Raw genomic sequence first — 112,326 nt, 5'->3', positions numbered from 1 at the left:
GAACTGTCTATGCCAAGGCCCGCAGGAAGGCCAGTGTGGCCTGAAAGATGAAAGTAAGGGGGAGGGGAGGGAGAAACTGGTGTGCTGATCAGTAGAGACAAATGTGTAGGCCAGCTGTGCAAATGCACATGCCTTCAGGGGCCCAGGCAAGTAGAGTGTCTGTTATCCTTTGGGAGTGTAAGCCTCAGGCTCATTCATTCATCCATCCATCCAGCTATTAAATGCCAGGTTGCAATATCCTGGGAGGGGGATGTGTCATTGTGCAAACAAGATGCCTGATCTCATACAACTTACATTCTAGTGGAAGGAGACAGACAAATAAACATATTAAGTAAACTATATGGAAAGTTAGAAGGTGCCAAGGGCTATAGAAGAAGCAGCAGCAAAGTTGAGTATGAGAAAGTGTGGGGCCTCGGGCAGAATGTCTTGGGTGCTGCAATTTTAAATAGAATTTAAATGATAGGGTAGGCTCCACATTTCAATTTTCCAAACAAAGTCCAAAATCTAGACTATTTGGTAAAAATCTCTCAATTTTGAAATTGTGATGGAGCCTGCCAGAGTTAGGGATTATTTTCATTCTCTTCGCTAGGACTACCTTAGTTCTTTATGTTAAACAATGGGAATAGTTTGGGCACCCCAAGAGGCAGAGCCCAGTGAAAGGGTTTGTCACTGCCCCATAGACAAAACCTCCAAATATTAACAATGCTTACAGCCACCTGCCGAGAGCTCTCTCTTTCATATGCCCAAGCCGGTCAGAATTCCTATTTTCTGCAGGCAGACACAGAGGTACTACCCACAGTCCTGCTTGCCCAAGCTCTGTTGGGAAGACAAGGCTATTGCTTCAGAGAGGAACAAAGCTCTCCCTGGATGAGAAATGACGCAAAAGGCTGACATCCAGTCATACCTGATCTCCTCTGGGCACTGGGAATCAGAGGCAACATGCAATGATCGCTCTTTAGTCTTAATTTGCAATAGGAAACAGGAAGCCAGCATAATTTCTGACAAAAAGAGCCAAAAAATGTATAATCATGTTTTTCATGTGGCAGTCTGCATAATTTGTCTTGTGACTCTGATGTAACTTGCTGAATCACCCCCCTCTTTGTTAATTCCATCTTTTTTCCACCAAGATGGGGGATGGGCATCTCTACTTGTATAATATTTGTCAAGCGATCTTAAAGGTCATAAAGGGGAATCTGACTAAGGTACTCCCAGAACTTTGGGCAACTCATTCAGTTGTTTTGAAGTTTTATTTTTTAGTTGAAATATACCATATTTATGGACAAGTCTACCGATCAGAGTGGGCTTGATGAATATTCACGGAGTGAACATCAGTGTTCAGGACCCAAAAATCCGAATCACAAGTTCACTTGTGTGTTTTTTAATTAATTTTTTGTTGATTGATTTTTTTTTTCAAGCGAGATCTATTTGTTGTTCCACTTATTTACACATTCAGTGGTTGCTTCTTGTATGTGCCCTGACTGGGAATTGAACCCGCAACTTTGGTGTATAAGGAAGATGCTCTAACCCAACTGAACTTCCGGGCCAGGGCTCAATTGCTTTTTAAATAAATGCAACTGAGAGCTGGATGCAGATGATTAGCCTCCTGTCTGAGACCTCAGGGCCTTGTAGGAATACAGTACTTTGATCTTTATCCAAAGAACAGCAAGAAGCTATTGCAGCCTTTTTTATCCAGGAGCCACTATCACATTTGTACTTTAAAACAATCCCTCTGTATAGTATGGAGAATGGCTGGGAGAGGATCCAAATGGGCAGAGGAGTTACAAGGCTTTTACTTTCATCTAGGCAAAGAATTAAGATAGTTAGTTCTAGGATAGAATAATGGCATAAGCTTAGGAGATGAACTCTTGGAAAGTGAGATAACAGGTTAAAACAAGATTCCCAGAGCCACCCTGTGCCTTGGCTCACAGGCTTCCAGGTATGCCTTCAAACGAGGAGCCTCAGGGGAGAAGTCACATTTGTAGCTCAAGGCAAACTCACCCACATCTAGTGTGCTATACCTTTAACTTGTTATAATAGGATTGTGGTACCTCTCCCATAACCGTGGGATTCTTTCTGACTTGATTTCCCCCCAAGTAGAGTTGTTTGCATTACTAATAAATAGGTGGTTGCATATGTACTGATGCTATTTCTATCTACCCTTCTGTTAGGGGTTGAATTGTGTCCCCCAGCGATTCATATGTTGAAATGCTAACCCCCAGTACCTCAGAATGTGCCCTTATTTGGAAATGGGGCCACTGAAGATATAATTAGTTAAGATGAGGTCATAGGGTAGACTCCTAACCCAATATATCTAGTGTGTTTAAAAAAGGAGAAATTTGGACACAGACACACAAAGAGAGAGGATGCCACACAAGAGCCAAGGCAGAGATTGGAGTGATGCTTTTACAGTCAAAGAATATCAAAGATGGCCAAAACCACCAGCTAGGCGTGTGGCATGGACAGAATCTCCCTCTTAGGCCTCAAAGGATCCAGTCCTGCCAGCACCTTGCTCTCAGACTTCTAGTCTCCAAAACTGTGAGATAAGACATTTCTGTTGTTCAAGCTACTCAATTTATGGTACTTTGTTACAACAGCCCTAGAAAACGAATACACCTAGATCCCCAAACCAGCCCCAAACTTCAGTAGGTTATGAGGGAGGAATGGGAAGGACAGGGTGACATGACCATTCCTGAGCAGCCTCGTGTCCCCTCTGAGCATTCAAATGTCAGAGCAGTAGTTGGGGTGGGAGAGCCTCCAGAATCCATGGGGCCCACTGCCAACTGGCTTCCTGGTGGGCGAAAACAGCCTGAGGCTAGTCCTTGTGGATCTCTTTGAGGGGATTGCTCCATTCAGTTTTGAGGTAAAAACCAACACCTGCCACTTAGGGACAGATGTTCCAGGGGGCACTGAAGAGGAACCACTCACTCAGACATCTTTTAAATGCTTACTCTTACTATCCACTTTCCACGTAACTTAAGTATTTCAAATCTTTAAAGCATTTCCACTGGCTGCCCATTCAAACATTTAACTCAACACTCCCTGGTTAATGCATTATCTTAGAGTCAATTAAACTCATTTCATTTGAATATACCTATAAGTCCCTTCAATTCATAAGTCATTCCAGTCCTATTAAGCAAGTTGTTTATAGCTAGTATAGGCCTACTCCTGACCTCAGTTATCCCCCCTCCAGGGAAGCCTTACAAAATTTCTAGTTGGGAATAGAAAGACCCAAGGGGATTGCTCGATGTTGTCTCAGGACACAATCTCACAATCATAAACACGTCAAATTAAGGCCTAGTGGCAGACAATCCTATATAATAAAGAGCTAATATGCAAATGGTCATCATGCTGTAACGGCTCAGACATTCAACACTGGGGAGAGAGGAATGGGGACCAGCCAGGCACAAATGAGCTCACAATAGAGGAATGGGGACCAGCCAGGCTGCGGCCCAGGAGAGGGACAAGCTGCATGCCCCTCGGTCCTGGGAGCCAGCAGCTGCGCCTGTGGCCTGGCCCCAGAAGAGGGACAAGCCGCATGCTCCACGGTCCTGGGCACCAGCAGCTGGGGCTGCATCCTGGGAGAGGGACAAGCCACCTGCCCTGCGGTCCCAGGTGCCTGCGACTGTGGCCCAGGCAAAGCCACCTGCCCATTGTCCCCTGCAGCTGCAGCTGGCCCACCTGGGCAAAGCCGGCCCGGGTCCTGGGTGCCTGTGGCCGGCCAGAGGGAGGGAAGCCTGGGTCCCAGGTGCCTGCGACTGGCTGGAGGAGGGAATCCTGGGTCCCAGTTGCAGGGCAAGGCAGAGGTGGTTAAGAGCAATCAGGCCTGCAGTGGAGCAGTTAGGGGCAATCAGGCCAGTAGGGGAGCAGTTAGGGGCAATCAGGCAGGCAGGCGAGCAGTTGGGAGCCAGTGGTCCTGGATTACAAGAGGCAGTCGGACATCTCCTAAGGGGTCCCAGATTGGAGAGGGTGCAGGCCGGGCTGAGGGATCCCCCCCCTCCTGTGCACAAATTTTGTGCACCGGGCCTCTAGATAGTTATGTAATATAGGACACGCATGAAAAAGGATCTGCAGATTGTCTGGGCTGTACCACAGGCTATGTGGAAAGTACTTACCTGGTAAGTCTTACATAAATGATAACCTATAGCACCAATCACCTATCAATAGAGGTACTGATCTATGAATTAGGTTATATATGGAGAAGATGACCTCAAAGGAAAGACACCATACAAAGCCCAGTTAACTGCTCTTCTTTAACTTGGCCCACGGGCCTCTTATGATCAGTGATCATATCATTTATTATTCAACCTGGGACACTTTTTTTTCCCTTTCTTTTTTTTAAGAGCAAGGGAAAGGGTGAGAGAGATAGAAACATCAATGATGAGGGAGAATCATTCATGGGCTATCTCCTGCATGCCCCTTACTGGGGATAGAGCCCACAAACCGGGCATGTGCCCTGACAGGGAATCAAAAACTGTGACCTCCTGGTTCATGGGTTGACACGCAACCACCAAGCCACAACGGTTGGGCTGGAACACTTTTGAGACTGAGGATATAATAAGTTTTCTGGGACAAGAGGCATAAATGGAACTGTTTTGGTCTCCCTAGCCATATGGAACTACTTAAGTTCCCATAACATGCCATGGGCTGTTATGTTCCCAGACTTGTGTATATCCTTTTCCTTCTTGCACCATCCTCTCCTACCTGGTATATTTAGAACACATTATATAGCCCACTCCTTTATGGATCCTTTCCCAAGACTCCTGGATGGGCTAGGGGTCTCCTTTCCATGTGTCTCCACTGTCCCTAGCACTGATGATATTCTAGCTCCCCACAAGACCATTAACCTCTTGAGGATGGATATTATATTTTTTTAATCTTTGTGTTCTTGTTATACTCAACAAGTATGTATCTAATCAATTAGTTTGTGACTAGCTTGGAGAAGAGGTGGGTGTGAGAACTAACTTCAAGTGTCTAAAGGGTTGTCATCACAAAGAGGGCCTAGGCTACCTTATGTAGAACAAGAATACTCATTGGAAGCCTTAAGGAGCTATATTTCAGCTCCATATTAAGAAGAACTTTCTAACCAACAAGACTATACAGAAAACAGGCAGCAGAGAGCTCTTTGTCACTAGAGCTGTCTTGTTGACTAGCATACACTTGGTAAGACTTTGAGGCAAGGATGCAGGCATGTAGTGGGGTGAGTGGCCTGGATAACAACCTAAGACTCTGTGATTCATTCATTCATTCATTCATTCAATGAGTATTTATTAGGCATCAGACATTGCACCAGGCGCTCCATGAATTAGCACAAAACAGACACGCCCATGTAACCACCATGCAGAGCAAGGCCTTATGCTTGGTAGTGAATGAGACAGATGCAGCCTCTGACCTCTGGGAGCGTACAGGCTTGCAGAAGAGATACGTGTAATTGTAGGAATTATTGGGTATTAAAGAGAATGTGAGAGGGGAACTTGGGGTGGGGGTCAGAAAAGAGACATTTAAGTTGAAAAGGCCTGACTGTAGGAAGCTTGTTTGGTTCCATGACCTTAGACCTTCTGGAAAGCTCAGGCTTCTTTTCTCTTATCTGATGCCTGCTCTTCCAGTTGGACAACCTGCTGAGACCAGTCTATACCTGCCAGCTCCAGAGCTGTGAGTCTTTCTCAGGTGACAGGTAACCAGGTACCTTTGACCATCCTAGGGGTGACCACATGGGGTCTTTAGTCACACCCCTTTCTTTCTTCCCCTCTTCTCTGCAAGACCATCAGAAGACGAGTCACACAGACTTTGGGACAATAGAAGGACAAGCAATGCCATGGTAGGTGTACTCAGGAGTTTGGCAGAGACTCAAACTCTCAGAGCGCCAACCCTTATCAAAGCACCCAACCATACTGGCCACAATTCAGAACTCCAGGCATGAAGTACAAAGGACAGCAGATGAACCAAGGGACATGTGACCACAGGATTTCCTCCTTTACACTGATGGCAAATAGCACCAGGATAATGCAGAGACCATTCAAGAGATGTTTGCTCGATATTGATAAACAAGTAAAAAATATATATATATGTATATATATACACCTTGCATTGAACCACCACGATGGGCCAGGCACTGTGCTAGATGATTGCATATGCATTATCATATTTAATCCTCAAACAGCCAGCCCCTGCCTCTCTCCACCTTCATCTGCCACAAGGAGAGCAGAATTATTATTCCTGTTTTACAGATGAGAAAACTGACACTTAGAAGTTATAATAACTTACCTAGGGTCATATATCTAAAGACTGGCAGGCCTGTGTGTCTTCAGAGCCTGTGCTCTGGCCTCTATTCTGGAACCTTTCATGGGATTAAATGAAATCGCAACAAAGCCAAGTGGTAAAAATTAGCTACCCTCTCTGAACACCAAAGGTAGGTGAGGAAGCCCTCAGCATTCAGCAGGAGAGGAATGTAAAACTTGAGTTCAAAGCATAGGCAAAGTCAAAGGAAAAACAATTGAGGAAAAAACTTTGTATTACTCACATTATAAAAGGATAACCTAATATATAATTCATATGCCCACATAAGAAGGACTAACAAGCAAATAGAAAAATGAACAAAAGATATGGACAGGGATCATAAGAAATATATACAAACAGCAGTTAAATATACGAAAAAATGTTCAACCTCACTCACTAAAGTAATGCAAATTAAAGCTAGACAAAGGTCACATTTATCTCCTGTAAACCTTGGAGGTTGAATCAATCACCTATGGCCAATGGTTTAATCCATCATCTATGTAATGAAGCCTCCATAAAAGCCCAACGGGACGGGGTTTGGAGCGCCTCCAGGTGTATTTAACATGACAGCTATTAGGAGACGATAGTATTGGTGAATGTTTCCACGTGCTGGGAGAGGGGTGCCCCTCGGTGCCACAGGGACCAGCTCCTGCGCTCAGGACCTTTCTGGACCTTGCCCTGTGTACCTCATCTGACTGTTCATCTGTATCTTTAATGATAGCCTTGATAATAACCTGGCAAACACACGCAACTGTCTCCCTGAACCTTGTGAGCCAGTCTAGCAAATTATCAGACCCAAGGAAGTGATCATGGGAACCCAATTTATAACTGGTCAGTGAGAAGTACAGGTAAACAACTTGAATTTACAACTGGTGTTTGAAATGGGGGCCCTCTAATGGGATTGGGCCCTTCACCTGAGGGGTCTAATGCTATCTCCAGGTAGTATCAGAATTGAGCTAAACTTGTAGAACATCCAGCTGGTGTCTGCTGAGATGGAGAATTGCTGCATGTGGGAAAAACTCCTATATATTTGGTGTCAGAAGTATTGAGAGTGGGGGAGAAAATGAGTTTTCTCCTGACAAAGCGTTAGATATCAGGCTGTATTTAAAACGACAGTTATTAAGAGACTGTACATTAGTGAGATGGTAAACAAAGAGCACTGGGAAAGCAGAGAGTCCAGAAACAGGCCCATGGCTACAGGGACGCCTGAATTTTGATAGGGATGATACTGCAGAGAAACAGGATATGAACCATGTTTTTAATAATGGTATTGGATCAAAAGGATATTTTTATGAAAAAAAATATTACTCTTGACCGCTATCTTACACCATACACTAAAATAATCAAACCCAGATTGATATCTAAATGTAAGAGGTAAAACAATAAATCTTCTAGAAAATGATATAAGAGAGAACCTTGGGTGGGCAAAGATCTTTGAAATAGGACACAAACACCACTAATCTCTAAGGATGCGATTAATAAATGGGCTAATGTAAAAGTTAGGAATTTCTCTCTGTGGTAGGCAGTTAGACAGATATGAGCAGAGCAAGGTCAATGGGCCAGGTATGGAAAAGTCACCAGGATGGAAAGCCCAGGGCGCCTAGAAAATGTCCAAACTGGGAAAACAAGGACCTCGCCCCCAGGGTAACCTTTCCTCCCTAGCATATCGCTTAGTCATGTGAGTTAGACCTCCTGACCTTTCATATGGCTGGTCATGCTGTTGGGACCCTTCCCTGACTGATTTCCTTCCTGGCTTGTTGCTAGTCATGTGGGTTAGACGCCCTTACCTGGGACGAACAAGAGGATGAGAGAATAGCCCTTAAGCATTAAGCCCCAGGACAATGACATTCTGACCAGCATCCTATACATCAAGGCCTCTGTTGTGTTTCAGCTCCAGGCTCAGAAAAGCAGCAAAACCAGACAAGCAACCATGGCTGGCTTCAGGACCAGCTGCATTGACTAATGACCCCTGCCCTGGTACTGACCAATCAGTAGAGACCACAACCCTAGAAGGACATACCTGGAAAGCTGATGAATATTCTAATGGATTCTCCCCTGGGGCCTCCAGATAAATTCCCACATGACTGAGGACCAGTGTGGCTCTCTCTAGGGAGCACACCAGCGCCTTTCCCCAGCCTCTTCCCCCAGGTGCATTTTCTTGGCCTCTCTCTTTCTCCTAAGCCCATTTCTTCTACCACTCACTTCTTTTTACCTGTGTGACTTTCTAAATAAACTTTATAGTTTGAGTCTTGGCTCTGAATTCTTTCTTAACCAGAACTCGAGTACCAAGGTTGCTGAACCCAGGGCCCGTCTGACCCCACCTGTCTAACATTTGGTGCTGTTCTCACTGCTCCCAACAACATCTCCATCAAAAGACGACATTTGGAGACAGAAGAGCAAGCCCCAGAGGGGAGAATACTAGTATATTTGCAACACATATCACTAAGGATTTCTCTGATCGTCAGTTCCCTCATGTGTAGGGTGAAATGAGATAATAGAGCACAGTGCCTGGCGAGCAGGGCTCCATAAAATTTTATGTTGCTCCTCTTATAACCGAGGCAGCAGGCAGGAGGACTGTACTGCAAACCATTTCCAGGCAGACAGACTCTCCTGTTTTTGACACTCCACGAAGAAAGATGTCAGAAGGTTTTCCTCAACAATCCTCACAAACCAGTGTTGAGGACAGTCCCTAAAGTATCCCCTTTGTCCTTCCAGCTGTGATCGCTTGCAGATAGGGGTCCAGTTCTAAATAATACCATCGAAAGGTTAGGAGGTGCAACGGGGAGGGTGACAGTGGCTTTTACTCTCAGCTGTGTCAGCTCGACTTGGGGGCTCCCCAAGTGAGTGCAAAGCCACAGGGAGGGGCTGGTCAGGAGGGAAGAAAGCCCTCTCTGCTTTCAGACATGTTGTCATTTATCATAACAGTCAGCAGGAGGCCCAGAGCATGGAAGAGGGGCTTTCAGGGTGGGTTCAAAGGCTCACCTCCTTCCTGCTGAGACAGCCCAGGTAAAGCCAGAGCTTAAATGGGGAACCTTCTGACCTGTGTGGATGGAGAAGCCTTTAGGGCAAGGCCAAGATCAGAGGCCACCCCCTGATGTGGTATGAAACCCCACCTCTCAGCAGAAGGACTTGGGTTTGCCTCTGGCTGTCCTTCTTCCTTTTGTTCCTCCCCAGCAACCAGCAGCCATTGGAAGGAGGAAGACAGCGAGTCTAGAAGCATCCCGGCCGCTAATATGAGGCCAGGGGGAGTGAGGATAAAGACCCTGGAGTAGGCCCATCCCCATCAGTTTTAAGGGCCAGAGGCTTCACTGCTAGGACAGCATCAAGCACTTTGTGCAAACCTTTCTGTGATTTACGAACCTGCTTGCACCCTCGCAGCCTCATCTCACCACAGCCCTGTGGACTGAGCACTGTCCTTACCCCCAGTTTACAGATGTCCACGCTGAGCTCAGAGAACTGCTTACTTCCCCAAAGCAGCCTCAGGCTACACACCTATCCCACCTTATAGTCAGTTCTGCCTCCCTCAAGATACCAACAATAAAGATACCATGAATTACCATTTTTTAGCATCTCTTATGTGCCAAGCATATAGTCATATAGGTACATCACTTCCATTAGCTCATTTGTCCTTCAGGAGGACCTCAGAACTAGGGGAGAGTACCCCGTGTTAAAGGCCCAGAGAAGGTAATAACAATAAGAGAGCCGACGTGGTGCCAGGCACTGTTCTAAACACTCCAATGTACAATCACTCACTCAATCTTCCCAACAATCCTGTGAGAATAAGCAGAAGTATCCCTTGCATTTCAGAGATACAGAAATTGAGGCTCAGAGACATCAAGTCCATTGTCTGAGGCCACACAGCTAGGAAAGAACAGAACTGGGATTTGAACCAAGCATTCTTACTACTGATCCGCGTCTGGGAGTACAGGCCACTTACCCAAGTGACACATCTAGAGAGTGTCAGAATTTATTCGAAACCCTGTCACACTGAAAACCCAGGATCTTTCACCCAGTGATTCCACCTCAGACGCAGTGGTTAGACGCAGTGGTTCTCAACTTTGGACCTTTAAATACAGTTCCTCATGTTGTGACCCAACCATAACATTATTTTCGTTGCTACTTCATATCTGTAATGTTGCTACTGTTATGAGTCATAATGTAAATATCTGATATGCAGGATGGTCTTAGGCGACCCCTGTGAAAGGGTTTTTCGACTGCCAAAGGGGTTGCGACCCACAGGTTGAGAACCGCTGGGTTAGAGGGATACTCTGGGTCAAGTCTCTCCATCGAAGGGACAGCTTTCTGCTCATCAATCCCCAGAAACGGGATGCCGAGAGGCAGAGCCCTCCACGGTGGCATCGGGCCGGTCAGACTGACAAAGCTGGGACCCAGCCTGACCGACTCTCTTTGCCAGTTTTTCCCTCTCTGCCTGCTGGTCGCTGGCTGACACCGGCCCCTGCCTCTCATTCTCTCCATTGGTCCCCATTGAAGGCACTGAATGGGAGGTGGAGAGGGAGCTTGGAGGGAGAGTGGGTCTTCAGTGGGTCGGAGGAGCTAGGTGGGTGGGGGTGAGGAGAGGGGTGCTGGGGAGTGGTCCTGGAGTTGTGGGGAAGGAGTAACCTAGCAACCACTGGCTTATGCAGTCACAAAGCAGGCAGTCTTGTCCACAGAACCCCAAGCCTTCTCTTTGTCCTCTTGCTCCTTCCTGCTGGGGCACAGGGGCTCTCTCCCTCATGCTATAGTGAGCATTTGCCTTGGTGAGTCCAGGGATCTTTCCAGGGGAGGAAATGGACATGAGCCGGTATGGGGCCCAGGGGAGGGCCCAGAGGGGCCAAGATGGGGAAAGGAAGTTCTGTCCTAGGATTGAAGTGAGCGTTCAGACTCCTTGTGCCTGGCTGGCTGGGGGCCCAGCGGGGAGGGATGTGGGGGGAAAAGACAGGTGGGACTTCTCTACAGCAGCTGGGGGGGTGACCTTTTAGGGTCTTATAAAACCAGTTTAATGGATCACGCCTAACACTTACAAGAAGCAAACAAGTAGGATGAAACTATCAGTGAGCATCCTATGTAGCAGGGTAAGGATTGCTTCAGTTTCACACAAGCATGTGCACATGTATGTGAATGGAGTCATGATGTAAAAATTAAGTTTTCTTGCCATGGTCACAGTCAGGAGCATTTGAACGTTTCTGTTTTAACGACTACCTTTGCCTGTTGGCAGGTGCGTTGGGGGCTTCCAAATGCCCTGTTCTCCAGCCTGCAGCCTCTAAGTGCTCTGGAGTGCAGCCCCCATGCCCTCCCCACTCTGCCCCCATGTCCAAATGTCCAAAGCTTCCTTCAAAGGAAGCTCTGCCAACTGTTTCTTTTTCTATTGTTGTTCTGGGTTATTTTGTGTTTCGTGTGTTTTTTGTTTTGTTTTGTTTCTGTGGGGTGTGTTGTTGTTGTTGTTTTTTTAATAGTTTTGTTGATTTCAGCGAGAGGAAGGGAAAGGGAGAGAGGGATGGAAACACCAATGATGAGATTCATTGATAGGCTGCCTCCTGCACGCCCCCTACTGGGGACTCAGCCTGCAACCTGGGCATGTGCCCTGACCAGGAGTCAAACTGTGACCTCCCAGTTCACAGGTCAATGCTCAACCAGAATCACACCGGCCTGGCTGTTTGTTTTTCTGTTTTTCTTTTTAGAGAAAAGATCAGGAGTCTTTGAGTCAGGTTGCCTGGTTTCTTGCCGTCTGACCTCAAAGTCTCTCCCCTTCCCTGATCTCAGGCAATCCTCCTCCATCTGAACTTGATGAAAGGCTGGCCCTGGAGGGGTCTCTGGGGTCCCTTGCAGATTCTGTAATTATGGGGGTTAATTCTCAAAATGCACTGTTTCCTTTTCTAACTCCAATCCTGACACCTGAACCCCCCAACATTTTGGGTATATGAATATGTGTATACATTTGGGTCCATAGATTTAGATCAATTACCATTCTTGGCTTTGACACCTATCATCTTTCATCCACGTCAATTAATTTTTTTAATAATATAATGGACACTCGTAAGTGCACCTCCCAAACCAAGAACGAGAATATCACCACTAACACATCTTATGTGCTCTTCTCCCAACTCTCCCCTCCCCACCCGCTCTCAGAAATAGCCACTAGCTGAATTTTGTGTTTATCATTTCCTTGCTTGTCTTTCTTGTTTCATCACATATTTATGATACTTTTACTTGCTTTTGAATTTTATTTTTTATAAGGATCTCAGGCCATATGGCCTTTTGCCACTTGCTTTCCTCATCTTAGCGTTATAGTTGCAAGACTCATCGATGTAGCAGTGGTTCATCCATTTCAATTACAATGTAATGCTCATTGTCAGAATGTACCACAGCTTGCTGATGCACTCTTCTGCCACTGGACATTTGGATTGTCCCCAGTTTTTACTAATCTGAACCATGTTAGTTTGACTATACTTACATATAGCCCCAGTTGTACATCTGCAAGAGTTGCTGTTGGGTATATACCTGGAAGAGGAATTGCTGGATGATATAGCATGCAAACATTCAATATCGCAAGATATTGCCAATGCTTTTCTCCCAAAGTGTCTGTTCCAGTTGATTTCCCACTGCCAGTCTATAAGACGTTCTGATACATATTCAACATGGATCTTTGTTCTGTTAGAAACCGTAGAATGGCTGCGGAGGTGAAGACCCAACCAGCTGAACTACCCCGGGCGAGGTGAGGCCCCAAATGCCTACCCTGCTGACCGAGGAGGTGGTAGGGACAAAGGGGGCCTCAGGGGAACTCAACAGACTGGGAGTCCAAGAAAGGCAGTCCTTCCTCACCTCCCACTGCCATCAACTAGGCCCTGATTGGCTTCTCAGGCCTGAGGTACCACAGGTCGCAGGCGGGAACCCTCTCTGGATGGGGAGAGGATGTGATGGCAGGGGCCAGGGGCACTGAGCACAGAAATTCCAGGGATTTTCAGGTGGTGACTTTCTGTTAGTTCGGGTTTGGGGAGGCCAGCTAACTATGACTTTCAGAGAAGGTTTGCTTTATTTCTTTAAGTCCCAGATCTCTTAGAGGCGGCCGGAGAATGGAACGGGAAACTCAGGGGCCTGGTCAGCAAATTCCTCAGAGGGTCCAGAACAGCTTGCTTAGCATATCCAGAGTCCATCTGTACCAGAGAGGGAGTCCCTCCAGCCAGGGTCACCGGGAGAAGGGAAAGCCAGGCACCAAGGACCAGCCCACCGTTGGATCCTTGCTGGACCGACTTCGACCTCATCCTCCAGGGGCAAAAGCACAGCATCCTTGAGAGGGAAGGGGTGCAGGGTGGAGGATAGAGAACCTGAGACGGCTTGTCTCCAGTGAAGCGAAGCAAGAGCTTGAAGCTTCCCTGCAGCGTTGCAGCTCTGAGAGCTGCCGCATCAGCTGGGCGTCTCCTGGGAGGGCCCCAGGGGGCAAGGACTTGCTGGTGTAATCTGGCCTTGGGGACAGCTTTGGCCTGCATGCTGTGTCTGGGCCAAAACTGCCCCTGATGGCATGGGGGAGGGTGACAGCCTGTAGCTGGCTTCTCTCGGGCAGCCAACAGTTTGGCTTGGGGAGAGGCCCTTGCTGGGGCCAGCCCTCTGGCTCGGAGGTGTATATAATGTGTCTTTGCTCCAATCCAGGCATTTGGATGGCTGGTGGGTCTGTAGCTTCTCTTTCTGGCTGTAGAGATGGTCTGTGAAAGAAAGCTGGGGTCCCGGGGAATTCTACCTGTGTTTTCTCAGATGGATTCCAGCTTCCTACTAAGGCACCTGAGGAAGACAGAAGCCTCCCTGGGACTGGATTGTCCCAATTGGGAGGAGACCCTGTGGGAGGCCCAATTTGGAGGCCGGCGGGTGGCAGAGAAACCCTGGAAACCACATTTCAGAGTATCTCAGGAATGGACTCTGAAAAGCCCCAAGCTGGGGCAGACACTGCTGCCAGGAAGCCTCATTAGCTTCTCCTTGACCTTCTTCTTCAGTCCAAAGGCTGAGCCAAAGGCTGAGAAGTCAGAGCACAAGCCAAGAAGCTACGGGGTCGAAGGGCCCCAGAAAGAACCTGTGGTCCCAGGGATCGTGGATTTCAAGGTGGTCCGAGAGGAACTGAGGACCGCCAAGCCCGAAACCCCTAACGCCTACCACTTTGGCCGCCTCAGCCACTCCTCCTTCTTCTCCCGGCATCACCCCCACCCCCATCGTGTGACCCACATCAAAGGTAGGGCTGGGGTAGGCCAGGGCCTGGTGGGCAGTGGAGGAGGGGTGCTCTTAAAACCTGGAAAGGGAGGACCCAGCCTCTATTTCTAGGGTGAGGCCCAGAGAGGAAGGGGACTTAGCCAGGGTCACAGAGTGGCTTGGCCACTTGCAAGTACTTGACCAAGCCAAGAGTTGCCTTGGGGGGCAGGCTCCAGGGGCAGACTACATGTCCCTACAGGGTTTCCCTTGCTGCGGGTCCTCCCCCCTCACAAGTCAGAGAAAGGGATGAATGTTTTGCCTCTGAGCTGCACTCGGTTCACAAACACGGGCCATCTCATCCTCAAGTATCTACTGAGTGTGAACTGTGCCCGAATCAGGCGCTTTTTTGGACCCTGGGAATATGACAATGACCAAGACAGGGAGCTGACTCTCTGGTGGGGAAGAATAGGAAATAGATGAGGTGTCAGAGCGTGGGAAGTGCCAAGGCTCCAGAGGGAAGACACGACCAAGAAACATGACTTTTGAGTAAAGAACTAAAAGAAGAGAGAGCATGAATCAATCATGTGGATGTGGGGGGATGGAGGGAGGACCGAGGGCACAGCAAGTACAAAGGCCCAGCAGCAAGGAGGCCCATGTGGCTGGAGCCGAGTAAGGAGAGAAGGGAGATGCAGCAGAGAGGCAGTGAGGGCCCAGGTCACTGCAGTCGTCACTAAGCCACCTCACTGAGTCGGCTGAGAACCACTGAGAAGCTGAGAGCAAACACGTGTCAGGCGTGATCTACTGGCCTCTGTGGGGATGGTGGCTTGGACCAGGGAGGTAGAGGTGGAAGAGTTAGTGGTCTGGCTCCAGAGATATGCAGAAGGTAAAGCCAACAGGATTTGCTGATTGATTAGAAATAGAGTGTGAGAGGAAGAGAGGGATCAATGTTGACTCCTGGGTTTTTGGCTTGAGGAACTGGAAAACTGGGACAAAAAGACTTCAGAGGGGACCAGTGGAGGAGAGGAGAGGAGTCAAGAGTTTGGTCTAGGACTGAGAGATGCAAAATGCAAGATCCTTTTAGACATCCAGGTGGAGGCACAGGGCGGGCAATTGGGTCTGGAGTTCAGGGGAGAAACACAAACAGGAGAGCGATTCAGGTACGGATGGTGTTTGAAGTGGCGCCTTGATGGGCTCATCCAGGAGACTGTGTAGATACAAGAGACGAGAACGTGGGGACGGAGTCCCAGGGACCCCAAGGCTCAGAGCCTGTGAGGAGGAGTACGCAGCAGAGGGAATGAGGAGTGGAAAGTGTTTGGGGAAGGAGACAATGAGCCCCATTCTGCCCCATTCAGGCTGGTCCTCAGAGCGTAACTGTCCAGTAGTAACAATATCACACAGACCTTAGGCCGAAGGGTCCTCAGGTGTAAACCGCTTGCCACCGCCTCCAGGCTACCCGGCACTCGGCCCTGCACAGGCTGACAGATGACAGACGTTTCATCCAGGGAGTTTAGCTAAATCTCACTCCTTGTGGTTTGAGCCCAGGTCCCTCTCCACACCCAGGGGTCCCTTTTGAGGCTGCTTGCCTCTCTCTGCTCACACCTGCAGTCATTGCTGTCATCGAAAGCCCACAGGACCTCAGGACGAGGGTCGCAGGAAGCCCGACTTCTGCGTGACCCTGAGCCCATCCCTTCGTGTCCATTCTAAGTGCCCCGGGGGTAACGTCTAGGTGGCTGCAGAGGCTCTCCACGCTCTAACGATCTACGGGCTCTGGTTACTGGAAGTGCTCTACCTGCCCAGCCTCCTGGAGCTATTGGGGTCCACGCAGCCACCCCTTCCCACAGCCTCTGTCCCTTCACAGATCTCACCGGGAAGCCCGTCTGTGTCGTTAAGGACAGGTTCTCTCTGACCGCCTTGCCTCGAACTGCACTCCTCTCCCCCTCTCTAATGGGGATGCCTGCCCTCTTTATCCCTGTTGGAGACCCACAGTCCAATCGGGATCCCCAGCTTAAGCCAGGTGGGTGCTGGGGCCACAGACCTCTACCTTGGGGCTACACCTCTTCCCAAGGGCTGCCCCGCTTGGGTGGGTGCCTGAGAAGGAAGTGGGATCTGGTCAGGTACCCCGTTTTCCCCCTCATTTCCTCCAGCTTTGTCATCTGCATTACTCGCCAACCCTGAGATCTCAGCAATTGCCCCTGCTTGGATTTGAGGTGTCTGAGGAGTAACCACAGGAGAGGACAAGCAGATTTGGGCACGTCGTGTGACTTCAGGCCGTAGAGGAATGATACTGGGAATTATTAGTACTTGTACTCAGGCACCAGCCATCAGAACAGGCAGCCACACACAGCACCACAGCGTGCTCTGAGGCCTCTGCTCCGCGGGCTGTGCCCTTTCTGTTAGGGGTGCGGGCCAGGGGCTGGGACAGCCTGCAGGGCAGAGGTTTGTTTGGAAGGATTGCTTGGTGCTCTGAACCGCCCTCTACAGGAGCAGTTCCATATTTTAGTAACTGGCACTGCATAGCAACTGCATCTCAATCTTGGCTTCAGTTTCCTAAAAGAGGCAAAGCTAGATTAAACCACTTGCATTTTGGCACAAATAACCAAATACGGTCCAATGTCTCCCATAAAATCACAGGCTAGGACATTAAGGGCCCCCTCCACATCCACCCTCCCACCCACCAATGGTGTGACGCCTAATCTTTCCCGGAGGGCACCATCTCCCCTCCCCTTTAAGATGCAGATGGAAGGCTGGGAGGAAAGGAGGCTCTTCCACCCACAGCATCCCCAACACCTGGTGCCACGGGGAGGGCGAGGAGGAGGGGCCCAGACAGCAGTTGCCAGGATCTTGTCCCCTCCCCGCAGAGGCCTGGAAGAAGGAGTTGAAGGAACTGGCTTCCCAGGTGGTCATCTTCAGCAAGGAGAATGAGCCGAAGAACAAAGAGGTGGGTGCAGAGCAAAGGAGCTACCTGGGAAGAGATGAAATGGAACCATCTCTTTGTACGAAAACCGTTCCCAAGTCCGATCACACTGACCAGCAGGAGAGCAAGTGCTCATTGAGATGCTGCTGTCCGCACTGAGGAGGAGGAGGAGCCAACAAGTACCAACCCAAGGGCCGCAGTGAGGGCTCCAAGGATCAGAGAACATACCCAAGAGGAGAAATCCAAGAAGGGTTTAGTCCAGAGGTAGAAGGGGGAGGCATCCTAGTGGAGGCACGCAGCTCAGAAGCCGGGAACACAGGACCCCTCTAGAGAGCGAGGAGCTGAAGTGCAGGGCCTGGTGGGCAGCAGCAAGTGGAAAGGGGCCGACTTAGAATGTGGGTAAGACCAGCTTGCTCTAATTTCCGAACTTAGTGTAAGTGTCTAATCTCATAAGGAACGGAGAGTCACTGAAGGTTTTCAGACAGTATTGGGGTGGCCTCGTGGGAACTATTTGCTGACCAGTAAAGACAAGTGGGAGGCAGCTTGAAGGTAGTAGGAACTGGTCCTAGGACAGGCCTGGCCCTTTGTGGATGAGTCTTGTTCTGTGCTTGTGCTGGGCAGCAGAATTCTCATCCCTGCCCTGCAGCCACGTCACTGCAGCTCTCGGGGCAACGGTCTGGGTCTCAGGTTTCTCTTCTTTAAAAAGGGAAGAAGGATGCTACCAGTCTTAATTGAAGTTGCAGGGTCTAGAGGCCCCAGGCCTTGTGCCCATTGGCCTGGCTTAGGAGGGTTTCCCGGGGCTAAGAAAGGATGCCAAGCTGTGTGAGACAGACCTGGGGGCAACTGAGCTAGGAATTAAGGTAGGTGTGTGTTGGAGGTGGGGGGGAGAGGGCGGAGAGGGGCTTGGCATAGAATACTGTTTTCAAATCTCTGATGAGCCTGGCGAGGGATAGCAAGGAGGACTTGCTCAGGACCATGATGAGTGAGGAGGGGTCGGGGGAGTAGGAAGGAGGCCAGCATTCAATGAAGTTCCAGGAGGAAGAGCTTCGCCTGTATGGAAGGGCCCCCTGCTGGGGAAAGGGGTCTAGGACAGTGTGGGGCTGGCCTGGTCCACAACTTGGGTCCCTGCAATGCTGTGATGCTGAGGTTCCAGGAGAGGAGGTGATGGGCACCCTGGAGATATGAGCCAGCTTCCTTCCCTCCTCTCCTCTCCTCTCCTCTCCTCTCCTCTCCTCTCCTCTCCTCTCCTCTCCTCTCCTCTCCTCTCTTCTCCTCTCCTCTTCTCTTCCCTCTGTCTTCTATCTATCTATCTATCTATCTATCTATCTATCTATCTATCTATCATCTATCTATTCTCTCTCTCTCTCCCCTCCCCCTTCATCTCCCAAGTCTCTGACCACTTTTCTTCCAGGAGGAGGTGCCTCAGCGGGAGCAGGGTGCCAAGTACTCTGCAGAGACTGGGAGGCTCATCCCTGCTTCCTCCCGAGCCCTTAGCAGCCGCCACTCCCACCAGGGCCAAGGGAACCACTCTTCAAGCAGAGATGGCATCCAGGCCTACGTCCTGCAGGATCAGGAGCTGCTGGTGAGGCCCTGGGCAGGCGAGGGGCTGGGCAGGCCGTGGTCTGGGCAGGCCGGGGGCTGGGGCCCCAGAGCAGCCCCATCTGAGGGCAGAGAACAGGTGGTACCCCCAGGCTCACAGATCCCGGCTAGGACTCTCACAAGCTGCTGGAAAGTGGGGCCTCTCCCGGGGATACTTGCACCTGAGACCGTAAGACTCAGAAACCACAGCCCTGGGAGTCAGGGGCCTGGATTCTAATCCCTCAGGCTTCCAGGTTTCTGTGTAAGCCCTTTCCTCTTTGTTAAGTCCTTTCCCCTCAAGGGGCCTTGGTTCCATGATCCAGTCAAACTGGGAGCATAAACATGTCATCACTAAAGTCTGTTCCAGCTTTGGCACTTGGCGAGTTCCTGAAGGGAGCTGCAGTGGTAGGATGAGATGCATGGAGCGGAAGGTCCCACCTAGTGTGTCCTCAGACCGCACCCCGGGGTGGGTACCCTGCAGCCTGCAAGGCCGGTGGCAGCCTAGTCTCCCCTGAGAGGATCTGCTCTGTGCTGGGACAAGGCACGAAGCCGCCCACCTCCACATTCAAGTTTCCCATCAAGGTCTGAGACGAGGTCACGATGGTTCCAGGGGGTTAAGGCATTGAAAGTCCCTGTTAAGCCCTAGCCGGTTTGGCTCAGTGGATAGAGAATCGGCTTGCGGACCAAAGGGTCCCGGGTTCAATTCCAGTCAAGGGCATGTACCTCGGTTGCAGGCTCCTCCTCAACCCAGGCCCTGGTAGGGGCTCATGCAGGAGGCAACCAATCGATGTGTTTCTCATTGATGTTTCTCTCTGTCTTTCCCTCTCTCTTCCACTCTCTCTAAAAATCAATGGAAAAATATCCTCGGGTGAGGATTAAAAAAAGAAAGTCCCTGTTAAAATGCACGCACGTTCTCCAGGAAAGGCCAGACAATGAGCCAGCTTCTTGACACCATCCCTGTGACCAGTGCTTTCAAAACAGTCCAGTGAGGTGAACAGAGCAGACAGGGCCCGGAATCCCCCATTCCACAGATGGGGAGGCCGAGGCCCTGCCAGGTGCCATTCTGTGGCCCAGGTTCCCAGAGAGCGAGCAGCGTAGCTGGGACTAGAACACAGTACTTTCTCCACCATAGGGCGGCCTCACCTTGCCTGGAAGTAGGTTCTCGGGTTCCTTGGGGAGGGTGCAAAGGGCAGGTAAGTTGGAAGTGGTGAATTGAGAAGGACCCTGGGGCAGAGTGGGGCTGGGGTCACCGTATGGGGTTGGGGACCTGGGGGCCAGGGTGGACACCCTAGCAGGCACAGGCCTGGGGAGAGGGGAGCCCACGTTCCCCTCTGACCGCCACTGGTTCAGGTGGGCTCTCCTGAAAGAGGGAACCCCACTTTCCTAGGACGCCAGGTGCTCCACCCCCCATCGCAGCCTCAACCTCCAGCCAGCCGTAGCCACCGCGGCCACCAGCACCCCCGCCTAGAGAGCCCCCGTAGAGCATTCGAGACAGAGCTGGATCTTTTCCACACGATCCTGGCCTGGAGAGCGCAGAGGAAGAAGGGCCCTGACGCAGCAAAGGTGGCCGCGGCTGAGGACAGGGCTGCGAGCAAAGCGGGGAAGGAGCTCCGAACCGTGCAGTTTGCAGAACCCGCTGGCCCCAGCCCTCAGGCCGCCCACTGGGAGCAACCCACCTCTTTGCTAGCGTCTCCAGACTCTGAATTTGGGAACTTCAGGGTGGGGAGGCTCGTGGGGACCCTGAAATCCCCCCACCAAGGACTCGGGCATTTGGGACTCGGTGCGTCTCCGAGGAGCTGAGTGTCCAGCTCTGACTTGGCCTTCCCAGGGAGGGACTCTGGGGTACAACCCGCCCACGCAGGGCTCGGAGATGAGGGCCCACAGATCTGACTCTGAGGGTTAGTGCTGCCTCAGTCTCCCTGCTGGGCGCCCCTTCTCTCGTAACTCAGACTCCTTACCTGCTCAGTGAGGAGGCGGAGAGCCTTCCTCCAGGGCCCTTGGGAGAGAAAGCCCTCGGTAGCCAGCGTATCCCACGCAGAGTGGGGCGGGGGGGGGGGGGGGGGGGGGGGGCAGGACCATGGTGAGGACCAGTTCAGCCAAGCACGTGGCCCTGGGAACCCACTTCAGGGCAGGCACCTGTGCTGCTGGCCGGAAGGTGCGGTCCACACACTGACCCAGGCCTGTCCTCCTGCCCACAGATCTTGGAGCTCCTTTGTCAGATCCTGCAAACAGATTCGTTGAGTGCTATCCAGTTCTGGCTCCTCTACTCTCCTCCCAAGGGTGAGGCACAGCCCCAGGCCCGGGGCTTCCTCTGAGTGGAGGCTGCTGAGGGCCTCGCCCTCTGCTTCTGCAGGACTCAGAGGTCACTCGGCTCCCACCCTGCCTTCCGCCGGAGCCTTTCTCCTTTCTGGATCCCCGAGCTAACTTTTCCCAGCTGGGCTTCGCTGCTGCCTCCGCCCACTCCTCAGCAGGGTTTCCATGATCCTGCTCCTCAGAAGGGATCCCTCCCCCACGCTGACTGCACCCAGGAGGGAGAGTCCAAAGCCCAGACTGAGCAGACCACAGCCCCCTTCACCCACCTCTGTGGGAAATGCACACACAGATGCAGATACACACACATAAGAACACACATGGACATAAGAATGGACATGTATGTATGCACTGGGACAGGAAGTAGAGGGTATGTCTAAAAGGGAGGGTGAGGAGTGATGAGAGCCAGAGATTGGAGAAGGCTTCCTGGTGGGGAGAGTAAGGGGAGGAGAGGGGGCAGGTCCCCTGTAGGGTTCCCAGAGTGGGCCAAGGGGTGTTGTGGGCAGGCGGGCCAAGGCCCAGGTACACACGAGGGAGGTTGGAGGGGCTGGGCATGCAGCACACACAGGGTCCAGGGAGAAGCAGGACCTGCCCATGGGGCCCTGTGGGCAGACTATGAGATGGTTGAGAAGCTGCCTTGGGCCAGGGGTGGGCAGAAGAGCCGGAGGCCCTGCTCCCTGCAGGTCCCATCTGGCGACAGGATGGGGGCTGGGGTCATGCCCCTGAGGACTCTGCTCCCTGTGCTTACAGAAAAAGAGCTGGCACTGGGGCTCCTGCAGACAGCAGTGGCTCAGCTCCTTCCCCAGGGTCTAGTCTCCATCCCAACCGAAAAACTTCTAAACCAGCTCCAGGAGGTCCAAGATTCATCTCAGGAGAGGCAACAGCCAAACTACAGGTGGGCTTCACCCCTCACCTGCCCCTCTGTGCCCAGAACTGCTCCCTCGTGGTCAGCACCTGTCCTTACCGGTGAGGCTGGTGGGGTGCAGGGAAGGGAGCCTGGCACTGGCCGGAGCCGGCTGACAGCCTGTCCTGGAGGAAGAGGTCAGCCCCCGCCACGGGACCCTCCAGGCTCTCTGTGCTGCTCAGAGGCCCACCCTGCCAGACCAGACTCAGCCGCCGGCCGTGGGGTGCCTGAGGGGGTGACCTGTGTCAGCTGCAGCCAGACAGGGTTGGAGGAGCCGCAGCTAGCCCCCCAGGAGCTCTTTGGGAAGACACAGTAGAGAAGGGATGCTAACACAGGCAGGCGGCAGTGCCTTTATGTCGGTATTAAGCACCCTGGGTGGCTGGAGAGAAAGAAATTAATTCCAAGGTGGGGAAAGGGAGGGTAAAGAAAGGCCTCACAAAGCAGGTGAGTAGGGCCTGACAAGTTAGCACTGGAACCTGCAGTGTTGAGCACCCATTCTGTCTCCCTGACATCGCTGGTGCTCTGCACAACCACCCATGGAGGCCCTGTGACCTCCAGAGGAAACGGAGGCTCAGAAAGAATTGAATGACCCATAGACACCTGGACGGTCAGCAGAAGAGCTGGGACCAGGCTTGGGCTCGCCAGCCTGATATGCCCAGCAGTGCTCAGATCCACAGAAGAGTGTGTTACAAGTGAAAATTCCTAGAGAGTCTGACACACAGGTGTTTTTTTTTGGGGGGGGGGGGGCACACAGGGGCAGTGTGTGTGTGTAACATCACCCAAGCATTCCTGATAGAACTTGGATAGCACTGCTGGGTGAAGAGGATTTGAACAGGCCAAGGAGAGGGTAGGAAGTGTCAGGAATGGAAGTGATGTGCACGCTTTCGGGGATGCTGAGTTCTGAGGTGGTTGGAGCGTGGCGGGCTTGTGCTCGCTGAGGTTTGTTACAGGTGTGGGTGCTCACTTTGGCCCTGCACGTGGTTTCTTGGCCACTCGGGGGGCGGGGGAGGCTCAGGAGAAAGGCAGGCTTCACTGTGACCTTGGTCAAGACACCTCCCATCTCTGAACCGGTTTTACCTCTCAAAAGCCCCTCTCCCAGAGCGTAGGGAGGGAAAGTACATCAGGTGCATAAAAAGGCTTGCTGAAGTGTGAAGTCGATACAAGATAATACGAGAGCATTATTCATGCTTGTAAATACTTCATCAGGGAAGCAGGCTCTCGGCTCCTCCATTCCCAGGGGAAGGCTTCCTGTCTGTGAGGCCAAGAAAGGGCCTGGGGGGGGGGGGGGGCTGTAGTGGCCTCCCTCACAGCTCCCGGGACAGGAGGGCCTTGGCTCCCTGTGGCACAACAGGAGATGGAGTCACAGTTGTCAGGGTCTGGCTTGGGTAGTGCTTGCTGGTTCTCAGGGAGGATTGGCTGCTGCCTCTTCCGGGAGCACCCTCCTCACCTCCTCGCCCACCTGCTGCTCTGCTATGGTGCGGTCCATCCTGACCTTCCCGGACCTCCTGTCCTTTGTGTTGGTTATAGCCAATCCCCAAAGACGTCAAAGACACCGCCTCTTCCCAAAAGCGAACAACCAGGTAAGATTCCGTGCGGCAGATCCCTGCAGGCTCACTGAGGCCCAGGCTCACTGAGGCCCACGCTCGCTGGATTCCTTGGGGGATGTAAGGCTCCTGGGAGATAGGTCTCTGCCCAAGGAAGCTGCTCATTTCATCCATCCATTCATTCAACAGAAACTCATTTAGTGCCTATGTGCCAGGCTCTCGGGGATCATTGGGAGTCTTGGAGGCAGGGGGGGTTGGGGGAGATGAGGGAGGAGGCTGTGACAGTCACTCTGGTGCCTGAGACCAAGGCAGGGGAGGAGAGCGGGGGTGGGAGGGGAGAAAAGGCAGGTATCTCCATGTACTATATTCTCCCCCACTAGCCTGCAAAGGGTCCTGAGTGGCTGGCGGGGGGTCTGCATAGAGTAGGCACTTCATTGATATTTGTTACCTGGATGTAGTGAGGCTCTGAGCTCCTCGTCACCACAGAGCCCAGAGCAGAAGCTGGGTTGACTGGGCCTCCTGCATCTCCCTCTGCTCTCGCACATCTGCCCGGGGCCTGGTGCGGGGAGGGGCCCACCCAAGTCTCCTGGGCAGCTCCCAGGAAGGGCCTGGCCCCTCCCCTCCTGCGGCTGTGTCTCCCCTTCTCGCAGAGTACATCGGGAAAGCAGAAGTTCTTCAGGTGCATCCCAGCAAGAGCACAGAAGAGGAAGTGGCAAAGCCAAAGGCGGAGTGCTGAGGAGCGGGCGCCGCCTCACCCACCTGGCTCCAAAGCCGCCTCACCCACCTGTCTCCAGAGCCAGCTTTGCCCACCCTGCTCGAGAGCCAGCCCTGCGCTCCAGCTTGTGCCTGCCTCAGCCGCCTCAACAGCAATACGTCCTTTCCTTTCACATAGAGCCCATTAAAGCACCACCCTCCCTTTAAGAGGACAGTTCCACTCTCCTCTGAGCAGCAGGTCTGAGCTTGGGGCGCTTATTCCTGGAGGAGGGGTGAGCTGCAGGGAACCATCCCACTCCCTTGGAGAATGCCCAGGTGCCAGCGTGGGGCTTACCGGGTTCTTTCGCGTCCCAGGAACTGAAGGGCAGGTAGTGGCTAAGACGGCCTGAGAAAAAAGCTCTGCCTCTCTCTGAACGAAGACACACAAGGAGCTGGTAGATTGGAGCAGAGGTCAGACATCCGCATGCCCTCCTTAAAACCATCAGCGACACCAATTACTGCACTCCTCCCAGGCACTGACGCAGGGGCTTCAGCACGAGGTAATGAACACTGTGAACTGAGCCCAAAGAGTCAGGCAGCTTTGGGTCGAGACAAGGGACACAGGTTTACTCAAGGGTCTTAGGGTTCGCAAACTGGAACCACAACGAGGCGATTCCCAGCGCGTTCCACAGGAGAACGAAAAGCTGGGGGTCCTTAACAGTGAAAAGCACATCCAGGTCTGCACTCTTTGCCCCTGGCTTGGTCCACGATGGTGGCTGTCTGAGGTCTGGGGGTCTAGACAATGGCACAGTTCCTTCTTGAGGTAATTCAAATGGCTAATTGAAGGTTTGATGCCCGGCCAGGCATTAACGCACAACGCACTGGTGCCCATCCAGGTATTGACGCAGGACTGGAAAGTTCAAAACTTTACGTTCCCAGAGTCAGTCAGAACAAGAGTAATTGTTTCCTCATGCCTCAGTCTACTTAATTTTAATAATTTAGCAGCTTGATTGTAACAAGTCCATTTTATTTCTTCACTCTACTCCTCAAACACTATGTGAATTGTTCTACATGCTTTCTATAGAGTATTATATTCTCCCCAAAGCTCCATGAGGTAGTGGGTTAATATCGTAACTCCCATTTTATAGATGAATAAACCGAAGCTCAGAAAGGTGAAATAAGTTGTCCACAGCCACATAGTAAGTGGCAGAGCCCAGATCCAAACCCAACGTGTCTGGTTGTAGAACCCCCACTATACTCTACTGCCTTACAAACTGAAACCCTCACCAAAAGTTGTGGTTGCATATGGGTTAGCAAAATGGTGGTTGGTAAGGTCAAGGGGGAAAGGGACATTATTATATAAATGTGACTCAGATGCACCCAGGTTGCCCCTGTCTTTTAAGATCTAGAGAAGATGGCCTTGACTCTCTAGGAAGTCCGGTGTCATCCTTGAGATTTCTGCCAATTCCATGAAGGGTGAAGGGGAGGAAGGCACTGAGGATTTACAATGTCAAGGTCACTGTGGCTGTCAGCTCCTACTTCTACTGAGTTCAGTCCATGGATTGTGGCTCCATTCCACAGCACTGCTCCACCTCACTCAATTCAGATGGATTAAGTCCCTGAGGGTTTTCCCAAATACTCCATTCACAGAAAACTTTTTTTTTTTTTAAATAATCCTTACCTGAGGAGTGAGGTTATTTTTTCCATTGATTCTTCAGAGAGTGTGGAAGGAAAAGGGGGAGGGGGAAGTAGAGAAAGAAACATTGAAATGAGAGAGAGAGACATTGATTGGTTGCCTCCCACACACACTTAACTGGGAATCAAACCGGAAACTCTTTGGTGCATGGCCAATGCTCTAACCGCTTGTCCACCCGGCCAGAGCAGGCTCATTGTGGTTTTTTTTTTTTAAAGTCCTGGTGTCCTTTTTAAAATATATTTTTATTGATTTCAGAGAGAAAGGGAAAGGGAGAGAGAGAAACATCAATGATGAGAATCATTGATCGGCTGCCTCCTGCACACCCTGCTATTGGTGATCAAGCCCACAACCTGGGCATATACCCTGACCGGGAATAGAACCATGACCTTCTGGTTCATGGGTCTATGCTCAACCACTGGGCAACATCAGCTGGGCGACACCAGCTGGGCTCATTGTGGTTTTAATGTGCCTTTCCCAGATGGCATCTGGTATTTAACACCTTTTCATGTGCTTATTGGCCATTTGTGTATCTGCTTTGAATAAATGTCTACTCAAATATAATTTTGTTGTAAAAACAAAATCCCTGTTTTGTACGAGGACTCTCGATCCTGTCTGGACCTTAGTTCTATAGGGAATGCCCTGCAAGAAAAGCCCGCCACCCAAGCTGGTCTGAGGATCTCACATTTTTGTTTGCTTCCGTGTAGTCCAGCATTTGTTCATTCTATCCACCTAAGCCTTTGTTCACCATCAGAGATTATTCATATAAACTAATTTTTGCCTACACACTTTGTTCCTGCTAGCTGGGAGAGGGAGAGGTGCATACTAGCAATTTGCCCGTCTCCGTCTGAGATGATCTGTATCCCTAATGGGAGACAAATATCAAGGGTTACAGTGCCCATTCGGGCACTGCCAAGCACACAGTCCCCTTTCCAACCGATTGGGGGGTGGGGAACCTGTGGGTTTTCTGGGCTTCTCTTTGCCCAACGGCTCTCATTGTGCTATTTTCAGGGAGCAAAGCACGTGCTCATTCCTGGAGCCTTCATTCGGCTTGGCCTCAGGTGTGGCGTCTCTAGGTGAATCTCCCAGAAGCATGTGGTTTTGGTTGAGACCCTGCCTAGGTTTCTACATTAGTGACCCATTCATTCCTGGCTACTTCCATTTCCTCTGGGCCACTGAATCATGCAAAAGAAAATAAAAATGACAACAACGATGCTGTAATAGTAATCGTGTTTTACTTTTGGCTGACTTGCTTGTGAAGGAGTAAAAACTTGAAGAGGATACAAGCACGAAAATCAACTCAGACTAGAAAACCCACAGCGCCCTGCCATTCCCCAGGCAGGCCGGGGGCAGACCCAACGCCGCTGCAAGGTTACAGGAACTTGTGTTTTCCTCCAGGTGCTGCAGCCGTTGTGCAATGCCACAGTCACCCCCTATTTGAGTAACGGTGGCCTTCTTACTAAGGAGACCCCCAGAGCCCTGTGGCTTTTGGTTTATTCCTGGCCACACCCAATTGCTAAACCACCCTGCTTCCTGACAGCACCTGCCCCCAGTTACTCCTCATGTCCCCCAATCCTGCCTCAGAAAGTCACCAATCCAGGACTGATAGCTTCAGGGGGAATCCAAACCTCAGAAAAGACACCCTCCTCCCCCTGTCCAGCGTCACTCCGTGCTGCCTGGACGCCCCAAGTCAATCGGTTTGATTTTGTTGAAACTCAGGCTTGTCCTCTGGGTCTCTGGCTGTTTAGCCTTTGGAGCTGGTATTACACTGATGCAGCCCAGCTCTGTTTTTTTCCATTTGGCTCAGCTTTTGTTTCCCATCAGAGATAATTAACCCAGGTAATGATTGCTTAGGTGTTTCCTTCCTGCCAGCAGGAAAGGGGAGGAAAAGTGCTATTAGCAGCTCTCCCAGGTCTGTCTACCTCAGTGGTTCTCAGAAATCAGTTGCCCAGAAATCAGGATTTTAAACAGATTCCCAGGTGATTCTAATGTGCAGCCAAGGTTGAGAACCACTGGTCTACCACCTGGTGGTTTTTTTAATCCTCATGGAGGCTATGTTTTTATTGATTTTAGAGGGAAAGGGAGAGGGGGAGGGGGAGGAGAAATACTGATGTGAGAGAGGAAACATCGACTAGTTGTCTCCCGTACACTCCCCAACCAGGATCGACTGAGGATCAAACCCACAACCTAGGTATGTGCCTTTACTGGGAATTGAACTTTACTGCAATCCTGTGAGGCATGGGACTACAGCAACCAACTGAGCCACACCGTCCAGGGCTGTCCACTTCTTCTAAAATAGGGTGGGCACCCCAACATAGCTGCCCAGGCAGGAAGGCGGGCAATTGTCCAGTCCCAATCATGGACAGCACTTGGGTGAAGGGCTAATGAGCAGGGTGCACCTCCCAGGGGCTCTCCCCAAATCCCTGTCACAGAACAGACGTGGTGGCACTTGGCCTGCCCCCAGGGAGCTGTCTGTCCCAGGGAAGTCCCTCCTCTCTCTGGGCATCCGGTCAGCCCTCAGATCACTTAGGCCCCTTCTTACTTGGACAGTCTGTGATTCTAAGTTCAAACTATAGAATTAAGTGGGTATCCCGGTAATAAAAGTCACTAACATTTGTTCAAGGCCTTTGCTGTCCCTGGCACTATGCTTAGCATTTAATATATATGATCCCATTTCGTTCTCATAATGAGATTAAATATTACTATTCTCCCCCCTCCCTTTTTTAGATGAAGAAATGAGGCAAAGGGAGCTTAAGTAACTTGTCATAGCTAGTAAGGGACAACCGAGCATGTAGTCAGCACAGCATCCTGCTTTGCTAGATATCATGGAGAGATCGAAAAGAAACTGAGGCACAGAGAAGACATGATCCCCTCAGTTGCACAGCCAGAACCCACTTTGGCCCCTCTTTCTAAAGCTGCTAACAGCACTCCCTCCAAACCGGTCTAGCCAGGGCAAAGGGAAGGCTCTCCTCACAGGCTCCTAGCCCTTTAAAGTAACCTGACCTGGAGCTGCACACCCCAGAATTGGGGGGGGGGGAGCTCCAAGCAAAGCTGCTGTGCTGGTGGCTCTGGGGAGGTCCAGACCAGCCCACCTTGGGCCAGCTCAGCAGACCAGAGGCAGCATGTGGCTCAAGGACAAAACTGTTGACAAGTTTCATTTGAGCTTTGGAGTATTTATTCTTTGTTAACACTTAAAACTCAGGAGTTGAGATTTCTCTGAAAACATCAGAAGCTATGGACACACTGGATCCTGTTCGGCCTGGCATAAGCTCTCATTCACTATATTCCCCACTCTCATTTACAAGATTTGCCTGGAGTGGGGCATCCTGCTCTGGACACACATGCCGTCCCAGCTCATTCATGTCCACCGCGTCAGCGCTCTAGCTCTCCCTGCCCCTTAACCTCCACATCCCCATAACAATGGCCCCCCCTGAGACCATTTGGCCCTTGGCTGGAACAATAGCCCAATGAGCACTGAGTTCAATCATCTATTTTATAGTAGAAGCTGAGCCCTCACGAGGGAAAGGTTTTGCCCACACTCGCGGATCAGGGCAAGTTCTGTGTGAAGTATATTTTATTGCATCCTAAATTACAGGATGTTAGCAGTGGGGAATCCATTTCCGTTCACTGCAAAAGGTGTTGATTGACAGCTTAGTTTTACCTAGTGGCCAGGACTATTGTGCCCCAACCACGTTCTAATTCTGCAGCTACTTGGCAGAGTGGAAGGATAGACTTGGTGGCTTTAGAGCCAGGTGCAGCCACTCCCTGTGTCACCTTCTGCAGTTACTTCATTACCCTGAACCTTGGCTTCTGCTTTTATATGAGAACTAGAGGCCCAGTGCACAAAATTCATGCATGGTTAGGGTCCCTACGCTGCCGGCCAGGGCCTTCCTTCCCCCAGCTGCTGGCCAGGACCTGCCTTCATTCCATGCCCCCCTCCCCCCACCCCCGGTGGTCAGTGCACATCATAACGAGTGGTCAAACTCCCGGTTGGTTAACTCCCAAGGGGACAATTTGCATATTAGCCTCTTATTATATAGGATTCTTCCCAGCCAGAGCACTAGATTAACCAGTAAGTAGATTATCTGGGCTCTGATTTCAATACTAAGAACCTTATGCCCTTTTCTTTTTGCAAACACTGTCACTTACTGGGTACCAGCAGGTGGCCTGCACACAGAATTCCAGGCATGTGTTTTGTCAACTGCATGATCTCCCTCAGCTGCTTATGGAGAGACTGTCTGCACTTGGCTAGATGTGTGACTTAGACAAGTGACTCAACCTCTCTGAGCCTCAGTTTCCTCATGGGGTTGTTGTAAGGATTTAGGGAGATATCAGGTGAAGGGCATAGCACAGTGCCTGGCCTTACAGTATGTGTTCAATAAATGTTAGCAATATAGCCCCCTAAACTCAAGTTCCCATTTCTAGAAAGTAATCTGGAATGAAAGCCACATTGCGATCACCATACCTCTTTCTTGACAACTCTTTATTCAAAGGACAAGCTGACACTTACCGATGGGTCCCATGATTACTTCCCATATTCCCATACCATTTTCACAACTGCCCCATCAAGGGAGCAGGTCAGAGGTGGCTTTCCCCGTCCTGCAGCTGGTAGGTCAAGTGAAGCAGTAACGGTCAGACATGAGGACACAGGGTTGGGCTGTAACCTGGATCTTTTGCCTCCAAGACCAATGTTCTACCCCCTACACCCTGCCGACTACTAAACGAGATGGTCGGAAGGCCCCTCAAGTATCCTAGGCTCTTGGGGACACTGTTATGAATGCCAATTCTTGCTATGCAGACAGCAAACTCAAAACGTTCTGGCAATGTTGTTTGGATGCCCAAGATTTCTTCTGAAAGTGTTATTTGAGAAGATGAAAACCAAAATTTTAAAGAGAGTTGGGCGGTCGTACTATTATCCCATTGGAGAGACTAAAGTCTGGACAATTTATGGAAGGCAAAAGGAAATACAAATCAAGTGCCTTCAAGACATGGTTTTGGTACATTTTTCACTCGAATTCACTTCTGGAAAGCTGTCTTAAGAAAAATCAGGTAAAAATGAAAAGATTTTCTTCACATCGTTTATGATATCAAAATTTAGAAACAACCTAAATTTTCAGTCCTAAGGAATGTGGTTTAATAAATGGTCATTTAGCCATACAAGGGGTACTATGTGCCCTTAAAAATGAAGATTTAGCCCGAGGTGGTTTTGCTCAATGGATAGAGCATCGGCCTGTGGACTGAAGGGTCCCGGGTTCCATTCCCATCAAGGGTACATGCCCAGGTTGCAGGCTCGATCCCCAGTAGGGGGCATGCAGGAGGCAGCCAATCAATGATTCCCTCTCATCATGGATGTTTCTATCTTTCTCTCCCTCTCCTTTCCTCTCTGAATCAATAAAAATATATGTATTTTTTAAATGAAGTTTTAGCTGGACAGATTTCAGGCTGGAAATGCTGCTGCCTGGGCAGTGGGGGAGGGGACAGAAGCAATGTGCCCAAATTGCTGTTGGAGCCGGGGTGCTGAGGCTCTTAGAGGCCCACTCTGCCCACTACCAACCATGGCAAGGATTGCACAGCACCAAGGGCATATGTCCACCTGGGTCATCCGCCTCTTTGTGATCTACCTCCTGGGTAGCTGGTCCCACAGAATTCCCTGCCTGAACAATCCTGAGTGCAATTCTAGGGCCTGTGCTAGCATCTCCCTAGGTCAGTCCCCCTGAGGTGTGTCTGGGTTACCCTGTGTGCACTTCTAGGCCCAAGTGATAGCTATTTAAAAGAGGCAGCTTCTAGGGGGAGGAGGGTTTTTGCAGGGGGATATAAATGGAGCTTGAAGTTGAGGGCTAGAATGCTCCCACAGGCATGTGAGGTCCCTGGAGGGGTTCTCTGTGTCCTTGTGGGCCCCACAATGTTAGGGAGGGGCCTGTGAGAAACAAATCCATACACTCAGTGATGGATTAGCAATGTCTGACACCACAGGGGGTTAGCTGTGGATTGGTTCTTTTAAATTGTACAGCACGTGTTTCATGTCAGCCTGCCCTGCCCAATAAGATGCATCACACTCCTACCATCTGCCCAGCATCCACGTTCCATTCGGACTTGTGGGGAGCCGGCACGGCCATGGCATACTCAGCCCCAGGGCACCTAATGTGCCATGCCAGCTCAGCCTGGTTCAGTGACCCTGAGTGGGGGCGATGAAAGGCTTAGAAAAGACAGACAAGAGAATGAAAGCTGGGTCTCGGTGGGACGCTGCCCCTCTGATGGACAGCGCCAGTGCCCACAGCTGTGTCTTTATGTTATAGCAGATGCCATGAGGCAAAGTAGGGGTGTGGTCAAGTTGTTTATATCATTCTCGTGGGTTTCAATCCTACTCAACTACATGCACCTGAACTCTATCACTCAGGCACGTGGGGCCACGTGTTCACAACCATAGCTGTTGGCTATAATTGTGCTGGGAGGGCTCTGCCATTCAAGCTGGACTTGCATGTGGCCACGAGAGGACTGTGCCCTCTCATTAGTCCGAGGCTTGAACCTGTCCAAACACTGTAGCCGCGCCCCACAGGACTTTTGCAGGGAAAGAATGTTCACCACCTTCCAAGGAAGTCACCCCTGCATGTGTGGACAGCCTTGCTCCTTAGAATGTTCTTTGCCATGCAGATCCCAAAACTACCTCCCCAGCACGTCTACCCTTTGGACCAAATTCTGGATGTTGACTTTCCCGAGGCCACACAGCTACTCGGCGGTGAAACCTGAGTGGGCCCCCAGCCCTGTTCTTACCTCTCCACCCTGAGTGATGCTCAGAGGAGCCCCAGGGCCAGTGAGGCCAAGGCAGGGAGGCTGCGGGTCAAGTCTTCTTGTGCCTCTAGCATCTCGCCGTCCAGCCCCCACCCCCAATCGTCTCGCCACAGCCCAGCCCCTGTCCTCCAAAACACAGAGAGAGAAAACACACAACACAACATTTTGGGGTCCAGAACAAACCACCAAGGACAATGTTAATAAATACATAACAATTCAAAGATCTGGATCTCAAAAGCAGAGTTCACAGCCCTTCCCCAGGCAGGCGGGGCCACAGGAATGGTTCAGTGTGTGCCCAGCATCAGGAGGGGCAGGCAGCATGTGGAGGGCTCTCCGCCCCAGGCACTCCCAGGCTGGCCCGCTGCTCCTATCCCGCTGGCCTGGCTCAGAACAGCCCTCACCTGGGGAGGAAGGGCTAGCAAGCACCTCTACAGCTGCTGAAGGGTCTGGGAGACCCTTGCACCACTTGGGGTGAGGCCCCTGGGAGGGACCCTTGGGGACTCAGGTGGCTTCCAGAGAGCCAGAGGGTCAAGGGAAGTTACCCGCCCTTGGATGTAAGGGGGTAGGGGCAGCCGAGGCACCACAGTGCTGTCTGTCAGCGTCTCCTCCCCACCCCAGCATGGGGCAGAGGCTCACATCCCGCCCGGGGTGGCCCCTGTCATTTCCAGAGCCCGGCTATGAGTGGACTCTGGTCCTCAGCTCTGAGGCCTGACCCCCCTCCCCCATCAGCACCACAAACCTCTGGCCCAGCTGGAGCCAGGTGGGAGAAAAGGACCCCTAACTCCAGCAGGAGTGGTCTTTGGCAAAGGGCAACGATTGACAGGGCACAGCCTGAGAACGCACGTCCCCCTCTGTGTCCCCTTCCAGGTCGTCTCCCTTCACGCCCTGGAGTGATGTGATGACCTGGTTGCCGTTCCTGGTCTAGCCGTGGCTCTAGCACCAGTTGGGAAATTCCTGGATGAGGAAGACACTTTCTAGAGTGTCCAGAGCCCCCTTGGGTGAGCTGGAGTGAGGCTGGGAAGCCCACCTGTAGACTGGAGGTCCCAGAAGCAGCAGAAAGTGCCATCTACCGAGGCAGAGGTGGCCACCAACACTGGTGGCGAGCTGACCGCCCCTTGGCCTTGGCTGGGAGAGCTGCACGGAGCTCTTGCTACAAAAGGCTGGGCCAGAGATGAACTCGCCTCCCACCTGCCCCAGGCCGGCAGCCAGAGCTCCCAAACTGCCCTCACCCCCAGCTCCCATCCTCTCTGACTGACTGCCCCGGGGCCCCGCCCTCAACTTCCCTGGCCCTGCTGTGCCTCTCTGAGCAGAGGGGTCAGGTAGACAGGGCCTGCACAGGGGTCCCACAAGTTCTGTGAAGACAAGCAGCTGGACGGATCCAGCGTGGGACCCAGTGGCTGTGAGGACAGGGCGTTAGCTGGCCCTCAGTCCTGGCAGGGGAGACAGACAGGAGCCCCTGAGAGATTGGACTCAGTCACCTGGGCTGCTTGCTGAGGTATCTCAGGTTATGGTTTTCCCTGATTTTTTTTCTTCCTCGCACACCCATTTCACAGGTGAAAAGTATCACAGCCCGAAACTAGAACAAGAAGGCAAATAATTTAAAAGGAAGTCTGTGCTTGCCCCTGGCCCGCTGGGTGTCCTCTGAGCTGGAGGTCTTGGGCCCACAGAGTGTAAACTTGACTGGCGGCAGGATGGCAGGGCGGGGCTCATGTCACCGGGGAGGTGGCTGGAAGGCCGGTGCCCGGGTGCTCCAGGTCTTCCCTGAGTTGCCCTTTATCCTCAGAGGCTGGCAGAGGTGGGCCAGTGGTCCAGCCCCAAGGCTGCCCCCGGGTGGCGTCAGGGGAAGTACTCCGCAATGCTCCAGGACTCAGTTTCTGGGGAGCAAAGCCGACGCGCTGGGTCACCGGGGGGCTTGTACCCAGAGGTCCTGGGAGCTGTGTGGGTCGGCCATGCGGATGGTTGTCTGAGCCCGTTGGCCCCACAGTGGGCTCCACAGCATCTGGAGGGGTCTTGGCTCCTGGCGAGGGGCTCCCAGGAGTGGAGAAGGGTGGCGGTGAGGTCAGGCCGGGGTCCAGGCTGGCAGCAGGGCCTGAGGCCTTCTTGGTGCAGGACTCACAGCACAGCCGGTGGTAGCCGGGGATGGAGCAGTAGCGCTCGTGCACCTCCATCTGACAGAGGATCGACCTGTCCCCCATGCAGGGCTCTGCTGCACACACAGAACAAGGACCGATGCCGGGAGGACATCTGTCAGCCGCTGACACCAGGACACACCCCCGGCCTTCCCCTCAGCCCACCAGCGGCAGGCCCTTCTCCTGCTCTGGCTGGACGCACTATAAAGCTTTTCCCCAGATGGAGACACGGGCCACCTGACAGGAGACAGGACTGAGTAACAGCCCTTGTTATATGGCAGAGGGGCTAAACCCCGAGCAGTGGCTCTCAAAGCAGGTCCCCAACCTGCAGCGTCAGCATCACCGACGCTTGTTGGAAATGCACATTCTCAGGCCTCACCCAGGCCTCCCGAATCAGAAACTCGGGTGGGGCCCAGCTCTGTGTTTTGTTTGTTTGTAAATATGTTTTTATTGATTTCAGAGAAAGGGGGAGAGAGAGAAACATTGATCGGCTGCCTCCTGCACGCCCACACTGGGGATCAAGCCTACAACCCGGGCATGTGCCCTTGACTAGAATCGAACTCGTGACCCTTCAGTCCATGGGCTGACGCCCTATCTACTGAGACAAACCAGCGAGGGCCCAGCTCTGTTTTAACAAGACCTTCAGGGTGATGCCAATACACGGGAAACTCAGAACCACGGCCCTACATCATGAGTTGTCAGATTTGACTGCCAACTGGATTCACCTGGGGAGCTTTACAAATAGCCACGGCTGAGCTCCCACACCCAGAGAAACGGGTGGGGTGGGGTGGGTGTGACCTGGGCACTGGGTGACTCTAACGTGTAGCAGACCTTGGGAACCTTGCTCTGGGTGGAAGTGGGAACCCGTGCCTCCTCCCAATCAACCCAAAGGAGTCTGGTCCACTCCACCAGGACCAGGCGAATACCCAGGTAAGTCACCTTGTGACATGCTGATCAAACACTAACCCTCCACCAGTAAATGTGGAGTCAAGCAGATCTAGGTTCCAATCAAGGCTCCCCCACTTAAAAGCTGTGAGGCCTTGGGCAAGTCAATTTCTCCACCACCACCCTCTGTTTTGTCACCTGTAAAATGGGGGTAGCGCTGGCATTTACCAATGAATGATAACACGATAAATAACATTCATAAAATTCCTGGCATACAGGAGCGCTCACTGTACTAGTCTCTTTTGCTTTGTTTCTGCCCCAACAGAAGTCGAAGGAATGAGTCTGGTGGCCTCTAGATGGCACCAGAATTCTAGGACCGGAGTCAGAGCCCCATCCTTTGCTCTTGGGAGGAAAAGGGAAGGAAACCCAGGCCCTTGCACAGCCTGAGCCTCAGCACAGGGGCAGAGAAGCCACAAAGTGAGAGCCAGAAAATTCTCTGAGGACATCTAGTCAGACTGCTTTGTTTTACAGGTGAGGTCACTAGGCGTTAGGATCTGTGGTCTTTCTGCTACTCGTTTTCTTAACTCAGATCTACAATTACTTACCCTTGGGAAAGAGAGAAGGACTTTAGAAGGGCACATAGAACATTGATCCTGGTACATAGCAGGTGCTTAGTCAATTATTGATGGATGGGTGGATGAGTAGATAGGTGGGTGCATGAATGGGTAGATGGATGAACGGATGGATGGATGGGTGGATGGATGCATGTGTGGGAGAAAGAACTGATCATGAGACAGAGATAAACTACTATTTTGGTTGTTGTTAGCTGACAGCTGGACAGGGGTGCAGGCATTATCTCATTTAATTCTCTCAACAGCCGTAGGACAGCAGCTCAGATCTACAACTGCTTATCCAAAAATCTTGAAACAATACATGGCTCATAATTCAGAACTTTTGAGGTTAGAAAAATAATATTCACTTTCATATTGTATAACATTCCCAGTGGAGATTGGGACATCATCTTATAACCAAATATGGCAATGTTTTTACAGCAGAATAACTGATCTCTTGTTAGTTCAGGTCACATCTTGCTGCCAAATGAATCTGCACCAAATTCAGGGAAACATTTGCAGCTTTCAGCATTTTAGAATTGCAGATAAGGGATCATGGACCAGGACGAGCATTATCCCCACCTCACAGCTGAGGAATCTGAGGCTTCTGGAGGCTAAGGTCACATGCACAGACTGGAAGCTGGGTCTGCTCCACCACATGGAGCAGTGACCACTGGAAGGGTGGGGGAGGAGTGGGGTCCAGAAATACACTTACTTGATGTTATCTTGTTCATAGGATGTAGGGACCCAGATTGTGGGGTCACAAGTGCCTGGACGTCAGCCCTCACGGTAGAGTTCTGGAGGTTTCCTGTGAGCAGGGAGAAGCACCTCTAATGTTGGGGATTGCTAGGGGGCCAGGATACAGGCTGGGCTGGAAATCAGGTCTAGAGGAGCTGGGCCTGCCTGGTCTCCCCCACCCCCCCATCCTCTCCGGCTCACCTCTGCAGGCAGGCAGGCTGCAGGCCTGGATGGTGTCCGGCTTGTCCCCCTCGCACTGTCCGAGACTGTTGGCATTGGTCCGGCACACCACCTGCCGCTGCTGGATGCCCTCTCCGCAGGTGGCAGAGCACTGCCAGGAGACAGGCAGGGCCAGGCCACAGTGGTCAGGGAGGGGCAGGTGGAGAGACAGAGGGAGGGGGCAGTGAGCTCCAATCCAGCCAGTGCCCAGGACAGAAAGCGTACAAAGGTGCCAAGTCCCCACTTGGTCAGAGGGATGAGCAAGGACTGCTGCCAAACGGCCTCACCAGGACAGCACGCCAGTTGTCACATACGCCTGTCCTGGGTGGCAGACAGCCACTGAGCTCAGAACCCCAGGAACCCTTCCACCGTCTGAACGGTTAAACCTGGCTCAGGACCCCATTCCGGCAATGCCGCCTGTGTCCACTCTGCCTGGTCTGTGCCCGGGTTCTTAAATGTTTTGTGTATCATCCTGGCAAACTCCCCTGTTTGACACACCGGCCCTTGGGACTGGGGCAGGATGGTTTACTTGATGATATCTTGGTAACAGGATGCAGGGTCTTGGGTCATGGCATCTGCTAAACACACAGTTGGGTGACAAGGTCCCATAGACATGAATGAATTTGTGGCTCAAATAACCAAAACCCAGCGTACAGAGGCATGCTTGAAAGTGTCTTCTTCCCCAAGAGGAAAAGGCTTGGGCAAAAGGAGAAGACACAACCACATGTGAGGGCTGCCATACACAGCACCCCCCCACCTTATGCTTCTTCCACTGACAAATGGGTGGGGGTGGGTGGGACCTCCAGGAAAAGCAAGACTGCCCAGCGTGAAATTAGACTGGGAAGGCTGGGTTTGGGGCACCGAGCACAGCCTCTCCTAGTGGGGTGGGGAAGAGCTTGCAGAGGTCCGCTTCTCAGACTGGGCCTGGGACAACCCGAGGGAGACACCGTGTCACAGGCCACACAGAACCATGACACAAGGTGGCTCATCCTCCCGAGGTGAAAAATTGCAAACAGTTGCTCTCAAGTGCTTGCCAAGACTTATAAGGGGCAACTATCTCCCACCATCTGTCACTTCTCTGTTAGATTTGCCTATGGGGTCTTTTGTGGGACCAGCAATCTTCCTGTTTTATACCAAAACAGACAAATCTACGTATTACGTAGAAGAACAGAAAATCTTTGTGAGTTGTGTGGGGATTCTTGGTTATTTCAAAATACTCTTTGTGGTGCAAAATTTCAAGCGTACAGAAAAGTCTGAAGAAGTTGGTCATAAAAACCTGTCCAAGTACCACCACCAGCTTTGAAACATCAGCATTCCGGCTTATTTTCTAATAGTGTGTTGTGCCTTTTTAAACTTTAGGTAAATTGGAAGGGCTTTTCTTCTTCATACTTCACTGCTTTTTCTCACACTTATTTTTCTGAGGTTTATGTTGATGCGTACTGTTCAAGCTTGTTTATTTTTCTTGCGATGTAGTATTCATTGTATGAACAGACCATAATTCTCTTTCCCAATCTCCAATAGATAAACATTTAGGATATTCCCTAATTTTCTGCTGTTACAATAACCCTCACCATGCTTATCTCCTTGATCAAATGAGTTTTTTTAAATTGTGCTCAAATAGGAGAAACCAAGATGGCGGCATAGGTAAACACCGGAGTTTGCTGCCTCGAACAACCACTTCAAAAATACAACTAAAAGACGGAACGGACATCACCCAGAACCACAGGAAGGCTGGCTGAGGAGAGACTCTTCAACTAGAAGGAAAAACAACTGCATTACGAGGCTTAGAGGAGGCGCAGTGTGGAAAATTTAAAGGTACGGTGGTGCGGCGGTGCGCGCGCAAAGCGGGCTGGTGGCTGAGGGCGCGGTTGTCGTTTTCAATCAGGAGTGAGTCTCAGACTCTGGGCTACAGATCCGGGCGAGTCTCTAGGGACCCTGACTCAAACGGGAGAAGCGGGACTGTCTGGCTACGGTCCCTCCGAGGTTTGCAGTGGTTGCGGGGACAGAGAGGCAGAGCCTCTGGAGATGGACTGAGAGCAGCCATAGCTGCTCCCTCCCCCCGCCCTGTTGAGCCCGCCCCGCCCAAACCCTGCGCAGAGCCATTTGCCGATCGCCTCAGGCAAAGGCTAGATTAGCACCTCCCCAGAGGACTGAAGTTTTCCCACAGCTGATTCCCACAGCCAGTCGGCCTGGTGGTCAAATCCCTCTAGTGTTAACTACAACAATTAAGGCTTGGCTAGAACAAGACTGCGCACAAAGACCACAAGGGGGTGCACCAAGAAAGCATAAAAGATGCGGAGACAAAAAAACATGACAGAAATGGAGGATATGGAGCTAAGAATCGCAATTTTGAGGGCTTGCTATAAACTTGAGCAGAGCCTCACGAAAACTAATGAGACCCTCGATGCTACGATAAAGAAATTAGAAAGTAAGCATACACGGACTGAAATAAAGAATATTATACCCAATAGCAGACCAGAGGAGCACAAGAATCAAACCAAAGATTCGACAAAAAACACCCAACTGGAAAAGCAAAATGAAAAAAGAATCCGAAAGTGTGAAGATAGTGTAAGGAGCCTCTGGGACAGCTACAAGCGTACCAACATCAGAATAATAGGAGTGCCAGAAGATGAGAGACAGGAAGATATTGAAAACCTATTTCAAGAAATAATGGCAGAGAACTTCCCCCACCTGGTGAAAGAAATGGACTTACAGGTCCAAGAAGCGCATAGAACCCCAAACAAAAGGAATCCAAAGAGGACCACACCAAGACATATATTAATTAAAATGCCAAGAGCAAAAGACAAAGAGAGAATCTTAAAAGCAGCAAGAGAAAGAGACTCAATTACCTACAAGGGAATACCCATACGACTGTCAGCTGATTTCTCAACAGAAACTTTGCAGGCCAGAAGGGAATGGCAAGAAATATTCAAAGTGCTGAATACCAAGAACCTACAACCAAGACTACTTTATCCAGCAAAGCTATCATTCAGAATTGAAGGTCAGATAAAGAGCTTCACAGACAAGGAAAAGCTAAAGGAGTTCATCACCACTAAACCAGTATTATACGAAATACTGAAAGGTATCCTTTAAGAAGAGGAAGAAGAAAAAGGTAAAGATACAAATTGTGAACAACAAACATGCATCTATCAACAAGTGAATCTAAGAATCAAGTGAATAAATAATCTGACGTACAGAATGAACTGGTGATTATAATGAATCAGGGACATAGAAAGGGAATGGACTGACTATTCTTGGGGGGGTAAGGGGAATGGGAGATTCGGGAAGAGACTGGACAAAAATCGTGCACCTATGGATGAGGACAGTGGGTGGGGAGTGAGGGCGGAGGGTGGGGCGGGAACTGGAAGGAGGGGAGTTATGGGGGGGGGGGGGGGGAAGAGGAACAAATGTAATCTGAACAATAAAAATTTAATAAAAAAAAAAAAAGAATCAACCAATGAATGTGTAAATTAGTGGAACAACAAATTGATGTTTCTTTCTCTCTCTAAAATCAATAAATTAAAAAATATTTAAAAAGAAAGAAAAAAAATTGTGCTCAAATATACATCACATAAAATTTACCATTTTGACTATTTTTAAGTAGATAGTTCTGTGGCATTAAGTACATTCCTATTGTTGGGCAACCCTCACCACCGTCCATCCCCAGGAATCTTTTCATCTTTCCACGCTGACACTCTGTCCCAATCAACCACTAACTCCCGAGCCCTCCCTCCCGCAGCTCTAGAAACCACCAGTCTACCTTCTGTCTTTATGAATTTGACTATTCTAGGTACCTTGTCTAAGGGGGATCATATGTCATTTTGTGGCTGGTTTACTTCACTTAGCACAATGCCTTCAAGGTTTGTATCAATTGAATTTCTAAGAGAGAATCCAAGACATAAAAAAAAAAAAAAAGATCCTATGGCCACTTCCAGGGCCCAGCCAAGAACACCTGGACTACCCCACAGCCTTCTTACTGTTTCCCTCTCCTACCCCGCCTCCCAACAATGAACTTTCTACGAGTTGCCAGCGTGAGCCTTTAAACCGGAAATCAGAGCTCGTAACACCCACATAAAAACTCGGTAGTTTCCACTGCTCTGAGGATGCGGTCCAGCTTTTAAAGCTTCATAAAGCCCCGACCACCTTCCCAGTGTCCTCCTGCAGCCCCCGGCCCTCTCATTAAGCCCCAGTCCCACTGTCCTTTCAGGATCTGGCATGTGGAAAGGTTGTTCCTGCCTCAGGGGCCTTCTGTGGCTCATCTCTCAGGCCTCAGCTCAAAGGTCACCTCCTTGGTGAGGTCCTCCCGGGTACGTTAATCCATTCACGCCCCACACAGATCCAACTGCACCCTGTACATGCTTTTGTCATGAGTTTACTTGTCCCTTCTGTCTCCGTCTCTAGACCATGAGCTTTACAAGCACAAGGATCAGATCTGGCTGGCTGATGCGGATTCCTGCCTTCCTAGCTCAGTGTGCCTGGCATGTAGCTGGCACTTAGCAAATATTTCTTGAATGCAAGAATGTGCTTCAATTTGCTCATATGTAACACGGGGATAACAGCCCATGTCTCCTAGTGCTGCATGAAGGTCCAAGCAAATAGTGAACGAATGTAAAGGCCTCACCCGGAGCCATGGCCCAGGGTACATGGGAGCTGTTCCACTCTGTTTTGAGAAAAACCAAGTCATGTAAGGGGGGAAAAGTCAGCCAGAAACTCTGCCCCTCAGGGAGCACCAGATCTTTCCATAGTTCTGCCTCTAGTCCCACCTCCTCCCTGACTCCCCAGAGAAGGTGCCCCATTGGCCCAGCTCCTCCACCCTCTGAGGACAACTCACCTGGGACCAGGCTCCCGTCCGCCACTGGGCTGGGCAAGGCACTCGGAGGCAGGGCCGCCGGGCCTCCGGCCGGTCCCCAGGGCAGGCTTTGGCTGGCATGGCCTTGTGGGTACCGTTGGAGAGGGGCAGCAGGCACTGCACTGCTCGAGTCTGCACCCCCAGCTTCCCACAGCTCCGGCTGCAGGTGCTCCACTCCTCCATCACCCACCTGGAGAGAGGGCAGAAGGTGGAGGGGAGGTGGGCCATGGGGACATTTCCTCCCAAGGTCGCTTCCACCCACTGAACTGCTGCAGGCAGGAGCCAGAGAGTGTGGGTTTGGGCTTCAGAATGCTTAGGGACCAAGGCCACTGTCCATCTGGCTCTGCAGATGCCAGGCTGTGTGGCCTCAAGGAGGTGACTTAATCGCTCCGCTGACTCCTCATCTGAAAAATGGGTATAATACATATTTAAATCCCGGCACCCTGCATATCCTTGAGCAAGCTTTTAACCCGTGAAGCCTCAGTTACCCCATCTTTACATCAAGAGCACAAAACAGCTGCGACAGTCACAGCTTGTACAGTAGGACACACTCCCATGGGGCTCTTCAGACAATTAAAGGACTTGATCTATGCAAAGCACCTGGCAGGGTGCATGGCATCCAGTAGGCATGTAATAAATGCAGGCACCATTACTATCACCGTTAGCACCTGCAGAGCTTCGGTGCTCATCAGCTAAGCTGGTGGTAAACCAGGCTCTTTCAGGCAACCCCTTCCTTTAAAAAACAAAAAGCCCCAAAACTTCATTGGGCCATTTCACAGACAAGCCGGGGGAGGGGGGGGGTGACCTGTTGGCCTTGCATGGCCTAGGGGGGAAGGTGGCCTGAATACCAGTGTATAGTAGCACATAAAGGGAAGCAGGGAGGGCTGAGGGGGGTGGGGATCCCAGACTGGGCCGAGGACAGGGAGGCTGTGGCGGCCTCTAGCACTGGTCACCAGCTCCAGCCCAACCCTGGAGCTCCCCTAGACCGAGGGAGCAGGAGCTGCTGTGATCAGCGGGGCCAGTGGGCGCCTGCCCCCACCATGGAGGACTCCTGGGAGGGCAAGAGAGTGGATTTGGCTCTCCGTGGTTTCCTATGGCCAGCTACCCTCAACCCTGCCTGGAGGCCTGACCTTGAACCCTCCGTAAGTCACAACTCTTTCCTCTCCCCAAAGTCACCTCCCAATAACCTCAAGAATATGACCCTGTGCTCAAAAGAGCCTTTATCCTCAGGCCAGGGAACCCCAACCGGGGCCCAGGGTCCATGGCCCAGATGACCAAGCTGAGCTGGTGGACAGCGCCCTGCCTGGGGCTTGCAGCCTGGCAGCACTGAAACTGCTTCACCTGCATGGACCTCCCAGGCCACTGCAGAAAGCTGGGCCCCCAAATTGGGCCTCAGTTTCCCCACCTGTAAAAGAATGCTGGAAGTGACAGAACAAAGGAAGCATCTTCCTTCTGGTAGTGAAAGTTAATCCCGGAACCCAGAGGGGACAGATGGACAGGAGGGCAGCGCTGGCCGTGGGCTGAGCCTGGCACGGGCTGCTCTCTGCTCAGGGAGTCCTGCCGAGGGGCTGGGTCTCCGGGCTACAGGCTGGAGGAAGCAGGCTCTGCAGACCCTCCTCCAAGGCCAGGGCTGAGAGAAGGTCTGCCACACCCCGGGCTGGTGGGCACGGGATCGGGCTCCTCTCCCCTCCTGGGCACTCACTCAGGCTGGGGGCACTGGTGCTGGTTGCAGCGCCTGCGGATGGGTTTGGGCCTCTTCTTGTGGTCGCACAGGTGCCGCTGTACCATGTGGTGGTCTCGTCGGCGCCGACAGCCGTATTTGGTGAACTGGATACCTGTGGTGGGGGATGGGGGGGGCAGGCTGCCAAGGGCTGGTTGGGCAAGGCCCCCACTGCCTTGCCTGGGGCCTCAGAGACAGTGAGCTCTGGAAAGCCTGGAGGGCCAATCCCACCTCCGTCTGGGCCTTTGCACTCCCTCCTGCCCAGGTCACTTTCTAAGGAAGCCTTCCCTGACCAGCCTGTCTCTCTATCCCAGGTGAACTGTGCGTGGGGACCTGGCTGCCTCTCCGCACAGAGGCCCTGCCCTGCATACTGCTCTAGCACCCCAGCCCCAGCCCAGAGACCCTACCAGATGGGCTTCCACACCCTGGAGATCTTCAAGGAGAAACTGAGTCATGAACTGGGGACACCGCAGGTAGAGACAGTGTCAGCCCTCAGGCCACTCCTGCTCGTCTCCTTCTGAGAGGCCCAGGGCCGCACCCACAAGGCAGCTGATGGTTGGGGCAGCCGGGCCCAGGGGCAGTACCTCCTCCGCAGGCCTTGGTGCAGGGGGCCCAGCTCTTGAGCGCCCACTCGTAGGTGTCCGTCTCCTCCAGGAGAACGTTGTTGCTCCTGATGAGGGGCAGCAGGTCCTCGTGGATGACGTACTTGTAGGCCAGGCTGCCGCGGGGGCCGCCCTCAGCCGGGGGGAGCACCTGAGGGGAGAGGTCATCCCTCAGACTCCAATCTCATGAGATGTATCCGTTTTCCCTAACAGTTCTAGGGTTTGAGTTCCTGAATTTGGGTCTTTAATCTGCTTTGAGCTAAGTTTTGTGCATGATGTCAGGTAGGGGGCCAACTTCTTTCACCTGTGGCTATCCAGTTGACCCAGCACCATTAGTTTAAGAGATTATTCTTTCCCCATTGAATGGTCTTGGTACCTTTGTTGAAAATCAATTGGCCTTCGATGTATGGGTGATCAATAAATACAGATGAACATAAAATAGGGTGTTGGATTGAATTACTATGCTGACGTCAGTAAGCAGGCCCTGGACCCTGCCCTCCAGGGCCTCCCAGACTCGTGAGGGCAGCACCAGGAACAGAGCCTGTCCAAGCTCCCCTGCCACCCAGCCTGAGCCAACGGCACTGCGGACAGAGCCCCTCCTGGTCTCCTGGGTTAACCATCCCTGCTCCTTAAGCTCTGGCCTCTGGTCTAGGAAGAAGGGCTGGGAGAGAGGCCCCCGCCAGGACAGTGGCCCTTTTCCCTTCTCGGGAAGCCAGCAGTGCCAGGTGGCACCCCAGGGTCAGTTGCCAACTCACTCGCTGGCAATGCCATAGTGCATGCTAAGGCTGGATGGTGCCAGGACAACACAAGGGACAAACCCAGGGTTCTAAGCTACGGAGAACAAACTCCCTGTGTGTGGCTTCTCTGGTCCGACTGTGAGACAACTGTTCCTTTTTCCCTCCTCACTGCCAGGCTGCCAGCCTGCCAGCCTGTACGCACAAAGGAGGAGCTGGCCTGCGATGGAGGGCACCGTGGCCCTGCTCAGGCTCCCGAAGAGAGTGGGGCAGGAGGATTTCCAGCAGGCCTGTGCTGGTTCGGTGGCAGGGACAGTGAGCTAGGAGGACCAGGCTGGGGGCTCACCAGGACAGCGATGGCTTCGGGCAGGGGCCCGCTCGTCTTGAGGTTTTCCTTGGCGTCCTCCACTGCGTACTCCCACTCCAGGCCCATTGCAGTGAAGGTCCTGCTAGTGGCTTCCTTGCCCTTGGGGTTGAGGATGAAGCTGCCTGTGACCTGGTTCTTCACCGCTGGCCAGGGAAAGAGGGACACACAGATTTCTGTTCCCCTCCACAGGGCCGCAAGCCAGACCTCTCCAAGGGCCTCAGACCTTGCCAGGGGACCCTCAGGGCACCCTGTCTACCTGTTACTCCTTCCCACCTGAGGCTCTCAGAGCCTCTCTCCCAAACACAGAATGGGATATAACAAGAGCCTTCATGGATTGTCATGAGGCTTAAACGAGATGCGTGTGGAAAGTACCAGCTCAAGACCCAGCACATGTAGACATTATGACGGCGTGAGTTCCTGTTAAAGAGTCCAAGTCCCCCAATTCCAGGAGAGTCTAATCATTAGACTCTAATGAGTCTGGGCAGGGCCTTCATCACCAACGCTTCCACCTGTCCTGGGCTTCCCCAGAGAGTTCTTACCCTGTCAGGCACACACAAGGGCGCACACACACGTGCACGTGCGCGCACACACACACGTACACACACACAGTCTATACATGCCGTGTGCCTCACGCATGTATACCCACACAACCTGTGCCAATGCCAAGTTCCAACGCCCGTCCCTGTCCTGGCCTCCAGCAGAGCCCCACCCGATAAACACAGGCAAATGTGCATGCACAGACTGCCCCATGCTAGGGGCTTGCCCCACCTCTGCAGAGGCTACCTGGATCACTCCCCACCTATCACCTACAGAGGATCAGGATGCTAGACTTCTGGAGGTAGGGTAGGAGCGGGCTGAGGAGGCCCAAGGGGCTGCTGATATTATGGAGCCATTTGTAGGGGTGCAGCAGTAGCCCCCTTTCTGGAGTCAAGGACCCTTCTCTCCTTGCCCGCTCCCCTCCCCGGGGCCTGTTCCAGCAGGATTCCCCAGGCAAGTGGGCAGAGAGATGGTGGAGCCAAAGCCCTCCAAACCTGCGCTCCCCATGCAGAGTGAGGTGGCTGCCAAGGGCACGGGCCAGGAGACAGGAAACCCAGGGTCAGACTGGCTCACCCCGAAGGTGCGTCAGAGCACACAGAGGGCCCACAGCCCACTCTGGGCCTCAGTTTCCCCTTGTGCCCATTGCCTGTTTGGACTACACCTCTAGGCACCTTCCAGATCAATTACAGCTGTGCTAATGTGGATGTACTTTCCAGGGGAGACAAGTTCCCCAGGAGACCTTTAAAAATGTTTATGTTACTTTGACGATAATCTAAACATAAATGTCAGCATTTTTGTGACAGATGAACCTGCCAAGAGATATTATGTTTTGTGGTTGTGTTTCTGACGAGTTGGGGCCAAGCAGTGTGACTTGGTGGCCACAATATGCAAGAGGGGCCTTGGTAACAGTGTGACCTATGTGTCCTCTGGAAGGGGTCTGAACGCAGACAAGTGTGAGAGAACCATCCATGGCCCCACGTGCAGGCAGCAGCCTGCTGCCCCTCCCTGCCAGGACCCTGCTCTAAACCATGCTTACGTTTTTTAAATTCAGATATAACGCACATACCATACAACCCAGCCTTTTAAAGTGTGCAATTCAGTGCTTTTTGGTGTATTTACATGGTTGTGCAATCTAATTCCAGAACATTTTCATCATCCCCAGAGAAATCTGAGACCCAGTAGCAGTCACTCCCTCTCCCCCACCTCTCAGCCCCTGACAATCACTGACCTATTTTCTATCTCTGTGGATTTGCCTCTTTTGGAAATACTCATTTTTTTGACTGCCAACTTAGTTTCAACAAAAACAGAGTAAAGCAAACAAACCAACAAAACAAATCTCTCACGACATTCATGTTTTTCATTTGGATTTTATTGATGTATTTGGAGGCCCTAACTTTCCATCTGCCTTGGCTATATAATTGTGGAACTGTTATAACTATAAAGGGTGGGCATCTCGTTTAGTGATTATGTTTGTCATTATAATGAGAATAATTTAGACGGTACATTGCAAAAATGGCTACAAATTCCTCCTATTCCTGTCTTCATGCCCCTTTGCACTGTGACTCTACCATGTTTCCATCAAGAAACAGAGATGGTCTGTTTCTACACCGTAAGCCTGGGCTTGGCCACAGGATGTGCTGGGCCAATGGGACATTGGAAAGCATGACGTGCCCTGGCTGAGCAGCTCAGTTGGTTAGAGTGTGGGCCCGATACCCTGATACACCAAGGTTGGGGATCCGATCCGTGGCCAGGGCACATACAAGAAGCAACCAATGAACGCATATGAATGCATATATAAGTGGAATAACAAATCAATGTTTCTCTCTCTCTTTCTCTTCCTCTCTCTAAAATAAACAAGCAAACAAACAAGAAAGCATGACACAAAAGCATGCGCGCTGGGCTTGCCGCTCTCACAACGCCTGAGGCCCATGTGACAGACACCACGTCTATAACGTTGGGCTAGCCTGCTGGGGGCATGACCCTGTCAGCCCCAGGACCCCAGCTGACAGCCAGTACCAACCAGGGCCCTACACACCCACCAGCTGAGTGCATCTGCATGAGCGAGTCCAGGCAGTGAGGTAAAAGCAGCACCCAGGTGAGCCCAGCCCAAACTGCTGCACCACAGAAAAACAAAAGAAAAAGAGGACCTCTGCCATTATTTAAATTTGTGGACCCCTCCCTGCATTAGAACCCTCTCCTCTCCCAGCTCCCCCAAACCTGTTGGAGCTCTGGGGGCCTGGCAGCCCCTCTCCCAGCACCGGGACACTCACCGATGTGGTGGGGGGCCTTCTCCAGCTTCTCGATCTGGATGTGCCTGGCACCTGCTGGGATCTGTACCAGCTTGAGAGCTCCTGCCAGAGGAGGATCCAGAAAAGCTGTGAGCACCCTGAGCCGTGGTCCCACTGCCCAGCATCCCCATTCGTGGCCCCCACCCCTGTAGGTACCCAGAAACCTCAGTTTCCTGATCTGTTAAACAGACCTGGGCCCTTCCCCACAAGGTGGTGCCAGGATCACATGAGCTGCTGTAGCTCAAGATGCTCTAGGACTCGAAGGGGCTCTGTGTGTGGTAGTTGCTACTATTTCCACTCTCTTGACCCTCCTCTCCGGATTTTTCCTCTCCTCCCCCCCTTTCTTTCCACACCTTAAGCCACAGCAGGCATTTAGATGAAGCAGGCCATGAAGATCCAGCATGGCTGCCCTGGGCCCTCATGGCCAACCCAAGGCCCGGAAACAAACCTTTTTTGGAGCCACCAATCTTCTCCCAACAAGGAGAGGCAAGGCAAAGCTGTAACATCCCCCAAGGGCAATGAGCTCGTTCATACTAACATGTAAAGGACTACTATCTGGCCTGTTCAACAGCAAGTTTGGCAAAATTGAAGGTGGACAGGAAAGTCCAGGAACTCAAAAGTACCAGGAGTTCAAAGCAGGAGGCAGCACGGGTGTTTTTTTTTGTTTGTTTGTTTGTTTTTACCACGGGTGTTTTTAAAGTGAGAGAGCAGAGAGGGGAAGCACACTACCAGCTCAGCCTGGGCCACGCTTCCAAACTTGTCGGACTCCTCTCTCCCACCAGCAGCCCCAGAGCCAAGAGATGGCTGACCCGTCACCACACACTGCCTAGCAGGAAAATGCTTCCGAGCCCCTGGCCCCAAGCACAGGTAGCAGATCACCTGGAAAGAAGGTGACCAGCTATGGCTTCTGGTCACCAGCCCTGGGCAGCCGGGACGGTCTGGAGACTGGCTTTGAGGCCCTTTCTCTCCACGTAAACTGTGACCCAGCTCTGGGAGGAAGGGCCCACCTGAGGGACAGCTCAGGCAGCCCAGGCACCGCTGCCCCGCCTCCAGCCCAGCCTGCTCACCTGGCTGCTTGGAGGCCTTTCCCAGCGTCCCCTTCACAGTCCGGCAGTGAGAGTTGTCGCCGCCACAGACCCCACACTTGTCGTCTGCCTTCATGGACCCCACTTCTTTGTCACAGCCGACGGGCTGAGGCCAGAGGTGGGATCAGCGGGAGGAGGCTCCCATCCCCATTCACCACCCTGAGGTCAGCAGCCTGTGCCCCCCACTCCTTCATCCCCAGGCTCCAGACATAAGAGAACCCATAGCTGGACAGGGCTCGGTCACAAGCTTGCAGGTGACATGGGCAAGGTCTTAAAACTGGCCACTCCTCTCACTTGAATGGGGCTAGGCCCATGGTCGGCAAACTGCGGCTCGCGAGCCACATGCGGCTCTTTGGCCCCTTGAGTGTGGCTCTTCCTAAGTCTTAGGAGTACTCTAATTAAGTTAATAACAATGTACCTACCTATATAGCTTAGGTTTAAAAAATTTGGCTCTCAAATTTCAATCGTTGTACTGTTGACATTTGGCTCTGTTGACTAATGAGTTTGCCGACCACTGGGCTAGGCAATAGCCCCTTCCTAGCATCCCAGGGTTATGTTTGAAGACTAAGGGGTGTGGGTGGGGACAGTCAGGCAATGCTAGTCTTTTTAGGGAGCAGAAGGGGCAGGCAGAGTGGGTGGTCTGGCGGGGTCACCTACCACACACTCTCCGCGGGCACAGACACTGTAGGGGTCCCGGTAGCTGCAGCGTGTCCCATCGTGGACCACCTGGTTCATGAAGACCACATCCCCTGTGTCCTCTGACCGGCAGATCAGCTCGCACTTCTGGGTGTCTGCGGGGAGAGGAGCCATGCGGAGCCCCGAGCTGGGCTCAAGCTGGAAGCTCCAGAGCCAGTTCTGGGCAGTAGGGGGCGCAGTGGGGTTGGGGCTCAAGTGTCCTGCTCTGTCACTCACTTATGGGCCCCGTGATCTTGGGCAAATTATATCTGACCCCTTCGAGCCTGTCTCTAATGTATTTTCCTTGATCAGTAAAATGCTACATTGGATGGTTGAGAAAAATCAAGTGATAAAATAATAACAACAATAACAAGCCAACACGTAGTGAATGCTTGCTATGTGCCAAATACTTCCAAAACCTTTACACGCTCTTGATGTACAACCTTAAATGCTTTTCGTGAATTAACTCATTTAAGACTTCCTATGCCCGAGGAAGTAGGTTCTAACATGACAGAGGAGACAACCAGGGACCAGAGAGGTTAGGAATTTGTGCCAGGCCACACAGTAAGTGGAAGAGCCAGGATCCCAGCGCTGGCAGTCTGGCTTGGGTCCTGCTCTGACCTCTACATGCATTTAACCAGCCACACATGTGGTGCTGTATCTTAACATGCTTGCAAACATTACCAGAAAGCATGAAAAGCTGGAATAATGGTAATAATGGTCTGTGTTTGGGTTTGTAAGCGGAGCAGCAGTGAGGGAGGGAAGGGGCTCCTCTCTAGTTCTAACAATTAAATGTTCTATTCTCTCTCTGAGCTATTGATGTTGTAAAAAGGAGGTCCCAGAGAGCATATAAACACTCCCTGTGTTTCTTAGAAAATGGGAGGTTGGGGCTTAGCTAGCTTCCTGGAATTTGTCTCAAAGTCCTGGGAAAACTCACAGTCCAGCTGCCCCATCAGCCTCCCCACCCGTCCCCGCCCCTCCCCGCCCTGTGCTACGGTGGTTTGTTTGGATTCTGACGGGATCTGCAAGGCTTTCAAAGCGAGCCGCTCACTCAGCCACATTCTAAGGGACCATCGGGCATCTTGCCCAGCACTCAGGACTCAGAGCCCCAACATCCAATACCACTTTGGATTTCACCCTCAGGAGTCAGATTCCTGGTGGGAACTGTTGGGGGGGAGGGGGCGGGGTGAAGGATGGGGGCTCCAATTGTCCCCAAGAACAGTATGACCCTGACCACCATGTCCCCGAGCAGGAGAAACTCAGGGCAGGAGCCAGCCTACAGTGGCAAGGAAGTGGTGAGCTCCCCAGGGCAGGAGGCAAGCAAGCAGCGGGAAGACACATGTAACATGTTCCAGAGGATATGTGTCTGGCGAGCAGTGGACAGGCCCTTGAGGTCCCTTCCAACTTGGAGACTGGCATTCTAGGTGGGCTGAACGGCTGAGGGTCCTACCATTGATACTCTGGAGCCAGGGCTATGAAGAGGCAGCCAGGTCCTGAAGAGGAAGAACTGTTCCATCGGCACTGAGGCCGAGGGCTGCTGATGGGGTGAGCATCAGCTCGTGGAGAAACATGGAGAGAATGGTGGGGAGGTGGGCTCAGAGGACTGTCAGGGTCCCTTCAGCCTGACTGCTCTAAGGCGCGGTGAATCTCAGCCCTTCGCTGGCCTCCCTCTGCCCCTTCAAGAGCCATCCCTGGATGTGCTCACAGCAGACAGGCACTAGCCCAGTCTTGGTCCCCTCTGCATGGGTCCCACGGCCCGTGTCTGTCCACAGCAGCCTGGAGGGAGTCTGTATGAAGGTCCCACAGGTTCCCATCAGCCTGTCTTTCAAATCATTTTCATTAACTGCTGGAATGGTATCCGTAAAACCTAAAACCACGGCATGTGATAGGATCGAGCTTCTCGGGACGTTGGTTTGGCAAAGCAAGGGGTGCCTGCACCTGTACTATGCCTACCTGTACAGTAAGGGCATGTGGGAAAGGCACCAACCCCAACAGCCAGCACAGCTGCCAGCTCACAGCACCTCTGGGCGAGGTGGTATGGAGAGCAGCCACAGTGTTTGGACAGGTTGAAGCCTCGGACTAATAAGAGGGCACAGTCCTCTCATGGCCACATGCAAGTCCCAGCTTGGAGGGCAAAGCCCTCCCAGCACAATTACAGCCAACAGCTATAGTTGTAAGCTTGAACCTATGGTCCAAACACGTGGCCCCACGTGGCTGAGTGATGTGGGCTGGATAGAGTTCAGGTGCATGTAGTTGAGTAGGATTGAAACCCATGAGAATGTTGTAAACATCTTGGTGACGCCCTTACTTTGCCTCGTGGAATCTGGCTATAAAATAAAGACACGGCTTGTAGTCCATGGCACTGTTGCTAGCTCTCCATCAGAGAGGGCAGCGTCCCACCCAGACCCAGCTTTCTTCTCTTGTCTGTCTTTTCTAAATCCTTCACCGCCCCCACTCAGGTTCACCCTTGGCCGTGCTGGTGCGGTACAGATGGGCTTGCTCAAGACATTCTCCTTGCCTCTCCAGAAAACAGTCATGATAATATACAAACCAGGGATAACTATATGAGGACGGTGGCCCCCCAGAGCTACACAACATGAAGGCCTGCACCGTCCTCTGCGGCAAGCCTGCCAACTGCAATGTCCCTTTCAGTGTCCCCACTGTCCCTCAGCCTTCATCGTTGGGCCCAGGTCTGGGGGGTGGGAGGGGAGCAGGGCCCACTCACCGTCGTCAGGCTCGTGGGGGATCCAGCTGTGCTTGGCGTTCTGGTGGAGGTAGTAGGAGTTGCGCTTGGCACACTGCTGGGCCCGGAAGTCCTCGTAGGGCCCCGGGCACTCCTCACTGTTGCAGACCTGGTACTGGAACATGGGCCCTGAGCACAGGCGGCCTCCGTAGGCTGGGCTAGGGCAGCACAGGGAGATCGGTGACCTCGCGGGCTGGGCAAGGCCGGGCTTCCCACATGGCAGCTCAGCCTCTTAGACTAGCTTCAAAAGGGGCTCTTCTAACTGATAAACTATAGAGGGTGCCCTACTGTGGGGGCTGCTGGGCTCAGAGCCTGCTGTCACTGGCTCCATCCTTGAAGCATGTGCCACCTATTCCACTGTGGGGGAGGAGGGAAAGAGATGGGGAAGATGGGAACGACGAACCCTCCCAACTGGGCTGGAAGAGAAATCAGTTTATTCATCTTTGTATTATATTCTTCCAAATGTCACCAAGGCCTGACATACAGTAGGAAGTCAGTAAATGACTCGACTATTCCTTTACCCCCACGCCCTGACTATGCAGTCTTGGTTAAGTGATTTAGTTTTGCTATGCCTCAATTCCCCCTTAGAGGAGGGGCCACCATACCTCTTATTTTACCTGCCTCCTGGTGTGTCTGTGAGGAATAAATAAGAAAAGGTATTTTAAAGCAATCTGTACCCTCTTCTCCATTAAGTGCCGAGGATTCAGTAAGATTATCATGTATTTGAGTGCACGGGTTACCGGGACTCCGCTCAGACCGCTGGGAGAATTACATGGGTCCATGCAGGAAAGTGCCCGCGTCCCGCCTGGCACAGAGCAAGCGCTCCCAGACTGGGATCATTCTAACAGCAGCTGTCATTTATTAGTGCTTCATCTGTGCTGGGATGTGCTGAGAGTACACATATTATTTCATTTAAGCCTCATAAAATAAAAGCAGTTCTTATTACAGAGGAGCCAATAACTGGTGGCTTTGATCAAGGGGATAATACCCACTGTGACTGGAAGGTGGTTTATCAGAGTGGGCACCACTGGGCCCCGCTCTGACTCCGGCTTCCATACCCGCCACAGGTGGAAGGTACAAGGCCGTTCCTTTTGGCGCATTTGTGTGAAAGGTCAGTAGCGCCATCCGACACAGGAACAGGCTGCTCCGGGAGGTAGTGCGTTTCCCATCCCTGGGGTAAACAGCCGAGTAGGTAGGACCTATTCTGAGGATGCTGGGGAGGGGGAGGGGGTATTTGTTACTGAGCCACAGCGATGCTAGGACCCTGACACTCTGCAGGCCTCATCCCATCACTCATTGCGTGAGGAGTGGGACAGGCCCTACCCTGATGAGGTTCAGACCGCTGGTCCTGGAGCCAGTGGGCCCACAGGCCGGCCCCAGCCGGCCCCCACCTTTCACCAGGCTGCTGTGAGCAGGCTGCTTCAGCATCAGGAGATGCAGTCCCTGCAGAACTGGGGCTCAGAAGTTCAAAACCATGGCAGGGGTCCCCACAGAAGGGCTAATAAGGGGGAAATAGAATGCACCCCCAGAATGCTGAAAGTTGGGTGGGGTAAGAGGGAGGACTTGATGTTAGAAAGAGGTACATTAAGGAAAGTTAAAGGAAGTTCTGTTTCATGTGGTAGAAAACCAACTTGGGGAGGAGTGTATTCTCCCGAGACACGATGACTAAGCAATTTAAATCAGTGTTTTCTCCAAGGTTAGCCAGGGGCGCAGGGTCACAGGAGGGCTTGTTAAACTGGCAGAGTCTTGGGCCCCCCAGGCTCCCAGGGAAAACTTCTGCACATGAGTTTGAAAATGACTGGTTCAAACCCATTCTCAGATGTCAGACCCAGTGGGAGATGTCAGCCCAGGTGGGAGTGATCTTCCCCCACCCACCATTGTGGGTCCTCACCACTAGACACACAGCCCCCTGCAGGGTCCTTCTCTCTTGTGCCCGCTCCCCCTCCAAGCCCCTCGGGCCTAAGGAGAGGGGTGCCCTGGCGTGCTCACCCCAGCTAAGCGTACTCACAAGGGATTGTCACAGTTCCGGCTACGGGATCGCACTCCGCCCCCGCATGACCGCGAACATGACCCGAAGTTGCTCCAGGAGCTCCAGCCGCCATCCTGGCCGTAAGTCTGCTCTGGTGACTTCCAGATGCAGTGACCTTTGAAGCACCACTGGGACGGAGCAGAGGGCACAGGGTCATTCTGGGGCCATGCCATCGAGCCTGCCATGGAGGCTGCCCAACTAGGCACAGGGCACAGCCGGTGGGGAGCACAGGTGAGCCCAGAGAAAGGGTCATAGAAGCACAAGCCTCAGGTGACACAGGATCCCACCATGCCATGAGCTGAGTGACCCTCCACAAAAGGGCTCCCCTCTCTGAGTTTCCTCCTCAGCTGGACCACGCAGGAAAGGTCAGCGTCCCACCAGCACAGGGCCGCCGGGGGCGCCCAGTGAGGTAGCGCCTGGCACACACAGCCCTCCAGAAATGGCGAACCACACTATTAATGACGATGACAACTATGCAATTATTTGTTCACCGACCCCGGAGAAATAAAGGTCTGCTAAGGGAGAAAAGGCACAGTCTTCCAACACTGGATTATCTACAGTCGATCTTGGCTCTCCACCTCGAAATCACCATCCAGGGGCCATAAGCAGGTGTGTTCGTGGGAGGCAGGCCTGCCCCACGGGGAGACCCATCCAGGCATCGAGTCCGAGAGGCCTGGGTTTGAGTCCCAGCTCGGCCGTGACTAGCCATGTGTGCTTTGGCGTAACATCACCTTGCCGAGCCCCACTCTACTCACCTGTTCAATGGGGCTGTTCTAAGAACTGAAGGCAGTAACACCTACAAAGGCCTTAGCACAGGGCCAGGCACAAAGGAGGCTCAGCCACAATGACCTCCTTGCCTTCTCCTCTAAGGCAAGTGGGAAGAAATACAGCAAAGCTCCCCGGGTCTTTTTCAATAGGTCACTCAGTGGTTCTCAGCCTTGGAGTCACCTGGGACTTTCCAAACCCCAGATGCCTTGGCTGTACCCCAGGCCAACTGAATCAGAATCTCTAGGGGTAGGGGTTTCTTAAAGAAGCCATAACAAGATATGCTCTTTATATGCCATAAAATGCACTCATTTTAAGTGTACAATTCAATAAACTTTCACAAAGTCACAGCGTTGTGCAACTGTCACCACAAACCAATTTTAGGACATTTCCATCACCCCAAGAGATAGCTCGTCCCAGATGCTGTCACACCCTGTTCTGGGGGGCGGGGACTTTTAAAGGTCCCAGATGGTTCCAATTGCGGCCAAAATTGAGAACCACTGATGAACTGCTATGTGAAATAGTGACAGGAGAGTGCCTGGAATGATGGTGACATGTGGAGCAGCCATACTGTCTCCGGGATAACTGGGAGCCTGCTGGGCCTGTGCAGGCTATGGGAGGCCCCACATGCGAGTGGGAGGAGCCTGGTGAGGGCAGAGGACAGAGGACAGAGGACAGGCTGGTGCAGGTGGGTGACCAGGGGCTGGGCTCACAGCTGAGGCTGAGTCATCATCACGCCTCTCTCAATGTCCTGTTTCTTCCGAGCTCTCTCATGTGCTGTGACATGATTCAGTAACTTCTGAAACACAGGAGGATGGGCAGTGTGCGTGGTCAGGGGTCAGTAGGGTCCAGAGAGGTTCAGTAAATGGCCCAAGGTCACCACCCAGCGATTCCAGCAGGGCCAGCAATAGAGCAGAGGTGGGTTTCAGAACCCAGCTCAGGGCTCCCACACCTGACCATGCAGTCCCTCTGCCAGAGGAAGCCCTGGCCCATTCCAATGCATGCGGAGCAAACACACAGCAAGAAAATACATGGAAGGTCAGGTTTGTGGGGGGCGGGGGATATGTGTGTGGGAGAAACAGCCTGGGGGACAGTAGGCAGGACACCTGGAGTCTCCTTCATCCCTTCTCTGTGTGACCTCCACAAGTTCCTTAACTTGCCTGGGCCTCACTCTCCTCATCTGTGAAATGGGAGTAAGCATTTCTGCTGGATGGGCTATGAGGTGATGCCAAATTCTGCCAACTAGAGAAGCAAAGGCTGTGGTGTGGGCCGTGAGTGTGCAGGAGTTCATGTGAGATCTCCATGTGCACGGGGCTCGCATCTGCCCCCCTTCCCGTCCCGTCCCCCCACATTCATTACACACTTGGTGAGGAGGCAGGGGCTCCCCTGGGGCCTGAGCCCAGAAAGTCACTCCTGCTGCAGGTACCTTGCCTGGCGCACACTCGGTCCCGTCCAGCGGGGGCCCCTTCTTGGTCTTGCAGAAGTACGGGTTGTCAGGGTGGCTGCACCACAGCTGCTTACAGGGCTCAAAGGTCGTGAACTGCGTGGCAAAGGGTATGGGGTCACCCGGCTGGACTGGTTCCCCAGCTCTGACAAGGGGGCAAAGGGCAGCGACAGAGAGGAGGGAGTGGTAGAAGCTGGGAGGCAGGAGGAGCCTGTCCGGCCAGAGCCTCACACACCCTGAGGCCCAACCTTCCCCAGGTGCCAGCGGCCTCCAGCAATCCCTCCTCTCTCCAACAGGGTGCCAAGAAGGGGCAGCCACAGCCCACACTCCCATCTCCCTCCCACGCCTCCCTCTCGGCCTTTGTCACTGACCAGGGATTAGGTTTGAGACTCTAGGGAGGCTGTGCCCAATGCCCCTGAGCCGTGCCACCCAGCCCAGACAAGGCTGCACTGCCACCTCCCTCCAGTCTCACCCAATCACGCCACAGGTTGGCAACTGTGTTTCTGATTGTCCAGAAAAGCCCCAACTTCCTTTTCTCTCCTGTCACCCCCGCCAGCCAGTCAACCGTCCTCACAAATACAGCAGATGGGCATTAAAACCCCATATCCCAGGCTGTGTGTCCACCCCCAAAGCAGAGACCACATGTCCCAGTGCGGCCTGGGCAGTGGGGAAGGTGACCATACACAGGGCCTCCTGGTCCTGCAGAGCCGAGGAGGGGGCTGCACTCCTGGATCGGGGGGTGAGTCACCAAGGCCTGGTCCCTCAGAAAGCCCCCCGCCCTGGGCTGTCCCCTGCTCTGAGCCTCTGCTTGGGCCCTGGGAGGGATTATTCCATCTTCCCCGGGGCTAGAGCATTCTCCAGCCACTGCCCGCGCCCACCCCTACACCTGGGGCTGGGGGGCGGGTATATAGCAGAAGGTGGCAGGGCCTGGGTCCCGGTCGTCCTGAATCTCCCTGATGGAACCGAACCTTTGGCCCCAGCTCCAGACGACCAGCCCGGCTGGGCAGCAGATGTTCTGTGAATGACCAGCCCGGGTCACAGAAAGAAGGACATGGTCCTGGCGACCCGGCTGGCAGGCCAGTGGGCACTCACCGCGGAGCAGGTGTGGTACCCGGTGCCAAAGTCGAAGCGGCACTGCTCGTCCATTGAATAGTCAGTGCCAGGCAGCTCCGGGGGCTGGGGCCAGGCGGGCGCAAAGGGGTCATCAAGGAGGCAGTCGTAGGAGCTGCCGGTGAAGAAGGAGGTGAACCAGGCTGAAGGTGGAATCCTCAGGTTTAGGGAGCAGGCAGGCTGGCAGCAGTGCAGCCCGCCGCCCTGTGCTGTGTCTCATCTCACACAGGGCCTCCCGTCCACCCACTGTGTCTGGGGTGCTCCAGGGCCAGGGCACCCAGGCTGGGGTTAGAGCTCAGCTTGTAGCTATCTTACAGGCCAGTTTGCCCACGCTAAGGCCAAGGTGAAGGGTTCGTTCACGGACAGTCGGAGGGCTCACTGCACTGAGGGTGGAAAAAGCCAGCCTGCCATGCAGGATGCAGGAGGCTGGGTCCTCGCCAGCTGCCATGTGAGGTTAGCGCAGGATGTCTGCCTGTCCTGTACCACCCAAATCTACTCTGTGCCCATTCTCGGCACTGCACTCTCAAGTCCAGCACTTGTACTGGCCTCCATGTTCCTGGAGGCCCAGACGCTAACCAGCAACGCTGTGAATGGAGTGTGCTTCCAAGTGGCATGGCATTGGGAAGGGAGATGACTTGGGGGGATGAGGTGGCAGGCCGCATGCCTCGCCCCTGTCCTGGGCCCTAAAGGGGAGGTGACGTACGGAAGGTAGCGGCTGAGCTCCAGCTTGCTGCAGCGGGACCAGTGGAAGCGGTGGAAGGCAGCCTGCACCAGGGGTGCCATGACGCTGCCCAGGCTGGTCTCATCCGCACAGCCGTTGCCCTGACCGTCATGCTCCATGCCAAGCCTAGAGAGGGGGAGACAGAAGGGAGCCTCGAGCCATGCCCGGGGAGCCCACCCCCGGGGAGACGGGGAGGTGGGCCAGCAATGGGAACGCTGCCCTGACCAGGCTTCAGGCTGTACCTCCTGGCCTGTTTCCCAACCAGGCAGAGGGGAGGACCATGTCCCTGGATGGAAGCTGAGGCCCCACTCGGTCCCTCAATAGGGCCAGACTCACTCTTCCCTGAAAGCCTTGCCCCTGCTGATCGCTACTCCCAGACACTCCGCCCAGGACACCCTCCCTGGCCGCCCAGCGCATGGGCCGACCTCCCACAGCAGAATCTGCCTGTACCTCCATTAACAGCTCGCCTGCCATGAGCTGTCTTCCCACCAGGCCTTGGCCTCCAAGTGCCAGGCCAGGTCTCATTTAGCTCAGTTCAACCTCATTGACTGAGCCCCCTGTGCCAGCCTCTCAAGCTTCTCCAAGACCCCACAGTACTTAGCTCAGAGCTTTGCCTATGGCATGCACCTCTCATAGTACATTTCCAAGTTTGCTCTCTATATTTAATATTTAACGCCAAAGCCCAAAGGTTCTAGATTCTTAAATACTTGCAAGTGGCTGCATGTGGCCTTGACCACTAGGCAGACACATGGTCCTCTAAGCTTGACCCCTCCACACGGAGAGGCCTCTGCTCAGTGAAGAGTGAACATCCCTTACCCCCTCTCCCTCCCGCCCCCGCCCCGCAAAAAGGAAGACAGACTCCTGGCTCCAGAATGTGTGGCACCATCAGCTTCCAGTGCAGGAGAACCTCCGAGTGGCTCTGGTGTCAGCCTCCATGGTGCAGACGAGGAAACCAAGGCCCAGAGAGCAGGTACCACCTGCCCGGGGGGCAGAGCTGGCATGGAATCTGCATGGGCTTCCTGTGCTGACAGGTGGATGCAGAGGAGCACAGACTGTGGACGGCACACCCAGCCCCGAGGGCAGGCCCACCCCTCTCCTTCCCCATCCCTCAGACTGCAGGGATCAGCCTCGCTCTGTGTGTGGGCTGCTGAGTGTGAACCTGTGGGCAGATGCGGCGGGGAGGTGTGATGGTGGCACGTGCATGTCACCACCTGACACATCAGATAGAGCTGACTGGCTCTCTCCCAGCATGCAGCTTCTCGAGTGCTTCTCTGTCCTGTTCTCCACGGAGGCCCCACCCCTAGCACTGGGCTGGCACATGGCAGCTACTCAAGAAATACAGGGTGAATGGATGAAGGAGTGCACGCTCTACAAAACCCAGGCTCAAAGATCAAGCAAGCCCGCCACAGATGCTTGGAACTGGTCTCAAAGGGCCTCAAGGTGTGGATGGAATGGGGGGGCGGGGTGAATTGAGACCACCTAGACCAGTGATGGCGAACCTTTTGAGCTCGGCGTGTCAGCATTTTGAAAAACCCTAACTTAACTCTGGTGCCGTGTCACATATAGAAATCTTTTGATATTTGCAACCATAGTAAAACAAAGACTTATATTTTTGATATTTATTTTATATATTTAAATGCCATTTAACAAAGAAAAATCAACCAAAAAAATGAGTTCGCGTGTCACCTCTGACACACGTGTCATAGGTTCGCCATCACTGGCCTAGACGCTGACCATAGCCTATCGATGGGACACTGCCACTGACCTTCTCAAAGACAGGGCCACATCTGGTCCCCCATTCCCTGGGATTTGGGGACTGGACCCAAGGCAGGCCCAGGATTGCTGTCTGGGCCCCTGAGCTCTGCCCCCACCTCCCACCCCCGCCTCAGGGCAGAGCCTCACTGAGGGCAGCTTCTCTGGCATCTCCCGAAACACTGGCACTGGAGCCCAATCTGGGGCAAAGCTTCCCATACCCACAGACCTCAGAGCTCGCCGTGCTGCCCACCCTCTCGGTGCCACTTACACATGACCAGTCTCGTGGGCCACCACGAAGGCGGAAGAGAAGCCGTCCTCATGGTTAAGGGCACAGCTTCTCAGGGGGTGGCACATGCCAGTGACAGGTGCATACCCTGTGGGGAGGGCGAGAGGGCAGAGAGAAGTGATGCACAGTGAGATAAGACACGCCGAGCGGGGCCCAGCAGTCCCACAGGGCCATCCTGCCCTGGCCACTGCTAGCGGGTCCCTGGAGTAAGAAGCATCCTTGTGAAGTCCCACCTGCAGTAGAGCAACCTGGACCCAGCTGCCCCACATCCAAGGCTTACGGCTTCTCTCTTGGCCTGCGCCCTCCCTGTACCTGTCGGCCATCCTCTAACCAGGCAGAGGGGTTTCCAGACAGGCCCAAACCTGCTCATGCCCGACTTCCACGTCCCTCCAGCCAGCCATGGGCATTGAACTGGGGCTGGGATGTACCAGCAACTAAATAGCAATTTGGTCATTTAACAAATAAGCCTTCTTTTAATGTGGGGCCAGGGGTGCACTGTGTTAGATTCTTTGGGGAAAACAGAGGAATCGGGTCCAAACCCCCCACCCTCTCTGCCACACACCTACACATTAAGGAGCAGGTGGCTTAGCAGGCACACTTTGGGAGAGAGGCCAGCTTAGGTGTGGCCTGCAGGGCCAGAGTTGGAGGAGCACCGGGGGGCAAGCAGGGGGATCTGAGGAAGGGATGGATTCAACTGAAGGGCCTGAGGGACCAGGATGCCTCCGGTGGCAAAGAACTGGGCCTGGAGGAAGGTGAGACAACTCTCCATGGGTCGGGGAGAGAGCACGTGGTGGGGAGGACACAGGTGAAGGAGCAGGCACGGCTGTGCAGGCCTCGGGGGGCCATGGGCATTGCAGTGGGGCTGGGATGTACCAGCAACTAAATAGCAATTGTGGGCAAAGCCTGTGGTGTAAGGGGCCTGCTTCCCAGCCTCCTTTGGGGCCACAGTAGGCCCTGTCTTTAGAGCTGCTGAGGTGCTCTGTTATCTGAGATGGTGTGGGGGGCCAGCGATAGATAATGAGAATAGCAGTGGGAAGGAGGTGCCTGGGGCCTCTATTGTCCTGAAGGTCTGAGATATACTTGGGGTGCAGGTACACATGTGTATAGGTGTATGTGTGTGTCTGTGTACGTGTGTCTATATGTGTAGTGTGTGTCTATGTGTCAATGTGTCTGTACCTGTGTTTATGCGTATGCATAAGTTTCTGTCTGTGTATACATGTATCTGTGCATGTATATCTGTGTTGTTTGCGTGTAGGCCTGTACATGTGTGTCCATGTGTTTATACGTGTGTGCATGTGTATCTGTATATGTATGAAAGCCCACATTTGGGTCTTCAGGGATTCAGACAAGGAGCCCTTTGGGCAGAGGCATGGCTGCTGACTCACTTCTAGCATCAAACTAGGAAAAACTGGGAAGCCCTCAACTCGGAGCCTAGACATCCAGGCTGAGTCTCAGATCTGCCTCCTCTGTAAAGTAAGGACACAGGCAAGCCTCTTCACAACCTGGTGCCTCAGGTTCCCCACATGGAAACTGGGTCCATGTGTGCACAGAGCGCTTATAGTCACACTCCGTACAACATTTCATGTGCCCTCGGCCCTCTCAGCAGCCCTGGAACGGAGGAAGGCAAACACTATTGTTTTTCCCACTCGGCCGCAGGGAGGACCCAGGGAGATGAAGTGAGCTTCGATGGCTGGGTAGAGAGGCATGTAGCTGCGGGCAGAGCATGCACTTCCTTTCCAAGTTCCACACGAGCCCCACTAGGTGCCCGAGACCTGGATGAGGACGGAGAACACAGTGTGGGCAGACGATGGCAAGCACAGAGCCACCTGCAGGCTCAACCAGGACAGCAAGGGCCAGGGTGGGGGCCCCTTCACTTCTGATCCTCAAGAAATCATTGCCAAGCTTGCCCACCTGTCCATCCAGGTCCTGTCTCTAAAGTCCCACGGACCTCTTTGCTGATGGGGAACCTGGCCCCTGACCTCGGAGGGTGGCCCCGGAGCGAGCGCAGCCCAGAGCCCCAGCCTCTGGCCTGCACTGCACACACCTGGCCCAGGCGAGCACAGTACCTTGCATACCTGAGGGCCCAAAGTCCTGCCGGGTGAGGAAGATGACGTGGTCGTGGTGCTCTGCGTGGCCGGGGTCCTGGCGCTGCTGAGAGTGGGCCCAGCGACACACCTGCTCCAGGCTGCGGGAGGGGTTCCCACGCTCAATCAGGCTCAGGGACTGCGGGCCGGAGAGTATCAACAGCAGAGCGGTGGGTCGGAGCCCCCGGACCGCAGTGAGTACCCAACACTCCCCTCCCACTGGCAGAGGGGAACATGGAGGCCCACGGGACTGCAGTGCCTGTCCCAAGGTCACTAGCTGCCCCAAGGTCACTGACTCTGGCTGCTGCTGGCATTCCCTCCTACTTTAGGGAATGTGCATGTACCAAGCCCTGCACAGGGACACCTGTCTGCTAAGAACTGGTCACACATGACCTCTAATCCCTCAGCCAACCCGCAGGCAGGTGGGTCTGAGCGTTTCCTCTAATATATTCGCTGTTATTTAATCTTCACAAAAGTCCCCCGAGGAAAATGTGTTGCTACCCCCATTTAGGGGAGAATAAGCAACTGGTCTGTGATGGCAGAGCCCAGGGCCAGCGACCCAACCATAGTAGGACCTGCTTGGTCACTGCCCCTCTCCCAGCCCCACTTTCCCCATCAATCCCTCAAGGGGAGGGACCTTCAGCTGTGAGGATAAAGGACTGTCCATGTAACATATTGGAGCAGGGGTCCTCAAACTACGGCCCGCGGGCCACACGCGGCCCGCTGAAAACATTTATCCGGCCCGCCGGGTGTTTTTGCTGCCGCTGTGTGCATAGGAATTTGTTCATAGTTTTGTTTTAAACTATAGTCCAGCCCTCCAACGGTCTGAGGGACAGTGAACTGGCCCCCTGTTTAAAAAGTTTGAGGACCCCTGTATTGGAGGGAACCTGGAGTCCCTGCTCACCATCCCCAATGCCTCTGCCACTGAAGCCTCAATTTTAATGGTCTCAGGGTTCTGACTCTGGAAACAAAATGTTCCCTAGATACTGCCCCCCTCCTGACACCATAGCTGGGATGACGCAATGGCCCCACACCCCTTCTCTCTCCAAAGCCTGCCTGCTGACAAGGGGGCTTACTTGTCGGTAGCCAACCATGATCAAGCGGACGAGGGCAATGTTGATGTGTGTCCCCAGGGACTCGTCATGGTAAATTTCATTCACCTGCAAGGAGGGAAGAGCGTGCAGTTTTAGGGGACACAGAGGGTCATGAAGGGCCTACTATGAAACAGGCACTGGGCCAGGTACCTGACATACCTTATCCCATGTCATCCTCACCACGGCCTCTGGAGCAGGCGTTCTTATCCCTACTTTACAGATGAAGAAACTGGGGCAGAGAGAGGCAAAATGACCTGCCCAAGGCCAGGCAGCAAAGGAGCTGCAGAGCTGGGATTCAAATTCTAATTCCAACTAGGAGCTCTCTCCTCGGAGCCAAAGTGTGAGGGGCCTGGTCTCAGCCACCCTGATGAAGGCTCTCATCTTTCCGCATCTCTGAAGAGCCCTTCTGGAATGTCATCTGGGTCGGGTCGCTCATTCTCACATCCTGTGCACCTTTCCAAGTGCCACTAGAAGCCTTCGTCTGCCCTGTGGTGCCTGGGCGCTCCTCCAGGCCAAACCCAGGGGGAAGCACAGTAGGACTCTGGACCAGCAGCAGCATCACATGGGAGTTCATTAGAAATGCAGTCTCAGGCCCACTCCCAAGTCAAAGTCTGCATTTGAACACGCTCCCCCGTGCTGCTCAGGGATAGTCAAGTTTGAGGAGCACTGCATTGGATAGCTCCCTTGTCCCTTTGCTCTGGGACCTACAGGGCAATGCCTGCAAAGTTGGTCAAAAATCGCAGACCTCTCCACTCCCCTGTTCTCACCACTTCTGTGTCTCCATGCCCTTCAGCTCATGAGCAAAGTAACCGGCCTACAACCCACAAAGGAACTGCTGTCCACCAAATGGAGAGGCGCATCGAGGCCAGCCTTACATGTGAGAGTCCCTCAGGGAGGGGAGAGCCGGGAGAGGGCCTGGGGGTCTGCTCCTGTGCTGACACACCCCTCCCGGGACAGCCAAGGACAGAGCCAGGCTGTGGGTGCAGGGCTGCAGCAGCAGAAGCGGCAGGCATCACAGAGCCCCCGCCCACTCTCTCAGTGCCCAGAACTGGCAGCTGCCCCAACTCAGGAGCATGCAGACTTAAGAGCTGTGAGCATGAGGCTTCCACCAGGGTCTGCCTGGCATCCATGTCTGGACCCAACTGAGATTAAAGACTGCTACCCACTGTGGGACAGCAGATCCCCCGCCAAATCCCCACCACGGGGAATGATGGGAAGTCCAATGGGTAGCGGTGCTTCCTTCCATCCTCCCCTCTTTCCCAGGATCGTGGAAGCCAAGTGTACAAGTGCATAAGGAGATGATGTCCTCTCAACCCACATGCTCCTGACTCATCCTAGAACTGAGGGGTAGAAAATGTCAGATCCAATCGGCCACACACACACTTTCTCCCTAACAGAATTCCAACCTAAGGATTCTTCGCTGATCTGCAGAAATGGTCATTGATCTGCAACAGAATGACTTTTATTTTTTTTTTTTTTTTTTTTTTTTTTTTTTTTTAATTAAATCTTTATTGTTCAGATTATTACATTTGTTCCTCTTTTTTCCCCCCATAACTCCCCTCCTTCCAGCTCCCACCCCACCCTCCACCCTCACTCCCCACCCACTGTGTTCATCCATAGGTGCATGATTTTTGTCCAGTCACTTCCCGCATCTCCCACACCCCTTTTTCCCCCAAGAATAGTCAGTCCATTCCCTTTCTATGTCCCTGATTCTATTATAATCACCAGTTCATTCTGTACATCAGGTTATTTATTCACTTGATTCTTAGATTCATTTGTTGATAGATGCATGTTTGTTGTTCATAATTTGTATCTTTACCTTTTTCTTCTTCTTCCTCTTCTTAAAGGATACCTTTCAGCATTTCATATAATACTGGTTTGGCGGTGATGAACTCCTTTAGCTTTTCCTTATCTGTGAAGCTCTTTATCTGACCTTCAATTCTGAATGATAGCTTTGCTGGATAAAGTAATCTTGGTTGTAGGTTCTTGGTATTCAGCACTTTGAATATTTCTTGCCATTCCCTTCTGGCCTGCAAAGTTTCTGTTGAGAAATCAGCTGACAGTCGTATGGGTATTCCCTTGTAGGTAATTGAGCCTCTTTCTCTTGCTGCTTTTAAGATTTTCTCTTTGTCTTTTGCTCTTGGCATTTTAATGATGATGTGTCTTGGTGTGGTCCTCTTTGGATTCCTTTTGTTTGGGGTTCTCTGCGCTTCTTGGACCTGTAAGTCCATTTCTTTCACCAGGTGGGGGAAGTTTTCTGCCATTATTTCTTGAAATAGGTTTTCAATATCTTGCTGTCTCTCATCTTCTGGCACTCCAATGACTCTGATATTAGACCGCTTAAAGCTGTCCCAGAGGCTCCTTACACTATCTTCACACTTTCGGATTCTTTTTTCATTTTGCTTTTCCAATTGGGTGTTTTTTGTCGAATCTTTGGTTTGATTATTGTACTCCTCTGGTCTGCTATTGGGTATAATATTCTTTATTTCAGTCCGTGTATGCTTACTTTCTAATTTCTTTATCGTAGCATCGAGGGTCTCATTAGTTTTCGTGAGGTTCTGCACAAATTTATGGCAAGCCCTCAAAATTGCGATTCTTAGCTCCATATCCTCCATTTCTGTCATGTTTTTTTGTCTCCGCATCTTTTATGCTTTCTTGGTGCACCCCCTTGTGGTCTCTGTGCGCAGTCTTGTTCTAGCCAAGCCTTAATTGTTGTAGTTAACACTAGGGGGATTTCCAGAATGACTTTTAAACAACTTCAACATCCCAGCCCCTCCAACACTGGGACATGGTCTTCCTTCTACAAGGGCGTGGGGTCAGTGTCTCAGACCTGCCTGACATGTAGTGGTTCTCAACCTTCCTAATGCCCCAACCCTTTAATACAGTTCCTCATGTTGTGGTGACCCCCAACCATAAAATTATTTTCGTTGCTACTTCATAACTATAATTTTGCTACTGTTATGAATGGTAATGTAGATATCTGATATGCAGGATGTATTTTCAGGGGTCGCGACCCACAGGTTGAGAACCGCTGCTAGAGGCATGAAGACCAAGGATGGGGTCATGGGTAACACACACTCTGTACAGCCACATCTGTGCCCCACACAGACACATGTAAAGCCACCACCACCCAGAGGAGGGGGGAGAGTGGTCACTGGGATATGTTGGGGGAGGGGTGCATCTGCAGGGCCTCTGGCATTTGGAAGTACCCAACACCATTTCCTTCCAGCCTTCATCTCTCTCCAAAATGGACCAGATTGGGCAAACTGCTGCCAGAATCTTGCCGTGTTACTCTCTTCTGTCCCCACACTCAGCAGGCCAAATGCTCCATCCGGGGACAGATGGTGGCCAGTCTCTTGGGGACTTCTCTCCAAGCTCACATCAGCCGAAGAGAAAATCTTCTAAGCAGCAAGAGAGAAGGCAGGTCACTCACCAAGGAACGACCATTGGGTGAAGACAGGTTTGCAACAGTAACACGGGAGACACTGAAGTGGCACCATCAAAACACCAAGACAAAGAAACCGTCAACCTAGAATCCTGGGCCCAGCAAACTATTTTTTAAGAACCATGATGAAATGAAGGCATTATCAAATTTAAAAAAAACACACAAAAAACACTGGACTAGTTACACAGACCCCACTAAAGGATCTGCAGGAGAGGAAGATGGAAAACAAATCCAGAAAAAGTGGCCTAGGGTACAAGAATGGATGAATAGTTTTGAGGCTGTGATAGGAGCAGGGTTCAGCAATGAGACAGTCTGGTCTTTTCTTGCACTAAATAAAGATAATAAAAATAAAGTAGCTCTGTTTTCCTCCCTTAGTCCCCCACTAGAATAGAGGTGGGGTTGGCCCTGCCATGCCAAGTCTCCTGGCCCAGCCCACCTCTGGGGCCCTGGCAGGCGCATCTGCACTCACCCCTGTCCACTGTGAGTAGGGACCGCAGGGCTTAGATCCAGCTGGACCTACCCTGAGGCCTTCAACAGGCCAAGGAGGAGGTGGGTCAGGGCTACCATGTCCAACCGGAACTACAGAAGCCGCCTGGCACACGGGTCCTACCTACAGTGCCAAGTGGGTGCTGGAGCCACAGTCAATAAATGCAGCTACCTGAGAGCCCAGGCCCAGCCCCTGGAACACACACAGGCAGCTCCCTGACAGGCTCCAGCCTGGCTGTGCACCCCAGGCCTGGCTCTGCCAGCCTCCCAAAGGCCAGAGGGGAGGCCGGAGAGGCAGCTCAGGGGGAACAAGAATTGCTTCGCATGGCAGTGGGCACAGCGTGACGGCTCCAAGACACACCCACTGGGCAGAAAAGAACAGTGTGTCTGCTCTCCTTGCTGCCATGACACAGCCAAGTTCAAGGTGGTCTGCCAAGGCCCCCAGGTTAGGGTTCGGCATCATATTGGCCTGGGATGCCCACTGGGTGTGCACCAGAAAAACAAGCAAAAGTCAGGGCTCTCTCCGTCCAAGCGGAGACACAACTAGTGAAGGAAGTGGTGGCTAGAGAGTGCTGGGGCTGAAGGGATGAGCCACGTACTATTATGTGCCAGGCTTTGCTGTGCTGAGGGCTTTGCATACAACCTCCCGACACCCTTATGGAGACAGGAATGATTCCCTTCTCATAGGCAAGCTAGCTGGGGCTCAGAGAGGTTAAACAACTTGCCCAAGGCCATCAGCTGGGAAGTGGGAGGACCAGGATTAGAACTCAGATCTCTGTGACTCAGACACTACACGCAGCTGCTCTCCAGAACCAGCTCCTGCGGCCGGCTCGCTGGGGTGGGCTTTCTCTGATCTGGGAGAGAAGATGAGGGGATTCACAACTCAGAGGAGGAAGGCAGGCCTTCAGGCACCCTGATCACCTGAGCCCATAAGCCTGGATGGGCAACAGAGAGAAGCTGAGATCCTGGGGGCCTGGGGTTTGCCAGGCAGCCCTGATGGTAGACACTCTGTCTCCATCAGCACACTTGTGCCCTTCAGTCCGTATTTCCTCATCCTCACTTCAGAAAAGGCCGTCCCCCTTGTTAGGGCGGGACTATGAAAGAGGCTTTGTCTTCAAGTAATTTACAGTCTTACTGAGAAGGTATGAGACACAGAGTGAGATCAGAAGAGAAGGTTCAATGGAGGTGAGCTTAGAGCAGGCCAAAGGAGTCGGGGTTGGTGAGCCTTAAGCAGGGCAGGCTATGGAGGGGCAGGAGTGTGGCGGGGGGCAGAGAGGGGGGAAGGTTCTAAGTCAGGGATGGGAAGGAGAGAACTGCCCAGGGGCCAGGAAGCAACGGGCAAGGAGGCAGCTCAGCAGGAGACGGGTCAGAAAGAGAGGCTGGCCCTCCTGATGTCTCAACCACATTCTCTGCACCTTCTAGAACCTACTTACTAATATTCTCTCCTGCATGCACCCAACTTCCGAATCACACAAAGGCTTTGCTGGGACCAAATGCCAGGGTGGCGGTAGGTTTCCACATCCAGTCACCAGGCAATGCTGTCAGCCAGGGAGTCGCTACAAGAACCCCTTCCCTGTCCTCCTGTAACCCTCAGGGCCAGGACCTCGTGGCCAAGCCCGGGGAGCAGGGAGAAGGGAAGGAGGGACTATTGGAGTGGGAGCTCTAAATCCATTTTCCTGCCCAAAGGGAGGGTCAGACTCTGGGTGCCTGCGGCTGGAAGGGGGAGCCAGGCCCAGGCAGCTCACGGGACGGCAGCTGGCAGCCTTCCCTCTGGACCCAGCCAAGATGGGCTTCTCCCTGGTGGGGCAGGGACAGGGGACCCAGCAGAGAACGGTCCCAGCCAACCCCATGATTCCTCACTCCCAGGGAGCATTGTTCCCGAGGAGGCAGGGAGCAGAAGGTGCTATTTCGTGGCAGGCCGGTTCCGGAAGGTCTCAAACAAGGAGGGGCAGGCCTGAGAAAGCAAGACCTGGGGTCCAAGACCACCCTGTGCTCCAACGGGGAGGAGCGCGAGCCGTCATCTCAGGGCGGGCTCAGCCCACAGCTGCCTGCAGCACCCACTGAACCCTCCCGGCAACCTGCCTGGAAGGAAGTACTATCCCTTCTTTTCTTTTTAATGAACAAACTTTTAAGTTTAGAATAGTTTTAAATTCACTGAAAAGTGCAAGAATAATACAGAGGATTCCCACATGCCCTGGTGCAGCCACCCAGTTCCCCCATTATTACCACCTGCCACTACTCTGCTACACTGGTCACAACTGCGAACCAGGTTTGACCGTCACCACTAACTAAAGCTCATATTTTATTCCGGTGCCCCTCCCTTTCCCCTGATGTCCTTTTTCCCCCTCCTTTTTGCTCTGGGATCCCCTTCAGGACACATTTAGTCATCCTATCTCCTTTGCCTGCTCCAAGCTGTTTCTTCCCTCTGACATTTCTCAGACTTTCCTGGGTTCTGATGACCTCACTGATACTGGTTAGGTTTTGTGTAGACTGTCCTTCATTTGGGTAAGTCTGATGTTTTTCTCCCGGTTAGACAGGGGTCATGGGTTTGGGGGAAGAGGAAGACAGAGGTGAAGCGCCATTCCCATCTCATATGTCAGGGTGCGTGCTACCGACACGACTCATCACTGACGACACGGACCTTGCTCACCTGCTGAGAGCGTTTGCCAGTTTCTTCACTGGGTGGTCACGCCCTCCCTGCCCCTTCCCTGCTGTGCTCTTGGGAGGGACGTCACTCTGCACAGCCCACACTCCAGGACTGAGGAGCGGAAACCCATCTGGAGAGCAGTCTCGTCGGTTGTGCGGAATTCTCCGCACAGGAGGTTCGCCTCTTCTCCCCCCTCTACCTATTCATTCCGTTGTTTATGTATCTGTGTGGACTCGTGGGTATTTATTTTACTCTCTGGGTACAATTCAAAGCTCCATTATTTTGTTGCTCAAATTGTCCCAGCTTTGGCCACTGGGAGCTCCTTCAGTTGGCTCCTGTGTCCCTTTAACTCACCCCCTCGTTTTTGGTTGGTTTTTGTTGGTTGGTTTTTGGATTTTGAGCACGTCCTTACTTCCTGGCACTACAAGATGCTCAGCTTGGAGATCCCCAGGTCTAGAGTCAGCCATTCCTCCGGGAGCTCCACAGAGCATGGCCCATGATCTCTATCCTCATGGCGGGAAAAGCAGCCCAACGTCATGGAGGAACTGCCTAGGGACACAACCACAGTCAGAGTGCCAGCCCAGCCTCTGCTGAGGTGCCTTCCCTGGGCACTCCCTGCCCTGGACAGAATGAGGGCAGCACTGCTTGAAGGCAGGGCAATGGCCCCAAAGCCCTCCCCTGCCCTTTCTCAGTCCCGACCCTGGGACCAGCCCTTCTGTCTCCCCAGCCCTGACCCTCTGAAAACAGGCCTACGTGGTGACTGCAGTCCAGGTGCCCCACACCCAGGTACCTGAGAGTCAGCATCTCATGAGTCTAAGTCGCCCTCCTTTCCCCATTTACGACTGCAGACCAGGCGGCAGCGATGGTGTGTTGTCACTCCCTGTGCAAGCAGGAACCTCCTGTTACTGCTGGTGGCTTTCCAGGCCAACTGAACCCCTCCACATTCCAGGCAGTGAGTCATTTAGGGACTATCCGGGGAAGGAATGCGAGTCCTGGTTATCTGAAGACATCCACTGCCATCTCCCAGAAAGATCACAAAGGCAGCCACATCAAAGCTTGCAGCATGAGTGTCCGTGGCTGGGACAAAACCCCAGAGAAGAGAGTGGAGCACTCAGCTCATCTCCATGCTCTTCATGGCACAGCGGACAATACTGTGCAGAAACATACTCTGATGGCTCTAGGCTGAAAGTGACTCGGATGAGTAATATCCCGAATGTGAAGGAGTTACGGGAATACCTTACTTCCTCATGTTGTCATATGTATGTACGCATAAGAGTAATCATTGATAAAAGTCAGTCGACATCAGGCAAAAAGAGCTTTTTTGGTAAGTACAAATAAATATGCAAGTGATAAGAAAATCGCATCAGCGTTCCATTGGTAACACATTTTCTGCAAGTATACAAAATAAATAAAGCATCTGCCCTGGCCGGAGTGGCTCAGTTGGTTGGACGTTGTCCTGTGCACCAAAAGGTTGCTGGTTCGATTCCTCATCAGGGCACATGCCTGAGTTGTGGGCTCCATCCCCAGTAGGGGGCGTGTAGGAGGCACCTGATGGATGTCCCCCTTTCACACTGAAGTTTCTCTTTCTCCCTCTCACTTCCTCTCTCTCTAAAAATCAATAAACATTAAAAATAAATAAATAAAACATCTGGCAATCAATGGGGTCTTAGGTTTTATGAAATGTGCTGTGTAGTATGTGTTCACACATATGTATGAACTCCTCTGTTTGCATGCCTAATTAGCTGTGGTACATGAAGGAGTATGCATCTATGCACACACATCTGCATTACACATATGGGTGACTAGATGTGTGCACACGTTTATGTATGTGTATGAACACATGTACTACATATGTGCATGCATGTTCTGTGTGTGGGTGCATATCAGCAATTCCTGCTGCCTTCAGCCTGGGGCTGACCCACGCAGCAGCCAGAACCATGCCCTGGTTTCCCTGGGTTGGGGCACTGAGACCTCACTAGGGTGCCACACTGGTAGGCCCTACCTCTGAGGCCCAGTGAGATCTTGGAGGCAGAGGCTGAGGCTGCTCTCTAGGTGGTGGAAGGAGGACACTGCATCCCCTGACTCCTTTCTCAGTTGCCACAGGCTCAGCTCTCCATCCTCTCCCCACAAGTTCATGATCATGGCCCCATATTTCAAAGGGCTGGCACTTCGAGCTGCCTTCTAACTAGGACACCTCTTTAAGGCGTGCCTCTCTCCCTGGAGCCTGCACGTGGCCTGGATGGTTCTCCTGGGACCGAGCAACGCGGCCCACCTCACACCCAGGCTGTCTGTGCAGGGTGGTTCCAGAGCGCACAGGAACAGACCACCCACCCAACAGAGTGCCTTTCATGAGCCCACAATGCTCAGCACTCATCCCTACGACCCTTTTCCAAAAGGCAGCAGCCTTGATGCCCCAGGTCGGCCTGCCTGTGTGTACAGAGAGGCAGTGTGGAGGCCTGGAAAGACCCAAGCTCTGCTGAGTAACCCCACCCCTTGCGCTCAGCTCCCCTCTTCTGGGTGTGGACGCACCAACCTTGCAAAGGCGAACAGAAGGTGAGCAAATGCCAGTCAGGGGCACCTGTCGGTCTGGAACTGCTGCCTCCCACTTCGGGAACCGAGGAGTGGCTCCTCAGACCACCCCGGGAACAGGACTTGGGGGTCTGACAGCATGTCCAGTGTGATGCTGGGTACGAAAGAGCTTTGCGAACCGTAAAGCAATCTTCACTCACGAGGGGAACTCATCATGATATCTCTCCTGCCAGGATTCCAGCATGTGTCCTTCTGTGTCAGACCCTGTTCTCTGCCTGGTGGGCTTGTCAGGAAATGCAAATGCCTGTGTGTGGCCACTGAGCCAGCACCATGGGGCAGGGTTCTCCGCCTGGCCATCGGGGACGCTTTGGCACTGGTGATTCTGCTTGGGGGTCGTGCTGTACACTGTAGGACGTTCAGCAGCATCCCTGGCCTCCCCCTATCAGAGGCCAGTAGCAGCCACCCCCTCCGCTGCGATAACCAAAAAATATCTCTCAACGCCCCCGAATACCTCCTGGGTCGCAAAACTGACCTCGGTTAAGAACCACTGCCTTAAAGTAAGTGAATTTTTGCTTTGTTTGGGGGTGGGGGGGGGGGTGTCTCTGAGTGCATTAAAAGCAGTGGAGAGCTTTTTAGGGAAAGACAAAAGAAGAGAGAGGAATAAAAGGAGGGGAGCAGGAGGCTGTGCCCATCCAGTGAGCAGAGAGGATGAGCTGCTCTGGAGGCTCACGGGCCCCAAAAGGAAAAGGCCTGGCAAAGCGACGTTCTCTGATAGCAGGAAAGCAGCCTCTATTATGTGCTAACAGGAGGCCACCCTCCTAGGCTGAGGCCACCAAGGTTCTGGTCTGACAGCTATCTGCACCCAAACCTCCCAGGTCTGGAAGGGGCACCCCGCTTTTCCAGGCAGGGCTCCGAAAGAGGCCCTGCGGGTGGGTCAGAGCTGGTAGGACCCTCGCAGAGGCACCAGCCAATGTCTCCCCCACAGCCAAGCCCAACCCCTTTGTAGTGTCAGCCTAGCTGGGTGGGGTGAGGAGCAGGGTGGGCAGGGAGCCCACCACCCAGACAGATGGGCTGCCAAGAGGGGTCAGGCTGCAGACCGGCTCCGTGAGGACCAATGAAAGGCCTCTTTGTCTCCTCTCACCCTCCCTCTGCTCCAGCTCCAGGCCCTAAGAGGATCCCCCTGTCCTCATGTCCAAGGGAGTCCGCGCCCCAGTGATTGTGTGTCACCCCCACGCAAGCAAAAGATTCCCGCCATGTGCCCCGCTGGCCGGCCCAGCCACAGGTGAAGGGTGTGAAGCTGCAGGATCCTGACTCTGCTGGGGGCAGCGCTCCTCCCCGCTCCAGGCTGGGAGCCCAGGGACCTCCTTCTCCTGCTTCCCAGAGCTGCTCACCCCAAGTTCTGCCGCAGCAACACTGGGGGGAAGCACAGTCTTTGGAATCGGATGGATCTGGGTTCCAATCCTGGCTCTGCCACCTATCAGCTGTGCAGGTTCTGAGCGAGTCACTTGGCTTCTCAGGGACACAGGGGTCGAAGGAATGTGGCCCTCATCAAGCTCACTGAGGACTCAAGGAGCCCGTCTGTGAAGCTGCCAGCCCTGTGCCTGCCATGCGGAAGGTACTGGAATGAGACTGTGCTATTTGAGGCATTCCAGGAAGCTGGACAGTTCCTGTTCCTGGGTCTTTACGTGGGCCCATCACACCTTCTGCTGGTGTCCGTCTCTCCTCCCCGCTCCAGGTGCCACCCTCAGGCTCTGTTCTCCATACATTCCCTCCACACAAGAGCCCACATGGCTGCCTGGTAGAATGTCCTGCTGTAACTAAGTCCCTGAGATTTCCCTGCACACCCAGGACAACGTCCCATTCCTGCTTCCACAGTCCTGCCATGCCACCCCACCACCACCTCACTCCCCCGCCTGCTCTTCCCCGTCCCAAACACCCCTCTCCCCAAGGCTGGCTCAGCTCCCTCCCCCAGTCCATGGGGACAGCCACCTCTTCTAAACGCCTTCAGCGCTATTTCCAATGGTTCCCAGATTATTCCATGGGACTGAGGCTTGTTTTTGCAGCCAGACCAAAGCTCCTAGAACAGGAGTCTGTCTGTCATCCTGAGCATACACTAGGCACTTACCAAATGCTAAACACAGCTGCCCTTCCATTCCAAAGCTCTCCAAAGGTCCCTAGCCCTGAGATTGAAAGAAGCCTTAAGGAAAGTGACCCAGTACACGTGGGTAAACAGAGGCACAGAGAAAGACAAGTCCATCCAGGGCCCAGCAGCATGTGAGGGAGGGATGAGGAGGGAGTATTTGCCCACCGTCTGGAGCTGCATGAATATTTATAGCACACGCCAGGTTCATGCAAAAGAAAAATGAGAAGCAGGCCAAGAGCTGCAGGGCCTCACTAATAGCTTCTGCCCCTCCCCCTGGGTTAGCACAATGGGACCATCCATCCTGGGAACCGGATCTCCTCTCTCTGATCCGCGCAGGCCAGCCCTAGCCCTGGAAATCAGGATCAGAAATGGTCACAGGCAGGCACTCCCGGGGGAGAGCAAAGGGAAACCCTTGTACTGGCTTCATGAAACCCCTAAGAGAATTAGGCTTTAAACATCCCAGCCAAATGAAAGCTCCCGAACAATGCCCAGGATGAGCTGCTGGCCCCTGGGAGGGAGAGGCTGCCGGCAGCCCATCCGCTCATCTCCATGGGCCGGAACTCGGGCTGGCTGTCCCCTGAGCCTTTGGAAGTGAGAAGGCCGCCCACCGGCTTTCCCTGCAGCGTTCCCCACAGCAGCAGCCAGTCTGCAAGGCAGCAGCTCCCTAGCAAGGCCGCTCGGTGCCCAGCCTCTCTCCCTCAGAGGAAAGGGCCTCCTGGGAGGCCCTATCTCCACCACAGCCCTCAGGCGTCCAAGGCCTGTTCTGCTCTCACATTCAAGAAGCCAATCAGGAGCACAACCAGCTTCGAACACCCTCTGGAACCTCTGAGAAGGCACTTAGTCTCCTCCTCACCTACTTTCGGGCAGGCTGTGAGAGGAGGGAAGGTGGAGCCAACACCATGGAAACAGCAGTCCCCAAGGCAGGCCCGCCTGGCACAGTCTTTGGTGAGCACGCAGTGGAGGAATGCCCTGGCCAAGCCTGGGAGTCATGGGTCAGAGGTCAAGGGTCAGGAGTTAATTTGGCCAAGAGGGCTGGAACAGGTTACCGTAAATTTCCAGGGACATGAGGAGGGACACCAGGAGCTGGAGGGCAGCTGGTCTCCACGTCAGCAGCCTCAGAGCTTGGCAGAACTTCTCTGCTCCCTACCACCATCCACATGGTGTCGTACAGCTCCAGCTGAGGCACTGAACTAGACCCCTGAATTAACCGCATTTCAGTCTGGGCAAGGCAGCGGAATACCCAGTTCCAAAGTACACTTCTCTCTACAGAAAGAAATGTCTCCTCGTATGATCCAGCACAATGTCTCTCCTGGTTTCCAAGGGAAGGCCCCGTATTCTTCTTGGGGAACAAGATCTTGTTGAGTCTCCCCATCACCCTCCTAACGTCACTGCCTCCAACCCTACACCTCAGGGTTCACCTTTTGCCAAGGCCCCAAAGATCAGCCGCTCCAACCTCCAGGTCACCTGAGATGACTCTCTCAGAACCCTCTCTAGAGGGGCTCAGACTAGACCGTCAGTGGGTCCGGCGGGGGCCTTGGCAAGGGCACACGGGGGCCTAGAACGCATAGAATGTGGGTTTCCACCACAAGCAGAGACCAGAGGCTGGCACAGAGTCGTGGCCCCGCTAGGACACGCACACATGCAGCCCCTCATTTCCTGGGCTGCTCCTGAGCTCCCGCCCGGCCTGCCTGGGGAACCAGGCAGAAGCACAGAGCTGGTGTACAGATGACCTTACACTGGGGTCACCTGAGATTCCACAGCTGCAGAAAGATGCTTTCTCAGAAATTCCCGTATCTGACAAAGCAGCAGCTTCTGGGAAACCAGCCACCATAAATCCTTTTCCCCGGGAACGTCATGGCCATAAGAAAGGAAGACCACGTGTACCTGCATACACAAACATCACCACAGCTTTATTATTTCCCGTTAGTTCTCCTAAGAAGTCGTTTGCCTTCCTAGAGAAATCTACTTGTCCTTCCCATAGGAGCCTTTCCCCCATTGGTGTTATTTCCCTAATACCATCTCATGTGCTATAAATGTTCCCTGTTTGCTACCCTGTGCCCACCGATGTGAATGAATTGTCTCTGCTTTACTTTTTATCCAGTCGCAGAGGTTTCCCCACGTTGCTCTCTCCTGCCTCCTTAGTCTACCACCAATGGTAGACCCCCTTTATGTCCCCTCCTTTGATTGTAATCTATAAAATTCTCCAGAGCATTTTCTCAATCCATTGAAACTGTTGTTGTCAATTGGGCACAAAGAAGTTAATAAAAATTCTTACAGGTTTGGATGTTTCTCATGTGGACTCTTCGCTGCCTGTTCTCCGGGATCAGATCCTGCTCCACCTCACCCCACGCACATCAGTAGGTTCCACCCAGGCCCCCAGCCAACCCTCCAGTCCTAGCGAGAAGGATCCCTTTGCCTTTGGATTCTAAGAGCAAAAGTGTCAGAATCTGGGGGTGCCAGGAGCCCCGCTTCCCACCATGGGGCAAAAGCCTAGCCCCTGTCAGTTTACATTTCCCAACACAGACAAGCGGGGGGGGGGGGGGTGCTGAGAGTGTCCTAATGGGCCTGAGACCCTCGTCCCTGTGGTCCCTAGGGCTGCCCTGTTCTGCAGCTCTTGTAGGACTCTGTGGGCACTGACCTTGCACTAGATCATCTGCCACTAGATCACCTGCCACTAGATCACCTCTTTGGCTTAAGCTAGTGTGAATTGGGTCTCTGTCACTTGCAAACACAGATCCCTGACTAACAATCACCCCCATCCTACCCAATGCCTTGCACTGGGGGGAGCCACTGAGGCAGCACAGTGCCTGGCTTTGAACACCTGAGTAAGTTATAGCCAAGATGGGGGGTGAGGCCAGCGAAGGGGCTCCAGGAAGCTTACTCCACCTTCCAGAATGTATAGACCTGCTCGTACCAACCAGGAGACATTGAAGGAAAAGGTGACAACGGGGTGCTCGATGGGAGCCTCAGGCAGGAGGGCTACTCTGAGGTGAGAGCGAATGGAGCATCTGGCCCAAGGGAGTTTGGTCTTCCTCCAACTGCCAACCCTCAACCACCCCAACCCCAGGTCTTCTCTCCACACCCCTTCTCCCCAGAATCCAGAGAGAGGTGGTAGTGAGGCTAGCTTTTGGGGAAGGGAGGAGAGGGGGGTTCCCATCGTTGAGTTGCCTAGGACTGTCACAGCCAGAACCCAGGGTGTGTCCCGAATGAGAATGACACCCCTCCAGCTCCAGGAGCAGGATGGAGCCACAGTCAGACGGGCAGCCAGATGTCCTGCCACCCATGAAAAGGGCTCTCTGCCTGGGGTCCAGTCCAGGCCTGCACCCAGAGAATAAACATGTGCACTTCCATGAAAGCTATGCCTTGTCCACCGCACACCTTCAGCCTCGCCTTACTCTGATTCTAGGAAACTTCTTTACAACGGAGAGCTCTGTAGATGACTAATAGCAAAGCACAATTCTCGCCTATTGACATGCAAATCCTGTCTTCCCTTCCACCTCCAAATGCCAATGTTTTCTCCATTTGCACATTCATCTCAGCATTTCTGATCTACAAATGTTTCTGTTCTTTGGGTTCTCTTTTGAACAGGTCATAACATCTGCCTGCTTCCCTCATTAATTAGTGAGTAGAGCAAAATCTTTAACACACACCTCTGTTTATTTTATTTTAAATATATTTTTATTTGTTTCAGAGAGGGAGAGAGAGGGAGAGGGGGAGAGAGAGAGAGAGAGAGAGAAACATCAATGATGAAAGAGAATCATTGATCAGCTGCCTCCTGCACACCCCACACTGGGGATCGAGCCCGCAACCTGGGCATGTGCCCTGACCGGGAACTGTGACCTCTTGGTTCATAGGATGACACTCAACCACTGAGCCACGCCGGCCAGACCATCCATCTTTATGTTATTTTTATTTTAGGGTCTTTAGGCCCAGCTTTGGACCCAGGCTCCCAGCACCAGAGGGCCTCCTTGCCCCCTCCCCTCTCCTGCTCCTCCTCCCTTTCCACCTGCTGGCTACTGGGGCCAACCTGGCTCTCCCGCTAATGGGATTAATACTCAGCTGTGTGGTCAGCTGTGTGGCCTTAGGTTGGGCCAGTTATTTATAGAGCGTGAGTGGGTGGTCCAGTGCTCTGGTGAGGTGGATGTGTTCTTTGCATAGTCATCTTCTCTCTCTCCCTCTCTCTCAAACAGCCCCACATGGTAGTCTTTGCTCTTTGAGTCCCAAACCACATGCTATGTAAGGAACAGAAGAATTAATATGCAAACTGTCTGGCAGCCCCTTCCTTTCCTGGGGCTCCTGTAAGTGGAGTTGATTTCTACCCCTGCCTTTTCCCTAAAGCCGGCATTTCAGACAGAAATCTGCTGTCTTCCCTTTTTCCCATCTCAGGGGATGCTGGCGCCCTGCTTCTCTCACAGACACCATCAGCTTCCATATTTATTGATCACCCATCAGGTGTTGGGCACTGTGCTGTGTGCTGTTGGGGTTCAAATAAGTAGAAGTCCCCACCCTCCAGAGACTTAGACAAAGAACTGCTTATACACACACACACTAAGACAAATAATATGGCTAGAAGAACAACAGAACACATTACTTGAGTACTATGTGCCAGGCGTGTGCTAAATATATTTAACTTTCACACACAAACAAGAGCAGATACCAGCATCAGAATATGAAGGCTCTCAGGTTAAGTATTGTAGCTGACACAAACTGGGGTGTCCAGCCAGCCCAGAACAATTTCTCCAGTGGCCATCCTGTAGCTAGCCCCTCTCTTCCTTTGAATAACTCTATCTCCTTCTCCAACATATAGTGATTGGTCCAAAGGGTGGTCATGTGATCCAAAGTTAGGCCAATCAGAGTCCTGCCCTCAGAATTTTTACCTGGGAACTAACTGTAGGGAAAACTTCTTTTGTCTCTGGCCTCAGAGCTATGGAGGTAGGAGTCAGCCTGATGTTGTGACACCGAAATCCATGCTCTTGTCAGAATCTGTCCCATAGAGAAGCTATCAGAGATAAGTAGGATGTCACAGAGAGAAGGAAATCTAAAAACAGTACATGCTCTAGACGGCATGGTTCAGTGGTTAGAGCATCAGCCCTGAAACTGAAGGGCCGCAGGTTTGATTCCGGTTAAAGGCATGTACCTGGGTTGCAGGTTCTCTGCCCCGGTTGGGGTGAGTGCAGGAGGCAACCAATTTATGTGACTCTTTCACATCGATGTTTCTCTCTCTCTCTCTCTCTCTCTCTCTCTCCTCTCTGCCCTTTCCCCCTCCCTTACACTCTCTAAAATCAATGGAAAAAATATCCTCCACTGAGGATTAACAAACAAACAAAAAATGGTCCAATTAAGCCTCTAGTACCAATTACACTTACAGCCAGCTCCATCCTCTCCCTCCCACAGTTTGGCCCATGAGCCAATCAATTACCCTGTTTTTCTTCATCTAGTTTGAGTTGGTTTTCCATCACTTGCTACCTAAAGAGTCCTCAGCAGGGTAGGTCCCTGTACAGGTCACACAACTAACGAGGGGCTGGGTGCATGCTCTCCTAGCAGCCTCCTCACTACCGTGTGGCCAGATTATGGGTCCCAGACAGCACAGGCAATGTTGTGACCCATTACTACCCTATGAATGTCTCCTGCCTGGATTGCCCAGGGCCCCAGCATGCCGAGTGGGCCTGACCCCAACCTGTCACCCCTCTACCCCAGCTGTGTAGGACCATGGTGTTGACACTTCTGCTCAACAACTGTTGAGTTCCCAGAAATGTGTTACCACTCCCTCGTGAAAGTCATAGCACTATTATCACAAACCACTTATTGAGAGCTTATGCTATTCAAGGTACTATGCTATGTGCTCTTTAATCCTCCCCAAAACTTTGCATGGTAAGTACTGTCAATGCTGTTTTAAAAGTGGGGAAAGGCACACTCCAGAGGGTTAGCAACTTGCCCCCAAGGTCAAAAGACAGGAAGGGCCAAAGCCAGACAGTGTGACACCAAAGCCCATGCTCTTGGCCAATGCACTAATGTTCCTCTCTGCGCAGCACTATGATCAGCTGCCTGTCCATCACAGCCTCCAAGAACTGTCCGTGTTAGCCTGGGTGTGAGGGGATTCTATCCTGCCCCGGCCCACGGGCATGAGAATGCAGCGAGCCAACTTCCTCACAGGCCTCCGGTCAGAGGCCCTAACCCTAAGGCCACAGAGGCCCATACCGGGGCTGGGACCCTTGGTTTTCAAAAGAGGCCCCGCTCGAATTCTTCGGGACCACCATGTACTAGTATATGCATCTTCCTTCTCAGCTCTTGTGTTCAGATGAATGCTAATTAAGAGCCGTTAAGCTGAGTCACCTGCAGACTTGGCGATGAAGGCCCCGCCCTGTTGTTTCCTGTTGATGTGGCATTTGCCCACCCACTCCACTGCTCACCTCCTCCTGCCTGGACCACACAGTGCCCCAAGGTGTCACCCCCTCTACTCAGCTTCATAGAGAGAACCTGGGGTCCCACCTTCCCCAGCACCTGGCTGTGGCCTACACAGTTTCCACTTTCACCTACACCAGTCCTCATCCTTCCCAGAGCCTAGCCACAGGCACCCCCGACAGCCCTCTGTCCGAGTGCTCCAGGCGGCTCTTTCTTGCCAGAAGAGAAACAGTGTGGGGCCCACCTGTGCCGCACGCACTCACCATCCTTCCCTTTCTGGTCTCTGTCATCTCTGCCCCTTTAGCTCAGAGGGGCCCACCTGTAGCCCACAGGCCAAATGTGGTGTGCAGATATGTTCTGTTTAGCATTCACAATGGTTTTTACATTTTAACATTTAAAAATTGGTAGTTTCACTTAGAAAACTGAATGTAAATGTTCCAAACAAGGTTTCTTAAAAGCACCTAAAAACAACCGCATTTCTGACCTTCCTTGAAGCATGGCTTCCGTGGACCAGAGCCCTGCACGTCTGCATGGGCGCCACCAGCAGCAGCTAAGTCGCCACCACCCACTTGGGACAGGGCACAGCTCTCTGCTTCAGCAGTCTTCAATCTGCCTGTGACCCTCACTTCCCGGCCTGCCAGGCCTCTGGGAACACCCAAGGCCCACACTAGGGGCCTGGGACCACCCTCCCCCCAGCCGATTGACAGCGCCCAGTCAGGATCCCAGCCCCGCATTGCTCATTTTCTCCAGGTGAGGTAGGTGTCTCAGGCAAGTCCTGGCCACGCCTGAGCGAGGCTCCGAATGTGTCCGAGCCCAGAACCCCCTGTTCGGATGCTCAAGCTGGCCAGGGACTCGCGTGGACGACCTGTGGACACCCGGCACAGGCATTACAGCTGAGGCCAGGCTGCAGCCTGGGATGGATGCCAGACCAGCTCAGGTCCACTCACCATGGAACCCACTGACCAGCTGGACTAAGGAGCAAATAGAGATGCCCCGAGGCCACCCAGAGAACACCAGGCCAGAGAGGAACAGTGTGTTCAGACCAATTCTGGTGGTCCCACCCCACCCCCTGCCCAGCCCCCCAGTCCCCAGACACGGGGACACTCACGATGTTCATGAGGGTGAGGACGTAGTTCTGCACGTGCTCCTTGCCGTGGAAGCGCACCACTGAGTCGTCCACGGCCAGCAGCACCTCGATGCTGTAGCTGCCTGGCTTGGCATGCCGCCGCTTCCGCTCCGCTTCTCCCAGCTGGCCGCCCACCAGGCCCAGCAGGTTGGGGAGGTCGCCCAGGCCAAAGGCTGGAACCAGGATGGGAAGAGACCAAGGTCAAATCTACATAAGGGGCTGTCACTGGGACACTGCCGTCAACCCCCCGCCCCCGCCCCCTGTCACATGTGCCCCTGTTCCTGCTTCCATAAACCAAGGTAGCAGGAGGGTTTGTTCCATGCCAAGTAATTCGTGTGCACCAGCCCTTTTCCTGCCACAGAGCATGGCTGTCCTTGAGGCAATGAGTAGCAGGGAAGTGAAAACTAACCTGGGCCCCAGTTCCCACTTGGTCCTATCTCACTGTGCATCCTGGCCCAACCCCTGTCCATTCACTTCTCTGGACCTCCATCTCCCCTCCTGTGACATGCGGGTGGATAATTCTCCATTTCTTGCCCCACAAGCTTGCTATAAAAAATCAAAGGAGGCAGTGGGTGGAAACATCTTGATAAAGGGAAAAACTAAAATATTACTATGGTCGATGCAGGACATTTCAGACACCCCTGGAGTATTCCCCAAGCCTCTCAAAACCCTCCCAATCACTGCCAGTGACCCCAAATTTCACCATCACAGCTTTGGCCTTTTTGGCTAAAAACAAAATATATAACTAAGACGTATTAACTTGTGTTAATGAATCTAGGAGTTGTCAAACTTTTCCTGTGAAGAACCAGATAGGCTTTGTGGATTATAGAGCCTCTGTCTGTGTTGCAATAAAACTTTACTGACAAAAACAAGTGGTGGCCCGCATTTGGCCCATGGGCCCTGAGGACAGGGCAACAGGAACCACAAGACTCAGTGCTACTGTCTTTTCATGTTTCCTTTGGTTGGGGAGCTAGAATACAAAAGGAAAAAAAGCACTAGACGTAAGGACTGGAAAAAATGTGTGGCCACTGGCCTACTGGGGAAATCGGAAGAGGGAGCCGGCCCTTGGGGTGATCGCAGCCTGGCAAGCACGGCTCAGGCCAGCGTTGCCCTCACTTGGAGGGGAGGAGCAGGGCTCTCTGCATGGAGTGGGGAGAGCCAGGAGCAGTCACCCCCAACTTGTGAGCAGTGCCCGGAGGTTCACATACTGCGAGTGAAATGTGGAACTTGACCTACACAGCTCTCCCTGCCAGGTGTGTCAAAGGGAGGCTCAGAGAGGTGACCTGACATCTCAGGTCACACAGCAAGTTAGCAGCAGAAACACAGAATGTAAACTCAGATCTGCCACTCTCCCATTATCACACCCTATCAGGGTCCACCCGCTTTCTCTCTCAGCAAAAACAGCGAGGGGGTTTGGGGGAGGGCTTACTAACATCAGCCATAGACCCTGGCGATGTCCCAGCCACACCCTCCTCTATGTATCTCTCATCCTTCAGGCCAAAGTAGGTCACCCTCAAACTGTGGAGGCCGCTGGGTAGCCCACCCAGGAAGCCTCGAGAGAATAGAAAATGATGCAGCTGCTTTGAAAAAACAGTTTGGCAGTTTCCCAAAACGTTAAACATAGAATTAGCATAGAACCCAGAAATTCTACTCCTAGGCATGTACCCAAAAGAATTGAAAACACATGTTCCATAAAAACGTGTACACGAATGTTCATAGCAGCATGATCATAATAGAAAAATATGGAGACAATCCAATTGTCTATTGACAGATGAATAAACGAACTGTGGTGCATTCCTACAATGGAATATTACCCTGCCGTAAAAAGGAGTGAAGTACTGATACAGGATCCAACATGGATGAAACATACATGCTAAATGAAGAAAGCCAGTCACAAAAGGCCACATACGGTGGAATTCTATTTATAGGAGGATGTCCAGAACAGGCAAACCTATAGCGATAGAAGGTAGATTAGGGATTGCCAGGGGGTGGGGATCGGGAAAATGGAAGTGTCTGCTAATTAATGGGTAAAGGTTGAGAGCAGTGATGGCGAACCTATGAACTCATTTTTTTGGTTGATTTTTCTTTGTTAAATGGCATTTAGATATATAAAATAAATATCAAAAATATAAGTCTTTGTTTTACTATGGTTGCAAATATCAAAAAATTTCTATATGTGACACGGCACCAGAGTTAAGTTAGGGTTTTTCAAAATGCTGACACGCCGAGCTCAAAAGGTTCGCCATCACTGGTTTATAGGGAAATTATGGAAATGTTCTGGAATTAGATAGTGGTGATGGTTGCACAACATTGTGAATATAGTAAGAAACCACTGAATTGTACACTTTAAAATGGTTAAAATAGTGGATTTCATTTCAATAAAAAACACAGCGGCCCTGAGCCCCAGCCTGGCTGGCTGCCCGGCGTCTGGCAGCCCCAGCCTCCAGCCCAGGAATGGGAACCGTGGCCACAGGCGCACATGGCCTATTGGCATCAGGAGGGAAGGGGAGGGTGGGAAAGGGCGACAGAGAGCAGGAGCAGGGGTTAGGGAAGGAAAGGGGAGCGTTGGGAGTATGGGAACATCCAGAGCACACCCTCCAAGGCCGAGGCAGGGTCCACAGGGAATCCCTGAGGGGCTGGGGTAAGGCCGGGAATTTCTACCCAGGACTTGGAACGGTTCAGATTTCTCACCAGAGCCCTTGACAATGGATCACTTAACTCTTCTTTGGAGCCCATCAAGGGTGTGTGTGCTGGGGCGGGGTGGGGTGTGAGCGTGACGGTGGGGCGTGAGTGGGTATTAGTGTGTGTGAACGAGCGTTAGTGAATGTGTAAGCTGTGTGACTGTGAGTGTGAGGTATATGACAGGTGTGTGTCGTAGGTGAGTGAGCGAACGTGTACAGGTGAGTGTGTCAGTGTCACGGGTGCGTGCACGTTCTCTTCAGAAAGCAGCGGCCAACGCCATGCCGAGTGCCAACAGGATTCACTGGGGCACCTCAGACCCCTCTGCTGTGGAGCAGCTGGAAAACCATGATGGGTCCTCTGATGCCTCTTTTCCTTCCTTGAGGGGAGTTAGACACCCTCCCCCCAGAACAGAACAGCTGACGTGAGGGACACAAACATCACTGAGACTTGGTATCTGTCCCCTAGGACACTCCCACCCGGCTTGTTAGGAGGAAGGGGACAGTCCCAGGAGAAATCCGGGGGCTGAGGGGTCCAGGAGAAGGGGCATCTGAGCTGGGCCGACTCCTGGGCAGGACAGGGACAGACAGAGATGGGGGAGGTGCTCAGTCTGGGGGAGATTCCTCAAAAGTGTGGCTACTGTGGCTAAGCAGGCGCTGACCAGCTGGCCCAGGCCTCTGTGTGCCAAGTATACCCAGAGATGTGAGGCAAACCCTTTCTTCTTCATCAAGAATGTTAAATGGAGACAGGCGCCCCAGAAACGCTGCTCCACACACTGGGCTCAGACCCACTGCTGGTCTTAAAATAACAGAGTCAGAGTCACAGGTTTCCAAGTCTTCACTGCCCCTCGTCTCTCTAAGGAAGAGCCCAGATGGGCCCAGGGCATGGCACTGCCCACGGCCCGCAGGAGTTCCAGCGGGCGGCCTGATGAGAGGGCGTCACACGGAGTCCCGGGCCTGAGCTCCAACTCCGCCAGCTCAGCGGTCTCGGCTTCCCAGCCACAGCCCATGGCAGGCGATGGGGTTGGTCCAGGACTTCCCCAGGGTCGCACCCCAAAAGAAGATTTAGGGTCTTTTGATTCAAAACTGGCCTCAAATAAAATGGAGCTCAATGAGCCTTGTCACTCTTCCCAGCCATGATGGAGGGAACAGTGCGGGTCAGCACCCTGCCCCTGTAATCCACCCCACACTCCAGGCCTGCAGAGCCCGCCTCCTCTTGGCTAGTCCTGGAGCTGCGGCTTCTCTTATGAGGGCCACGGAGCGCAGCTGGAGCTTCAAAGGAGGCAGTGGATGTGGGGACAACTGGCTTTCAGTCATTCCTTCACGCTGTGCTCAACCCTCCAGGGCCCGGGCTGGGGGTGGGGGTGGAGCTCATGGCTGGATTCCACCCAGGGCCTCCTCGTGTCCTCTTGGCCAAGGCTAAGTTGGACAGTGAAGCTGGCCACGGGCCCAGGACCAGCACACATTGCATCCACGGCTTCCTTCGCTCGGCTACGGGTACTGAGTGCTCTGCTGGTCACCAGGATGCGGGGACACTCTCACGTGTCAGTCGTCAGCCTAATAACACCAGTAGAATAAGAGCAACCCTTCATCAAGCACCTACCACGTGCCAAACTCGACGCTGGAATTTTCACACACACAGTCTCAGAGGTGAACAATGACTGTCCTCACCTGACAGGTTAGGAAATGAGGCTCAGAGGTGTTAAGCAACTTGCTTAGAGTCACACCGCAGACAGCACTGGAGACAGGATTTAAAAATAGTCTAGTGGACACCAAGCTGACCCCGATGCCCTGACACGAGGCAGATTCCCTACGAGCACCCTCAGAACTTCCCTCCTGTGGCCCCGGAGGTGGAGTTGAGTGTTAGGGAAAGAGCTGACTACAGCTATTCCACCTACTGCGTGGGCAGAGAAATAGCCTTGCCAAGCAACGCTGAACTCCTCAGAGACCTCTGCAGCCCCAAGTTCCACCGATCCAGAGGCTCAAGTAGTTCCTCTAGCCACCAATGGCAGACGGTTATAACAGCCTCTAAAACCCACTAGTTACAGTAGGTGCAGTAGGTCTACTGGGCCCAGTCCCATTTTACAGATGAGAAGACTAAGGCCAGGCATTGAGTGGCTTAAGGCCTCAAGTTACCTCAAAACTGTTCACCCCAGAGGTCTGAACAGAAGCAGAGCTTGGGGCCCTGCCCACAGCCTACCTTCATTGTGAAGGTCCCCTCCAGGCTCTGCCCACTCCTGCTGGACGGCTTCCCGGCGGTATACCACGTGTGTCCTCCCGCCTGCCTCCTTCTCTTGCTGCCCCCACTCCAAGGGCTCAATGAAGTAGTCGGTGACATCTGTGCGGATGAGGCCCGCCTGAGCAGTGGGCAGAAGGAAAGGGGGAGAGAGAAGAGCATGAATACATGGCACAGTACAAGTGAACATTTGCAACTGCACACGTATGTGACCACATGTGTGTGACCACACGTATGCAGGCTCTTCTTCCAGGGCCCTGGGGAGCTCTGGAATCCAGCAGGCAACTAGGAGGGGTTGTAAGGAGACTGCGCAAGGGAGCCCATGCCAATTTCACGATAAGCAGACCCACTTTTACTGTGTTGTGCACTCACGGGGTTCTACATAACATTTCATGTAATCAAGGGGTTCCAGTGCTTAAAGCGGGGGAACCACTGCCATGAGGGACACGCGCACACACCAGGGCACCACATTCCACCCCAAAGCACTGCCACTATCATGCGGGTTTGCCTTTACCTTCAGGCAGGCAGAGAGGGAAATCCTATCGGTAAAGCCCAATTATCTCGAAGGTGGGAGCTGGTCCCCCGTCCACTACAAAGTGCTATTATTTCAGATTTAAAGCGTGTGGTATGCAAGCCAGGGAAAGCAGCTGTTTGCTGACGATAAATGAGCCAGAACAGTGCCCCAGGAGTGCGCGCTCTGTTTTCAATCTAAGTCTGTGCCTGCATCAAAATGTTCTCTTTTAAAAATCAGGTATTGGCCTTGGAAATAAAAACATATGACCTTCGGCAAGCCCAGCCAATATGTTATTAGGCTCTGATGAAGGCAGTGATCCCGGGGGCAATGAAACCTGTAACGAGATGTCTGTGAATGTACGTGTAGCTGCACAGCCCTCCCCCCCCACACACGTGTCAGCTCTATAAAACCAGTAAGGCCGGCCCACCTCCCACAGTGCCTGGAAAATAGTAGGCAATCCTTAATAAATATATATTTGTTGAATTCCTTCACTCCTTCAACAAATATGTATTGAGTGCCTACTGCATACCAGCACTGCTTCAGACACTGGCAATACAGCTGTGAACACAACGCAGTGAATGAAGGAATTGTGTTAATGAATCTGTGGGACCGCCCTAGCCAGTCTGGCTCAGTGGATAGAGCGTCGACCTGAGGACTGAAGGATCCTGGGTTCGATGCCGATCAAGGGTACGTACCTCGGTTGCAGGCTGGATCCCCAGCCCTGGTCTGGGCGCACACGGGAGACAACCAATCCATGTGTCTCTCTCATATTGATGTTTCTCTCTCCATCTCTCCCCCTCCCTTGCACTCTCTCTAAAAAGCAACGGGAAAATATCCTTGGGTGAAGATTAATTAATTAAATAAACAAACAAACAAATAAATACATCTGTGGGACCTTCCCTGTCCGAATAGGAGTGCCTCTTTTTCAAGCAGCTGAGCTCACCAATTTCCCACCTCAGCCTGCTTGGAGGTTGTACTGTAGGGAACGGGGCCGAGGCCTACGGAGCACTCACCACCGAGCCTCCCAGCAGCAGCCGATCTTTCTCATGTCCCTTCCAGCTCCATCTGTTGATCAAACTGAAAACACCACTTGGATCCAAACTAAGACGGCTGCCTCTATCTCATAAACAGACCCAACCAGGAGACCAAACAAGTTCCCGGGGGAAAGAGCCGGATTGTACTGGAGCAAGCTTGGGGCTTCCCAAGGTAACCCCGGCCTGAGGCAATACTCACTTATCTGCAAAAGTTCGGGTCTGCTTATTAAAATGTCAACATCAAACCTTACACTGTGCGTCCTTCCTTTCATCCAGAGCACTTCTATGCTTTTACTTTTGCACCCGCGGTGTGCCAAGGGCAGGGAGAAACATAATAATGAGGCCCAGTTTCTGGCTTTGAGTTGCTCATCGCCTGGAGAGAAAGGCCGCTGAGGAGCAGAGCGTGGCCACGCGTTGTGCTCGGTGCTGCAGTGGGTTTACCTGAAGGACGGGCATCCCTCAGGCTCTCAGGTCCAAGAGACAAACATTCAACTTAAACCCTCTTGGCCCCCAGTGCAGTGCACTGGCCCCATGACAAACCATGGCAGGGGCGGGCACTGGAAGGGAGGGACCCGATGCCCTCAGCTCCCTTTCCAGCCCACCTCTCAGCACCTTCTGCATCAGCTTTGCTCTCCTACCCAAGGCTACAGAGTCCCCTCTTGCAGACACCTCCCCCCTGCCACCAGAGACAAGGAGACTTTCCTTGAATCTGCAACAAGGGAGCCTGGTTGGTCCAGCCGGAGTCACATGGTCACCCTGGGACTCACAGTCCCCGCTACACCCCCAGGGCCAGCGGAAGGGAGATGACGGCCCCTGAAGAGAGAAGCTGTTAGGGTGGCAGAAGAAGCCCACCTGAGCTGGAAAGGGCGGTCCAGGCAGGGGCCTGGGCAAGGGTGTGGAAGCATGAAGGGTGGTATGGGGACCCGGGAGGCATTCAGGCTCCTGGGCAGCGGCTGAGCCAGAACCTGGACAAGTGTGGCCAAATCCAAGAGCCTTGGCCACGCCCATCCCTCTTTCTGTACCCCTCACTGACACCCAGGGGGATGGTTCCTGCCCCATTCAAGACCACCAAGACAGAAGACCCTCATAGCAGAAGTCAGAAGGCCTGTGCTTCATCCAGGCCAAAGTCATACAAACCCAGGCCCCTGAGGGCTGCAGCCTGTGCGGGCTCTGCCCATAGCCCCTCTGAAAGCAGCCTGGCAGTACAATTCTCCAGGTCAGGGGACAGAAGACCCCACTGGGCACACTGTTCTGAGACTTGGTTAACCAACTGCACACGGAGGATTCTTCATCTGACATTCCCTGCCTCATCACCCAGTGACTCGACTGGGCCACCAGATCTCAGTGCCTCATAGGAGGGATGCCGGTTCCGGAACCATCACACAGCCTAAGGCTGGGCTCCAAGGCACTGCCTTCCAGCCCACCCCTCCCTGCCCACAATCATGGACCACACCTGCCTGCCCAGTCTGGGGCTTCAAACCCTCAGCAACATCCCCGATTAGGAGACCTCTAACTTTTGTTCCGATGCCTCTAGTGACAGAGAGCTCCCTCCCTCAAGATATAATCTTTTTTTAATGTAAGGACACTCAATGTTTCATTGAGCTAAAACACACTTGCCTGCACTCTACCTTTTATAAAGTCTTATTATCATAATAACAGGACCTGCCACTTTTATTTACAAATCTTATTTCACCTTTACAACAATCCTATGAGGTTGCCACAAATACTAGACCCAGTTCATGGATGAGGAAACAGAGGCTCAGAATGGTTAAGTAACTTGCCCAAAGTCACCCAGCAAGTGACAGGACTAGAACAAGAGCCCAGCTCTATGTGGCTCTTAACCACTGGGCTGTATTACCTCAGGCCATCCTGGGCCCTGCTTCTGCCCTTGGGGGCCACTTGGAACAAAGAAACTTTTCTTTCATAATCCATTTGCATATCCCTGGACCTCTGCTCTGGTCTGACCTTGAAGAGCCAGCAAGATGTTCACTTCCCACCTCTAGGCAAAAAAAAAGGCTCCAAAGAAGTCAGGCCTCCTCCCACGATGGCGTGCATGAGAATGAGAAATTTCAGCACACAGTGCCCCCAGGAGACTGACCCCTCACCTCACACCCCACCCTCATCACACCCTCAGCACTCCTGCACCAGAGTGGAAGTACCAGGATTCCTGAGCCTGGCTCCGCCCCCACGCAGCCCACAGGCCTCTCTCCAGGGGAGAGTTAAACAACCCCTATTTCCCCACCCAGTTTAACTGTTTAGGGCAGCGGTTCTCAACCTGTGGGTCGAGACCCCTTTGGGGGGTCGAACAACCCTTTCACAGGGGTCGCCTAAGACCATCGGAAAACACATATATAATTACATATTGTTTTTGTGATTAATCACTATGCTTTAATTATGTTCAATTTGTAACAATGAAATTGGGGGTCACTACAACATGAGGAACTGTATTAAAGGATCGTGGCATTAGGAAGGCTGAGAACCACTGGTTTAGGGCAAAGACAGTTGTAAGTGTCAAGCATCTTTGTGACTGTGGGTTCCACCGGTTTCCACCCCGGATCAAGGACAGAACTTCCCCAGCAAGTTTCCTGTCCACTCGGTGCCTCACGTCCAGTCTTGACAGGCCATTCTTGTCCAGGCCTGGGGGCCCCTCCACCTCTGAGACCCTCCTCCTAGAGAGGCTGGGCCACCAGATCAGGCGGCAGGCTGGGCCGGCCCTCCCACGAGGCCTTCGGTTTCCCCATCTACACCACGAGGGGTTTGGCCCACGATCCCTCCAGCTCTGCCCTGGCCAGGAAACCAGGCCCCATGCAGGGCAGACAGACTGGCAACGGGAACTTTCTGGCGCTCTGCCCCTGTGCCACATGACTCCCGTCTCTCAATTTATGAGATGTTTATGTTTCTGAAAAGTGGCGGCTAATTTTAAAGCTCTAAAATCAAGTCAGATTTCTGTGGAAGAAAAAAGGCGGGAAATAAGTTCTGGTAAGTTGGGAAAGAACTGTCAGCCGATTCTGCTTTCACCCTTACTTTATTCAAGGCCTCGGGCGATTTCTCTGAATGGAAACTCTCCAGTGGGCAGTCCCACCCCCCTCAGCCAAGCTCAAGACCTTTAATGTAACTGTTCCGCGGGGCCTTTCCTAGAAGGTGACTGGCTGATGGGGGAGACTTGTTTGACTTTTCCAATATGACTGTGACATTGTTTTGGTTGTGAAGGGGCCACATTCTGCTGCCTCTTCATGCAGAGGCCTCCAGGCCATGCTAATGGAGATTTTCCAGTCCTGCTTCCCCTCAGGGGAAGCCCCCAACTCCTGAGTAATTCCAGAGCAAATCACTCCTGGTGACAGAAGAGGTGGGTGCTGGCTTATGGACCCTGCAGTGAGTCATAACTGAGCAAGATCAGTTGTCACCAGTAGCTATCATGAGGGTGAGGTCCCAAATATTTTAGCAAATTATTGAAGCCCTAGTATTTTGGAATTAGTATGTGTGTGTGCATGTGCATATAAACATGTTTACCCTAAAACTGCATGTACTTGCATGTAAATTTGGGAGGCAAGGGTACAAAGAGCCAGGGAGGTCCCGGGAAGAGACCCCCGAGCCCTGGAATACATGTCCTCAGATGGTGCAAGAGCCTAAGGACAAGAGCAGCACTCCATCTGTGCTGAGTCAAGTGCAGAGACAACAGGTAAGGACCCAGCCGGGGGTCCAGACAGGGCAAATGGCTTGGTTCTGAGAAGACAGCTTGGCTCTGGGACAGGGGATCCTGAACCCACATGTGGCACCCTCCGTTCGCCAACCTTCGTTGAATGCCCAGAAGAAGGGAGCATTTCAAGATGGCAGTGCCAGTGGAGCCAGGTCTCCTCTTCCTTCTCCTTCCAAGACTGGCCTCTGTGGGGCCTCGCAGAAGAGAAAGAAGCAGAGCAGGTCTCCTCCAACCCCACCATCCCACCACCTCCCAAGGAGAGTGCATTCGTGGGCCCAAACTTGTTCTGGAAATTCCATTATGAGAATTTTACTGCCAGCTGTGCTTAGTTTCTAGGCTTCCAGCAAATTCAGCCTGAACCTGTTCCACCGTAGGAAATGAAAGAAAACCCTGCAAGTGGAGTCTGAGGTGACGCGCACACTGGGAGTGGTGTGAGAATCAGAAATGCTGCCACCAGCCGGAGCTGGTTTGGCTCAGTTAGCCTGGGCACTGAAGGGTCCCAGGTTGCAGGCTCGATCCCCAGTGAGGGGCGTGCAGGAGGCAGCCAACCAATTATTCTCTCTCATCATTGATTGTTTCTATCTCTCTCTCTCCCTCTTCCTCCCTCCCAGCTCAGTCCAGGAGAAAGCAGAGGCCCGGCCATAGCCTCCACCTGCCTCCATTTCCAGGTCTCATGTCCCATTGCTTCCCGGAAGCTGCTCTCCTTAGGGCCACCTGTGACCTCAGTGGCCAGAGCCAGCAACCAATTCTTCATCCTGGTCTCACTCAGCTCATCCAGCCACATATTTCTCCTGGGAATTTCCCCTGATCCCAAGGCTTTCAATACCAAGTACTTTCAGATAACTCCTAAATTACATCCCAGCCCTGACCCTCCAGAATTCCATGTGGAATTGTCCAACAGTCTCCTTGACAGAGACCCTGGACCTCCGCTGGGCACCTCAAATTTTAAAGCCAACCTCCCCCTCCTCCTATGCCACCCCATCCCAGAAAGTGGCACCATCATGTTCCAGCCACTCAAGTTAGAAATCAAGAGGAGGGGTGGGTCCGGGAGTGGGGTTTTCAAATCCTTCCCCCACCTCTCCCACCATCCATCATTCTGTTGAGTCAGTTCAACTGAAAGCTGCACCCAAGGTAACTTGCAGGTACTAGACCCTCAGATGGGTCACCCTGGGCCCATCTGTCTCAGAGTTATGAGAGAGGGGGCCAGCCCCCCTCCACACACACCCCCCACATACACCCTAGGACCACCACTCCTGCCAGGGGTCTTCCAGGTGGCTCAGACCCTTTCCTCCCTCAGTATGTCCTCTGTCTTCATGAAGCAACCACTGCAAGCTAGACATGAGGGGGTTGGGGTGGCGTAAGGACATGAGAGACCAGCCTCTGCTCTCCTGACTAGGGACTTGTATCTGGAACATATAAAGAACACATGTAACTCAATAATAAAAAGACAAACAACCCAGTTTAAAAGTAGAAACAGGATCTAAGTAAACATTGCTCCAAGGAATACATACAAGTGACCAATAAGGCCTTTAAAAGGTGCTCGACATCATTTATCCGTAGGGAAATGTAAATCAAAACCACAATGAGACACCCCTTAGCACCCACTAGGATGGCTAGAATCAAAAGGTCCCATAGTAAGTGTTGCCAAGGATGTGGGGAAAGTGGAACCCTTACACATTGCTGGTGGGAATGAAAAGTGACGCAGCCACTTTGGAAAACATTCTGGAAGTACCTCAAATATGAAACAGGTACCATATGGCCCGGCAAGTCCACTCCTTGGTATATACTCAAGAGGAATGAAAATATATGTCACACAAAAACTTTTACACAAATGTTCACTGCAGCACTGCTCACAAGAGCCAAAAAGCAGAAAACCCATATGTCCATCAGCTGATGAACAAAACCGGATAAACAAAAGCTGGTGTATCACACAACGGAATATTACTCAGCCCTGAAAAGGAATGAAGTACTGAGATGTGCTGTAATGTGGTGAATCCTGAAAACATTACAGGGAATGAGAGAAGCCAGTCACCAAAGGCCACATATATATGGCTCCATTTACATGAAATGTCCAGAATAGAGGGAAATCTATAGAGACAGAAGTAGATTAGTGGTTGCTGGGGGATGGGGTAATAGATTAAAGGGGTGATAGCTAAAGGGCACAGGACTTCTTTTTGAAATAGAGGAAATGTGGTAATAATTATACAACTCTGTGCGTATGATAAAAATCCACTGAATCACATACTTTAAATCGGTGACTTGCGTGGCAGGTGAATTTTATCTCAATAAAGCTATGAAAAAAGATGACACATACACAGGGAGATGCCACGCATGCACCAAGGTGACACACACACATATGCACTGAGACAACATACACACAGAGACAACACATGTGCAGGCAGACAATACACACACACACACACAGTGCACAGGCGGCCCACTACCACGAAAGCATGAGTCAGCAGAGCTGGGATGAAAGCCTGAGGTTGCTGAGATTCATATAATTCAAACCTGATGTGGAAGCCCCAAGCCACAGAGCTCTGCTGGAGGCTGGGCTGCCAAGGCCTGGGCCCACGCCAGGGAAAGTCTAAAAGCTGATTCACCCCAAGCTGCAGCCTTGAGAACAGGCAGGAGGAAGAGCCCTGGGAGGATGGAGCGGAGAATCGCCAGGCTTGTCCTCAACTGGCACACCCTGCCACGCCCACTCAGGCGGCCTTAGGGCTCCCAGAACAGTCCAAAGGGTTGGAAGAAACACCAGGAAGCAGAGAGCCTCCACCAACTGGAGGAAGTTATCTGGGATGACCACTTGGCCACACTTCCTGGGGTCATGACCTCTGCAGGCCCCACACCCTGGGAGGTGCTGGGTGAAAGGCAACTGAGGTCTTGCTGGGCCCAGTCCATTTGCAGCAAGAATCCTTCTCGGGGGGAGAAGGATGTGGGGAGTGTGGGGAGTAAATGCAGAGACACTACAGCCAGAAGCTGGGCTCTGCGACTCTCAGACCATCTCATGTTGGCAAGTCGCTCAACATCCCTGTGCTTCAGGATTACAACACAGCTCTCTTTGGGGCTGCCCTGAGAAATACACATGGAGCACCCAGAATGGTCCCCCTGGCAGCAAGGACCATGCACGCGCTCGACTTGCCGCATGGCTATCATGACTATCGTTCAAAGTGTGCCCGGGAGCCCAGGGGCTCATGCGGGGGTGCCAGAAGCAGCATTCCGGAACCACAGGATGCTTTGTCTCTAACTCCTGGCTCCACGGTGACCTGGCTTGGATCTGCTCAAATCCCCTACCTGTAAACAGTAAAAAATACCTGTGGTCGAGCATCCTTCAGGGGAGACGTCCCCACCAACAGGAGGCTGGTACAGGGTAATGGTAAAGGTAAGAACACGCACAGATAAAAGGTCGGTGGAAACACTCAGTTGTTGGAGAGTTGTCTCTGGGGGGCAGAACTGTAGGCAAGTCCTTCTCTTTAGACTTCTCTAACTTTTCTATAACCCCCCTATCTGAAAAGGAAAGCCAGTCCTGCACGGAATGTCTGCCTGCTACAATGAGCAAGTCATGACTGTACAACAATTCTTCTTAAGCAAAGTTTTAAAAAGGAGACAAACACCATGGGAGTCTCCTCCTGTCATCCAACGTCCTTGCAAAGTGGTGTAGAGGCTGCCTGGGCGTGAAGCCCCTGGGCCTCCCCCCAGGCTGGTCCTTCCCAGCCGGTGGCACAGGCCCTCTGCAAGCCTCAGTTTCCACACCTGAAGCCAAAGGGTTGCTGGGAGGATGGAATAAAACAATGAAGAGGATACCCCTCCTGAGGCCTGGCCCACAGCAGGGTGGCTGACCACCTATCCTTCCCTCTTCAACCTGTCTCTCCTGGTCCCCCATGAGGTGACCCTAACTTTTCTGTCAAACCCAGGAGGCTACGCCAGTGGTCTCACCCCTGGATACCCATTAGAATCAGCCGTGGATTTGCAGAACTACTGACGCCCAGCCTACCCTCCACCCAGTGGTCGGCAAACTGTGGCTCTCGAGCCACATGCGGCTCTTTGGCCCCTTGAGTGTGGCTCTTCCACAAAATACCGACTTCTGCGCATGGGCCACGAAGTTTCAATCGCACTGTACGTGCAGGCCCACACGTGGTATTTTGTGGAAGAGCCACACTCAAGGGGCCAAAGAGCCGCATGTGGCTCGCGAGCCGCAGTTTGCCAACCACGGCCCCAGACCAATGAATCAAATCTCAGCAGTGGGGCGTCGGATTTTCTCAATGCTGCCCAGGAAATTCTAATGTGCAGCCAGGGCCCGAACCGATGCTCTAGACTCTGGAAGCTTCCAAAAACAGAATGGTACTCAGACGAAGTGATCATCCATGTTTCACAAAAACAGCAGTAGCAGCATGGAGTGTCGAACCAGAAGAGTTTGTCATGATGCAGGAAATGGGCAAGAAAGACAGAGAGGGAAGGAGAGGACAGTGGGTGCATGCCCTGACCGAGGGGCTGGGGGGACGGAGTCTGGACAGGCCGGCTTCCTGCGCAGCCCTTCCGCTGTGAGCATCTCCTCAGGCTGAGCGTGACCAAGGCCCATCTGGACCACGTGTGAGCTGTGCCTTAGGTGCTGTCTTAGAGCCTAACCATCCCCTCCCCTCGAGGTGGGACTCCATGTGAGTGAAGAATAATTGACTAAAACTTTCCCTGAGCAGGGTGGGGGTCTTGGAGGGGGAAAGGAGGGCTGTGGTCTGCTGGGTAGCCAAATCAACGATGTCACAGCCCCCCAGCTGGGGAGTCTCCACGTCAGTACCTCTACGATGATGATGAAGATGAAGGTGGTGACTGAGTCTGTCCTCTGGCCTGTGGAAAACACAGCTGCTTGCGTCTTCAAACGCTTGGTCAATGTCCTTAAAGGCAAGGTGCTCAGTTGTGGGACCTCACCCCAGTGGCGGTTGGCTGGCCCAGGGGCAGGGCAGGCTTCACACTGCAGGTGTCGGCGACTCCCCCTGGGCTGCAGACCCCCACCCTGGAGCCCAACCCGAGTCCAGGGCGGACTTTGCCAGTCTGGCAACCACCCCCCGTTTCCATCCCCCGTGCCCAGGAGCCACGTGGCTCTGAGGCTTCTCCCTTTGTCACCACCACGGCCCACCAAGCTCGGGCTGGGAGCTCTGCCTGGTCCCCTGCTTGGCCTGGAGTCCTGGCAGCAGAGGCAGCAGCTTCAGGACGAAGAGACAGGAAGGAGCCCTCGCATGCCAGACGGCGGGCGGCTGCCAGGCCCCGAGCTGAGCAGCAGCCCCCTGCATTGAGGCCCTGCAGTCTGAGCCCCACGGCTCAGAAGCCAGCCAGCTGATGTGGGACAAACGTAGGGAAAAGAGGCCGCCAGTCCCTCCCACGGCTACGGTCACTTGTCCCAGATCCTTGATCCAGCCAGGCCTCCCCTCTGATCCCTTAGCCTGGCCCAGAGCGGTGTTGGCTTGGTTTTAAACCATGTCTCCCCCACATGAGATCACGCATGTAAAATGTTTCCCACTTAGTCTGACACATGGCCGGTCTGCAGTGAGTGATAAATGAGGGCTGTGGGGGGGGGGGGGGGGGGGGCGGGGGGGTGAAGGTTCCCTACAGAAGGAGGGTGAGCACAGGAGGACAGAGAGTAGATCGGCCGCCCGAATTCCGTGCCAGGCCCAGCTCCACACACATCCCCTTCAGGCGCCACCACATCCTCTGCACAGTGGGAGGAGCCCCCGGGGAGCTGGAAATCACCATCAAACGAGGCAGCCACTGTCCTGACTCCTGCGCAGGGCCCAGCACAGTAGCATGTTTTCCAGATTTCTTAGAACTCAGACACTTCATCAGAGCTTGTCAGTGCCGAGCCCTCGGTTACTAACAACCCGAAGCCCACATGCCAGTTACTCCGGTCATTCACCGGGTCTTCCACTCACTTTACGTGTTCACGCACATCTCTGCAAGTTTACCTCTCCTAACCTCTGTCTGCAGCACTATTTATCTATTCATTCATTCATGCTTTCTTCATTCATCAGATATGCACTGTGCAGGCCCTGTTCTAGGTGCTGGGGACACAGCCAAAAATTTCTCCTCACCTCAAGGAGGGGGACTAGGTAAGAATATGGCACACCACATGGAAATAGCCATGGAGAAAAACCAAGCAGAGGAGAAAACGGGGGGTTGACATTTTAAATAAGCGAGTCAGGGATGATGTTCTAAGAAGGGGACATCTGAGCAAAGGCCTGAGGAAGGTGAGGGGCAGGTGCTGGCAGTTCTGGGGAGGGGTGTCCCAGCAAGGAGGGCATCAGGAGCAGGGAGGGAGGAGCAGAGGAGGTCACAGGAGGACCGGCAGGAGGAACAACTCCAGGGCCCACGGAGCTGCTCCCAGGGAGTATTCGGGGGTGGGAGGCATCTGGGTGAATAGTTGAAAGGATGCAAGCGGGGAGATCAGTTAGGGAGGCCATGCCCATCACCCGGGGAGACAGCAGGATGGTTCGGACCACCTGGCACTTGTTATTCCCATCAAGCCAGTTTCTTTGTCCTTTGGAATCAATAGCAACAACCCCCCGTGCCTGCCTCCCCCCACCCTCAGCCCCCCACCAGCAGCTCAGGGACCTGCTCTGAACCACAGGTGTCCACATGGCCCCAGGCCTTTGCTCCTGCTGTGAGTTTTGCCAGGATTGCCCTTCCAGCCCAGCTCAAATGCCATCCCATCATCTCTCCCTCCTCCGTGCCCCCAGGAGCTCTCGGTGGGTATGTCTGTCTGTCCCTCTTGCAGACACAGCTTTAGGAGGACAAGTACCGAACCACAATGCCTGTGACCACCTTTGGATCAAAACACATTCAACAAGCATCCCTGGCGCCAAACCTCCAAAAAACTCCCCTGGGCTATGGCTCTTCATGAGAGACCTGCTTTCCCACTAACTGGCCGCGGCTTAGGGGACCGCGCTTCACCTGGAGCCTCCCCATCCAGGGACCGTGAGTTATGAGGTGACGAAGTATTAAGCACTCAGTGCACCGGGCCAGCAGCCTGCGGGGCTGCGGAACACAAGGCCTCTTTGGGCTGGAGGAGCTAATGCGGAGTGAGCGCTGCCAGCCTCGAGGGGCGGAAATGAACCTCTCTTGTGGGCCGGGGTGGCTGGGGGTACGGCTGTTTTCTGGAAGATCAAAGGCATAAATGTTTGGTTGGCTGAGAAGCAAAAGCCGACAAAGGGCGTCCAGCGGCCCGGCCCGTGGGGAACAGGGAGTGCATTCAGCCAAGCGTGTCCCGACGTTCCCACCGTCGGAGGTTTCTCTAAAAGGGGCCTGTTCAGCGACGTTGCAGAAGCAGAAGAAAACGAGACTGCGGGGTTTGTAATGTTCCACGACAAGCAGTGTGTACACAACCGCAGCCCACTGCCCTGCAATAGGTTGAAAATGGATAAAACATCGGCGACTCGGGGCTAACTTTTGAGCTTCAGATCCCAGCTAATGGGGCTGTTGACATTGGTTTTTTCTTAATTGGCTTCCCAGTTTTAGGAAAACAATGACCCTCACAGTGGGAGCCTCGTAAACACCTCCACCTGGGACCCAGGCCGAGGACTCCCAGGGCCCCCCCACAGGGCAACCCCTGGACCAGTCCCTTTCACATGCATGCTGTCAAGCTGTTGCCAGGCCACCGCTTCATGGCCATCACAAGGCTGATGACCTTGAGTGACTAGTCACATTTACTCGTCTTTTTCCACTGACTTGAGAGAGGTCACATGGGATGGGGGGGTGGGGAGGAGCACTGGACTGGGAGTCAGGCACCAGACTCCATCGGCCCTGACAATCGCCTACTGCACGACCCTGGGCGAGTCCCTTCCCTTCCCCGAGCCTCGGCTTTCTGGTCTGGAAAGTGAAGAGGGTACCGAGAGGCCCCCACGGCCACTTCCAGCCCAGCTGTGTGCATGCAGGCCAAAGTCAGGGTTCCTGTGGAAATGACGCTGAGCTGGGATGCACCACCGGAGGTTATCATAACACAAGGATTATTTGTGCTGACGAGGAGCTACGTGACGCTGCCTGGGGCCTGCGGGTGTTCCTCTGACTATTGTTGTCTTGGAAGGCTGAGCAAGGCCCACATGCTGAAAATGGAATGCTGGGCCTGGCAGGTGGCTTGGGAACTTCCCAGTGTAGGGTCCAGGGAATGCAGAGACCCCCTGGGCCCTCACCGAGGCTCCCCGCCCCCCGCACCCCCGGGCCTCTGCCACACTGACACTGGGACGCAGATGGAAGGCAAGGGCAGCCCCACCACACTCAGCACTCCAGCCAGCCCGGAGATGCCAGGGAAGAAAAATAGAAAGTGCCCCCGACCAGCCCTTGCTGGAATGGGAGTCTGGCTCTGCTCAGAGGAGAGGCAGTGAGGTGATGTCTGGCTTCTATTCCATATCATAAATAAGTTATTATTCCAGCAAGACACAGCTGTAGGGAGACTGGGGAGCCCAAGCTGCAGGATCACACCACCTCGAGGACTGGAAACCCAGCCGTCCACTCAGACAGGCCCAGGGGCCTTCTGGAAGCAAGATGAGCACTGGACTGGGCGACCAGGGATCTGGAAACGACCCGCCGTGGGCTCTGCCTCAGTTTCCACACTTATCTAGGCACCGTGGCAGCACTTTAAGTGCTCTTGACTCTTCTTCTTTCCCGCCACCCATCCCCTCAGACTCCACCAGCAAATCCACACCATTTAAAGGCAATGCTGACGCTGCTGTATTGACCGAGTCCTGAGCTCAGCCCTTTACACATGACAGTTCTATGAAGTGACTACTATTATAATCCCCACTTTATGGATGAGGACATTGAGGCACAGAGAGATCTGGAAACTGTCCAAGGCCACACAGCACATAAAAGGCAGAGCTTGGATCTCAACCCAGGCGGATGGTTCCAGGGGCCATGCTCTCATCCGCTGCACACACTGCCTTACATGGGCAGCCCCTGGCCTCTGGCGAGCAGCCCTGCTGTGTTAAAAAAATAGAACACTCTGCTTAAAGAATAGACCACTTTGCTTAAAAATCCCTATTTCTGATTTCTCCTTAAAACACTCAAAGGTTTTGCACCACCAAAATGCCGCTCCCTTTAGAGAGGGCATCGTCCTCTCCAATTTGCACAATCCCACCTCCCCTGCTGGTAGCTGACCCTCTTTTCTTTCTCCTGTATTCCCTCCTCCTGGAGGCATCTGAAGTCAAAATCTCCTGTGTCCTATGGCCTAGCCCTGTACTCCGCACTCAGAGAAATGCGAGATGTAAGGCACAGTCTCTGATTTCTGAGAACTAAATGCCCACGATGGGGGGTGCATCAAGCAGAGAGAAGGGGAAGGCACCATGGGGGGTGAAAACAGAATGAACAGAGTCAGAGGGGCCGCTAAGCGAGGCATGAACGCTCTAGCCTGGCTGGGGTAGAGGCTGGAGATGCAGGTGGAGGTCAGGCCTACACCAACATGGGGCCAGACATCCCCACCCTCTTCCCGGGTTCTCAGCACAGACATGTGAGTGCAAGTGGCCTGCAGTCCAAGATATACGGAGACAGGACAGCTAGGTGGCTCTGTGAGGGCACCATCGAAACTCCAGGCCTCACACTCCACATCCCCAGGGGCAGGGCTGGGCAGCAGGGCCGAGCAGGGCTTCCGAAGGAGCTGCCAGGACAGCCCGCTCCCTGCCCAGCCAGCAAGGAGCAGCCCCCAGAGCAAGGACAGGTGTTGGCACCAGGACACCAATGAGTCACAGGCAGAGCTGCCGCACCAGCATGCACGAGCCATGGGAAAGATACCTCCCCAAATGCTAACGTGACTCCTGCTCACAACCCTGTGCTCCCCAGGGCCACAGGGACAAGGCTACGCTCCACGGGAGGCAGGGATTCCCACACTGCACTTCCATCCCGGGGAGAGCTGGGGCGACTTGCCATTCCTCGAATCCTGTGAAGACATCCGGTTTCCTTTCCTGCAGGATGCTTATGGAGCCTTCCTCTTGGCTTTAAAAACTCCTATGGATGCTTACAGGCCCAGCCCAAATGTCCCCTCCCCTAGGAAGCCTTCCTTCTCAGGAAGCACCTCCCTTCTCAGCACCCACCTCCACGCCACCCACTGAGTGCATTATGCTTCCCTGCATTTCCACAGAACACTGAAGTTTACTAGTGGTGTAGGCTGCCTTGTTGCATACTCTCTACTATGCGTTGGCCTTGTCTTTAAACTGTGGGCTTCTGGAGTCCAGGGAGAGAGGGACCTAGGTCTACACCTGCATCTAGGCAGGGACCCACTGATTGTTAAGGGAATGCTCCACTTAGCACCTCTCAATATCCCCCCCCCCCCCCCCCCACCGCCCCCGCCCCGCCATCCTGGAAGGCCTCTGGGGTATTGCAGCCCAGTTGTAGAATTCACAGTCCGTGCACTGAGCAAGCTCGATATGACCCCTTCCTCAGAGAGAGCTGCTGCCTCGGAGGAAACAGGCCCGGCCAACCGGGGCCCACAGGTGGCCTCAGACTCCCCCAAGAACACTGGTCATCTCAGTGCTGCTACAGTGCAAGGGGCTCTCACAAGAACTGTAAGTACTGCATTCATTACTGTAAAGAAGTAATAAATGTTACTGTTAATAACAATCCCCATTTTTACGGCTCCACCACGTACCAGGCCTTTCACCTTTTGTATTGTCTTATTTAATCCTCTGAGCAACCTTACAGTTGGTTGCTCTTCTCCTCTCCTTACAGATGAGGAATCTAAGCAGAGAGATTCAGAAACTTACTCAAGGCCACACAGCTTGTCTGTATCAGAGCAGGAATCCCACACTTTCTTCCACCCTAGACTGTAGCCTCTGAATTACGACTAACAATGCCTGCCACTGGCCATTGTATGGGCCAGGCACTTTTTATAACAGTTTAATTGAGATATAATTCGCATACCACACAGTTCACGCACTTAAAGTGTAGGTTCAATGGCTTTTAGTTATATGCATAGAGTTGTGCAACCACCACCACAATCAGTTTTAGAGCATTTCGTCACCCCATAAAAATACCCCCGACCTTTTTAGCTATCAATCCCAACCCCGCCCCCAACTCCCCCTCATTGTAATCCCATTTTTAAATTAAAGGACTGAGCTTAGAGAGCTTCTGTGACTTGGACAATATTAGACAGAGGCAAGCAGAAGGGCTGGGACTCAGCCTCCCCTGCCCTCTCCCCAGTCTGCCAGGGGTCTACTTAGTGCAGCTCGTTAAGAATGCACCATCTGCAGCCCTGGCCAGGTGGCTCAGGTGGTTGGAGCGTTGTCCTGTATAGCAAAAGGTGGCAGGTTTGTTTCTCAGTCAGGGCTTGCACTTAGGTTGCAGTGGGTTCTAGCCCTGGTCGGGGAACATACTGGAGGCAACAGATTGCTGTTTCTCTCACATTGATGTTTCTGTCTCTCTCTTCCTCTCCCTAAAAACATATCCTCAAAAAAATCCACCATCTGCACAGGGTGGAAAATGAAACCAGATGGTGACAGATCTTACACGTGCGGATACTTCCGCACCAGTCCCGTGACTCACAGAGGCGGCGCAGCCAAGCCCCCATCACCCCAGTGCAGGGCAGCAAGGCCCAGGACCCAGTGAGGACAAGGCCCACAAAGAAGCAGGGACCCCACTCTGCTCACCCCATTCCTGTACCTCAGAACCCCTATAGGACCCACAGGAAGTGGCCCACCCCTGGCCCCCATATTCCTCCCAGGAATTCAGAGGCACAACCACTAGCAGAGGTTCTGTTCTGCACCTGGCCCCCAGCCAGGGGTCCTGCCCACAGGCCCTCAGAGGTCGGGGGTCACGGGAGCATGGGGAGAACTGCTGCAATAACTGGTCAGGCTCCCCAGCGAAGGCTCTGAAGGGTACAGGTTGCTGCTGTCGCCTGGGCACATTCTTAACCCGGAACCCTAGCGTCTGACAGCCACCCCCACTCCCAGAAGAAACACTGCAGTAGGACTTGGTCTCCCCACATCCCTTCTTTCGTTCTCCCACACATCCTCAGGCTTGTCTCAGTCAGTTGTTCTCTCTGCTGGCCAGGCGCCCCACACTTTCTTCCTTGTTTATTTATTCATTTATTTTTAATCCTCACCGAGGATATTTTCCCCTTAACTTTCAGAGAGAGGGAAAGACAGAGAGAAATACTGATGTGAGAGAAACACATCGATTGGTTGCCTCCTACACATGCCCTGACCAGGGCCAAGGCCTGAGCTGGGGAGGAGCCTGCAACCGAGGCATGTGCCCTTGGCCGGAATCGAACCCGGGACCCTTCAGTCCGCAGTCCAACACTCTATCCATTGAGCCAAACCAACTGGGGCTTTACAATGTTTAAAGTCTTGAGCCAATGCCACCTCCTCTGGGGAGTCTTCCTGGATGCCCTAACCAAAACGAATGGGTCCTCCTGCTGCTGCCTCACAGAATTTTAACTTGTTGGCTTTATATCTGGGTCCCCATTAGCCTACAAACTCACCAGGGCAGGGTCCCGGCTCCCTCAGGCCTGGACCCTCCCAGCCCCCCTGCCCAGCTGCGATGCCAGGCCCTCCAGAAGAGCAGGTGGGAAGTAAGGTAGGGTACTCACTGCTCAGGTTCAGGCATGAATTAACCGCAGTGCACAGAATCCCCAGCGGCTGCCCCAGGTGCCCAATGGTGACTCTATGGATGGCAGAAGAATTGGAAGGGGGGGATGGTCACGGCCCCCCATTGCAGGTTCCAGTTAAAATAAAGATCGAGCCACCAGTTTAGACACAGTGCTTCTCACCAGAGCAGCTAAGATGCCAAATGGCTGCAAGGCTGCAAGAAGGCTTTGTTCAGACCATCTTACAACTGGCACGTTGGCTCGGCTGTGAGGGCCAAGCTCAGGACTGGTGTCTTTCCTCTCTGCCCCAACAGCCCAGCCCAGGCCTGGCACGGAGCATGGCCCCGGACCCACCAGGAAGGGAGGAGTCAACTATGGGTTTCCAAGGGCCGGGCTCCACGCTCCCCCAGCAAGGCCTGCCCCTGTCACAAAGAGCCAATGCCAGAGCAGGAAGGGGCTCTGAGCTCATCCATTTCCACCTCTGTGATATAGCGAGGAGGCAGGGGAGGCCCAGAGAAGGAAGGCAGCAAGCCCAGGGACACACAGCCATACCTCCCAACTCCCCACCCAGATTCCTCTCAGACAGCAGGCTGCCACACCCCTGCCCTGGCCCACCTCTCCCATTCTGCCCTCCTCACGGCCAGACCAAGGCCCACCTGCCCAGAATGTCTTCTCGGATCCCCTCCCAGCCTCATCCAGCCTCACCCACTTGCTCAACCTCTTTCCTCTGCCCGGAATGCCTGACTTAACCTTTGGACCCAGCAAACTTCTACTCATCCTTCAAGGCCCAGTTCAAATACCATCTTCTCTGACACCACAGACAGTAATCACTCACATTTACGGAGTTCCCACCGCACTGTGCTCTGAAAAACCAACAAGGTCATGTGGACTCTACTTATGGGGTCCCCACTGCTTGGCACCCAAATTTCTTGAGAGCAGCGACCTGACTCCGTGCAAAGCAGGGTAATAACAGTATCTGCCTACACAGTGCATACGACTGAAGGGCCTCGCAAACCGTCAAGTCCTATGCTATGGGGCGCCGTCCGCGTTATCGTCAGATCTCCTCCCCGCGGCTCCGTTTCCTCATCTACCCCGCGGGGGCAGTTCATGAATGCACATGACAGCACGTGTGCGGGGACGGGATGCACGCCGTGCCCGGGCCGTGGGGAGGACTGGTTCCTGCTACTGTTATTATTTGTGTCACTTTCATTTCCCTTCATCTCCCTGTGGGCCTTGCTCATGGCCAGTGCTCAGTTCATATTTTGTTTGGAATGAATGACTTTGGCACTTGAGATGTTGAAGAAAATGAGGTTAAAATCCAGAAACCGCATGAAGACCCAGAGTTAAATCTTATCATCGAAATGCTGCTCAGTAGCCTTCTGAGTCCAAAGGTGGCTCGGCTGGGACACTGTAAACAGTCCCTTGCCCTCACAGAGCAGGTTTCTGGAATGGGCTGGAAGTGAGGAAATCTCTGCTCTGGGGCGGCCTCTGTGCTGGGAGTGGCCCGTCAGGAACCTGGATGGAGAGGCCCCTGGGATTCGGACTGAGGGACTGGCCTCTGGAAACAGTCAAGGGCACAGGCAGTGGCCTGGTGTAAACACGGGCTCAGTCCTGTGAGGTCCATTTCTACCACGGGCAGGGGGACCAGGCGAGCCTCAGTTCCACTGCAGTACAGGCCTCCAGAAGCCCATCCCTGGGCAGCCTCTGAGACCTGATCCAGCTTCTGCCAATGTCACAATGAAGCGATTCCCATCTGCCAGGGAGCCTCAGACCCTCTTTGGACAAATGAGAGGAGTAAAGCCCAGAGATGGAGAGTGGCCTGCCCAGGTCACACAGTAATGAGAACACTTACTCACAGGCCTCCAAAAGTCAGCAACGTTGGCTGAGCAATGCCTGGCCCCAGGCCCACCGAGCAGCCGCCCACCCCCAACAACCAGAGTGCTGCTCATCACTGTGCACCACAGCCCGTGGCCACGTGACCTTGCTTCACGGGTGCTGGGTCGGGGTCACGAAGGATCCCTGCATCATCTAACAGTCAGCGCCCACTTACCAATGGGCTGCTGAACTAGTTCAATGACGGAGTTTTCAGGGGGCTCAGGGGATGGGCAGTTACTTTATTAATGGTGATGACCATCCACGGATGCCTCTGGTCCCCGGTATACATCTATGGCAGCAGTCAAACCAGCGGGAGACCCAGCCTGTCACTGCACGGCTGACAGCCTACGCGGCCGATGACCTTAGAAGGAGTTCACAGGTCATTCAGCCACGCCACCGGTGTGCGCCGGCGCTTTCTGTCTCTTCCAAACGTCACCTTGGATTTTCAACCAAAATTTGTGGCCACAGCACAGCGCTAGCCAGCAGGCTGACTGAGGGCTCCTGCTGCACAGAACTGCTGAGCCAGGGCGGGCCGGCAGCCAAGGCTCACCCTGGCATCAGGACAAGGTCTTAGCCTTCTGCCTGCAGCTGTCCTTACATCCTCGGTCTCTCAAAGCCTGCTCCACAGAACCCTCGCGTTCCAGGTGATTCTAGCACACCCTCAACTTTGAGATCCAACTGCTGCCTAGACCAGTGATGGCGAACCTTTTAAGCTCGGCGTGTCAGCATTTTGAAAAACCCTAACTTAACTCCGGTGCCGTGTCACATATAGAAATTTTTTGATATTTGCAACCATAGTATAAAAAATACTTATATTTTTTATATTTATTTTATATATTTAAATGTCATTTAACAAAGAAAAATCAACCAAAAAAATGAGTTCGCGTGTCACCTCTGACACACGTGTCATAGGTTTGCCATCACTGGCCTAGACCAAGCCTCTCAAGGGAGGCCCTAACACCTCCCTTGGTGTTAAATGGGCAAAATCTGGTTCTTTGAAAGGCAAAAAAAATTAGTCTTTATATGTAAAGCGCAGATGTACATACAGGTTATAAACATATATTCAGTTTATCTATGGTATTAAAATTTCATGGAAGTGGCGATTAGGAAAAATGTCTAAGAAGGCTCTTGGGGGTGGGGGGGGGGGATGAAAGAAAGATTGAGAAGCACTGGCCTAGACGGAGGCAGCCATTCAGCAGGAAGGTCCCTCTGAAGGATGGGAAGGCGGTGAGAAGTGCCCCCCGCCCTGCCAATAAGGGAAAACCCCCTTTTCCATCCCCCCATAGGACTCATCCCTCTCTTAAAGCTGAAAGGCAAAGGGGCAAATGGGTCCTTTCCTGGGACACATCAGCTCATACCTGACCAAGTAGAGACCACGCAAAGAATGCCCACTGCTCTGAGGCTGCCACACAGGCTCAGGAGGGCCTGGCACACTGAGGAAGGAACAGGGAGGGGATCAAGATGCAGCAGGAATTGAGGGTGAGAAAGAGAGCAGCCACTCATGGCTTTCTGGTTTGCAGTGATGCCTGGGAGGAGGGAGCAGGTCCTAAGAAAGGGAACTCACAGAGCAGAGCAGGCAGAGAGAGCAGGCTGGCTCCAGGGACCAGAGTTAGCAGGGGACGTAACAGTAGCAATAATAGCCACTAACACCAACAGGGGCTGGACCACCAACAGGAAGGCAGGTCATGTGACCATCATCAGCAGGTCCGTTCCATGACAGCAGGGACGGTGTCTGCCTCAGGCCCCTGTAGCCCCAGAGCCTGGACAGAGCTGGGCCTATGGGGCACACGCAATAAGCATGTGCAGAATGAATAAGCCCTCACTTTACACACAGGAAAGAACCACAGGGAAGGCAAGTAACTTATCCAAAGCCTTGTGGCTAGTAAGTGGCACAGCCAAGAATCAGTCCCAGCAGAGCCGGCCTTCCTCACCCCTGCGTGTGTCTGGGCTCAGAGATCCCTGCCAGCTAAGTTATGGCCCCGTCCTGTCTGAGGATGGTGAGGGGATGAACAGGAAAAGGGATCATCCCAGCTGGGCCACCATCCACCTGGCAGAGCATACACCTGATTGCGAGCAGGGCATGTGCGGTTTTCTTTGGAAAGCAGCACAGTCCAGACCACACAGCCTGCCCACAGGAGTCCCAGACACAGGGGAGCTAAGGAGAAAGCCAGGTCTGCCCGGCTCAGAGACTGGGGAGAGGGGCAAAATGCAGCTTGAGGAAAGGCTCGTCCCTTACCAATCCATCACAGTTGCTGATGGCGACAGCTGCCCCTGGCATGCCTGTGACACTCCCGGTGTAGACACACTCTTGCTGCAAGGGCTGCCGGAAGAGCTCCCGGAAGTCCTCCTGCCACTCCGCAGAGGCTCCGGGCACCACCAGCCGCCGGTTGGGCTGAAGGCGCAAGTGCAATTCCTCCCCAAAAACAGTGACATTGAAGTAGAGCCGGTCAGGCTGTGGAGCGGCTCCTCTGGGGCGCAGGGGGCTGCGGGCCACCCGTAGGTGGCCAGAGTGTGAGGGTGGTGCAGGTGGCCTGTCCTCGGACGCACTCCCTGTAGAGGCTGCTGCTGGGCCAGACACCACATGGGAGAGGAAGCGTCCCCGGAAATCTGTGCTGCGGGGCACGGTCACACCGTAGTCACTGAGCCTTCCGGAGAGGGGCAGCCCTGCTGGAGGCAAACAAGGAGTTACTTCAGTACAGGCTGTGCAAAGGTAAGGGAAAGCCATCTGCAACTCTGAGGGTCACCTTGAAGGGACCCCTGAGCCCAAGTTCATCCATTTCTTATCTCTTGCTTCCTGAGCCCCTGGATCTCTGCACTTGGATGAATGGTGTTCAGGTACTTTGTGGACATGAATTGTTTCCGGGAGCCCCCAGGTCCTTTTCAACTTAGCAGAAGAAAATAAATAATGCCAAGCAGAGTCCTGTCACTCTAGCAGCAAGCCTTCCAACCCTGAGCACTGCAGAAGAAAGCACTGAACCCCCCCCCCCAAAGCCCCCAGGGCAAAGACGGGGTCTGCCCAAACATTCCCAAAGTGCTGAAGTCACCAGACCAGCCTGGGGTAGGGCCCTCCTCACCAAGCTCCTTGAAGGCAGCTGGCAAAACAAACACACCTAGAAACCCAGGGGATCCTGGGCACGCGTCAGGGAGAAAGGAGGAGCTGGAGAGGGAAGGGAGGGAATACAAGTTCTATATTTTTCCATGTTTAGAAAGAAAACTTTTTTAAGCAGCACAGTGGCTGCCGAGATTTCTACATGGCCCAGCCCTAAGCCGGGTAAGTATAGATCTTCAAAAATAAAAAAAGACGCACAGGGTGACCTGCCCACTAGGACTGAATTAAGTGTGAGGTCATGGCCCCCTGCTCCAGGCTGCATGCCAGTGGCCCCGTCCTCACACAGCCCTCCCTGAGCCCAAGCCAGGCCAGGCAGGAATGACAGCTCCCTGGCTCCCAGGCCTGGTGATTCATGGATCCGAGCTTGGGAGGAATTTTCATGTCCACACAGCGCTATCTCCTGCCTCCCCAGCCCCCTTCCCAGCACTGATAAAATCTGGAGAATGATGTGTCCTGAAAATCCCCCCATGTCCGACTCCCCTCTGGTTTACCCATCACAGCACAGGAGCCCCAAGACTTCAGCTAGAGGGATCCATTCGGTACATGAACAGAGCTCACACACAAGCAGCCACCCTGCCTGGAAATTATGGGAGCTGCCTTTCCATGTTCAGAGCCACCAGGAGGGCACCCCACATTGGCAGGTGAGGGTGGAGTGTCTTTGGTCTGTGTGTGACTTGGTGTCTGCACAGAGCGTGACAATGCTGGGGCGAGGGAGGGATGTGTGTTTCTGCGCAGGAGTGTTCACTGGGGTGTAGGGTAATCACCTGCCAGCCCGATTCTATGTGTGTGACAGACACTTGCACACATGTACACACATGTGCACACATGCATACAAGTTGAAAAGAGAAGACACTGAAAGAGGAAAACACACAGGAGAGAGAGTGTGACAGAGAGAAAAAAAAACAACCACGGCGACAGAGAGAAAGATGTACAACCCCTAAGAAGAGAATCCGTATTCCCAAATCCTCTCCTGGGTTGTCTCTCCCAAACTGGTGCCAGAGAGTTAGAGAAATCACAGGACAGGTCGGTGCACAGGGCAAGAAAAGAGAGCTTAGCCCCAGTGTGCGCACCGCCTCCGACCCGCTAGGACGCTGCGCAGTCAGCCCCTCTGGCACTGTCGGGTCACCCTGACCCGCGCGCACCCCAGACCCTACGCGCCCGCCCCGCACGCACCTGGGATCCGGCTGCCCGCGGCGGCGCAGAGCGCACAGTGCAGGGGCAGCAGGCAGGAAAGCAGCGCGCGGAGCGGAGCCATGTGGCCGCGCGGGAACGCGGGCCGGGCGGGCGCCGGAGCCCCGCGCTCCGGGCTGCGGACGCGGCTAGGGCGCGCCCTGGGCTGCTGGAGCGCCGACCGGCCGGCCTCTGCGGCCGCCGCCTTCAGCCTGGTCGCCTCCCGCCCTCCCGCTCCCGGTCCCCAGCACGGCGCCGCCGCCTGGACAGCTGGCTCCGGGCGCCCGAGGCTGTCGGCGGGAGAGCGAGGCAGACAACGTGCCATCGCCCCCGGTGCCA

The 112,326-nt window shown here is 53.2% G+C and overlaps 2 protein-coding genes across 3 annotated transcripts; one reads left to right on the top strand and one right to left on the bottom strand.

Annotated features, from left to right (window-relative positions):
• Positions 1-12,938: 12,938 nt before the first annotated feature.
• On the top strand, positions 12,939-24,478 carry TBATA (thymus, brain and testes associated). Its single transcript, XM_070431932.1, has 9 exons — positions 12,939-12,985; positions 14,256-14,488; positions 16,304-16,459; positions 17,304-17,383; positions 18,771-18,941; positions 21,136-21,217; positions 21,998-22,142; positions 23,679-23,731; positions 24,346-24,478. Exons 1-9 carry the CDS (start codon positions 12,939-12,941, stop codon positions 24,429-24,431), a joined length of 1,053 nt encoding a protein of 350 aa, XP_070288033.1. The 3' UTR covers positions 24,432-24,478.
• Positions 24,479-34,233: 9,755 nt separating this feature from the next.
• ADAMTS14 (ADAM metallopeptidase with thrombospondin type 1 motif 14) lies at positions 34,234-112,072 on the bottom strand. 2 transcript variants are annotated; one of them, XM_070431930.1, is made up of 22 exons: positions 111,991-112,072; positions 109,945-110,372; positions 87,997-88,153; positions 83,101-83,291; positions 64,323-64,406; positions 63,229-63,385; positions 61,145-61,250; positions 59,104-59,247; positions 58,383-58,515; positions 57,273-57,386; positions 55,061-55,209; positions 53,035-53,210; positions 50,292-50,425; positions 49,617-49,740; positions 48,532-48,612; positions 45,704-45,867; positions 44,606-44,774; positions 44,004-44,136; positions 42,284-42,491; positions 37,435-37,564; positions 37,211-37,303; positions 34,234-35,076 (listed from the first exon to the last, which is right to left on the bottom strand). In XM_070431930.1, exons 1-22 carry the CDS (start codon positions 112,070-112,072, stop codon positions 34,577-34,579), a joined length of 3,657 nt encoding a protein of 1,218 aa, XP_070288031.1. In that variant the 3' UTR covers positions 34,234-34,576. The 2 variants fall into 2 exon arrangements, with proteins under 2 accessions (XP_070288031.1, XP_070288032.1); XM_070431931.1 differs by having other exon boundaries at positions 63,238-63,385.
• Positions 112,073-112,326: the final 254 nt, after the last annotated feature.

This window comes from Myotis yumanensis, unplaced genomic scaffold, assembly GCF_028538775.1.
Source record: "Myotis yumanensis isolate MYYU_CA2020_CCGP unplaced genomic scaffold, mMyoYum1.0.hap1 SCAF_13, whole genome shotgun sequence".
NCBI lineage: Eukaryota > Metazoa > Chordata > Mammalia > Chiroptera > Vespertilionidae > Myotis > Myotis yumanensis.
Note: the sequence above shows the minus strand (reverse complement) of the source record. Positions and strands in the feature narration are given on the sequence as shown.

Bases quoted from the DNA above. Each gene is read 5' to 3' on its own strand.
- TBATA (XM_070431932.1), top strand. From the start codon at position 12,939: ATGGCTGCGGAGGTGAAGACCCAACCAGCTGAACTACCCCGGGCGAG. The intron at 17,384-18,770 runs GTGGGTGCAGAG...CTTTTCTTCCAG, and splicing joins ATGAGCCGAAGAACAAAGAG to GAGGAGGTGCCTCAGCGGGA. The intron at 23,732-24,345 runs GTAAGATTCCGT...CCCTTCTCGCAG, and splicing joins TCCCAAAAGCGAACAACCAG to AGTACATCGGGAAAGCAGAA.
- ADAMTS14 (XM_070431930.1), bottom strand. From the start codon at position 112,072: ATGGCTCCGCTCCGCGCGCTGCTTTCCTGCCTGCTGCCCCTGCACTGT. The intron at 58,516-59,103 runs GTACGTCACCTC...CTTCACCGGCAG, and splicing joins GAGCTCAGCCGCTACCTTCC to CTCCTACGACTGCCTCCTTG. The intron at 55,210-57,272 runs GTACCTGCAGCA...GCTCCGTCCCAG, and splicing joins CCGAGTGTGCGCCAGGCAAG to TGGTGCTTCAAAGGTCACTG.